The sequence below is a fragment of the Phalacrocorax aristotelis genome, chromosome 1, assembly GCF_949628215.1.
Source record: "Phalacrocorax aristotelis chromosome 1, bGulAri2.1, whole genome shotgun sequence".
In the NCBI taxonomy this organism is placed as follows: Eukaryota; Metazoa; Chordata; class Aves; order Suliformes; family Phalacrocoracidae; genus Phalacrocorax; species Phalacrocorax aristotelis.
Genome location: NC_134276.1, coordinates 158,386,225 through 158,514,577, shown reverse-complemented (window position 1 = coordinate 158,514,577; position 128,353 = coordinate 158,386,225). Strand labels below are relative to the sequence as shown.

Here is a 128,353-nt window from a genome sequence, read left to right as displayed (position 1 = left end):
GCCTGATGAATGGCTGCTACTCAGATGGGGATGTGGCAAGGCTCAATGTGAAGCCCATTGTGATGCTGTTTTGAATAAGAAAAGCTTTCCTCCAAAAAGGGGGGCCTTAGATCTACGCAATCCCAACACTTCGACTTCCCTCTTCTATTAGAGCATTAGAAACGTTTTTCTTATTTAAAGTTCCAGCGGCCTTTCCACTCCTCCCTTCCCTCCCCCAGCCCCCACCCAAGGTTCTTGGCTCATTACAGCCCGAGATCAAAATTGGCTTAGATCTTCAAACGGGCAGGAGGTTTGGGGTTGTGCTCTTTGGGGCTGCCGGGTGTGTGCGCAGCGCCTCCGAGCTCCCCTCCGCCTCCTCCTCCTCCCGGTGGGCTCTGGGTTGGGATCCTTCGCGGGCACATGGCGTTGGAAGCTGTAGAGCTTCCCCAATACCTTGTAAGCTTAGTTTATTGGGGAGAGGGGGAAAAAAAAAAAGGGCGATGTGTGTGGGTAAGGGAAGGGGGGGGGGGTGAGGGGAGAGAGGAGTTGCCAGTCCCTCGGCGAGCGGTGCTGGCGTGGCAGCTCTGCGGCAGGGACACCCGCGCCTCTCCCTCCCCGCGGCCCCGGGGGGCGAGGGCCAGGCGGGGAGGGGGCGCCCCGCCACCCGCCCGGCTGCCGGCGGGGAGCGGCCGGCCCAAAGGGCTTCCCCTGGGACCTGGGGTGGGAGGAGGCGGGGAGAGGGGGGTCGCGGTTGCCAAAAGAAGTGAAGAACCAAACGGGTGCGTTTTCAAACTCGTGTTCCCCTCCAGCTTTAGCCCGAGGTTGCGAGGATCCCTTTTCGGGTTAGCACGTTGCGGGGGGAGAGGGGGGCAGGACCGAGGCTGGAAAAAGTTGCTTATTCTGCATGCGGGTGTATGTGCTGGAAGTGGAAGTAAAAGTGCAAAGCTAGGGCTCTGATAAAAGTGGCTGGTTTAGGGAAGGAAAAGCTGTGATTAGAATATGAATAGAGCTCCAGGAGAGGAAGAGAAAGGGGGATTATAGCTGAATTACTTTGACCATGGACAGAGCCAACGTTTTCCACTCTTCTCCCCCTCTCCCCTCCCTACACCCAGACTGCCCCCCTTCCCTCTCCTCTTCGGCATAAGAAAAAAAAAAAACCCAAAACCAAAAACTACCAAAAACCACCAACTCCACACAGCAAAACAAGCGGCGAGGTTGCTAGAGAGGAAGCCCGGCGCTTGGCAGAGCCTTGGCATCCCCCGGCGGGCCGGCGGTGGGGTGGGCGCTCGCCGCCCCCCGCACCTCGGCCCCGGCGGGACGGGACGGGGCCGGGCGGGCACCCGGGGGCGGCCGCTGCAAACCAGCCCCCCCCCTCCCCGCCCCCCCCCCCCCCAAGGCCGAGTTTTGGCGCGGGGAGCCCCGTGTGCCCGAAGAGGAGGGCGGTAAACATAATAACCGGGGTGAGACAGTGCAAAAAGGGAGTCCGCGGCCGGCGGCGACCGAAAAGGACTTGAGGTGGCGGCGGGGACGCCGGCCTGTCCGCTCTGCCGCCGCTGGGACGTGCGCGGGCAGAGGCAAAAGACCACCAAAACACCACTCCGACCCACCAAAAATCAACGCAAAGCAAGGGCTGTGCATTTTCCCGCCCGCCATGGCCTTCCCACTGGGCAAGTCCCACCTCTCCCTTCCCTCCACCGCCCGTGCGTTGCCGGGCTGGCTCCGCTCCCCGCGGCCCTGGGCCGGAGTCCCGACGGGGCGGGCAGGGCCAGCTCTGTGGCCGCCGCCGCTTCGTCTCCCCTCGACGGCGCGTCCCGCGGCTCCTGCTGCCGGCAGTCCCCGCCCGAGCCCCGGCCGCCCCCTGCCACCAGCTCCGCGGCGGGAGGGCCTGCCGCCACCCCCGGGGGGCGCTGACCCCCCCGGGGCCCGCCGCCCACCCATGAGCGGGACGCGCGCGGCTGCTTTGCCGCCAAGAGGACAGCCTCTGCCCCGCGCCGAACGCCCTGGGGGCCTTGGGGTGCGGGTGTGTGGGTGTGTGAGAGGAAATTTTTGATTGCTGCCGCCAAAATGGGCTAATTCCCTCTCTTCCTAAGGGTTTGGGTTGGTTTTTTTTCCTTTCTTTCTCTGTAAGGTTTTGTCGTGGAGTGGTGGGAGCCCCGAGGGGACCCCATGGGGTGAAGGGCCCTTGGGGCCTGCCCGCCCTTTTTGGGGTACGCGCAGGCCCTGCGGAGAAGCAGAAGCCCTGTGGAAACCTGAGGGACATTTTTGGCCCTGAGCAGGACTCACCTCCGAGGGATTTTGAGATCAGAGTCAACTTTAAAAATTAGGGAATGGTGGTCACGCTGCAGGGAGCTGTCTGTAAGCAGGGAGGTCGCCTGATGCCCAAACGGCTTCCAGCTGCGGCTCTGGCCCTGCGGGCGCTTACTGCCCACAGCAGCCCCGCGGGGAGGATGAGGCACCCACCCCTGGGCAAACAAGAGACCACAGGCACTCACCAATACTCCCTTGCGAGGGGAGGTGCGCGGTCAGGCTGCACGGCTGGGGCAGGAGAGCAGTGGCAGGCAGAGGCCTGGCTTCGGCAAGCGTTGAAAACCTACGGCGGCAGCTGCCGGGTCTCCCTCGCAGGCAATCTGCGCTTGGGGAAATTCAGTCTTCACCAGTTTAAAGCTTCAGGGAGCTGCCTCCGTGTTGCTGATGTCCCAGAGATAGGCAAAATAAAAACACAGGATGTGTGAACATAGGGATATGTTCTTTCGAGGGGTGCGGAGAAGGATGGGCTTTAGCACAGCCGGGATGTCTAGAGGCTTGGGCTCTTCTTTGACATGAAGCAAAGATGTACGTTCTCTATAGGTGATGATGCATGGGCAGGATCACCAGCAGCTCTTCTGTTAGACCAGAGATACTTGCTGCAATCTGCTTACTCCCTGCCTCTTCAGATTAGTTCCTGTCCCCACATTCTTGTGGAACATGCCAATGCTGTTGTCTTACCACTCACCTAATCCCCCCTCAGTGTGCCAGGCTGCCCCCGTGTACTCCCATAGCTCAGCCACTGTTACCTGGTTGGGTTTTGCTTACCTTTTTAAAAAGCATCTTGTGCTTCTGGATATCCCACGGGACACTTACTAAAGTACTTCATTATACAAGTACTTCAAGTGTGGAGAGTCTCCTCCTGTGCCACAGGTTGGCAGTTTACAGATGGAAGCACTGCAAGTCACTAGCCTTTTTTTTTTTCCCCATGTAGCCTGCGGGATTTGATTTGATACAGAGTAAAGGGCAGGTCCCAGCATAAATGCAAAAAGTATACCATCAGGGATTTTCACTCCAGATTCTTGCCTATGTGGAATATCTACAAGCCATAAAATAACCAGTATAACCCAACACTGCATCAGATGATGTCTTTTTAGAGGAGAAGGACTCTGTTGCTATTGTGAAAGGAAAAACACCTTTACTCAAGAAAGAATGCAAACTTGTGCTGGTGCATGGAGAGAAGAGCAGCGTCATCAAGGGAATGGAAGATCCATTCCAGACTGCATCCAAGCTGCCGAACAACTGGATGTGAAGCTGTCGTATCCTTTTAAGTGACTGACTGATAATGAGCTTCATTTGATGGTTTGGCAAAGCAGAGGCAGAGGGGACACTTGACGGTTCACATCAACTTATTGCCCAGATAATTTCAGCCCTTTTAAAAGCACTGTCTTCCACTCTGCAGTCATTGTGCCAACAGGCTGTGACGACACAAACTTTTGGTACCATGAAAAACTCCTTATGCTGGTACTGGACTCTAAACCACAGTACTAGACTCTAACATAAGTATTTCAGGGGTAAACACCAAGAAAAGCTTTTTCAACAAAAGAAAGCTGTTGGCACAGGAACAAAAAAGTATAAACTGTTATCTATTAATTTAGCTAGAATACCCGAGGCGACTTTAGGCTGAAGTTCTAGAGAAGTTTTCCCACAGACTATCAGGGACAAGAACCTGCATTAGTTTTAGGAACGAGTGTGAATGGCTTGTGAAAGGAGTGAAGACGGTTGGCTGCAATACCAGGTATCTGAGTTCAGTGGCTCAGGGGATCCTTTTGGACCCGACGTATCTCTGTGCAGACCATAAGATGCCTGGCTGCAGCCAAACACACAGTGACACTTCATTATTTTAGCAGTGGCTGCAGTCTGTGAGTGATTCCATATTTTCTGTCTTGCCTGAGCCAGCAGCCTCCTCCTCTCGGAATGAACTGCCCTCCTTCCCAGCTCTTTTCCTCTGTTTCTGCTATCTTCATCTACTGGGCAAAGCCCATGGAAGAAACAGAGAAGGATCTTGTTTCTGTATTGGCTTCTTTTTCCCACTTACTCATCTTTATTATCAGAAGAGGAAATGTTAACTTTATTTTACATGTATTAACACCCCTGAGGAAGCTATATGTATAGGTCAAGGACAGGATATGGAGTAAGCTGACAGCTGACTCCTGGAATCAGCTCTGTGTATGTGCTTGGGGAGTGCGATGCTGACAGATGCAGGAACTGGAAGAACAACATCAAAAGGCTGCCTAGGTAAACACATGCACCGAGTCCTTCAAAAAGCTTTCATTGACACAAGCACCGAAAGAAAGTGGCTAGGGCAGGCACATATGCAGGTATCTGGGAGAAAACAAGCAGAAGAGCTGTGGCATGCAAACAGTGGATTGCACTTGCACCGGGCAGGGGGTACCTTCTCTATAGTTTGAAGGAAAGGTAATATGAATTGCAGCTGGCTTGCTGTGACTGTAACTTCAGACAAGTCTGAAGCCAAATTTTGTTAAAAATGAGCGTAGGTCAGTCTTAAATGATCTTCTCTTATTAATGCTTGTGAAAGAAACTTTGCTCAGCTCCAGTTCTCGGGTTTATGGAGAAGTGCAAACATTGCCAAAAGGGACCAGTGAAAACAACTTTTTCGTGCTGGTCTGCTTCAGTCTGCAGGGAGGAAGGGAATTCACTCTTCTGGGTTGTATCAGTGTCCATCAGAGTCCAGAAGAACCCCTGCCCTCAGGGCTGCTGCCCAGAACACTCACGCTGACTTGAGTACGATAAAAGGGCAAGCAGACATTGATTTCTGAGCTTACACCAGATTTAGCTGGCTTTTGTTGTGTGTGGCTGGTACTAGTTACCAGAGGATTTGTACTGTGTGTTGGAAGAAGAGCCAGCCCTAAAAGCTATTACAGACAACAGACACAGAAAAGATCCATTCCAGACTGCATCTAGGCTGCTGAAAAACTGGATGTGAAGCTGTCATATCCTTTTAGACGACCAACCGATAACGAGCTTCTTTTGATCCACCTGGAGCACAAAGAATTACCATCAGTGCCTGCCTCTGACTGGCAGGGTGAGGCCTGAATGCAGAGTTAAGTTTCCAACTCACCAGGAGTTCAAGGGAAAACCACTTCCATCATTAGAATATATTTTTAGCAAGAAATTAGAACTTTACTGCTTAGCACACTGATTTCTTTGCTTAGACTTTGATTTATTTTTCTGTTTACACTGTGTTGTTGTTCACTAAGTCTGAGTGGACAATAACTACCACGCACTGTCTGGAATGGTAAAGCATATGCAGAGGTCAAGTAGCTCCCCAAAACTCATGCTAATGAAGGACAAAGGCTCCGCTGCAGTTAGCAGCAAGGAATTGCTTTTGGTTTGGAACTAACATGCTGTCTATATACTGACTGGGAGGAGGGGACAAACACATGCACAATGAAGCTATTGGAAGAAATACGTGGTCATGGGAACCACCTCAGAGGTACCTGCCTCAGGAAATACACAAATAAAGGAGGAACAGTAATTAGGAGAAATACATAGCTGTTTTTCTTTTCCCCCAGCAGCAAGATACAAAGAGCAATGGACTGGTCACAAGCTTAGGAGGATTTTTCAGAAGATGGAACACAGGCCCAAGTCCATTCGCAAGGGAGCCAACAGCAATCTCTGCTGCTGACTTTGAGACAGGAATGAAGCCATACAAACCACTTTTTAAAAATTCTAACTGCAAAAATCTCTGTATTAGCTCTGACCCAGGTTTGGAGAGTTTAACTGAGAGTTCTGGTGTTCTGGGACGTATGTTCATACATAAGGAAGGCAGAGAGGGTGTCTTTGCCTCCTGGGTCCATACACTAAGTTCTTAAATGTTTGCCAAGAGGCAAAACTGATTCACTGGCTGATTCATGTAGCCTTTGCTACCTGGAAGAAGAGAATCTGATGGGGCCATGTACACAGGGCAGAGTAAGGTTGATGAAGTAGCCAGTTCTTACTCCTGTGCCTCTCTACACCTTCCCAAAGAATGAACTTTCCCACTGAAACTAGTGGGTTCAGGCTGAGATGGGAACATTTCATGAGAAGGATGGACTGAAGTCAACTTGGGTTCAAACGTGTTCAAGTTTCTGGCAGCATTTAGGTCTAAAACATGGATCCGTTTTCTGGGCTTCTGAGCCTTAGACACAGAAACTGGAATCCAGATCTTCCCCGTGCCTTGTGCACGTTAAGCCTCCCACCACTGGTCCAGATAATAGCAAAGAGTCACCATCTGGCTGGATTTTACGGTTTGATGAAGTGCTCAGTTTTAAGGCAAGCACGTGTCTGGCACCTGGGGACTGCGGAGTCCTGATCCCAGTTCTGGCACGGTCTTTCTGTGGCCCTGGGCAAGTCACGTCCTCTTCGGAGGCGGGAATTCATCAAGTGCCCCACGGCCCCGCTGAATCAGCAATGGGCTGTAAAACAATCCTCAGCTCCAGCCGGGGTAGAGGCCGGCCGGAGGGGCCTCTCGGCAGTGCTGATCCAGCTCCATGCCACGGCCCAGAGATGCTTGTGCTGGGACACAGCTGAGGGCTTGTGCTCCCTGCGCTCCTCCTGTGGGTCACTGTAGGAGGGCTGGGAGCCAGGCAGGTCGTTTCAGGGCTTGTGCTCCCTTGAGCTAGGGCCATCCGAGCCCTCAGGAGCCTCGAGACAGAGAAAGCAGAGACACATTCTCAGCCCCTTTAGTTTGGTTTTGCAGCTGCCTGACACCAGTTACACTTAGATCAGGCTTTACAGGTGCGTTCTGAGCAGGGCTTACAAACCTATTTTCAGATGCACAGCACTATTCATTGGTTTGCCATGCGTTATCACTAACAGATGAAATACTCTTCAGTATTTTTAGGCTGTTAATTATGATGTGCTCCCATTTTGCTATAAACCACGGATCTACTTATCATCAGAAAACCTGAGAAATGACATGCAGTCGTTTCTCATCATCATGGGTCTATGTATGTTTTTAATTGGTTTTCCTCCCTGTTTAAGCAACAAGTAGGGAGTCCAAAGAATTAAAAGCTCTCTTTGCTGCACATTGAAGGTTCTTTGTGAGCAAAACTCTTAACGAGATATGGACGTTACAAACAAACCAGGTTTTGCTTAGTGGGAGCCCTTCACTTCCTACATCTTAAAATTATTAAATCTCAGTAGGCCTATATTTCATATTATATCCTCTTTGAATGCCAGAATTGGCCAGTCTGGTTTCATTTTTCTGTGTAGTTTGGGTTTTTTTTTTTAGTTTCTATGTTTGGAAACATTTACCTTAAAAAAAAGTGGGGGGGGAAGTTGTAAGGGTTATGTAAATAACTTGAAGCAAGGCTGTTTTTCTGAATTCTAAAAAAGGGACCTACCTTGCCCACAGTTCCAGAATTGGCTAAAAGACCAGTGCTTTGCTCTGCCCCATAGCATTCTGCAGCCCATCCCTGCCTTGATTCTGTTTCTCACAACAGAACAGTAGAGGTGCACACATATGGTGTTTGAAGGGGTAGCTTTTATTTAATGTCTTTGTTTTGCTGTGAAATAATAGACTTGATTACTGAATTTTAGGTCTGTAAATACTTCTCTCTTTTAATAGCATTTAATCCTTTATCTGCAAAGGAAATGGCAGCTTAAACATACTACGTGGAGTCAGATACCTATTCCAGCAGCAGCACACATCTCAGAAAGTGCACTGCATTCTGCATTTCAGCTGGGACTAACGGTAGTGACCGTCATGCTGAATGACCTTTCTAGAAAGCCTCTCCTGGACACTAAATACAAGAGATAAAGAAGTTGCAGTGGAATGAAAATTTTATGGCAGTTTTCTAGCCACAGCTCCTTGTGCTAAAGCCTTAAGATTTTGCCAAGCGTTGTTCAGAATATTGCATCTCTTCCAGCAACCAGACAAAGAGTCATGGCAGGGCTGATTTGGGCAAGCCTAGTTACAGCAGTACAGCCCTTAGCTGACATGAGACCTCTTTGTGAAGGCATTCACGGTGTAATAAGGGGGGGAGGGGAGGTTGGCTAGGAAGATAATTCAAAGGGCCACAGAGATGAGGGTCACCAGAGGGAAGCAGTGTGACAGCTCCAGGACTCAGAGAATGTATTTTACCTCCTCAGTCTATGCGTCATAATTTTTCCTGGCTGCAGTAGGATTCCTTCCTTGAATTGCCGCTTTGACCACATGTATTCCAGGAATCCATAGCTGTTTGTTCCGTTTCTGCTGCTGGTTTTGTAACGCTTATTCTATTGCCAAGAGATTACTTATGGGTATCTATTATGATGGAACACAGGTAGCCTCTTAAATAGAGGCAAAAAGTAAAAATCAAAGTTTAAACTCAAATAAGCCTCCAGTGTATGCACAGGCTTAGGCTAGACAGCAATGACGTGTAAATGGAAGTGATGTAGGTATCACCAGAAGACTTGATAGTGGGTGACCCTCACTAGTTCCAATGTTCTACTGGATCCATCGTTGCTAAGGCAGCCCCTCTCTTTCAACTTCAGCTACCGCAGAGGATTTCCTTGACCCTCACAAAACCTTTCATCCCCATGGTTTCATCAGCTTGAGGTAAACTAGCTGCAAGGTTAACCCTCACGGTTGCACAGAGACCTGTTCTCTATATAGGGTAACTCATGAGCACACTCCTCTGCTCCTCCTCTTCATCTCTGCTGTGTGTCTGCTTAAATTTCTGCAGGGGTAAATGCATGCATTCCTTAGTCATTACTGAAGTACAGGACATCTAACCTAGGAGACCACTTAAGAGAGGGCTAGCTAGCAAAAACACCTTATCCTCAGCGTAGTTTCCTGGATCCAGGTCAAAACTTCCCCCCACCAGTAGGCTGTAGCTTTGAGGCTCACTCCCTCTGCTGGCGCACCCGAGCCTCAGTTTGGCAATCTCGGGGAGCAAATCAAAGGTTGTTAATTTGGTTGGGGCTTTTGGTTAACCTCTCCCTCCGGTTTGAAGCACTATGTCACTCTCTTGTAACTCCTTGTAACTAACCCCGACCTATTCAGGTCCCAGTAGAGGTGCTTCAAGAGCTTTTCCAATCCAAATGTGCTGTGTTGACATCTGTATTGTCAGTAGTCCAATTGCAAAAAAAAAAAAAAGTAATATCTATCCTTTAGACTTGACTTGTAAGCTCAGACACAAAACTACTAGTTTAAGCATTTTGGCGGAAGCTTAAAAAGCAAGCCTACTCAGGCTGGTACTCATCTGTGCTTCTTAAGCAGCTAAGAGAACAGCAGCAACACTGACTGCAAGAACAGTGTCAGGATCGGCATGCACAATTCAGCCATAGGAGGAGCCAAAGAGCATCTCAGGACTTCCAGATCATAGGCAGTGTTCTGTATCCTCACTGATCTAGAGTGCTGCCCTTCTCTGAAGCACCTGAACATGCACATACTTCATCTCGACTTCCGTGGGACTACTCCATTGCTTTAAAATTTCACCACGTGCTTTGCTGAGTAAGGGCTCAAGTCAGTTTAGGGTACTAAGTGACTCAAGTGACTCTTAGTTCATCGACTGCTTTAGTTCTAGGCCTTAGATATCATGAAAAAATTCAGCTGTTCCCTTTCTAAATCCTTTCAGGTCATTCAAACCTGCTTCATTATCAGTGGAGGATATGTTGTTCTTTATAGTCCTTTTTTGTTTTGTTTCGTTCTTAAAAATGTTTTAGCTATGCCCACATTTCAAAAAAGTTCTAAAGCCCCAGGACAATATGCATAAGCACCTGGTGTTTGCAGCCTACCTTTTCAGGGCTTTGGGCCAGTGCATTATTAAATCTACTATACTCAGTAGGAATTGAACGGTTGTCTGTAAGCTGTATCATGCACTTGCTGCATATGCAGTCACCTCCCTTGAACTTTATAGAAACTGCGTATGTTTAGCTGAAAGCAGACTGACTATATAATCACACCATTGCTTGCACACACAGAATCACAGGTTGGAAGGGTCCTCAGGGATCATCTAGTCCAACCTTAACACACACACACAAATGCACCTGCATATTGAAATCCCACTCAAAACGTCTGATTTCAAGTTTTCGAGAAAGTAGTTTCATTTCTCTAAGCCTGACGCTACTTAGCAAAATTTTAACGCTTTAACAAAATGCTTCAGGAATAGGAAAGTGGTTTAGACATTATAAGAAAGCTTTACTGTCCTTACACAACCATCAACACATATTCTGGCAGTATTATTTAAAACATTTATTAGTTTTCATATTCCACTGGTCTGGAAAACATTTTTACCCTCTGTGAATAAGATGTGCATTAGGCTCAGCTCAAGCCCTAGTCCGGCAAAGCACTTTTCAAAACCAAGCACAGGGTTGTTTGAAGCGATGCAAGTGCTTTGCTGGATCATGGCCTTATTCCACAATCCTGACATGTCCTGTTCACTCAGACTAACCAAGGCTTTCGGAACTGCTCCTAGTGTATTCTACTGACAGTCTCCCCTGTCAACTTAAAAACAGGTAGGATATGCGAGAAAGATTTCTTACACTGTCTTGTACCTCCCTTCTACCCACTCAGGTTGTAGAGTTATTCCTGTTCACCAAAAAAATCCTCCAGTTACATATGCCGGATTTCAATTTCCGTAAAGTACTTTTTTCCATCTTTTTCATCTTGTTCATTCATTGTACTTAGCTAGTTTTAGCCTAGGTATGATGTTCATTGACTGCAGTTCTTGGAATAAGAGTTTACAGGCATAAGGTATGCGCAGAGAAGACACGTGGCATGATGATTTGCAGTAGTGGCACCTAGGGAAACAAACAAAAAGAAAGTCAGTTGGTGCCTAAATGAAACTCTGCAGAAAAACACAGTTGCCACTATCCACTGGTTTCTTTGTCCACCTGCATTTAAACATTGGGCTCAGTCCTAGAAAGAGCCAAGTGCTTGAGATACATTTTAGCGCTTCAGTAAGTCATAACTTTAAGCCCTTATATAACCTGACTGAACTCAACAGGAGCTTAATGTTAAACCTGCCCTTTTTTTGAAGGAGGATCAAAATGCTCAGTAGCTAACAGGACTGACTTCTACTTCTTCACTACTCACGTAACTGCCAACACAAATTCAGCATTGAGTAATGAGAGAAAGGAGGTGAACAAAGCTAGGTAGTTCTGAAAGCATGGTTAATGGTCTAGTTTGTGTCTCATATATATGTCACAAAAAAGAAGCAGGGAGAAGGAAGGTTCATACTTTTTTTTTTTTTCTTATGTGCAATTTCACCCTATGTCTCAAATCAGTTCATATTCCAGAAAAGAGGCATCTCTCATCTTCCATCTCTCTGTGTGAACAGCCAAAGCTTTAGTCAAGATGGGAAACCAGTAAAACTGCTTTAACACATATTCTTTGTGCTCTTCAATCAAATAATGATCTTAAAATTCTGGGGGAAAGGGATTTTTTGTCATCTAGACCTTGACCATATAAGGAATATATAGGCTGGTCACTCAGCCAGCTTTCCAGTACCAGGACTCAAATTCAGTGGTGGTAGCAACTGTTTAAATTATTTAATTTCACACACTGTACACACAAGGAAAATAAAAATCTTTCTCATAAATATCAGTTTCCAACCTCCCTATTTCCTCATTCTCCTGTATATTCACTGACAGATCAGTGGAAGAGGCTGCCCAGGGAGGATGTGGAGTCTCCTGCCCTGGAGACATTCAAAACCCATCTGGATGCATTCCTGTGACCCCTGCCCTGGGTGTGCCTGCTCAAGCAGGGGGGTTGGACAAGATGATCTCCAGAGGTCCCTTCCAACCCCTACCATTCTGTGATTCCATCTTCTGGTTTTGGAGAGTTGAGAAAGCCAAGCCTTTGGGAATACAGAGTAACTCAGCACCTCCTATTGGTCTAACAAAGCTCTTATTTTGCTTCTGCATTTCAAATTTATATTTCTGGCATAAAGTCCTAACAGTCTGAAGATCCAGTTAAGGAAGAATTAGCAAAATTCCCACGTGCTTCTGGGTACAGAATGAGGCTGAGAGTCAACATCTACAATAAAGCCAACGCTTAGTCATTTGTTCTTGTTACCAGTGAAGTTGACCAAGTGCACGTGGAAATCAATGGGGACAGGTCCAATAAAGTTGTGTTAATAAGGTTCTTGGTTATGAGAGTTGGCATTAGTCTTCCAGTTAGTTTTTCAGACTCTACTACTTCTCTTTTACAGACATTCTTAAAGATCATGTCAAAGAGCTGGTTGTTTTCCAAGAAAACTGTGGTTGCCTTGACCTCCACATGCTCCATACTTGTTTCTTCCCCCCCCCTTTTTTTTTTTTTTGGGGGGGGGGGGGGGGGGGGGGGGCGGAGGGGGGAGAGGGAGGGTGGGTGTTCGTTTCTTTTTTTTTTTTTTTAACCAAGAAAACTTTCAACCAATGGTACAGAAGCCTTAATTATATTTCTGCAGTTCACGAGGAATGAAGCTTCACTTATTCCCAGTAATTGCTCTGGCTTTGTCTAAGTCTGACTACAGGCAGTAAGAAGGTGATAGACTGAACTAGGTGTTTCCCTAGATCAGGCTTCTCGAACAGACACTGTTACATAGGGGAAATGTTACAGCTAGCGTGCCTTTAAAACAGAACAGACCTCAATTGCAGGTTTATAACTACTCCCCTAGTTCAAATTTATAGGGATAGGTACATTTTTGTGGTGGGAGGAAGCGACCTAAACAGAAGCCATTTTCCGACAATAACATAGCAAGCAATTGCTCTCAACAGAAGCAGCCTTGCAAGCCCTGGAAGCCTGACGAGGCACAACTTTTCTGCTACGAGTAGATGTCTGGCATCTGATTACAGCTACTAGGGACTGAGGAGCAACGACTACTCACTAGACCCAGGCTCAAAGCTACACCATTCTGGGCCTGCTTTGTACTTGGATGGTGATCACCCAGAAAGGTTAAGATGCAGCAAGCACAAAGCAGAAAGCCCTGTCAAACAGAGATCACAGAAACTGAAGTACTTGAAAGACCATTTGGTATTAGAACTGATACTAAACTGGACAGGAAAAAGCAACTGTGCCAAGGCTGAATCTGGACCAGAAACAAAAAAATCCTCAGACTCTAGGGATTGGAATATTATCATAACCCCCACCCCCACCCCCAAATTCTGCTCATTGTATTCAGTGGAATCTTGCCCCTGAGCACCTGTACCACAGCAGAGTTGGAAAATTTGCATAAAATTGGTATGTCACAGTAAGTTTCTACCGTATTTTTTATGGGGACAAATTTGGTCACTGCCAAAACAGCCCCCTTCCCCTGCGAAAGTACCAGTTCAGGCCCCAACCCTGATCTGCTCTTACTGTCTTTCAGAAAAACATTCCCAGTGGCTAGTCCTTGTCTGGGAGGAAGGGCTCATCTTCCTTAAGACCAGTGCCCTTAATGCCAGCCACCAAATAATGCGCTTCTAAAAGGTTTCTTGTAGCAATGTCTTATTAATGCCAGAACCAGCCTGAAAAGGCCCATTTGGAAGTTTCTCTTAATGACCTGGTCTCTGCTGTGATGCTCATTATAGGGCCACTTGCTTCAGCTACTAGTAGACACAGTATATCATTTAGCAGAATCTACCTCTTACATTACTCTCGTACATCAGACAGCTTTTCACAGAATCAGATTGCAAGAATGTCTGGCTCTGTCTGAGAAAGCAGTTTCTTTCACAGTTATTTGAGTTACTAAACTTCGTTACAAACTTCAAAATAGCAAAAATACAACACCTTAAAAATAAAATGTAATACTATTTCTGAAGTTCAAATTCCTAATTTTCTTCAAGGCATCCTCACTTCCTGTGGTCTCTGAAAAACTTCAAGGACTGCTCTGAAAGCCAAGGTCTTATAAAAAACAAAAAAATTAAGCCACATCTACATGTGAGGTTTTTTTAAGGCAGTGCTTTACACAGTTAGTGGTTGGTTGTTTGACTTATGGCATGCCTTTCCTTTCGGACAACTTCCTTCTAATGTTATTTGCATTGCAGTAGTTTTAAGAGACTTGGATGAGAAAAAGGCCTCACTTGTTACATACACTGCACATGAACTCAAGAAAAACAGGACTCTCAAAAAATACTCACCGCACAAAAGCCAACAGGACAACGCCCAACTAAAAATGACCAACCACAACAGGATGCACACAGCAGGCCTTGTCTCTCCTCTGGATTTCACATGTCTTTACCTACCTCTGTCTGAACTTCTGCTCTCCACAAAGAGCAGAACTGCTGCTGCTGTTAGCAGACAAACGTGATGCTGAGTTTCTGGCCAGAAAACACACACTTCAGAAGAAAGGTCTGACCAACGGCAGAAACGGTAGCTGCGCTTTTACACATCTACAGAACTGAGGACCTTAATTTGCTACTTCATTATATCATAGAAAAATCACTCTTGAAGCATTGAAGTGAATAAAGTTCTTTTGAGGTATTTAGAAATGAATCTTTCTCCTCCTTCTTCTCCCAACACCCCATATTCCCCCAACATAAATATTAGAGTAACTTGTAACTTGAACTTGCACCGTTAATTTTTTTCCCTTAGTCATGGGATTCCAGGTCACCTGTTCTTACAAAGCTTGCAGGAATATTGTATCTCATCAATTCCTACTGGTCTCACAAGTCTGTTTTTCTGCCTGGCTGAAATAAAACCAAGCTAAAGCAAAACATGTCCTCACGTCTAAAGAACATTAAAAGAAGCTTCCCGATATTCTAATAATAGTGGTGTATTTCCAGCATGCTACAGGGCAACTTTAGATCTAGCATCTCAAAATCACTGTAGAGAAAAGATGGTTAGAGCAAAGCCCATAGTGTTGCACGTGGTGAGCTCCACATAGTTTTGACATCCAGTTTTATGCTTCCCCTACATGGAAAACCAGTTTGTTTGCAGGGGATAAACTCAGTACTAGTTTATGAGCCAGAGGAAGACAACAAGACCATTACTAGTCTAGAGATAAGTTTCTTAGGGACAAGGCAGTTGAGCAGAAGCCAGCCAAATTTCCAAACAGACAGCAGCTTGTCTCTCAGCAGGAGATGTTGCTTTCTTCTCACATTCTTCTGTGCCCTCTCTCTCTCTCTTCAGCCTTGTGGGGTTCAACGTGTGATTGTACCAGGAAGATCTGTGACTAGCCTAGCTAGTAATCTCGTTTCTGATGTCAGAATACTCAAGTATATTGACACAGCTATTTTCCACTTATCAAAAAAATGGATGATGTACAGGACTTTGCTAATCCCCTGCAAGGGTGGGAAGGAAGGCAGCTGACAGAGCACAGGTAACCCTTCCCACAAGCACAGCTGGCTGTGGAAGACACTGTTGTGCTCCCACAACAGGAGAGACCCTGGCCCGTTGGCTACACGCACACTTTAGTCCTAACTTCGGTCAGACCATTACAAAGAATCATCCCCTGTAACCAAATGAACGTTGACACTGGTTTTGATTAAGGTGCCTAGAACTGCAGATTGGTGTCTGTGAGCACTTTAACACTGAGCAGCACTATAACCAAGGGCAAGGTTCTGTTACATAGAGGCATGTTTACTCTGTACCACTTTGCTTTATGTACCTGAGTTCAAGAGGTTTTCTGAAAATATGAAACATGTCACATGCACAAAGTGAGGAGGGGACACCATGATTTACAAAAAGCATTACAGTTAGCAACTCACCAGCCGGAGTACCCCAGCAAGCCACACTGTCCACACACATCCACTTCAAAGGCATCACTTGAAATCATCAGTCTCTCCAATAAAAGCATGCTGGCTCCATAACCTATCAAACAATCCCGTTCCATCTCTCCAAGACGTAAACCACCATCACGGGATCGACCTTCAGTGGGTTGCCTTTGAAAGAGATGTTTGAAAAAATGTAGTAAGTATTCCAGAACATACATTCTACAGCTCTAGGAATACCTGTCTTCAAGCTGTAGGAACAGTACAGGATCAATGGACAACAGCATTCTATAAACCAGAGTTGCTGATCTCGCAAATGTGTCATTCGAGTGGAAGCAATTCATCTTTGCTCCTGCACTAGCAATATGATCTAGTTCTGTGAGTGGCAACTGAAGCACCAGGCCACATCTCTTTGTCACAGGATGCAGCTGAATAAGTGACAACAAGAAGACCCCGAACAGTATCCAGGACAATCTGAACACAGATTTGGTACTCTTTTTTGATGAGAAATTCATTATAGTTTGTAGCTAACTAAATGAAACAATATTCAGCAGCTAATGAATGAATCATCAAGCTAATGTTTCAGCTGAACTACAGCTAAGGCTAAATTCTTAAAACCATTTTCCATCTGGGAGAGAATACCAAAACAAAGCAGCAAACAAGCAGTACGCATATTACTAACTCATTATTGAAATCCTACTTTCTTTTTTTTTTAGTGACATTTATCTAGCTTATTTTTTTCATGTCTGATGGTTAAGAGACTAATTTTCATATTGTATGGGTTCCTGATTTTCTAGTTCCTCAACACAAATCAAACTCTCATTTTTTTTTGTCTGGAAAGACTCCCTGTCCTCATGGTGCTAGAGGAAATTTCTAACAAATCAATGTAAGTATATGCTAAAGATTTTGAGGTAAAAAAAGCAAGGTACAATATATTGTTTAACATCATGGCTGTTAAGCCTTTTTTTTATTGTTGGACACAGTCAAAATTTTTAACCTCTTGTTTGTCATACTGTAATTTCATACAGTATCAGTCTTACTCTCATGTACTAGCACAATGCTGTAGTACCAAGGTTGCAAATATTAGAGTGAGCTATGAAGCAAAACCAACCTTAAATTCCTGAAGCACTAATATACTTCATGCATTTTATTAAATATTTCCATCTTAGTACATTCCCTGAAATGTGACAGCAAAGAGAGGGAATTAAAAAAATGTTATTGGCAATCACAAAAGGCTTCATTAACTTGGAGTTTCACCAAGCAATGTGCTGTTTCTGACACCTGCAGGAGTGCAATCCACCTAGGATATCCAACGATAGATCTGGCCCGTAACTTCTGGAGTATATTTTGTTTTTATTATTTCAAACAACAGAATTTGTTAAGCATACTAAATATATTAAAAATAAGTTTTTGCCAACTTATTGCAACTCAGAGAAAAGGATTTATAAAAGCCTTCAAGATCTAACAATCTTTTCTAACAAGTGTAAAAACATATACCTAATTACCAGACCAAAATATCTTCTAAAGATGCAAGTTGTATTTGTTTTTAGGGGGAAGTAGTTTCCCGTACTCTGACCACACTGGAATCTTAAAACTAATCTGCTTGTAATTCAAATCATCCTTTTCAGTCATATAACCTTCTGTCCATTCTCCCAACAGTGGGAAAAATAGAAGTTGTTTACATCCTGATTAAACTCCCTAGGGCCCCCTCCCCAGATGATGGCACCATCACTGTTCAGATGCTGTTTTAAGGGACTAACCCTGTGGTGAATGCAGTTTCTCTTCTGAAGTCCCAAGAGGCAGATTTTAAAAGTAGTTGGGGCCAACAAAGATACAGGCATTTGCTGCGGTGCTAGAAGTGCCTGAGTTCCTTTTAACAACTGACTTCTGTAATATTAGTTCATGCACAGGCCTTTCAAAAGTTTCACCAGGTGCTGTTCCACAGGACAAAATGACAAAACAGCTTTATAAAGGTGAGCCCCAATAAAGTCTCGATTCAATTAAGGGAGGTTAAACCTCTCGAAAAATGATGGGGTCTCAACTCCAGCCCGCTAAGAGTTGATATGCCACAGGTCTTCCAACAGATACAGGATAAAGATTTCTAAGGCAGCTGAAATCCCATTTAAAACAAAAAACCCACAAAAAAACTCCCCAAAACAAAAAATCCCGACTTGAGTCTTAAGGTCTTAAGTGTTTCACTCCCACTGTTAAAACAACCTCATTAAATAAACAAAACAAACAAAATCCTCCCTCCCTAAAATGTAGTTTTCTGAAGTACCAAAAATTTCAGTATTGAGATCGGGCCTTTGAAGAGAGTCTATTTTATGCTTCCTAAGTCTATCAGATTCTTCTTCTGGCTCACATGAGGTTGAAAATTCCTCACACCAAAGGTTGTTTAAAATGTTAAAACAGTAGCTTCCCCTTTCCCACTATACACATGTACGCTGCAGCTGTTGCCCTGGGCAACTATTTCCATTCTTTATTCTAAATATAACTGTGAAAACAAAGCAGACTCTTGAAAATAAGATTGGGATTATCATTAAAAAGAGATTTTTCATATTTTTTAAAAAAGATGTCCTTAAGATTCTTAAATACTAAATAAAACACAGTGATACTTTAAATAAAAAAATAAAGCTAAGTTGTCTTCATAGTATTTAGCAAAAAGCATAAAACAATTAACTTAAAAACACTGAAGTACATTAAGAATTTATTAGCACTAATTCTGCATTTTCTGGAAGGACAGTGGGTTCAGCTTTACGGCCCTGTTCCTTGTTTCAATGGCCAGTGAGGGGAAATAAGTGTACCGCCATGAATAAGAGCAGGCCTTGTAGGTCTCAGCAGATCTCCCTTGTGCCTATATTGCAAAACCAGAGGCTAACTGGAAATGGAGTCGTTGGCTGAAACACTCATCTCCAAGAAGTGGAGTAATACCCAGAAGAGCACTGCCTGAAGGAGGAGGGCATACCGTGCTCCCACAGCCCCAGAGAAGAGACAGGAGCCCCGACCACTGTCACCATAATACTCCCTTGCAGTATAAGAGAAACCAGCACATCTGGTAAGTTCAGAAGCTATGCAGATGGCAACTCTGATGATGTCCAGCAAAACAACTATGCATGTAGAAAGCTTATATTGATCTCTTTTAAGGAAAACTAGAAGTAGTTTCTCTATTAAAAAGATTTAGCAGGACTGGGTATCTAGGCAACACCATATATAGAACTGTGTTTTAAATGACTTATCAACTACTCATGCCAAAATAAATTAAGTATTGCATTTCATTTAACAAATACAATTCAGAGGGCAATATCCTGACGGTTTTTGACTGTGTTGACAAAGAGTGCTGCTTTGCAATTCCACAAAGTATTGTTTTAATCAAAACAATATCTAGAATCAGTGACGTTCAAGAAAATCAAGCCTTCTACCCTATTCCATATGGAAATATAGCTTTGCTCTGTCAGTTAAGGTACATTTGGTATATAATAAAATGCATTTCAAGACACTGACAGCTGAATTCCACGTTGGAAGCTGTTACAGGATTACTTTTAAAAGCAAAAAACAGAGGCAATCTACTGTCCAGGAAGTGCAATGGATGATAAAACAATAGTGAGTATGAAAGCTGGCAAGGCAGACTCTCAGCAGAGGCGATGGCAATAACAAAAGTTTAATTAGTTGAGGAGAAAAAAAGAAAATTCCTAAAAGACTAGTCAAGAGGCAGCATAAAGTGAACATCCACTAGCTTTCCTGAAAGTCAAATAAAGAGCCCTCACTACATAGTATGATGCTACTGACTGGAACAAAGAATTCAAAGAAAGTAAGGGGTGGGGGAAATCACACCACCTTCATCTTTACATGTAAACTTTACCTTGACTTGGAATTTAGGTTTCATTTAAATTCAATGTCTCTAAACAGTTGGGGAGACAATACAAAAACAGATCAAGGGATCTGGGTAAGCTGGGAGCTCCAGTAAACCAACTGCGTGAATTGTTAGCTAAGACAGCGAGTTTTCGTTTTCACATGAAGCACCAATACCATGACTAACACACTGAAGACCAGAAAATGCGGCAGACAGCCCATTATTTGGGAATATCACTTATGTTCATATAGGCAAGCAGCTGCTGCAGGAAATAATGGTTGTGCTACACTTGCTCTTCTTAATGTGGCTGGTGGAAAAGTTCAGCTAAGAATTAGAAAGAACTTTTAATTATTTCTCTCCCAGTTCAACCACTGGTATTTACTTCCACAGAAAGTGTGAGACAACTTCAGTTTGTCCTAGAGAGAGCCTGAGGCTGGAAAGCCAAAAGACATAGGAAATACGCAATGAAAAGTAACAGAGAAAGATACTTCTGTCTCATGTACAGCAGAGACCTGCCCCTGCATTCTCTAATAGCACATCAACAGGTAGAAGCTGCACCTATTAAGAGGACAGACTTGCTAACTTGTGCAGTCAGGCAAGGCAAGAGAAGTGGATCAGCACATGATAAGAGGCATAAAAACAAATTAAGCATTAAAGAATATGAATCATGCTTGTTATAGGGAAGAGTGAGGGCAGGATAGACGTGAGTTTAAGCTTACATCTAAAAAAGTACAAAAGGGACTGGTCAAAAAGAAGACTACCACCATGCAGCAGGTGAGGTATAAATGGCATATACGATAATCCAGAAAGACTAGCAAAGGACATTTGGAATGATCTTTGCTAGAATATTCAAAACTAGCTGGCAATTAACTTTCTGGCAAGATTTAGCAAATACTCGTACTGCGATGTAGAGAGGTGAACTAAATGATCCACTAGAAGCCTCCTCAACGCAAAGTCTGTGCCACTAAACTGTTTCTTGTGAGCTGGGAATATCAGCAATTTAGACATGACTGCAAGCAGCCGTAGAGCTTGGCTTTAAGGAGAAAAGGTAAGTAATATCAGTGAAAGGAGAATGCTTCAAATTCCCCAAAGGTCCAGACAATATAAGCCCGCCTTATATTACCAAGGGCTTATATTACCTATTCCTCAGAGTACATCTGCTTGACTTCAAAATTTGACACCAGAAGACATCAACAAGGTAATCCACCTTTTTGTTGGAAAGAAAACCAAGTTCAGGCTTAGTGCTATTATCATGACTCCAAAGGAACCGAGGACATATCTTTAAATGGGCAAAGAAAAATGGAGATTTACTGTTGGCATCTCTGTAACTTTTGCAGTTTATTAGTGTGAAAGTGTTATTCTCCTGCATGGTACTGAAAGGTAACTGCGAATCAGCACATACAACTCTAAATTCAGTTTTACAGTTGAATGGAGGAGTCTGCAAGGCAAAGTGCAGTATACCAGGGATGCACATTATTCTAGTGCTTGTTTGCACTACGCTAAGGCCAACGCATTTGCTTTGCCTTGACAGGTGAAGACATGGACTGCATCAATATTAACGTTATGAATACAAAAGGATGCTGAAATATTAAAATAAATTTCTTCCTTCTACTCATACCTCATTTTGTAAAAGCACAAATGTTAAAGAAAAAACAATCCTCTTAAAATACCTATGGTATCAGCAATCTGTCAGGAAAGGGCCACAGTGTACACTGTGAATCAGCAGATGGTTTTTTTACCAACTGCTAACAGAAGTCTGAGAGGCAAACTCAGATTTGGACCACACAGAGCACACCTGGACATTCAGAACAATGTCCTGCCACAGTCTAGTGTGAGAGCTTTCAGTCTGTAACAGCGTATTAACAGGTAGTACCATTTTGTGTCAAGTATCAAAAGGTAAACAAACTTTGTTTTGTACCCGTCAGTCAGCTGGGAACACTTCTGAATGTACACAAGAATGTTGTGCTTAGCTGGTAACAATACCTGGTGAGCACTGCTCTGGGTCCTCGAGCTCTTGCATGCATTTTATCCAACACCATGTGCTTTAGTTTCTGGTAATACACGGGGCCAAAATAGATATATGCTTCCAAAGGTTCCCTGAAGTAACAAACCAAAACAAAACCAACATTCACAGTTAGCACACACTTACTTTAAGAGACACAAGAATGTTGCGTACAGGAGGAATTTGAAACAATTTGGGAATCATGAGTCCTAGAAAAACATGTTTGGGCTTTCAAGTCAATCAGTCTGAAAACCCCACAGGGAAACTTTCTGAACACAAGAGCAGTGCAATTCCAGCATCGCATACTGCTGTATCCACCCTAGCAAGGACCAAGCTCCTGAACTCTGGCCACACGCTGCGCAGACATGCTGCTATAGCCGCAGGTACCTGTTTCAGCTGTACTCTGTTAAGTCCCTCCTCTGTGCAGGAGTGTTTCAATAGTGTCATCAGTAACCCATAAAGACTGTAAATGTGTCAGACCCTGAAGAGTGACTTAAGATATTTGTATTTACATTTCTTGACTTTACATCATTCACACACAAAACAAAGATAAGCATATATGTAAACAAATACATGCAGCATAAATGCTCGAAACATCATTTTTATTGGAGCAATTTAAGGAATTTGCATTTGCAAGGATAGCTTAGCAGTGGCACACTATGAGCTTCACAGTCTTCCCATCCACTAATTCTCCCTGTGCACAGCTTTGATAGCACAACCCAAGACCCAGATGGGTGAAAGCCCTCCCTGAGTGGCTGTGCACCAGCACAGCTGCCCACGCAGCACTGCTCAGCAGCTGCATCCACAGGACAAAAACCGCTGCTCTGGCTGGCACTGGGGGCTCAGATGAGCCAGGTAAAAGGGCTCTTGAGAACCACGTTTAGGTACTTGCATCAGCTTGGGAACATCCGTAAGCAGTATGGAGGGTGTTACTCCATTCTATGAGCTGGAGTAATGGCTAAAGATTTCTGTGTTTAAAAAATCCCTGACTGTAAGAACAGCATAAGCACCTGAAGATCAGAAAGCACTCAGTTGAAAGCACTCAGTCATTTCCCAGTTACTACCTTCAGCGCTAAGAAGGATCAGATTTAATACAGACAAACAAACTTAGCACTGCCACTGATTTATTTAAAAAAAAATAAATGTATGTGTTATGTAAAAACAAGCAGGAGACAACAGCATTGCACCTCCCATTCGGTCTCATTCCTGACATGATGCAGTGTTATTCCAAAAGCTGCCTATTGAAGAAAATAATAAATCTTAACTAGACATTTGGAATTCGCAAACTTCCACATCGTTATGAAATCTGCCTTCAAATTTTGTAAGAAATAGAGTAAGCATGTGAAATTTCCTTGGAAGACCATCAGTATCCTAAAGCAAAGTCTCTAAACAGGGTACTACAAACCTGAAGTTTGGGGACGGAAGATATTTAGAGCTAGATGATTTTATTCTCCCTAAGAAACAAGATTAATCAGATTTGTAAAAAGTTACCATGATGTATCAATAGAAACTGTTTCAAACACCAGGATATTTGATACACAATTTATGGAATATGGAGTTGGTAAGGAAAACAAAATCATCTCTCTGAAACAAAAAGAGAAACAACATATGGAATAAGTTGATAGGAAAAGAAATTAAGTAGTATTAAAAAAAAGCGCCTTACAAAAGAGACCTAAACTTCATCCTTGAGAAGGAGGAGTCTGGGAGGATAATAAAAATAGCAGGAAGGTAGGATTAAGATACCTTTTGGAAGGGCAGGCATGTGAAGCCATATGGCCTTTTCCTGTTCTTAAACTATCTTGTGTTCTTTGAACTCTGTGTCTCAGAAGCCAGTCTGATCAACACAGCAGGAAGTTTGCAGATTAGAGTATTATGCCAGGCTGAATCATTGTGTAATCGAAAGGAAAAAAAAAAAGAAAAAAGAGCACATACAAAATATTCCCAAGGAACAGACACCTGCCTCCAAATCCATATTTCACCGTACTATTAAAGTCAGCATGAAAATGCTTACCTGATTCCAAGCATATATAAGATTTGCTGCTAACAGAAACTTGAAGATTCTTACAACCTCTCAGAAAGTAAACGTTGATTTTACTTTTTTTCCCATGCAGTAGAAGTTGGGAAATTTTCGTATGCACTACAAGGGCCATTCACATTACAGCCAGGCAAGTATAGTAATTCTTAAAATGTGGAACCACAAAACACTTCTAAGACAACAACAGCAAAAAAAAAAGGGCACCATTCTTCAGCCCCTTCCCTCCATCTCATAGAGCAGTTTGCAAATAACAAAAAGTTCCTGAGCTCTGAGACATGAGAAGATTTTTCAGATGTGTCTCAACAGGGTTTCCCCACTCCCCTGAAACATCTAAATCTATACAGCAGATGCTTACCCAGTGATACCAGATGTTACGTAGTCCTTCCCTAGGTAGTTATAACCATGGCGAATAAGATCTTCACACACATCCTTAACTTTACTGCCTCCAAAAGCTGTTCCATAGTGAAATCTGCCATCGAGGACACCGGCCTTTCCAGCCAGGAGTTCAATTAACTTTCCTACCTGTGCAAAGAAAAGCGGAGTTAACAGCCTGCTCACTAGTACGGGCACTTTGCTGGATTGGTCACAGCGTAAGTTAGCTAGGCAAAGTGTCTGAAGATGGCAGCCTGGGTTATTGCAAGCAATGGGAAGAGCAGAAGCAGCCCAAGATCAGGGTGTACTCCTGTGTGAAGGGGGAAAACCGCACTCATTGCAGGGTCTGGGAACACCTTTAAGGTCCAGAATCAGGCAAGCTCCATTTTTTCCAGTTGTCTGGAAAATGAGCAGGATCCAGTGTGGCCTTCTGCTCTAGGAAACAGCCTCAGAGATTGACACACTACAGTGCAGTAGGGGGAACAGAAGGGAAGAAGCTAACAAAGAAAAAAAGATCAGAGGCTGTATGAAGTAATAAGTGGAGGTCCCATATAAAGGCCAGGCTGCAAGGTATTTAGTGTGACCCTCAGCACAGATGCAAGACTTGCATCAGCTCCAGGGAGGTGCTTGTAATATAAGAAGTTATATAGGTCTAGAACTATTATTGAAACCCCTCTCCAATCTTTGCTTCATAGCCTGCCCCAGACAGCTTTGTGGGCATAGGCAACAGGGAAGGAAAAGGGAGAGCAAGAAACTTTCAAACAGAAAGGGTGCAAGTGAGGTATTCAGTTGCTTTCCTATTAGCTTGATACAGAACAACATGAGAATGATGCATGAACAGCCTGCATCCTTGCTCCTTTTACAGCAGAATGTTTCAAAACGTGCAAAACAGAGGGCTGAGTACTTATAGGAGCGTGCCATGATGACTGGAGAATGTTCTCAGTGAAACCATGTTTCAAACTTTTTTTTTGTTTCTTCCAGCTAATCTACCTCATTTTCCCTATTGGGGGACACTGCTTCTTTAATTGTAACATAACCACTAACCGTCATACGCGATGGGAAGCCATGCGGGTTCATTATGATATCTGGACAGATTCCTGTATCGCAAAATGGCATGTCTTCCTGAGGAACAATCAGTCCACACACCCCTGCAGAAGAGAAAACATTTCAATTCACAAACAGCAAACCACCAGCAGGGCTGACGCTCATCACCAGATTTTCTTTAGTGTTTTCCTCCTCCTCTCTTTCTCATGGATCCCTTTTTACCCAGATTCATTTCCATGACCAGTGCTCACGACCTGCAGGCTAGAAGAGAGCCCTTGTGACAGGACTGGCAAAATTAGCATACCCTTACATAACGCTCTCAGTGATTTGTGAGTTAGCAAATTAGGAAAGAAAGCTTTAGATAGTTTTCAGAGGCAACCAGAAACTTCTGACCAGTCAAGACTGGAACATCTCAAGGGAGGCCTGGTTTTTAAAGCTGATGCTATAATTTCCTGAAAAAAAATTTTAAGAAATCGGGCCTCTTGCAGTATCTCTTTGGACATACAAAATTATTATTGATTCAGAATTTCTTTATCACATGTATCTTTGCTAAATGATGTGAAGAAAAACAAACCAAGCTAGGACTTTTACAGGGAGTGAGAGGAGATATGTAGGGGAAAATTAAAAAAAAAAACAAACACCAACCCCAAAGATTTTTTTAGGCAGCATTTATTTGCAGAGTAAAGACTGCTTTCAATGAATTACAAAGTACAATCCACTCCCCAGACTGCTTATATTTTGTCAGTCCATGAACACAAACTGTACTTTGTAAGTTTTGGAAGCTTTTTTCACTCTCTATCAGTATTGGATGTAAACCAAACACACACCCCACCCCCCCACCCCTCCGCAACCTCTAAAACTATTTAGGAAATATTAAACAGAAACATGAAAACTAATTTAAAATAGTCTATCATGCACCCCAAAATTTTCTTTCCAGCCCATACAACTGTTTCTACAGTTAATTCTGCAGATCAACATACTGCAGCTATAAATGACCAAGAGATCTAACACTCAAATTCAGGTGTTAAAATGCAGCTGCTTACGCCCATACTCCTTTGAACCAAAGCTACTGTTTCAGTTGGACAATTTCTTCCAGAAGCTCTTAGATCTGAAAAAGTCTGCAAGCTATTTGAGATCAGCCTGCTGCAACTGCCAGAGCATGCTTTGGGAACAGCCCTGGAACGGAGGGGGCTCCTGGAAGACTGAGGGTGCTGGTTACATCCCTAAAAAGGCATCCCCCGACCAGCCAGTTCACAGGGGGATATTGGCGTCTGCTCAGGAGGGAGCTCCTCTTCCACTGTCCAAGCAAGACAGGGATAGGTATACGGGACAGTAGTTAATAGAATGAAAATGGTAAGTATGGGGGAAGGGAGCAGGAAAAAAAAAAAAAAAAAAAAAAGAAAAAAGATTGGAGCATCTGGGGCAAGGGGGTGGGTTGTTGTATTTAGTTTTTAAACCTATTGAAACTAATTTTCATTGTTCTATTATGATAAATCAATAACATCCTCCTACCGCTTCCTGCCAAGCAGCAATCATTTGGTGAAAGTGAAAAAAACCAACCCACTATTTCTTACACACCCAGCTTTTTTGTCCTAAAATTGTATACATAAATCCTTTATTATATGTATCATGATAGGTATATTTTGCCTTATTTCCATTTACTTCTAAGCAAGCATTAGGTTGCATCTGGACTTCACGGCACCTGTAAGCCAAAAATTAAATCTTAGCTAACTTAAAATTACTTTAGGCTCTGAAAACCTTTTATATGCCAAGCTGGTTCCCATAGCAGACAGCCACTGTGTTGTTTGTTTTGTGTGAAAGTGAATGATAAAAGATCCATGAAATCGACACAGAAAGGCAGAACAGCAGAAAGAACTGAGGGCTCTCCATCATAGCGGCTTCTACCCTCCGCTGACTTGTATAACAATGGGACCTACACACCCAACTGCAGATCTAACACAGCTGTGCATTTCATTAGATGAAGAGCACTAGTGACACAAGTAAATAATTAACTTATTCTGGTCCGCTGACTGTGGTTATGAGACCAGTCATAGCTGACAGATTTTAATACAAGTTAACACAAAGACAGCATAATGAGCTTAGAAGTTAAAAACAAAATATTTAGACAGAATCCAGCAATGTGAAGCTCACTAGGCCATTTATAAAGTTTCTATTTTACAGAAGAAAAAAAGAGACAGCTATAAAACCCCAATTCTAAGCTTCTGTATTTTGAGAAGTCACTGAGTTTATAACAGATTTATAGCACTCCCATGTATATTCAGAGATCAGGACAGAGAGAAGCTGCTTCCTCCCCTCTGCCTTATGGAAGTTCATTCTTTCTCATAAAAAACTGTTTCAAAAGCTGAAAGACATTTTTCCTACATATAACGCTACTTCGAAAAGCAAGTAATTGAAATTCATTTAAAAATGCAAACGATAGCATTTCGCAGTCACTTGCCTTCAGAAGCTCTTCAGAGACTAACATTTGCAGGTCTGCACTGCTGCAAGCTCCTGAATTTGCTACTCTCTTTCAGCCCCAGTCACTGAGCCGGGGTTTGCAACTGGGCAGCAAAAGGCAAGCCTAGCAGTTCTGCATTGCCGAGCAGCTGCGAAAAAGTGACCATGTGAATTAATCCACATAAGTGCACTTATCACCTGGAACTGGTTAATAAAACAGTAAAGGAGAAAAGAAGAAGCTGGATTGAAGGTGCCTCAAGTTCCAAATGTTGCCCTGTCCAAGTATAAACTGAGTTTCACAGCTGAGCTGCTCAACTACTCCCCATCCAATATTCACAAATAGGACACAATCAAACTAGTAGGTAACTTTGCTCTGTGGCTTTTACTACAGGTTTTTAAGTTTTCCTAATTGTTACTGATTTAGACATCACATCAAAATTGTTCCCACAGGACGTACAAGATAGTTTGGTTGCGTTCATTGCTCTTCCCCTCACAATTTTTATATGCTGCATCTGAAATTTAGCAATACAATTTCAGACTAAATGCTACACTGCAATGGGCCTGAATCTGCTCTCACCTATACTCATTAGGGTTCTCATCTAGGACCAGAATCAAACATTAACCACCAGAAAAGGCTGCAATTATTTTTCCAGACAAAACAAAAACCAAAATGTTTTTTTAGTGTGTGGACTAACAAGAGGGTTGGTTGGTTGAGCAAGAAAGCATCCAGCAGCTCGCTACCTCTCACTTTTCAACAGAAAATCAAATTGAATTTGAGAAAAAACACTTTGTATATCAATTTCATAACGTCAGCTTAGATGAAAAATTAGTGAAAATGCTAACAAATTCTTTTAAGATATCCCCCTCAAAAAAAAAAGTGGATTAATAAGCATGGCAGTTTACTGCAAGGATAACAGTTTAAATGAGAATAAAATTAGATCAGACATCTACATTGGTTTAACATGCAAGTATAAAAAAAGCCATAGGCAGTGTTTTTCAACGCTATTGTATGCCAGCCAATAAATGACAGCCCTCCGACTATGCATGATGGCCCCCATCCTCACATACGCTATCTGCATCAATCCCTACAGCACCTCAACACCCATGTACCTCCACCAGGCCCTGACAGAGCATAAAGATCCCCTCAACCCCATACTTTTGTCCTTTAAGAGTTTCTTTTTCTAATCAGGAGAAATTCAGGTTTCCAGAATTGGTATTTTTTATGTGGTTCCTTTTACAGTTGGCGGACAAACACGAACATACACAGACTTGTAAAACTGCAGTTCAGCAGCGAGGGGGAAGGGGGATGGCAGGGAGGGGGCAGGGACAAAACACAACGGTATGGGAAAGTTTTTCACCGGCTACGATAAGATGCCTTCTATACACACACATGCCAAATGAAAAAAAATCATCAAATAAGTCAAAACAACCTAATATAGAAAACTAATTACTACCAGCAGGAGGGACATTAGAGAGCAAAGGAGACTAAGTGAATAGAAGCAGCAGTAATACCGGTTTCTATCAGCAAGATAAAAAGAAGCGCCTTACTAAATGTGCTTGTTTACTTATTCTAATGATATGGTGGTAAAAGAGCTAAAACTAACTTGAAAGGCGGCTATTTTAGATTTACCAGATTTGCCAGAATTTGGAAGTACTCCTGAGAAATAAGACTATGTAATGTAATTAAGAGGAGCTGTAGCTGTAACACAGCGCCATATATCGTGGACAAGTGACAAAGAGATTTGCAAAAATTAGTAAGGCTAAACAAAAATGTACATCTGCTTCAAAACTCTAATTACATATCGTGTTGGCTAACTAAGCATAAAACAGGTCCAGAAGAAAAAAAGTGCTGTATCACATAAGCTTTGTTCAATCTTGAATCATTCACTGATCTATCATATCACTTGCTACATCCCATTTGACATAAGAGGTAAAGAACAGAATTAAAATTAACAGATAAATAATGCATAAGTAAACTTGATTAGTTTTCTTATTAAAAACATCACTCTAAATGAGAGGAGGTGCTAGAAGACAATACAGTTTGTACACTGCTTTCCCATGAGCTGCTGAATGGTCTGATGTGATAAATTTGCATAGTCTGAAGCACACAAAGAGCTGATTAATTGAAACCCTTACAATGCTTCTGGAAGCAGCTATTGTAAAACAATAACCATAGGAACTTTACAAAATACACATGGCTGAATGAGTCAAGAGCTTAATAAAATGTGTGTTCAGGATACACTATTTGGAAACAGAACTAGAGATTTTTATTCTGTGCCATAAAATGCTAAATCACCCTAATTTCAGAGGTTCAGTTGAGGATTTACTGAAAAGGTCAGAAGGTTACCTGTTTGCTGCTTGAGATAAAAAATGCTGTAATTTTCTTCTTAAGACAGCAAGCTAAGCAGCAGTTTTGTTAAAAATAAATAGAAAAAACAGTATGAGAAGTTTTAATGGCATTCTGACATCTCATTTTCTCATATTCAACTTCTGAAGATAAAAATAAGGTAAGAAATTCCTACTTCTACTAATAACTACTAATCATCCCGCATTCCTGCAGTCGATAACAGCAAATTATTTTTAAAACCACTTCAACCATTTAATTCCTATAAACCCACTGATGTTTTATTAGAGATAAAGTACTAAGTCTGACTTGAAACGTGGGGGAATATGACACAAGTAGCTATTTAAAACTAACATCTTTCTTTACATGTTCTGCTTATACATACTGTCCAAGTGCCCATTAAAAGGAGAAAGAAGTTGTTCTCAACTATGAAGTTAGGCAAGCAGAAGGCAGATGCTCAACCCAGTAAAAATTTTAAAAAGTAAGCAAGGTCAGACTTCGGTAGATAAGCGGTATTGTCACAAAGTTTATGCAGTTGACAATGCTGTGAATGGATTTTGTTTTGACACTAAAGAACACGGTTCATTTAGGAAAACAAAGACCATCTTTCATGAATTTAAACTCGCTTCCTTGTCTTTAGAGTTGTTTAAGTGCAGATACTTCAGAAAGGTTTAATCCTTTATCTTAGATCTTCAGCTATTAAAAAGCTTCTGTTTGCCAGTTCAAACAATCTCTTGCTTAAATACAGTTTTTCCACTCCTCAGGAATACCGTTCAGTATTGCTGCTTAGTTCTGTGATCTACAGGACCTTTGTTGGAGGTGTTAATCCTTTTTCACATGAGAGACTGAGAAATGTTCTTTCAGAGAAGTGATATATTGCTTTTTTTTCACATCAAAGGAACCCAACTTTTTCCTCATTGTGACGTATAGCAAAGCAAGAGGAAATCTGGAAATATAATAATTTAGTTTGTATGGAACTCAGATGAAGCTTCTTTAGCTTAACAATCCTTTAGCCTTCTGTGCTTGAAAAGTGACTTTGCTTGAAGAATGCAAGATTTAAAACCTAAATAATTAACCAAAAAAGTTTCTTTATCCTTCTGGAAAAAATACAATGCAATATAGTTAAAACAAAGTCATACAGCTCAAGATAAGTCCTCCCTGGTAGGTATACGGTTTTTTTGTCAGACATTAGAAGCTTAAGGGCTTATAGCCTAAAGTGACAGTCCCACTCCCAAATCTTACTGCAACTTCCAGTTTGACGATGAACGTTGAGACAGAGCAAAATATTTGCTGGTGCGTTTCCCAGCACAACGTGGCGGCCTCATTTGGGTTTTTTTTCTCCTCCTCATATGCTTCTTCATTGACAGGTCTTGAAGGAAAGGCTACTTTTTACAGGCTGGAAGAAGTGTACTTAAAACATGGACTCAAATGAAAAGAGGGTGTGGTGGACAGGCCAGAAGTGGTGACCCTCGCCAATACAGTGTTGACATATGAGAGGACACAAAGAAGGCAGCAAATACAGAGGCAGCAGCACAGATCTATATTATTGAGGCCTTCAAAATCTACCTACATATTTAACGAAAGCCTCTTCTGTAACAAAAGGCTAAAGCTGGTTTGTGACATTTAATCTGTCGTATCCCAGACACTTTCCAATTCTGTTACTCTGCTTCCTTCTGCCTCAGCAGAAGACAAAGTATAGCTTTGGAATACAAATCAATTCGGAATGCAGGAAAAAGCCCATGAAAAAAACTTGAGAAACGTGGTTTGTGCAGCCTCTTATTTTGCTCATATTTAATTATTTTAAAACTACTACTGCCATTCTGTGAAATCAGATCTTATCTTCATGCATTCCTTCTAGAAAATAAAAATACTTCACAGAAAGGACTGACAACACAAGAAGGAGAGAAACATGCTTTCTCTCCTTCTCATTGCATCAAGGTACTTGTTAGTTTAAGCTTATCATAGGTTTAAATGGCCCTATGATGGGCTTAAAGCTAACATTCACAAATTAAACTTCAAGTGGTAATTGCTTGCATTCAGACAAAGATGAGAGAACAAATTCAGGGCTAATTAAAAATTCTCTCAATGGAAAAATGTTAAACTGTTAGTACTACGATTTCTGTTTCACAGTTGTCTATATTCCTCTGTTGCAACCAATCCTTCCCCTATTTGACATCAGAGGAGGATGACACTAGCTATATTTTTAAACAGCTAGCAAAGAATATTTTCCCCTTCCATTTCATGCTTTTTCTCCAGTTCTATCATTGCCTTTAATCTAAGATTAATGTCAGTATCTTGTTCTTCACTGTATACTGAAGTTGCAAAACAGTAGACTCCATTGTTCTTGCCAGTATTTTTTTTCTTGGTATCTAATACATGTATCTTCTCCACTAAGCACACTTCTCCTTTCTCCTATTTATTGTATCATCTCTCCCCATAATATACTACAAGTCAGTGAACTGAGAGGTCTACTACCAGGAAGAATATGTATCCTAGTAGAATACGATCACTCCTCCAACCACAAGACATTACTACAGATCGATGTCCTGCTAACAAGCACATGCCTGCAAACACAGCTGTTGCAACACTCCCACTCATATCTCCAGAACCAAGCTGAAAGGGACATTGGCTATGCTGAATAATTGATGGGTTTGGGTTATTATTTTTATAGGTCCAAAGCACAGATACATGGGGGATCAGCCATTTTAGCCTGATACAATGCCAGACATAACGATGGGTGTGCTTCAAGTTCTCTACAGCATTTAGGATATTGTTTTTCATTCTCATGGGATTTCCACAGGTTATTTTACTTACGGGGAAAAAAATATTACTTTCTGTGGCTTTTGGGATATTAAAGAAAATACCACCAGATTCCAGTACAGTGCATATTAGTTGTTTCTGCATTTGACCATGAATATCAGGGTCATGAGTAGTGAAAGTACTCGTGAGATGTCTGTCCTTCAAGACCTCTAAAATGAGCTTGTTCTAGACTGTGAGATGCCTTATGTGCATTTAGTGGTATGGAAGGCTCTCCATGCCCTCAAGCCATATTGCCGCCTGCCCGACATAATTTTGTTTCCTTCTCTCACTCTTCCACCTTTTCTCCTCTGATGATTTTAGATTTGTGGAGCACCCTTTTTCTTGATTTTTTTGAGAGGTATGAAAATCAGTTTCATTTAAATCCTATTTAGCTATTTCAATAGGTGCACATCAATAGCCTGAGCTAGCAGAAAAATCTTACCTGCTTCAATTTTTCATGCAAACGTCCATAAATATTTACCAGGATTAATGGAGCAGCTTCTTTAATACCATTTGAAGGATTTTTTTTTTTTTTTCAATTCTAGTAAGAAAATTTGTTCGGCACAGTACTGATCATGTTGTTATAAAGTAAGTTGCAATTAAAATGTCACATGTCACTTATAAGGAGAAAAGACTAATTAGACAAAGCTCAAAATATATGAAGAAATGGTCTTTGATCTGAAAGCAGTCATAGGCTTAGAAGTACCACGCACCTTCATTGGGTATGAAATTGAAAAATTATTTGAAAGAGACTGTCTACAAAATCTTCCTGAAGGAGAATCTTCCTGGAGAGAAGGAAGAAATGGGGCAGTTGAACCATTCCAAGTGCTCAACTCTTTCTGTTTGCCTCTGAAGCTAATCATCTTCCCTCTCAATTACTGAAACTATCCTATATGGCTGTAGTCCACAAACTGGATTTTAAAAGGGAAGTCAAGAAGGTACTGCTGCTGCTTTACTTTTCTGAAGCCTTCAATAGGTACTGCTCTCCAAATCACTTGCGGACTCAGTGAGAATTGCTTCCTATTTTTAGTTCAAAATCCATCTTGAAAATACAATGAGGAAAGAAGTTTCAATGCTTATCAGAAAAGTTTCTATTCCTTAATGACAGCAGAAACAATGGAAGGATGTCTTTAGAATACAGAGTTTCAAGAACCAGTATTATTGGTCTATGGTAAGATACTGCGGAACTAAGCGTGATCTTGGAGAGATATAGATGTACTGAGAAAGCCTGTGTTGACCATACTCCATAGAAAACACACACAAAGAACTTGAGGCAACATCTGGCAACAGCTGACGTTATGATCAACTACTGCCTTTTGTACTCATTTCGCCTCTTTTGATTGATAGGTTTGCTCTAGGTAGATGTCCTGATCACCAAACCTGGAGACTACAGAAATGAAGATTACTGTGGCTAGCCCTGCATCTCACAACAGGGATGCAGTCTTTCACCGCAGTTACACCTGGCCACCTCATTGCCACTGATGCTTATATACTTCCATAGCCCCAGAAAGTCACAAATGACCTCAGGTTTGACTTCAGGCTACACATGTGAGTAAAGAAGTAAATAGTGGCATGAAGCATTATAAAAATTACTGCTTACTTGTGCCTGGGTTCTATCTGTAAGCAACCAATCTTCATACATCTTCCCATCACACAGGCACTGCATAAGCCTGAGACAATTCTGTTTAAGCTTCATTTAAGAGAGCTCTAGAGCTGGATACTGCCTGTGTACTGGTGACATTCATTGCAGTTTCATCTCTTTTCACTGGCTCAGATCTATATATGGATGTTGTGAAAGTACCATCTCTGTGCTGACTGACTCCAGGGCGTATTTGCGCACAGAGCTCTCTGGTTCTGCTCCAAGAATACAGGATGTGAGTCAGCACAAGGTCAAACCCAACATGATGCTGGGAGGAGAGTGGGACCATGTCACACAGTGCTGAAAGGGACACCTTCAGGGAGCTTCTCCTAACAAAAAGCGTTCTCTCTTCCATGTGTCTTCTGACAAAGAGAACGCTGCTCTTGAAGGCCAGTTTGTTTGCAAGACAACGTCCCCTAGCTAGTATCATAATTTGATGTATTACTGCAAAGTTCATTGGCTACAACTACCTTTAAGTATTAATGTTTCAAAACTAAACAGTGTCCTCAGTTATTTCCTCAGTTTCCTCCCTCTGCCCTCCATGCAGACCTAGCAGACACTTACGTTACCAGATGCAAGAGGCTGGCATGCTTTATACTCAGTGCTCTTGTTCCAGTTTCTCAGAAATCAAAGCAAGGAAGTAAGGATTTTTTTTGTTACAATAGTTACTAAGACAGTATCACATTTACCCAGTAACAGGAAAGGAGTCCAATGGAAAGGATTTGCTAATATCAACCTCTTTGTCTCCCCACCACATCTGACAAAGAGTCCGAGCAATGTTCTCAAACCAAAATAAGATCTAAAAATGTACCAAGACTACAACATTTGGGTAATAGGTTTAGCACAGCACATCCAGTAAGGCAGAAGGTCATGCTGAAAGTACTAAAAATCTAGATTTTACAACTGTACAGATAAATGAAAACATGTCAAAACTTGTCCCACATTGGGACCAATGGGATCAAAACATGCTTTTAAGTTAGTTACAGTCAGACTATTTTCAGTCACTTTCTTCTAAACACCCCTCCCACAACTCCCAGTCTTTGAGATTCAGATAGGTTGTTCTGAGTCACCTTTTTTTGCCATTAAGGTGAAAGGGAATCCACCACTTTTTTCAACAGATATGGAAACAGGCTCCTGATTTTTATCTTTCTTATAACACTAGAGAGCTACATGCCACCAAGCAGCTTCCTAGTAGATACCCAGATGATGTGCCAGGTGTACTTTTGAAAACATTTTCCCCTTCCTTCTGGTCTCTGCTAGTGCACTCCTAGTCGCATTCCTGATTTACTTCCCTTTTACACCATGGCCCTGAGCAATCTATCTGCAGTCTTGTCTTTAGAGCAATATACCTGCACAGATGACCTGCAAACATCCCATTCCACCTCTGCCTTTTCTGTCCATTCAGAATATGCCCTTTCACTCTTTCCTCCAATCTCACTCTTGATAACCCATTGACAAACCTGTCACCTAAAACCAAATTCACACTAGGGGAAAAAAAAAACCAAACCCTAACAAAACTCAAAACCCTCTTCTTGTTTAAAATGGGCAACTACTGTGTTTTCCGGATTCATAAGTCAACACAGAGTTGTATTTGCCAATTCCTCTCCTCAGTTCCAGAAACATCACTGCTAAATTAGTTGAACTTAACCAAAAAAGGAATATGGTCTTCTATTGCTGCATTCATAAAAGATCTGAACCAATCAATGGAAACATGCACAATGATATTATGTATGTGTAGGAGGCATACCAAACATGCATTTATTTTTATTAAATGTGTAGCTTACCTTTCTGCCCATGACGACTGCTAAATTTATCTCCAATTTCTGGACGTCTAGTTTGCCTCAACAACATTTTAATCAAGAAAGCATCCTCTGCATTTGATGAAATCATTACTTTTTCAATATAAGAATCAGTCGCACCTTTGTAGCTAGTACAAGAAAACAAAACATTACTTTTACACCTATGAACCTAACAAGTTACGAACAAGTATCTGTATTGGTAAGCTTCTGGCTAAACTGTAGTCTTCATGGTACTTATATATGGGAGGCCAATGGAGCAAAGATTATATATCTATAAAGTTCCAGAGTACAGTATGTTTCTGGAAAAGAAAAGGCTTAAGAGATACAATAGAAACAAAGGGAGAATTAAGCTGAACTTGTAAAGAACAAGGTATGTTTTTTTGCCACATGGGCTCTCCTTGAAGGAAGAAAGGTTCCTGGTATATTGCAATTTTCTGGATCTTCAGTTAAATAAACAAAAGCCACATAGAGAGTTATAGCTGAAGAAGAGAGTTTAAGGAATATACCACGAGACCTTAAGAAGAAAATTAAGGCATAATATCCTGAGTCAAACTATTCATCAGGTGCAGGTGTGGAAATAAAACACGGGCAGAACATAGTACGAGATACAGAAAGAGATGAACTCTAGAGTCCGAGATGCAGAGATTTTGGAGGCGTGATGGTGGGGGAAGAAAAAGAGGTAGGCATGACAGAGCAGGAAGGAAAAGAAAATTATACTGCTATCAGCTTTTTTCTAGATATTGCAGAATGAGGGTAGAACAAATTTTAATACCTTATTTAGGAGGTTATTGTGTCTCACTGTTCGGGTAGCTGAGATGGCCAAACTATGACACCTAAACTCAGATCCATGTCTTTACCTGGCAGGATTACTCCTTTTCTCTTGATAATCACACTGTTGCCCCACTACTTTATTAATATCTTGTAGGAGTAAACCTAGAGCTTTCTGTTGGTTATGAAACACACAGAAGTGCAGCAAAGCTAATTCTGCCCCTTTTGATCTGGGCACCAATTGCTTGCCCTGCTCTTTAACACTGTAACTGCTTGCTAATCTACCAAACTGTCAAGGCTATTCCTGACAAAACAGTGAAAACTCCTCATCATTTATCTATTTATTTTAACGCTTACTGCAAAATTTTCATCCCACGCCTCAGAAGCTCTCTCCTGTCCTTTAAGGACAGGATAGAAAAACTCGTAGGGACTGTCCTTTCCCATTCACTGGTGTCTTGGTAAAGAATGCCTAAATGGTGTAGCCAGATGAGCTGACTGTCAGCCTCTGAGACAATAAGGCCTCCACCTCCTGGCCTCCTGCCTGGAAAAGTGAAGGCTGAGCACCAGTCAGCACTGGCCATTTTCTGTGGGAGCCAGTATAGAGGAGATGTGCCCCTCACTAATACACGTGTTCTCTGCCTTCCCACTCATCCTGCTTTTCACCTGTTTCTCCATCACTTCATTCATGAGTGACTCCTCTCCCCTCTGTCACTGTCTTAGGTCTCTCCTTGGTTTCTCCTGAGAACCTACTGAGTAATTCCTCTCTATACATACATCTTCAGGAGGGTTCCTCCTTCTCTTTTCAACTCCAGTCTTTCAGGTGTCTGGATCTAACTTACTAGTGATTATGTGGCTAGGCACTTCTGAAAATAACCTAAGCTCTGAAAAATCCTGTGAAAAATCAAGACCTACAGAACTAGGTCTAATTTGCAGAGGGAATTTTATTCCTTTGCCTTTTCTAGAACTGAATATTTTCTCAGGTACCTTTCCTCCATGTAACCTCCCCAAGTATAAAGTTATGATGCAACATACGTTACTGGCACATCTTTGTACTGTGGCTGCTGGGGCACACTACTTCCTTCCAGAGGCGTCTGAGTCACAGTTGGCATAGATTTGTTCACAAGGACTTGCTTATTTTCTACTTTTTCACCTTCAAAGAACAAGAAAAAAAGCACCATGGAAACATATCTGGCTACTTATGTTAGAAATATTTTTTAAGCTTTAAAAAAAGGTAAGCTGGAAGACAAACTGGGAGGAAGATGTCCAGGAAGTAGGCCATGTTATTTTATTAAATATTGCATGGTAAGGGAATCATTAAACTACCTTTTTTTGGTAAACCAAAACAGAATAGCTTGCATGCTGGGTGCACTATAAGAATAGCTATTCAACATACCATGGATCTAAAGAATACACAAAAGCATCTGAAGTAATCTGCCTTAAGTAAGGTGAAAATTAACAAGCAATACCGTGACAAATTTTAGAAATTCACACTTAAATTTTGGACATCACATCATTTCCACAATGAATTGTGCAAGACTACTTTCAGCCTCTCCTTGCAATTACTTTTTTACTGTTGATTCTGGTCTCATACACCTGCTGTTTTCCCCTCCATTCCCTTATCCTGCCCTTCACATAGAAAATCAGACCCATAGCGTGCCCAATGATACTAATGCACATCAAGTACCTGCCTTCCACCTCCTCCACAAAATTACACTGAACTTCAGCCTATGTCTCTTTTCTGTCCAAATACACCGTTTCAAAGAGGTTTTTACCTACAAGCTGAGAACAGCCTCAGTCTGGAGTCCATCCCAGTCCTATCTATCCTAACACTTTAGAAGATTCTTGCCTTTTTATTAACTTTGAAAGCTCGATTGTGATGTGCTAAAGAGCAAAAGTGACCCAACTGTGTTGCTATAATGGATTTAAGTTTTGTGCCTTTTATAGCACCTTCCTTATTAGATCTCAGCAGATCTATTAAGCTGTTTCCTAACTGAAGGATGACAGTATGGAAGGAATCTTTCTCAAATTTATTTCCACTGGAAAGTTATACACCTATCCTCATAATTAAATGCAATTGTATTTGTTTTCTTATCTCTCTCCAAACATATTTCTAAAGTGTTAAACACACAAGGTTTTACTTTCTCAAACAATTGCATTAATTGACAGCATGCTAGGATGTTTTGACTTATGAAATCAAAATAATAAGGAATCTATCCTTAAAAACAACAACAGAACATATGAGAGACAAACAGTAAAAAACCTACAGTATTAAAAGTTTGCCAGTTTGAAGATGTAAGAAGAATACAAGTTCTAATGCTTCAATAGATTCACACTGTTAAAGACTCACTCTTCTACTTAAAATTAAAGCTCCCTTTTCTCATGCACAGAAAAACTCCCAATGGCTGCTACCACGCTGCTTTCAGAAACTAACGTTTTTTAATTTTCCATTAAAACCCTGTTACCTTCAAGAAAAAAATTAATTACACTAAGTATAAAACAAGGTGCACAAGAAATATTAACAGAATATTAAGTTCTACCTCAGATTATGAACACTCAGTGACTGAACATGTAGTTTGACATACCTGGAGAGCAGATACCGTCAGCATCTAAAATTTCATGGCGCCAGATTGGTTTACGGGTAGCTGCATCCAACATCGGACCCATAACTTTATCAAATGTCTGGTTTGTGTAACGTTTCAATGTACACTTGGCATTCTTATACACAAGGCACCTTCCAAAACCTAAAATGTAATGCAAACTCATCTGCCTAGGAGTTCAAAGATTCTTTATATCATGTTACCAGAATAAAACGAGAATGCTGCACCATCTACTGAGCTACAGAATATAAAATATTTTTTATTAGTTAGATTATTCATTGTCTTGAATATGCCTAACATTGTACATGGATACCTAGTAGCTCACAGTTTAAAAATCAGATCATGCACGTTACTTTTTTTAGACAATTGGACTATGGTCCAATTCTGAAGTTGTGCTAATCCCCTTCTATACCTCTGTGCACACACACACACACACGCATCACTTCTCTTACCTTTGGTGGTCCACAGGGAGACATAACATAGGAGAAGAGATGTAACAGGATGAGAAAAGCACCTCTTCCTTTCGGGAGTTCTAAGAAACCTGAACTTTTACTCATGTTTGTGGTTGACACAAGCTAGCCTACCAGGAAAGTACTGATTGAATGTTTCATATAATCACCACATTACTCACTTTTTCCCAGCTGAAAGAATTCTGAATTACATATATTGTTATAAAATAGGTTTGTTCTGGATTTTAGATGAGAAAAGTAGCATCTCTGGAATTTCTCTCCAAGTACAGCAACCAGCCACAATATCAAACACTTTCATCCCATTTAGAATTACGGACAGCCAAGAGCAAGGCTTTCTAATAATCCTACGTTATTTTGGTTCATTTGAAAGATGGTTGCGGCCACATACAGTAGCTCTATATCTTTAGATTATGTCAAGTGACTCCTGACAAGCACTACAGCTCTCCCTGTAAATGTTACCAGTCTACCAGAAAAAAAAAAACATTCAGTTTTAAATCACGCCTGTTGTTGTTTTAGAAAAGGAGGCATAAATTAAATGCAGCAGACATTAATGCCAAAGATACATGTCTAGGAATACTATTATTGCTGCCTAGCAACTAGGAGGAACGGAGTGTGTGGAGGAATAAAGTCATGGAAGAACCTGATTTTGGCCACCCGAAACTAAAACCAATTTGATCACACGCACTATGTCTTCTCTCAATGGAATTTATTTAGAAAAGACAGAGAAGAGAGACTAAGTTTTCAGGAAACTCTCCTCCAACCCCCAGCAGCATTAACATAAAGCGCTGAAGAATTGTGGAGAGCGCGACAGGCCAGACCAGCACAAACATTGATTTCACTTAGTTAACTTCTCTTTGGTGCTTATGTACTTTTACTTAAAATACACTGCATGCATAGATTTTTTTTTTTTTAAGGAAGTGGGTCATTAGTTTATCTCTGAATAAACACTAAATTATTTTGCTTTACACAATACTATTATTTTCTCTCAGAAAGTAGGCAATACTGCTATTGCTCCCTCAGAGCATCAAGTTCACAATTACACAAACTGCCACATGTTTATTCCTTTCCCAAATACTTTCAAAAGTCAAATTTAATCTATTGCTTTTGTTACTGGTGAAAATAACGAGACCCCTCTGTCAGTAATGAACAAAGGTTCATGTAACCACCTAAAAAGCAAGCCCAACAGAACAGATTATCTAATACCTTACATATTTTGTAAGCTAAGTATTTTCAAAAAGGGACCAGTTAGCCATTTTTTCTTAGAATATCCATACTCAGAAGTTTATCCACATGTTGGCAACTTCACTGCACTACTGCAAGCATGGAATTACAATCACTATTCATGCAGAAAACAAACAAAAACATTTAAAGCAGTCTTGGAATTTGATTTCTTAATCGGAGATGTACTATTTGTAACCGCAATAAGAGTTGTTACAGGATAACACCTTGAGACAATGAGTTTATTAAAACATGTATTCAGACAACACATTAGAGAAGTGGGAAAGAACTGATGGTTCTTACCTCTGTCCAAAGAGGCCTTGTTTAAGACAAGAGCATCTTCGATATCGTAACCACTGTAGCTCATCACAGCAACTGTGGCATTCTGTCCAGCAGGCAGTTTCTCAAAATCTATCAGTTCAATTGTTTTTGTTTTTACCATTGGCTTTTGTGGATAGGCTAGAAGATACATAAGAGTATCTATCCTATTTCTTTGATTGTATCCAATAGTACCTATATGTAAAAGAAAAACAAAAGTGTGTGAACATTATTAAGTGTCCTAGAAACATTTTGGCTAAAAAAATTACCAAAATGCAAATTAACTAAAACCACAAACTGAGGAATTTAATCTAATCACAGAAATTCATCAGGAAAAGAAGGGAAAAAAAATCATAAAAGAGATGGAATGAAAACAACTTTACATTATTATGTTTAAACAAAGATGTAGGTGGCTTCTTAATTTAAGCTTCCAGAAAGAATTATTTATTTCTTCTTAAACAGGGAAAAACTAAGCATCAAGATAAAAAGAACAACTACAGAAGAAATCAGTCAGGCCCTATATGACCGAATGCAAGTAAGATTTCTTTTTAATATCATGACACTGAATAAAACCGCAAGTACGAAGTTTGCTTTTATTGTTCTAATAGCCATAGACTTTTTCTGGAGAGCTGAACTTGTGCTCCATAGACCTGATGCAAAATTTCATGAGAATCAACAGAAAGACTCCCACAGAGTTCAAGAGGAACTGTGGATCAAGCTCTGCATCTTCCACATCGTATTTCCTTCCTTTTCTGGGCAATAATTAGTTCAACAGCAGCCTGTGTTAGAATGCCACAAAGCATGAACAAAGCATATAGTTAGCAGCAGCCAAGACTGATTTACTTTCTGAAATTAGAGGCGTCATTGCTAGAAAGACTACAGTAGAAGTTCACTCAATATATTTGTCTTTTTACATGAAATTAATTTTAAATTTACGGTTCAGAATTCAATCCTTTGTATAGACCTCCCAGCTTGAGACTGAAATTTTTGGCCCTGTCCCATCAGACTGCCAAAGTGTCTTCTGAAATCTGAGGAAAAAATAATTAACACCCAGCAGGGAAACATAAACCGTTGTGTAGCAGAACAAAAGTTAAGGCAATCGTATGTTATTAGAGTTTGCTGTACCAGGACTATGCTATGTCTCTAAGCAATTAAGAAATTATAGTCTGAAAAGTTAAAGGTTTAAAGTTTTAAGTGCTAAATATTCTGCAGTACTTGTGCTTAGGAGGCAAGTCTTTCAAAACCTTTCCATTTTCTCCTGCAATTTCAGAGGCTGACTGCTTTCAAGGAAAGGTCAAAGCAGCCAGTGTATAATGAAGACTTCACATAGCAGAATATAGTACAGTTGAACACAAACCTGCTCTTAGTGGAGGCCAGCTTCACGTTTTATATGCATCTACTTGCAATTTCCAAATGCCTGCATTTAAATAAAATGGCTAGAAAATCAAATATCTAAAACTAGGCAGCATCACTGGCATTTCCAAAGACCTATCCTGTCCTTGGTGCTAAGCTCTCTCTCCTAAACCACCAAAGGTCTACTCTTCCCAAGGACGAGAACGGGGAGATAACTCAACAGACACAGTCTGAAAATAAAGTGTTATAATCAGCTCTTGCACACCTGGACTTTCCTTGGTTCTAGACAGTGGATTTGAAGACGTGGGCACTGCATTTTGAAACGGCGAGGAAGATTTGGTAGAGTTGACAGGCTTTACTTGTCTCTTGCTTTTGAGCAGTTGCTTTTCTGCCTTTTTCTTGGAGAAGGAAATTAATCATCCCTGAGCAGTATTTTCTGTCTCCAGTAAGAAGCAAGCTGATAGGGCCTGGATTCATCAACACTAAAGACCTTCCCAGTCACCCCTCACAAGGCCCACCATCTAAAGGCCCTATTACTTCTGATATTCTCTTAGCCTAAGTATTAGACACATGGAAAATGTACACATACATATCAATGACTGATACCCTAGCAGGAAAGAAACTGGTTAGAGAATGATTCAACAGCACAAGTGAAATAAATTAGCCAAAAAGCATGCCGTACATCAGCAATATTTGTCCTAATTGGTATGATTTAATAGTTATACAAATAGCACCTTCTCTAGACTGGTCAAACAAACCACAGCCTTAAACCACAATCTGCTTATTTAAAATTAAGAAGCAGCTCTCTTCTGAGGACTCATGTGATGGGACGAGACCTCTGTGTGGGCGTTGAAATGAAGGAAGTCACTAGCTTTATTTCTGTTTTCTCTCTTAAAGAACAGAGCCCTTGTTTGCTTCAGCCAAACAGCCAAGCAAAAGTAAAGTATAATTAAAGTTCACCATAACAAACCCTGCTCACAATGACCCACATTTATAATTATCCCAACAGCAAGAACCATTTTTTTTTCATTGGTAATTAGCCCTGTTTAAACCAAAACACACAAGGTTGACCTGGATACAACAAAGATCATTTTCTTGCTTTTCTCAGCGCTTGGTATATTGTGAATGCACGTGTGCATTCTTTCCTTTCTTCCTTTTCCTGACAAGCTGGTTGGGTTTTTTTTGTTTTGAAGTATCCATTGATCATTCCTCAGTGTGAAGTAATCACTACAAAAATGCTATCTATTGATATTTAGCATAAATGGGATATTGTTATTCTGACACAGAAAGTTTTGAGAACTCACCAGAGCAAACAGCCAGCTAAAATAACTGTTTATCCAACTCTCTGGTGTATTACTTACAGCGACATTAAACCGTACAATCAAAATTAACAAGGATACAGAAATCAATCTTTTTAAGATATGAGCCAAATGGGCTTTTATTGCACATGCCAAGAAAAGAATTGCTGTACTTCTGTATTTCTCCTGATTTCACAATGGATTTTCTACTATTCTGTTCTTTTATATGAGCACAAACCACCGGAGAAAGGAGTAGTTTTTAACTGCTGCACTAAACCTTTTGGAGGGGGCTCCAACTCAGCTCAGAGAGATTTTCACAGTACATGTATTAAGTGATCTGGATGTTCAGTATTTGAAATATTCTTTTCACCATATAAAGAAAAAGAAGTCAGTTTTAAAAGATTATGGGTAAATTGGAAGAAGTAGTCTGGCTCATTTCTGTCTCAGCACTTCTGTGCCTGCTACCAGGGAGAGAAGAGCTGGCAAAAAGAGACCGTGTCGCAGAGCACAAACACTGCTCTTTGAAGAGCAGCAGCAGAACTGAGCCCTGGCTGCAAAGCACCCAGGTCCAGCTGCAACAACCAGCTACAGCCGTTTTTGCTTTGACGTTTGTTTTGATTCTCTCCCAATAGGCTAGCTGTACAAAATATGGGAGCACTTTAGCTCACAGCCCACCAACATGCCTTTCACAACTGTCAAAAACCAACAAGCCCCAGCACTGGGTTTCTTGAAGTGCATTTGTCTTCTCAGCTCTATTTTAACACGTACAGCTGGTTATAGCACAAGGCAAAGCAGTATATAAAGGGCTTTGCTATTTCACAGAAGCAAAGCAGAATGTACATGATACAGTAAGAAGGTTTGGGTTTTTTTTTGAATATCAAAGAAGTTGCTTCAACATAAGCCACTGCAACAAAGCTCTCACCCACCTACCACCCTCCCCTCCAATACTTTCTGCTCTTTCACCGGTTAAAGTAATAATTAACACCCAAACCCTCCTTTCCTTACTTAATACTTGCATTATGACATTTGGGTTGAAACTGCAGTGCATGGCTGGCCTGTGAGAGCATACAGCTTGCTTTGTGTACCCACACTGCTGCTTTCACAGATGCGCATGTGCATGTGCAATATGGTGGATTACTGGCAGGAAAATGTGTATGTTTTCACTTCTTACATTAGGCTTTTATACAACACTTCACAGTCACAGAGGTACAGTGTAAAACTGCCTGTCTATGTCTTAATGTATTTGAAAAGCTCCATTTAAAATTAGTTGTCTAATTGTAGGAGCCTTTGATCCCCTTAAACATTTTAGCAACACATGGAATGCAAACAGTACAGAATCTCGTATTTTAATCTTAAATAATTCTCAGATTTTAAGCCACTACTGTTAACTTTGCACTGAAATGTCGAAGTTGTATTTGCCACATAATCATAACCTGCCCTCAGCCTTACAGGTCAACTTGCAACACATGGTAAATTATCTATGCCAAAACAGAGGGATTTAATTTCAATTTCATTTCACTGAAATCCAGTTTGCTCACTAAGCACAAGCCCTCGTCCTCCAATAAGATGACTCATTCTGCCCGTGAAAGGGAGGTATTTTTCAGGACATTTAATGCTATCCTGCAGAAACATTAATATTTAAATACCTAACACTTGCCAGGGATACTGGATTACAGACCCCTTTTCGAGCTCTTATGTCCATCCTCCGTTTATTTGTGCTTTCACACCTTTCCCTAGCTTGATGCTGCTTAAAAAAAGAGCAAAGACTGTCCAAAGCCGCTGGCACAGCCCTGTGACAAGGTCAGAGGGGGTCAGTGTTGAGTAGCACAAGGCTCTCCTTTCCAAATCAGTCCCGGGGCTCCTTCCATGACCCCAGGTTTTGACAGCCAAGGGAGTGACGCAGTGGACTTGGACGTGAGACTTTCCATGTGGCAATGTTGGAAGAGGAGCTGCTCTGCAATTTTAGGATGGGGAAAAAAGGCAAGAAGGGTGATGGTTACTTAAAGGTAGGGGTTTGAAGCACTACATCACATGTCTTCACAAGTACAAACAGAAAAAAGTATGTGTAATGTTTCAGGAATATCCTCTAGGTCTCATTTGATCAATAGGTGTAGAGAAAAGTCTTTTCTGCCCCTACATATTGCCACTTGTGATGGCTTTTTTTAAGCAGTTATTACAAAAAGCTTCAGGTGTTTGCAGATACTTCAGGCAGAGCAAAATATAGCTCAGGTCATGTGCCAACTTTTTAAATGTACTTTTATCTAGCTGCTTATTCTTTGAGTCAGGTGTTTTGTCATAACAAACCGAAACAAAGGCTTTTTTTATTGCTCAAGATATTCAATGGCTTTTGTGTTCTTAGCGTCAGCAGGAACGTCAGAGGATTGTATCCAAGGAGCTAAATGTGCAAGACCTAGGGTCAAAGCAGCTGAATACACCAACCTCAGAAAACACAGACAATGAATTGCAAATGACACTCAAAACAAAACGGGGAAAAAAACCTTCACACAGAAAACTACAAAAGAACTCCACAGATACTGAATTGGCTTTCTGTACACACTGATCCTGCTTAACTGTGTGTGGTAACTAACCAAACCTTCTGAGACTAATAGTCATAAAATAGAGACTCGGGGGTGGGGGAAAGATAATGGGATGGGGGAGAACTGTAAGGCAAAAGATTGCATAGCTCCTCTTTTTTTTTTTTTTTTTTTTCTTAAATTTAAAGGGAGGACATGCATCTGTTGCATGTTTCTGCTATTTTGATGTGCTGAACATGACAGTTCAGCACAAGGCAGTTACTTTGCTATTAATTTTGCTGGAGAAGTCTCACAAAAGCTGCAGTGTTTCAGTTTCGAACACACAGCACAAAACAAATGGTTTAGTAAACCTAACAGAAGTGGTAGTTTTTTCATGGCACAGAGTTGGTTCTGCTGTAGCTCTCAACTTGTGAGCAAGCCATCAATACAAGACGTAAAACTGGCATGCACAGCTCAAGTCTCAATACAGCTGTCTGAACTGATGTACTAGTGGTTGGGTTCTTCTTGGGACTCACTCTGGTTTGATCACGGGCCGTATGACTTGGACGCTTTAATGCTAGTTTAGCTGTGTATTAAAGGAAGGATTAGAACTTACCTAATGTCAATTACCCACAACAGCAAACTTACCAAATGTTTTTTTTTTAATGACCAGCTATCACATTTGCAAAAATAATTATTAAGTGATCAGGGAATTAATTCTGTTTCAGTCGTTTTGCTGAGAAGACGTTACTTGCCCCCTTCATCCAAAACAGAAAAAGCCCAACATCTAAACTACGGCTGCAGGAAGCGTTCAAGTAACTAAGCACTCTTTCACATTTTGATTCCTCTTACTTTCTAATGTCAGTGTAACTATTTATTTATTTATTTATTTTTAGGGCACCTACTCAACTATTCAGGGAAATTCGCCTCTCTCCGTGCTCTGTCTCTCTTTGTGAGAATACTTTTAAACTCTTTTTGTCTGGAAACCCACAGCACATTGCAACATAAAGTGAAAAAACACCACTCTGCCAATCCTGCAGCTACACTGAAAAACCGAAAGTCATGGCGATTACCCAAAAAACCCAGTCAAAAAATAATGGTGCCCCAGTTCCTCCAAGTTTCATTTTAAGTGTTAAGACCTGCAGACATGGTCTCCATTAAGTAAAACAGACTGGCATTTTTTACGTTTAATTATTCCAACTCTCACAGGTAAATTCTTCCTTTCTCAAAGCTAAAGTAATGCTCTATTCATCTTCCTAGCCAAGCTTTTACATGAACTTCAAAAGAAAGAATTTCTCTGTTTCGTTACTTTTGCTACACAGCTTCAGAAACTACGTAACACTCCAGAAAGGAATAAAAAAAGTCTTACCCATTGCTTGTTTCCCCATGGCACACTGGTAAGTGTTTCTTGGGGACTGGTTGTGATGAGGATATGGAATCAGCCCAGCACAGACACCAAGAAGCGTGAAAGGCTCAATCTCCAAATGTGTTGTATCTCTTAAAAGAAAGAGTATCAGTTATAGCAGCCTTGTGAACAAACAACTTAACTAGAATTTATTGAATTTAGTAGTATATCATAATACTTCAATTCTGTTCAGGAGATCGTAAGTCAGTAGGACCTCAAAATATGGATTCACTATGGGATTTTTTTTTAAACACCTTTCTTTTGGCTTTAAGTGTTTCCACATGAAAAGAAATGAAGGAGAAATAAACGAGGGTTTATGAATTTTCATCATGGAGAAAAAGCCTCCAGGTAATGACAACCTGAGGGAGTTCAGTAAGAATCCAACATCAGTTTACACAGCAAGACCCAAAATGCCTCAGGGAATGTTTTCTCATGTAATGAGAGTCCTGTGCATCAAATTACCAATCTCAGAGATTTAGAAATCCACTGGGGAGGTGGAAGAAGGAAGAACAAGACAGATTCAGGTTCTGAAAAAAAAAAAACCCTTTAGTTTTAGTTTTCCAAGGTCAGTTATATTATATCAGTTAGAGCGAAAGCATCTGTGTCCAAACCAGATCCAGTGCCACGGGTGATATGGCATAATAAAACACTATTTGAAAAGCTCTGCAAGTGTTTTGGAAGTGATTGTTAAAAGACGGTACTGATGAGAAGTAAAAAGACAGGGACAAGGAGTAAAGATGGAGAGATAACAAAATTTGTTCTACCTGGCATGAACTTCAGAGGAGAAAGTCCATGCTCAATGAAGACAATTAAATCACTGCATGCATTGGGATGCAAGTGTAGTGACTAATAACTGAGGACAGAGTGTACAGTAAAGCTTGGCTGGAGCAGATCTGCTTTTTAAATCAAGATAAGTAACTAGGAAATGGGAAATTTTGAAATAAAGATAATTATAACTAAGCCTATCCAAAGCATCTCTTTCACAATGTTCTGGAGTTATTACACAGAGCTTGGGTTTAGGCACACATTGCTTCTCCCACACACCTAAACCCACTGCATTCTGAAAATCCCATCTTTAATGTTTGGCTTGTCTTGGAGGTCGTTTGGAAAGATATTTTTTAAGTAGTTAAACAAATTAATTCGATTACTAAACTTTAAGACCTTGCAAAGGAAAAATCTGGAAAAATCTTTATTATGGCAAAACTCAAAAGATGGCAAAGCATCACAAGCTCAAAAAGGCTGAGGAATTACCCACAAGTACATATAGACTGAAGAGAAGGACTAGCAGGAATTTACATAAACAACATATGTACTACTGGAAAAAAATTAATTCTGAAAGCTGAAAAAAACCCTTGAAACCCTGATGAGCAAGCCTAGTGAAATTATCTAGTAGTCCCAGAAATCTTTATAAATCACAAATATGCTTGAGCAACCTACAAATCACCTGCTGGCCAGAGGATAGCCACTATTTTTCTCCATTTGATAAAAAGCAGCTATGTTAATTGAAACCCATCTTAGAAAATACGAATGGTAGAATCCCAGTTGCAGTCAAGTAATTGCAACATGGTCTCAAGAGCCAGTAGTAAACCTAAAGCATAGACTGCTCCCCCATTCTGTAGAACTTCACAGAACTGCTGACAATTCTCAAAAAAAATAAACCAAAAAGCTTAAGTTAGCAAGTTTCTTCAGAAGGTACTAGTGCATAGAACTACACGCACATTTGCAGATAGGGTATTCAACACAAGTATTTTTCCATTGAGGTCAATCCTATTTCAATATATGTGGATCCTAGTATCTTATGAAATATTCCACAGTGCTAATGAGAGACCTTCAAACTTTACAGAGCAGTTCGATTTCTGCAAGTCAAAATGCTGCTGCCAGAAATGGGCCCAAGAAAGATAGGCAACCTCGTGAGTTTGAAAATCAGAGTTACAAATGGGTAAGGAAGAAATTGAACACATTAAATAGAGTCAAATCCTCCAAAGAAAAACCCCCTAATTGGATTGGAAAGGTAAAGAGAGGATACTGTAGCTAAAAGAAGCCTACATTACAAAAGCAGGAATGTTAATGGGATACTTCACAACAGTGGATTGTATCAGTTGTATTACCAGAACACGTTGTGCTAACATGGTCACACCATTTAAAATGCAAGATGATCAGCTGGGGGAAGGGGGTACACAAATCACCCATTCAGGATGTAGGGAATATCATTACTAAACACAGGGAGCAGCGCGCTCATATGGTGCAAGCTCGGATAGTTACAGCACTATTAGCTACAAACATTGAAGCTAAATTCAAAACAAGCAGAGGGACAACACAAGAATCTCCCAAACTTTTTGGCAGTTATTGTGGAGACATTTCCTCACACTAATCCATTGGAAGTTCACTGTCTCCTCCTATTGTTGACTGAACAGTGATTTCATGTGATACACTCCCATCAGTCTTCCCAGCTGAGTCAGGTGTCCTGTAACTTATATTTTTCAGCTCTGGTGCTTTGTGGAAGTTATTTAATTTTGGCCCAAATGACAGCAATTGTGTCTGCTCTTCTTTGCTCAGGTATACAGAAGCCAGCCAAGAGCATGCAAGAGTAATTTCTTAAAGTGATAAAGTCTTCAAAAGCCTGGGCAGGAGCAATACAATTTAATTAGCAGAGTTAATGCATTTCATCTGGCAAAGGTCAAAGATAACTGAAGGTCTCATCCAGCTCCACCGAAATCAATGATGTATTTCTATTGGCTTCCATGAGTACCTGACTAGGATAGAACATTTATGCAGAAAATGCAATTTCTAAACCTACTGATCGAACATTTCATGGAGATAACTTCTAACATCTCATATGCAACCTTCAGTTGACAGGATATTGTCCGAGGAACAGTAGAAAAAAGTAAAAAGACAGGAGGACTTAAAAATTTAAACGAATCTTTCTTTTAATGTGGGCTCTTTAATCACAATCTCTAGACAGAGGGAAAAAACCCAAAGCACCAGGTTCTTCATATATGTGAAAAATGCAACAAATCCGGAAATCTTTCTAAATGAAAAATCACATAACAGGAACGGGTTTAGCATATGTGATAAAGAACACACAGAATGAGCAGAAGTTTCTATCAGGGCCTATTACACACCCAAAAGTCAAAGGGAAGGTCTCATTCCAATATTTGAGACAGTGTAAGCTGGTTGTCTAGGGTACCCTCTACAGCTGTGTGAGACAGATATTTTTCCAAGTAACAATCGTGACATGCTAAGGTCCTCATTTAACATGTGGAACTGTTTGCCTTCTCGATTCCTATTGTACAAAATTACTTATGACGAGCAGCCCAACGATTAGAACAAAGAAAAGCCACATCCAGAGAAATAAAGGATATACCTTTAAGTATTTCATATTTTTGAGGGTTAGAAGCAGGAACAGATCTCCCAAAAGTTAAACCATCTTTTGTAGCTATCCCATGGATAATTTAGGATGTGTATAAACAGATTTCCTTCTTTAGCTTTCACCTGGAGTTGTTTCGGCCATTAGCAAGGGAGCAGCGTGTATGTGTGAAAACAGTAACATTATTTATACGCTTGCATTTCAGAGAACCACCCTATGGAAGTTTTTCCTGCACAGGTGTTTAGTTTGAATGCATACTTACTTATTAATTGTGTGCTCATATAGTGCAATGTTACAGTCATTTTCTTCATTCACATCCAAATATTCAACGAGGCCTTCGTGCAAGAAGTCTTCAAAATTCCTATAGTTAAATTAAAAAATTACACTAGATTTCTCTACTGTCTTTTATTGCTGCAGAAATAAAGCTACATATATTGAAGGAATGTAATGTGTAGAAGTTAAACTAGAGAAATACTTCTACATGGAAAGTTCTGTGCATTTTATGTATTTAAAGAAAACTGTATATTTTTAAATTAATCCACTTGCCCATTCATCGCTTCACACAGTCTGACTGACCAGTGTTACTTAATTGAACAAATAAATAAAATCTTCCTCTATGTACTCATCATCACTACAAATGTAGGCAAAAAGAAGGGTAATGCAGTAAGTTTCTGTGATGGCTTTGCAAAATTTAGTTAAAGCTAAATTTAAAAGCTTTTGTGGTTTTTTTTAAACACCCAAACTAAGAATTTGCAAGGAGTTTCAAAACTAATTCTGAATGCGCCTAGTTTAGGGTGGCCAAGCTGATATTTCTTTGAAGTGTTTGATTTTTCAATCAGGAGAAGGACTGTATAGGAGAGTAGACTTCTCTACATAGCTAACCCCAAGACTGTGAAATACTGACTGAAGTAGTTCCACACAGTATTTACTCAGCGAAGATTAATACAGTCTATCTGAACTGTGTACCTGTATCCCTGAGCCAGTTCTTCCATATGTTTGTTTGTAACCGCAGGTTTTTGCTTCTTGACAATTATGTAGGGTCTACGATAAAAAAAAAAAAATAAAAAAAAATGGATTATCACAGGAAATATTTAGGCAGGTGACTTAATTTATACTTACAGTAAGAACCCTGCCTATGTACAACCTATTTTATAAATCACTTTTAAAATTTATCCACCTTTAACTGATATAGCCACACAAATACAAGCAGTAACTATTCAGACCTTGGTTTGATACACAGATATCCTGAATTGACATATTGTCTATGAAGTACCCAAAAAGTATACAAGAAAAATTAAGATTTCAATTTTGAGGAGGAAGCCTTTTTCTTCCCCTCTCTAAATCTTTAAACTAATATTTTTTAAGTTTTACCTACACATTTTGTCGATGGCTTTAAGAGATTTAAGATTTGCCAATCTACAAAGCTAAGAACAGCATTAAGTTCTGTGGATGTTGCAGGGACTTCATACAACACTGAGTGAACAGTTTGTGCCCAAGTGTCCACAAGCAAGAATGCATTTTGCTGTTACCTAGATGATGTAAAGTACAGCCATTTACTATGGGTGACCTCACATGAATCCATAAATTTCAACAGCACATGTATCTCTGAAGGCTTCCTTACCGCAAGAAAACACTGACACAAAGGATGGCATGCAAGAATGAAACATCAGGGGCTGTTGCTATTTGGACAAGCTGCGTTTATAAAGACCAGCAAATAGCTACAAGATACTTGTGGAGTCCACTCTGAAGTCTAAATAACTGTTTGAAGACTGATGAGCACTTTTAAATGGTTAATAGGGGTATCTGAACAATTGCAGGGTTGGGGGGTGCCACAAAGCAAACTTGGTGAACTCCTGGAAATCCACATGATTTCACTTGTCTCTATTTAACAAATCAGAAGTTTTGCTGTATCTGCAAACCTGCAGAATAGCTCATATTAGGCTCTCACTGGAAAAGTGATTTTCTCTGCCACTGAATATGCTCCTACTCTGGATCTCTTGACCAGGTGTGATTAACCGATGGTTTGTACATGTACTATTCTGGAGCCTCTAACATGCCTCAAACTGCATTCAACAAGCTCTGAGAGTCAGTAATAAAGGTACAAAGAATGAGGTGGAACGCCAACTGTAGTTGTGACTGCTGCTACTAAAATATGCATATATTAATTAACTCACTCTGCATCTCCCAGTCTCTGCTTTGTTCATCTTTTACGCCAGGCTAATTGCTTGGGCCTGAGATGGTTTACTTGTAAATAACCTAGCCCAGTGTTGCCATAATCTGACTGGAGTCCCTAGCTTCTACTACAAATCAACCTGATTTTCTGTCTCAAAATATTGTTATGTTCCACTCTTTCTCATTTAAGCCACCCAATTCCTTTTTGCTTTCCTCTGTGACATGACTTATTCAGGCACTCTTTCTGTCTAATAAGAAGTATATGCATCTCACGGCAAACGCCATCCTTATAGGTTTATTGAATTCCCTACCTATGTATGGGTAAGCAATGAAATAAAACAAAACTGTGACACATACTTCTTGGTATTACAGCAAATGGGTATACATGCCTGAGGAAGTTTTGCACCAGAAGTAAAGGCCCTTGAAGACAGAGTAGCTTCTCGTTCTAACATGTGATATCGAACCAGGGGATATCAGGCAAGTGGCTGCTTGTTTTTCAGATCACAGGAAGTAAAAAGCCCCTCCAAGGATATTGGACATCACTAGAGTTCTCAGTCAGGTTGATTTTAATCCCCACCTCCCTTTTTCTTTGTTATTTTTACAGAAGATAGAAGAAACATTTTGTTTTGACTTTTGTTTACAGATGAAATGGATTTATTTGGGCTTTTGTTTAATTAAGTTGCTTTGCTATATGGTAGGTTTCTCAGATCTGCCTGTTTTGAATGAAAGCTATTTAAGGAGAAAAGAGATGCTCAAGTCCCACTGATTTTGTCTAAATCTGTACTCACGAAGTCTTAGCCCAGTGTATTTACAGTACCTAAAACAGCGTTTATAGTAAGTTCACTAGTGGTATAATTCAGACGAGATGTTTACCTGCACAATCTCCCTCCATCAGAGGAAATGTAGACACATCGGTCGGAAAGATTTGTAGAGATGGAAACAAATTCATTGATATAACCTGCTCGACGCATTATCCGAAATGTGTTGACTAATTTCTGATGATCACGTATGACACCAAGGATGTTACCTATTCAGAAAGAGGGTACATTCATGGTGCATTCTCTGCATATCCAAAACTCTACTTACAAGTTCTTATCATGTCTAGCATGCATAGAAGTACTTCCTACTTCTTGCAAATAATATAAGAGTTGTAACAAAATTTCCCTTTTCTGACATGAATAAGAATTGGCTCCTTTTTTCTCTCAGTAAATAAAAAAAGTGTCATGACTTCACAGGTCATCTATCTGTTTGCCTCCAAATAGCTTCAGAAACCAAATGGTGTGCTTCATCCAGCTTTCTTCAAATACATTTCTGCTCAGGTGCCCATTCACCGATTAGTGTACAAGCAAACAACACTTCTGAAGACTACAATTTCAGCTGTATCAAAATGGATCCAGGGTTTCCAAGAACAGACCAATGAACTGTCCTGCTGTCTTGTCGGAAATTTTAGCAAGACCTGACAGTTTTGATATACGTGATCACTCACACCACCACCAGAATTCTTCCTTCAGGAACTTAGCTCACCAAGCTATTGCTGTCTTAGCAGGACACTTTAGCACATACTTAAGTATTACCATGCACAATGAACAAACAAGACAGTAAAATTAATTTAAAGAGTTACCTGACCAAAGTAATTTTAATATATAAAATAAGTATGGGATCATTTTAAACAAAACTTTAAAGGAGGAGACAAAACATGATAGTTTAGGGAGTTTGTAAGACAATACAAAGGTCTTTATAGCTTGAAGGATTTGTACTTAACAGATTTTCCGCCCTTTTAGGTCACATGTTTAAATCGGAATCAAGTCAGCCATCCACAAGCCTGAAATTTTTTACAGATTAAACCCACAAACTAGTAGATCAAACAGTAAATTGTTTTGCCTCACTTAGTACTAGATCATCTAGGTCTGGGAACATAACTATCTTGTTCCATACCATAGACTGAGCTTGTGAAGGAATAGTCCAATATTTCTGCACTGCACACCCCTTTAGACCATAAAATAAGAGAAAAGAGTGCATGTGGTTTCAGTGAACCTTATCTTTAACATACTGCTACAGAAAAGCAGAGCAAAGAAATGCAGTTTGGTCAAGTGTTGCTTTTATGTTACTGGGAAAAGGCAGGATTGAAGAACAACTGCTGTTTAATTCAAAGGTAAATGGAGAACTTATTCATGGTGACAGACATTAAATACTAGTCCCTGGAAGTAGATGCTGTTGACAAAGGGCTATTTTTAAATCACAGTTGTAGTTCTTAAAATGTCAGTATTTTGAAATATGATATCACAGTTCCTGTTGATTTAGAAACACTAAAAGATCAGTTGTAAAAGGAACATAAGCATGCAGATGCAAAGTGCATAAGCCAAATCATCCCTTTAACAAAGAAAAGGGGCCTGTTTTCCCAGGTCTAATTTTTTCCACTCATTCACAAAGCAAGTTGCCCTTTAAAAGGTAGTTCTAAAGAGAATACCATTACTAAGCTTTGCAAACAAATGATGTTTCCTTTGTTTTTAAAGGCTCTTGGATCAATATAAACATACATAAATATTACAGTAAATTTAAATACTTTCTGTGAATGAAGCTATGAATTTGTAAATTTATTACAAATTTAGCAATGTTATTCTCTTTTAGAAGTATTTGATGAACGGCACCTCATTTGGTGAATGCCTGAAAAATAAACAATCGAAAGAAATCTGTAATAGAATTACATATTTTTGTACCTATTTATGCAAGTGTGCTCAAAAATAGTACTGAAATTTGAAAAAGCTTCAATTTCCCAGCTACACACATCTACAGTCAGAGTTCTGAGGACACAACTTCAGATAACTAAGTGCCATCATCTGGCTTGTCTACTCTGCCTAATCCTATCAAAATATTTACAGATTAAATTCCCTACATGTGGAAAACGGCATCTGAGGTTGACTGTGCTCCAAAAATTGTTGGAGGGTTTCCAAAGCCTAACTTTCCATCAGCAACAAACCAGACTGCTGAAAAGTTACATACCATTAAGGAAAACAAGGAACACATTTGGATATGAAAGTTCTTCACCACAAAGCAAGTTGACATCTTCAACCCCAAGATTACCGGCTAATTTAATAATCGGGCCATCTTCCATATCTGTAGTAATGTGAGTCATGAGGGCAAGGTTTTTAACCAAACCACAAGCCTAAAACAAAAAAAACCAAACCCACATATTTTATCCGTTTTATTCCAAAGTACGAATACTATACATATCTTTTTCTTCCAAAACTGAACTTACGAATGACCAAAAAAAGGTTAAAGTATAAAGTGAAAAAAATGAAACAAATAAATTACACCGAAAATTAGGAGGGAAGAAAGTAAGAATTTTCTACATCACACTGAAATGTAATGTTTCAGCATTTACAAACTAACAAAAAATATAGGCAATGAAGTTGCAGTTCTTAGATTATTCAACCATATTATAATCCCATATTTCTCTCTTCAAAGCAACAGCTACTTAGAAGCATAATGGAAATACAAAATCAGTCAATTTATCAATTTGCCAGATATCCTGTATGTTCTAACACGAAGTTTAACATTTTAAAATTAAAAATACCAAGTATCTTATACAGTGCAATTTTATTTCAGCTGCTTAATAAGACTAGCTCACATTGACCTACATATTTATGCAAGAAAGTTCAGAGTTCTCCCAGTACTTTCTATTCAGGGAACAAAAGAAAAACAACAAAAAAAAAAAAGACTGTCAGCATCAATCGTTTGGTTGAAATAGCTGGATGATGTCTTTAAAGTAAAATATACAAAGAAGTTTATCTTCCTCAAGCTAAAGGCTAAAGCTGTTTCTGTAATAATTTAAGTTTCTAGGGAAAAACTGCAGGTTGACGCTGCAACCTCAAAACAGAGCATTTATTACAGAACTAAGGAGCAAGAATTTAGGTATCTTCTCTTTCTGCTGTGATCAAAAAAGGGCAAGTAGCTCTGTGGCCAAAATGGGAGGCGTCACGTCATTCTTATACAGCCAAATGATTTCTGAACAGTTTCCAGCCAGTCCACTCAGGTAGGAGAAAAAAGGCCACATAGTAAGTAGGATCTGGATGTGAATAGATGGGATGTGAGAAGACACACAAGTTGTGTTATCCATCTGAGGATAATTTATGTCTCCAGAAACCTCCTCATCAGAATTCTCTCTCTGGTGGAGGAGTACCTTCTTCAAAATAGACAGTGTCTCCATTCCTCAGAACAATAAATACTGAAAGCAAAACAGAAGTTCCTCACCTCTCCTTCAGGAGTGTCAGATGGGCAGAGCATCCCCCACTGAGATGGCTGCAGTGACCGAGGACCACTCACTTTCCTTGTCTTTTCAAACTGAGAAGAGATTCTAGTCATCATTCCCAGAGCAGATATATAAGACAAGCGGGACAATACTTGCGTCACTCCTTGGCGGTCCATTTTGAATCTCTTCAGAGACCAATTTCCCTGTAGAATAAAATGAACATTTCAAAAAAGTTATTGTAGTTTATCCTTCCCTTGACACTACGTCTTTTTTCCGTATCTATACAGAATATCTGAGGAGCTTTGCACAGCAAATGTCACCCATTTATATAAAACAGCTTCCTAATTACCTATAAACTACTATCTATAAACTACTAGTTATAACACACTTGTACTAAGTATTAAAAAAAGTTGAAACAAAAGAACTGCTCTTTCAGATGAGAGGATACTTTTGCTATTATATATTCAATTACACAAAGATTCTCATCATCTGCCCCTCACAGGTAAATCAATACCCAAATTTAGCTAAATTAAATTATCTTCTGTCCTCCCTTTATAGATTTTTTCAAGTATTTTAAAAAAAGGTATTTTGAGTGAAATACAATTCTACAATATATTCCACAAACTTTCAGTTCTGCCTTTTTCATGATTTGTTATTTTTGTAGGAAACAGGCATTTATGCTTGAGAAGTCTGACATCAAAGCTGTTGTACTTTCTTGAAGCTTTTTGGTTTTAGAATCCAGGGGAAAAAGACTCACTTGTCTTCTCATGTGTCTTCCTATAGAAGAAGGGGCAGGCAGTTAGGTCTACCCAACTTCTCTGGTAGGATTACACCAAATACGGAATGCAAGATCCATGCTTATGTCAGAGGTTTCATGTTTCAGGACTGCCATAGGCAGTATCACTTGGGTTTTTAATTAGGAGAACAGAGGAGGTTAGAGAATGTTCTAGGACATAATTATGCTTCCATGCCAAGCAGATTTAATAATCTCTACTCTAAGATCTTGAAATTTGGTGCTGCGGTTTTTGACTTCATGACATCTACTGCATATACAGTTCCCACCACCTGAGTCAGTGGATACAGCAAGTTTCTGTCCCAATTACTACTCCTTACCACAGCCACCATGTTACTGGTCAGTCCAAAGGCAACCAAGATCTCAAAGGTAATGCCTTCCCAAGGATTGCCTTCTGCTAATTCCTGTAGCCTTTTTGATAAGCTCAGCTCACCAATGCTAACAAATAATTTGAAGCTCACTTGCTGTACTACACTGAAATCCTTTTAGAGGGTGATTTGCTTCGCTTCTTTATTTATGCATTAACAGCACAATCCCATTTTGTGATGAACAGCAAGAAACCACCACCCATCCAAACGATTTTGCTATTTGCTTCCACTGGAGAGACTATCAAATAGTCTGCAGAACTTCCCTTTTTTCCATGTTACAGAAAGTGGGAAGACATAATGCCCAACGTTAAGTCAGTCAGAAGAAACCTGTCCACTTGCTCAGCCTTCTTGGGAAGGCTTCACTCACTGACCATTTCATTCTTTGAGGACTGGGAGTTATCAGAATATAAGTGGAAGAATACAGTAAATGAGTAGTTTTTCCTCACACCAGAAATTATTACATCTGTAGTCTAAACCAGCATGTGGCTTCTTCTTCACTGCCCAGAAGACCGTGGAATCTCAAAGACTGGAGAAAAGGGGAGGTAAACACACTGCCTGAAGAAATAATATGAAAAGCTCTTTGTGCTTTGGAAGTGTCAGACTGACTCCTTAAAAAATTGTCCAAAATAACCTGAAATGGGGCCAGGACTGTTGTGAGACCATTCCCAGTGAAGAACTTGCCAGTGAAAACTCTTATGAACTGAAAGTTGCTCCATCAGTGGCATCAGATGATTCTGCAGATGCTGAAATGTCTATTAGGCCTGTGGCATTACTGCCTGACCCACCCTCTCTTCTAGTATTTTCCAGGGTAAGACGACAACCTATAGCAAGTATCACTGAAGACCACCGTCCAGTTGATGCAGTAGTGCTACGAATTCTTTTGCATGCTACTGGTGTAATTATGAATCCGCTGAGTTATTTCATGCTCTTTGAGACTATCATTGAAGCATTCTGGTGAGATTGGAGATTGCCATTTCCAAGAATGATTTTTATGGTATTTGCTTAATCTCTTGAATAGTATGCACTGGGCATTGTTCCTGAGAAATTATTTTCAATGCTTAAGAGCAGATGGTGTTTAACTGCTTATGTGACAGTAAAAAAAAGTCCAAAGATAGTGGAAGAAGGAAGACTTTACAATATGTACTGAATAGTTTGCAGATTTATCTCTGTCAGCCCAAATGGAAAAACTGGCACCGGCTGGAAGAAAGCACTAGCATTTAGAGAAACAAATCTGTCAATTGTTTTGGTTACGTGCACTGTAGAGATTTAACTACATTTGGGGCACTCATAAAATTAAATAGTGATAAGCTTTAACACTGGGATTTGTAAGTAACAGACTGTTGGTGGTTTTGGATGCAATTTGTGGAGTTAATTTTGTTTACAAGAACTGAAGAAAAACCTCAGTTTCATGCTAGGCAGAAAAGCCCTCTCAAGAGTTCCAAAGATTCAAAATTAAGTTGCACAATTTTTACCAGCTACTAAAATACTTAGACTAATCTAATTTCTTAAAAAATCACAGATTTCAAAAGTAATTTACAAGCTAGTAGCTAGATTTCAGGAGCCATCTCACAAATTGCTCTTGCAGATGTGCGAGGTAAGAGACAAAGTTAGTAGTTGAATTTTGTTCTTGTCCACTGGCATGAATGAAAATACCCATTCCAGTAGAAGGCAGACACAGGCTAAAATCTAACCAAGACAAATATTAAAAAACTTCATTATGGGCTTTTTTTTTTTTTTTGCAATAATACAGCATGTAGCAGTTTTCCTTGTTAAAGAGTTCAGTATCGTTAGCAGACAAGTACTAATTTCTATGCTGCAATTTTGCTCATACTAGCAACTAAAAAGACACTGCCCTTAAAGAGCTCAAAATTCAGCTTTTTTTTTTGCCTACCCCTCCCAGATCATAAAAAATACCATGAACCACAGAGTCAAGTAGAACCTAGAAGACAGCAAGTTGTTTAATCACAAACATGACTGCTATTTTAAATTTTCTTGTTTCTACCGTTCCTTCTGAAACACTAAAACATCACTTTGAAATAAATGGTGAAATAAAAAGCGATCTGATGATTAATGATTCTTCAGTGAATTCTGAAAGCCCTGCCCACAACAGAGTTTTCCAATTTCAATCTATAAAGAATGTTAAATAGACTTGCTTTTATGATCAAAGATCATCAGAAGAAAACATACACATTTCCATCATTCACTATGGTGGAAAAACTTTATGTAATAGAAAGAAAGCAAAAACACTTACTGTGGAGATGGCATTGACCATGCCATTGGTGATTTGGTCTTGACGCATATGCTTCACTACATCAAACTGAGCTGCACGTTGCTTGGGGATTACCTGGTCAGCAATCTTTTTCAGTTCAGAGTTAAATTTTTTGAACAAATCTTCAAATAGAAGAGAAAGAAGCTGGAAATACAAAACAACTGGATTAAGGGAAAAGTTATACTTCTCCAGGTCTGGGAAATGGGGGGGTGGGAACACGTTTAATATTTCTACCTTTTTACTTCTTGTCAGTTACAAAATATACTGTTTCTCAAACAATATTTTTCTCACTAATTTAAGAAGACAAAAAAAACTTAAGTGCAATATTAGATAAATTATCTCATAAAACAAAGCAAATTAAGTAGAAGAATGGTCTAAGCCTATGCATTTATGTCTTTTTGGTTTGCTATAATCCTTCCTTTACAGTATCTCAGCATACCCATCCATCTCTACACTATCCTTTTGCTAACTGTTTTCCCTAATCTGCTACATTATAATCCAGTCCATCTACTTCTTCCTTCCTAAAGTCACAAACTTTTAAAGATTTAATACCCTAAACGTACAACCCTGAATTACACAAAAGATTTGGAGGCAAGAACTGCTTCTAATACTGGATGGAATAACTGCAGTAAAGCAATAAGTGAAGAGTCACTTTGAGATATTCTTTTATGAAAAGTGAAAAAGGCTGTTTAAAGTGCCCCTTCCCAGGAGCTACTTAAAATGGACGAGACAGACATGCAAGTGACTGTAAGGGGCCCTCAGGGGAAGCAACTCGGCAGTGCAGAGTTTGGAAGAAGTGCGGTTTGCAAGACCAGACTGAAGCTCAAAAGGTACACAGTTACCATTGCTTCTGGACAAGCAGAACTAAGAGAGGCTTTTTTCAGGACCCAGAAGCAACCTCCGCTCTTGACAGCTGCAAGATGTATCTCAGGTTATGTAGGCCGCTTCCTCACTCAGATACACTTTTATCCTTCTACTTTCTGACAACCACAGTCTATGGAAAACCAACTACACCCACAGAGAGTCCACCTGGTTCAACACCTGCCATCCTTTTCTAGAAGTGCTACTATCTGGAAAGCGCAATGCTCTTCCACATCTCTCTCTTAAAAAAAAAAGAAAAAAGTTTACAGTTTAAGCAAAGAAGCTACGTAACACAGCTGAATTGAAAAAAAAACAACCAACAAACCCAGCAATATAAGCCTTCAGAAGTGCTGCAATTTAAGCCATTTTTCCCTGTATATGTATATCAATTACTTCCAATTCTTAAAATAGCCATAAAAGGAAAAAGCTACCAAAGTCAGTGATCTTTTTTTTCTCTCTGATCTGCTTTGCTTCTGCAGTTTGCTCAACCCCTCCTTGCAGACACCAATAGCTTCGCAAAACACTTAAATCTGAATTGCATGACACATTTTAAGTGTTCACAATGATTAGCTTTGCAAGCAAGCAGTGTAAATTCTAAAGCCTGGCAGTCCTGTCCTGGGACTCTATTTTACAGCAGCTCCAAGTGTCAGAAGAACTAAAAATGCAGCAGCTACCAATGCCAGAAATGGTAGTTCCCAGTGTACAAAGCATTGTAGGGCTGAACAAGCTAGGTATTCAGCCACCACAAGCTAAGACATTCTGGAGTCAGTTGTACAATTTTATTTCTGTATGTGCAGAGTTAAACTGAATTTTAACTGTCTCCATCTGACATAGTCCCAACTTTTGTTCTGGAAACAAGAAAGCAAACTGCTCACGCCTCTATCACTGGGATGGGCCACTAGCTTTCCTTTGTTTTCTGCTACCTACCTGCCCCAGCTGGGCTGACCAAAGCATTTGGCAAATGACACTGTAAAGCATCTAACTAAATTATAAGCTCTGCATTTCATTGGCATCACAAATCTGTTTAAGAATTTAAAAAAACAACAAATAACACCTGGAAACTCAAGACAGACATCTGATTTGCAATAAAACACTCCCACTGGCCCTCATAGAGAACCAGAATGGATTATTTGATAGTCTACTCTACAAGACATTAGGGAAACTTAGTGTTCGGTCACTAAATTGTAAAACCAGTGATAACACACACTGTATGCTAGCCCTTGACAAAAATGGAATCCTATTTCCACTCTGGACTGAGAGTTTTTGCTGAAAACTGGTTAAGTAGGTTTTTTTTTAGACCTGGCCTTGGCACGAGAGGTGTTGTAGACCCTCTTTCCCTTCCTGATGCATGTAGTGCCATTAACACTTACAAGGTGATACCCTCTCACTACTGTCAAAAGAAATCCAGTCACCTGCAACTCACCTGCAATGTCACAGCTCATTTAAATCACATTTCCATCAGAAATAAAAGCATTTTTTATGAAGCATGGTATTAGGAAGGAGAATGCACTGGAGTCTCCAAAACCTAGACTATAAGGGAAGTATTTCAGAAGTAGGGAAAAAGTAAAAGAAAGGAATGTGCACAGTTTTAGGATGTCTCATAGTCTTGTCAAGTAAGAACAAGACTCTTTTGAAATCAATCATGGTATACATTTGATCTCAACAGGTTTGAGCAGGACTTAAACATTTAACAAAACATTTAACAGAACATCTAAAAAAATTCACTCAGAAAATGTTTCATATTTGATTTTTTGATCATAAAATTGCAAAAATCTGCTAATTCCACATGCCATAGGAATTATAAATATAAAGCCACGCCATCCTTCCTCTTCTCTGAACTAATAAAGTAAACTATACTCCAAGTACACCAGCTTGCTACTATTTGCCAGTCTGAAAAGTGTTGTACTTTGCTAATTTTACTCACAGACTCTCGGTCAGTAAGAGCTCTGACTATCTGGCAAAGCAGAATCTTGCAATAACCACATTATTTAGGTCAAGAGCAAGAGATTAAAGAAAAAGGATGGAATGCCAGTGATAATATTCAATGGATTTCATAGTTAGTCCAGGGCCTTTCAGCCCGCTTCAGACAGGAGCACTAAAGAGCAAATCATATTTAAGAAAAAAAAATACTGACAGCTCATCAATTGATTTTCATTGAAAATCCTAAGAAAAATTAATAAAGAAGTTAAGCTGCTGAAATACAGTTTCACCAATTAGCTTAATGTCAGAGAATTCTAATTAGGTGCCTTGAGATTGCTATTTAGCGTTTAAGCCTTTAGAGTGCCAAATTCTCCCTTTCACACAAACTGGTTGCAAAATTAAAGACATTAGGCAGCCTTAATTATATTATCAGAACAGCTGGGATTAGGCAATCTCTGAAGTCAAGGCGGTATTCTTTTGTCACAGGGTAGAAATCCCTTGCCTTCCAGGGTGCCGGATTTTGGTGCTGTTCCATATCTCACCCATACAAAGCAAGCTGCATTAGAAACAAAAAAAAAATGAGGACAAAGAACAGAGTAATGCTTAGCAAATAATGAACACATTAAGGAAAGAGAAAAGGTAGGTGAAAAGATTAAGCCTGAAATCGGTAGGTTTTGCTAACACCTCAGCTGGCACCTGGCCTACCGAGCCTCTAGTGGCAGAAAGACTAAGAGAAAGCTCTGTAAACCAGCTTGGCTAGTGGATACAACTCTGTTATCTAAAGCTAAAGCACATTTCGTACTCTCTTGTCCCATGGGGTGTGAAATTAGCAGCTATTGTTTTCACACATTTTTATAAACACAATGCCTTTTATGTCTTTACATTGTTTAGACTGCTATGTTTTTCTCCTCACATGGGAATCCTTTCTTTTTTTTTCTTTATGCAAATTTTAAATCAACAGGATTTTTATTCCAGGAACACGCTAGCATTAAAAAAAAAAAAAACCAACAACCATTTTATCCATGCAAACTTTAGCTAAACACAAACATTCAGAAACTGGCAAAAAATCTCTACGCTTTTTAGTCTGTAAGTCAAACCAATTTATATTACACTGATAAAGTGCAGAGAAGAATTCAAATGTTCAGTTTGAAACAGCTTTTAAGATATAACAAGGGAGCCAGAACTACTCTTAATCAAGTGTTACAACCACCCCTGCATAGTTCTCCTTGATGTAGAAAAAATACGTATTGGCTTTGTTATGATGATCCTCTACATTTAAAACCTCTTCCCAGTTAATTTAAAATTACTTTGGCTGTTAACACCTGTGTGAGCAGAGGCCTTTTTCTTAGGGCTTGTAGAAAACTTTTTACCTGCTCTTCTTTCTGTGTCTAAAAACATTAGGAAAAAAACAAACTACTCCTTCAATCCAGTTAAATAAGAACAATATGATGACGAAGCAACAACTAATCTTACCGATTACTGAACTACAGCAACAACATTACAGCAGAAACCAAATAAATCCATTACAGCTTAAAATATTTGCCCCATTAGAATATTGCACTAATGTCCTCTTACTACTCCTTACACTTTAGAAACATTTCCTGCTTTACCACACTTGAACAACAGTTGAAAGAAAAGAAAAACAACAATTTGTAAGAGTTTGATGAACAGTCAACATATTAATTTGAAGAAAGGATTTTTTTCTAACAGATTAAGAGGATTTTTTTCCTTGTATTTGTGCTTAGACTGTGTTCAAGAGTGTCATCTTAGTTTCTTCAGAAAACTAGAAAGCAAAGCACATGTTTTTACTCTGAAATGATTGTACGCTCTGTGTGTCTGTTCACATGTGTGCATGGAGGAAAGGGCAGGGTGGGAAGCAGAATAGGAATGAGACAATACGCAACCACACATCTTAAAGTTCAATAAGATGAGAAGTCCCACTCGATATGAACAAAAAGAAATGGATATTGTTACTTGCGCTGCAACAGAAATCTCAGTACAAATGATGTGGGGAGCAGAGATGCACAGTTTCTCCAACCTGGTGCATTATGTATACTTGTCTGAATTTCTGATGCATGATCAATAACCAGAGGTGATACTGACTGCCAAAATTCCAACTTCAGTTAATACAGAGCACACCAAAAGTCCAATCCTGATCTATATTGATGAATCAAATAACCACATATGCCAAGGAAAAATCCATGCCATAGTAACTAAGCAATTACTTCACATGATAAGCAAATTCCCACTACATTATGAGAACATAGTTTGGCCAATAGCTGTGAACTGCAAAAGAACAGTGCCAGTCAGACACCTCAAACCGTTCCCTCTTTCACAGCCCTTTGTCACTGCTTCTACCTCCAGTGCCAAAACCCTGCAAGCAGAGAAGTCCATGCAATCCACTTTCATGTGTTGCTCAAGTTAACTTTATACCACTGACTTTGTTAATTCACACTACTCTAGAGGCTAGGAAAGGCAGTTGACAGCAAATAAACAATCTTATGGACTTCTCCAAATTACAGGAGGCTTGAGTGGCTGTTCTGTCAGCTGCTACACAAGCTGGGTTCTCCATAGTGGGACAGCCTGGACCTGACACGCAGGCACCCACTTGGTCCCAGTTTATTCCCTTACCCAGTTGCTTAGAGGGGAACAATGGAAGATGGATCTTACTGCTGCCTTGCTCCTTGTTGGCATTAACAGTCTTATAATGGAACTAGAACTGATGCCATATTTACACCACTCTGTCCTTTTATCTGCTATAAAGAGGCAATACAGAAGTGAGGATATAATTTATTAGTCTCAATCAGGGAAGCATATCTGTAAGTCAATACAGAAAAGAGGAGAAAAAAAAAAGAGGAAAACCACGTCAATCAGGAAGACAGGGATACTCCTTGTAATGTATCTTTTAAAAGCAGATAGCAACAAAACCCCAAAAGAGCACCTCACTCTGAAGTAAACACACACCTGCCCTGCCAACTCCAAACGTTTATTTCCATAGTAGTCTCTGTCATCTACTTTATTTTCTCCTTGGGCCAAAATTACTCTGCGCACCATCACTGCTGTGTATATGCACTTGGCACGAAAATTGAATTCCTTCACCTGCAAATGAAAACAAAAACAACAAAAACAAAAAAACATACTGATGTTTCAGGGTCAGTTCCTTAGTCCTCATTCAGACAAACACATCCATTTAAATCCATGAGTAATCTGGGCTGACTAAGGAGTTCCAAAAGGGATTTGTGCACTTTACCTTCTTAAAAACCACTAAAAGTAACATACATTAGTGAGACTGAAACAGATAGTAAATGAAAACAAATCAGAATAAAGGTATAGGACATGAGAATATCAACTAAGATCTGATACTGCACGGCTATGCAGAAAAAATGTGTATCATGATAATAGTTCAATGGTACAGCATTTCATAAAGACTACTTTTGACTCAATTCAGATCTTCCCCTTTATTTTGAGGACGATTTACTTTACCTCAGCTACAAAGCAATCAGACATTTTTCCCTTCCAACAAAGCTCACACAAGAATTACCACACAAATTTACTCCAGTTAAAAAAAACAAACGTTACGTACAAGAACGTGGGTCAGAATAGTTGATGCTAGGAGCTCTCGTGCTTCTTCCATCTTTGTTTTCTTTGGGCCTCCCCACATCCTTTGCCTTCGTACTTTATTTCCAATGTACTTCAATGCCTGTCAAGGGGGAAATTAACTTGAGTTAGTATCAGAATTGTAACCTACACAAATATACACACAGAGAGAAATCTGTATGTATTCCTTAGTGCAATCCCACTTGCCACAGATGATGCAAACTCCAGGCAAAGTGCAAAATACCTAACACGATGCTAATTAAAAATCAATCTTGAAAATTTACATGATTATGATTAAATATACATCATGTTTATCATATGTGGATAACATTTGGAATGGGAAGTGGTGAAAGAACATGATTACTACAATATTAAAAGAAAGGGGAATGCAGATACATAGGAAAAAGGATTATATAAATTCCAAAGATACCTAGTTTATTTAATTTGACTTTTCACCTCCAGATCTTTTGTGTATTTGCTAAGTTTCATTCAGATATTAAACTGTGAGGTGGCACTCACTGTTTAATAGGCACAAAAGCTACTGTGTAGTGTCTACATCTGTCTCCAAGAGTACTTTGCAATGATTAATGGATTCTTAGTCTCTTACCCGTTGTCCAAGAAATGGAATCAATCTGCAGAATTCAGTGTCAGATGAGTCAAAGAAACTATACAGGTCCACACAGGAAGTTGCTGCCTGGAAATGAAGCCATGTCCCCTATGCCAAAGAACTACCCTCTCCAGTAAATGGCAGACTATCCTTTCCATCTGTTACCTTCTTCCCCAAATAGCTAACTTTATTTCTATTTCATTTGACATTTCTTGCACAGAGTAACTTCTGTATTTCTGTTTTTCTCTTTTCCTGGATGCTTCAGATTTCATTATGTTCCTCAGCATCACCATTTTACTCTTCTGACACTGAATTAGAAAGACTTTCATGTTACCTCTAACCCTGAGAAGCCCCAAAAGATGCAAACTAGAAAGATGTTCACTTTACAACACTTAACATCACACATGGAAAGATTCAATAAAGTTTACAATGAAATAGATGAAATAAGACTAAACTTCAAAAGCTTCTTCTAGCAGATCACTATGTACTTGATGGCAATGCTGCCAGCAAAATGGCCTGTGTTTTGGCTAATTAAAAAAGCTGAAGAGAATTCTGGCAAGTCTTTAGCAGGACGGAGTGTGGCTATTACTGTGGGCTTTATACAAGAGATTAGAATTGGAGGAGAACATCTACTCATGATGAAAGGGTCGTGTCCACACCAAGGGGGCTTCTGTGAAGTGGGGCATGCAATTACTTTTTAAAAAAATGGGAATCGTCCTCAGCAAAACCCCCTAACCTTATGGACATCACTATTTGTCACATACATTTAAACACAACCCTGGGCTTCTGAAAACAAAGCATTTCTTGACTTCGGTGTTTTTTTCAGTTAGGCAATGAGAGCAAAGGCTCACTTTTGGGAAGTCCTTCCCCCTTGAAAACCCTCAGCTTAAAATAACCCCCAAAAAACAAACCTCAAAACACAAACTGTGTGTCAATTGCTGACACAGCAAAGTGGTCAATGCCCACGGTCTCTACAATTTTATGGCCTCTGGCCATGTGAAGAGACACACCTGCATCTGTGTAAAAATCTGAGCTTTTTGGCATTCTTCCAGACTAGGAGCAAATGCAGCCATCACATGTTCCTCTGTGCCAATCATTTGTACAATCTCTTGGTCACTCTCAACACCCATGGCCTAGGAAGAGAAGAAAAGACAGACATAGCACAGGCTTTATGTTAACTCACTGACATTTGCTTATGCTAATTTGGTATTGTTTGTCTGTGTTACTACTAAGCAAGACCTAGTTCTTCTCTAAGAAACTGTGCCATCTGGCACTGGCAGCACATATTCTAGCTATGGAAGAACGTTAAATGGAAATCTTGATAAGCAGCAGGAACACACACGCACTTTTTGGAGAGCCTTTTTTTCTTCACTGACAGGAGTTAAGTTCTATGTTTTTGCTTAAGAAAAAAATACCAAGTAATAACAACCCTACGTGTATAACAATGAAAACCAAGTCAGAATCTACAATAAATAAAGGAAGGTGAAATCTCTTAAAAGATTACACATGGTCTCTTACCACAAGCAATGTCACAAACTCACTTGACTGTGATGCAGCACGTCCTAGTTGAGAAACATTTACAGTTTACCTCCTTTGCAGCTCTCTGTATTTGACAGATGACTTCACCACACAATTCCACTTGAAAGCCATTCTATTATTTCCCTGATTCTTGGACACCTTGTTAGACTTTATGCTGCAGAAAAAGCTTAATAAACTAAGAAAGCGCTTAACAGGTTTAGAAAAACCTCTCTATCGATAAGTGTTTCAAGGTGGCAGCCAGCAGTGAAGGCCTTTGTGGATTCCAGATGGTGCTAAAGCTCCCCCCTTCACACATTTGCCTGGAGCTCTGCCATATCAAGAGATGGAATAATCTCACTAAACCTCTTCTGGCTGAGTTACATTTCTCAGAAGTTTTTGAGGAAGTTAGGTTTGCATTCATATTATTCTTCAAACTGCCTGCCACAAAGACCACTGTAAATAATGGCCTGTGTAGACCCTAGTATTCTGGTTCTCATTAAAAACTGGCAGTCATACTTTCCTCAAAAATGCACAGATACCTTCCCTTCTTATTGCCTTCCTTAGGTGTCACGTTGCTTAACACCTAACTAACGCTATCCCCTTGCAAAACTGTCGCTCTAATTGTGAAGTATCCAGCGCTTTTTTTTCTTTTTTCCTTCATTTCTTCTTTCTTTTTTAACAAAAGTGGTTGGTTGAAGTTCCTTTAACTTAAAACACTGTCTCTTCACCTTGTGGTTTATTAAAAATTAAAAGCAGTGCAAAAGTAGCACACACCCGTAACAGTGTGAGAACGTTCCTGTTTTAGTGCAAAGCACAGATCACAATTCCACCATCTCGAACAGACTGGAGTGCCGTATCAAAACACAGTTACTTCACCAGATAAGCATGTTTCATCATAGTTTGTTCCCACTAAGTAGTCACCGCTCTGATCTCAAGGCTCTTTTCAGAACCAAAATTCGCCCATGTGATATTACTGTAGTTCAGATTTCTGTTTTTCAAATATTATCATGCTTCCTCATCCTTTTAAATAAGGTCACACAGTAGTTAAACCTCAGCAGAGAAGTTATAATCCCTCATGACCTGAGAGCCAGACTCATAAAGTCAACAAAAGCATGAAAGCTTCACAATGGTAATTTTCCATGTGTCTAGGACTTAATAGCTGACCAGCAAATCAGTTTGGGAAACACAACTGGATTCATATAATTATTGCACTTAGCCTACAGAAGAACAAAATTTTATTATGGGAATCCTTGTGCCATTATAGGCACGTATACCAGGAATACAATTATCTAAAGCACATCAGATGCAAGCTGAATTGATACCACCCTGTTTCTGTCCAGCAGGTTAATTTTAGGTTGGCAACCACATCATAAGAGCCATGTAAAAAGTGAACAAAACTAGCGGGGGGAAAAAGTCTACTTGTAGTTTTACTGTGCTATTCCACCCATTAAAAACCAAAAAAACACAGAAAATTAAAGAGGGTTGATGATTTCTTCTAACTTGATAAGTTCTCTGATCAAAAGTTTGGCAACAACAAGATGAGAATTGGACCCATCGTTATGCCCACATAGATTTTCTAGTTGAAGTCTGTAGCAACAAACTCACTTGAGAATTCTGAATTTGCGTGTGGGAAAGGCTAGGATCTGCCTCCAAACAATATATGTTGTACTGTTAGATAAGTGCAAATTGGGGGAAATTGATTTATGAGTCATGACTAAAAACTTATGCAAACAATTGAAAAAGATGTGTTGATAAAATAGCCTAAAAGTAAACCCATTTATTCTCCTCTGTACTGTCAACAATCATGGGCAGAGCTGCGTACATAAATCCACGTATGTGCAGCTCTAACAGAGCAAGCAGTAGGCCCATGCTGGTATCACATAGATTTGTAATCTTAACACACTTTCATTTTTAGCAAATTTGGCCCTGATGTTGCACTTCTACAACACAACACACACACACCCCAAAAGAAACCCAAACCAAAACAAACAACAAAAAAGTACTCCAGAATTAGCCTGTAACATCACTAGGATAGTAACAAAATATTCCAGGGTTGTTGCTTGTGTTACAGAAACACTGAGGACACTTAAAGCATAGGACCCATTCCTACTTTGTATGTTCCTAGGACAAAGCTGAGGGAAAGGGAATTAACATAAAAGCAAAGCAGGAGACAGAATGTCTTGTTTATTTTTGATTGGAAGGCAATATCACAAAGAGATAATTTTATGCAGGGAGAGGGGGTGGAGGGGAAAGAGACATTGCAGAGGGGTAACTTAACAGTAGCAGTGAAAGGATGGGGAAGGAGACGGTAGGAGGCTGTTGAAGAGCATGGTTGGAAGGCTAGTAGTCAATGGACATAAAACAAAGTCAAAGCAAACATTCAGAATCTTCAGATCATCCTGAGTTCAAGGGGGAGAAAGTGGTCCAGCTGGGGTCAACTGCTCCCTAGGACTGGGGAGGTGCCTGCTGCCCAAAATGTGTGTGTGCATGGGCATGTGTGCACACACATGTATATATAAGAGAGTGTGGACAAGAGAGTGTGAGCCCAGCAGTTCCTCCTCCCCCAGCTTGTGTCTTAATGATGATGTCTAGGCGTTTCCATGGCACTTCCCTAGAATGTAGTTCTGCAGTCCATCAGGCTAAATTACAGAATGGAGACAGGCAGATGACTGGATTAAAAAGATGTCAGGGAAGTTCAAGGTTGACATCACAGACAGAATTGGACTGGAGCTTTTCATAATTCAAGAGATACGAGCTATGAAACTGCAGCCATGGGAACCTGTAATTCTGCAGATCCAGTAAGACCACCGTTCAGCTGTTCCTCTAGAGTTGCATCTTACCGGCTCCAACACCAACACAGGTTTGTAAAAATGAAACCCAACTTGCTGTTCAGATCTTTTGCCGCAGGTCCTAGAGCAGCTCCTTATAACTCCCACATAAACTAAAGATACTTCACCTAGCAATTCAGGTCGTAAAATTCAACTTAAGTCCCCCTAGGTTACTTAAAATTCTTTTCCTTCTCCAACCAGTTTTGGTGCAGCATGCAACCTTCATTTACTTCAGCTCCGAGGACCCTCTCAAGTCTACTGAATCAAGGTCACAAACCCAAAAGAAAATCAGCCCTTACCTTAAAACAGCTCTAACTCCTGGCAATGTAGGGAGCTCCCTGCAAAAGCAGCAGTACCACCACACCTGTAACCCTGACGTTTTTCAGGACAGAAACACCCTTAGGTACTACACAAATATTCCGCACCTCTTCTAACACTCATTGCTACCTAAAACTGTCTGAGCCTTCCAGGTAAAGTGTGTGTAGCTCACAGTCCAACATATTCAAAAAACCCACTATGCACAATTCGCACAGCCCTATGGCCTGTGCATAACAGACACACAGCTAAAACAGAGGTCTCTTGGGGTTGCAGGTCAACTCAGGACATCCTAAATACTATTCTGGTTACATGTGGATATAAACTAATGAAGCAGTGTTACATAGTAAGCAGGAAGCGAATTAGTTGTGTCTGTTTCCCATTACAAGGCAGTTAACAGCCCTTTGAAAACCTCAACAAATACATACTTTGGGGGCAAAATCATCCAATTTATATAGCTACTTCAAACCAAAAACTGCGTTTACATATATAGGGGCTGCACAGATGCTTCTGTCACTTTCAAGAAGAAGGGGTAAGGGAAAAGCGTTTAAGCTAGCACAGCAACAAAGCACTCGCTTCCCCACATCTGAAGAGCACACACTTCAAGTCTGTCCTAGAACAGTGCCAGGACCACACTGTTTGTAGCCTTTCAAATTTCAGTGAGCTGTGGTCAATGTGGTAAACTTCACAAAACCACAACTTACAGGTGTTCAGCACAACTAGCTGTTAAATCTCTGAATATGCCTATCACAAAGATCCTTACAGGTCTGGGTGGCAGAAAAGCAAGCAGAACAAAGTCTGCAGTTTAGAAGAGACTACGGATAAGGATGAACGGCAAGGCAGATGCCCCCTTTAGGGTGTCCCTACACAGTCCAGTCCCCCCAGCTATCCAGACCAAGGGGCCTTTAGATCTATGCTATTTCCACCCCTCCCCACAGCTCATGCGCCTGGGTTTCCTTCCTCACCAAGAAAGGAAAGAAAGGATGGGGAACAGTGTATGTTCAGGTCCTGCCCTAGCATGCAGCTAAGATGTGACTATGACTCATGCCTGAAGCACGAAAGTGCTCTTAGATTCTAGTTAAAGGCAGCTCTTTGTGAATTTTAGGCCTCAGCTCTGTCAGTGGGTGGTATCTGCAATGCTCTCTACTTCACAGCCCTTGCTTTTGACAAAGATGTCAAAGGGATGTTAGTACACCCGTGCTTTACAGTTGCAGTAGTTTTAAATCCACATTAGATCATAGATGTCCAATACTTGCTTTCTTTCCTATAAAGTGACAATGATTTTCTGTACCTGACCTGTATCTTAAGTCATTTGCAGGAACACTAGGCCATTTAAAGCTATTGGGATGAGAAAGACAATCCAAAATTGCCCAACCTTCTCCCACCGACTCTCAGATAGTCCCTGACAAAACTGTCCCCTCTAGCTGGCCCATACACTGGGTAGAAGCCCTCTATCAATTACTAGTCATTTTCTTACTCAAAACACAGGCGTCTGTGGAAATTGGTTGCAGTCTGGATGCTGGTCTGGGAGGAAATGCAGAGCAATAGATTTTTGTCATTGCTTTTTCAGTTTATTTTTTAACTGGAAATTATACAAGCAGTTGCTACAGTAAAAGTTAAGGATGCAAAGGCAACCAAAACTTCAGACCTTAGACTGTCTGCACAGCTTAATTTTGCCCCTTGCAGATGTGTATCTCCATATTACAAGAAGCAGAATGCTTACTTGTAACAAGGAAGACCCAGCCCCAAGGCTTAGGTCTCAGCAGAAAGGAATTATTCTCTTTGCTTTTCCAACAAAACTCCTGCGTATAATACTGCCATGTGAGAGAGCTGGGGCTACACAGAGATCCCTAAGTTATGGATTTTCCAGTTTCAGGGCTATAGCGTTTGTAACCTTGCTTCTAGTAGTTAAATACAACAAAGCAATACCACATTACAGCAATGCCCAAGAAAGATCAGAGCCTGGTGCCTGCCTAAGAATCCATTCAAAAGACTATCTGGGATTTTTAGTTTCCAGCTGGAGACTCATCAAAAGTGGACAGAAGATCCCTAAAATTCACATGTCATTAAAGAAAAGGTAAGGAAAATGACCACTCATGAGTACAGTTAAGCACCAGTCAAGAATGGAACATTCAGAATAGTTAAAGTGGGTGCAGCTAATTTGCTACTGGATTAAATAAATATAAATCTTTGAAAAGCACTACAGCCAAGAGCTTCTAACAACTGTAACCTCTTACTGAATAAATAAATGAAAAATTACATAACCTTATCTAGAATATAAAAAATACATATAGGCAGTGGGATAATTTTAGCAAGTATTGTCAGAAGGTGATCAAACAGTCAGTACAGTGCTGCTTAAACGCCCCCTCCCCAACAACCACCTCCTCAGACTTAATAACCCACAGCAGTTACTCTTCTGTGAGCAGGTATTTATCTATACCAGCAGGGGGTGACAAAATGTAATAAAAGTCTGTAAGTGAAGGTGGAATCCAGCTGTTTGGTACTTAAGCAAATGGATTAAGAGCCACATTAACACTTTCGTGCAACAGAAAAGTTGTGAACTTAATCCTGACACTTTTATGTGGATTTCTGTCCACAAATAATTTCTCAACCTCCTTTAACAGTGGTCACTAAAGCCAGATCTCCTCCAACCTAGTGAAAGATATTAGCTTAATCAAAGATAACAGACATTTGTTTCTCAAGTCTAAATCCAATTATTCAACTATTTTCTAGTACCAAACCCAAAGCACCTCCTACAAGAAAACCGATTCTTACAGCTCTCAATCAGCCAAAGAGCTGTGGTAACAGAAAAGTCTACAGTTGCCAACACATCAGCACTGCTGGTAGAAAACAGTTTGGATGCCGTGAGCAAGTGCTGCCCTCTCCTGGCCATTTACTTCCCCGAGCAATTATCACCTCTCCAAACTTTCTCTATGCTGTAAACGCCTATGGTGAAGATGAAAGCGGAGCTATAGGATTTACTTCTATCACTTGCTAGATCCATTCAGAGGCATTTTTGTGCCCTAAGCCACCTTCCCTGTGAACAGCACCTCCACGACTGCTACCCAGTTTCCTTCAGCACATGCACTGCACCAGGCTGCAAATCCACAGGCAGCAGCAAAGCCTGAAGGACAGGAAGGAGCTACCACCTATTGGGAGGACAGGCCCTAGCCATGCCCTGCTGTCTTCTCCAGTAGCTGGACAGTGCATGACCACCCATCACCTTTACTGGCTTAGCCCATGCATTTGATACCACAGAGAGATGGGCTACCAGCCTGCTTCCAGTCCTGTTGGGCAGCTAGGGAGTCGTCATTGTCATGCCTTCAGTCATGTGCACCCTTGAGTGAATTAAAATGAAAGAGGGAAGCAGAGGGTGAAAGAAAGCAGTTCTGGCAGTTTCACAGGCAATGACGGCCAAGGCATGACACTGTCACTAGCTCAGCTGGCAGGGCAAATACTTCCCAATTCCTGCCCAGAATCAGGCGTGGACGCCTCTCACAGCCCTTTACCAGTTCCACCAGAGATCGCCTCAAAGATACGATACCTGTCTGTGCATTCACTGCACCGAAGATACTGGTGAGTGTTCCTCAATCAGGCAGGGATTCTGAAGTATTCTGACTGAGGCAAAGCTCATTCACACGGGAAGGAAGTAAACTGCCAAGAAATGCAAGCTACTCTAGTAATCTTAAAGGATTTAGGAATAGGTCTAAGAATTGCAAGACTTCCCCACGGGCTATCAGTTTTGTTTATGCTTATGACTGGAAGTCATGTATAATGAGATCATGGCTATGTCATGACCCTGGATCTGAAACAAAGGGTGCTCAATTACTCAGCAGTCCACAGGTTGGAGGTGGGGGCAAGGGGGATCAAAACCAGAAACACAGACCCTCAACACAAATTTGCAACATAGCTTACAACAAAAGAAACCAAAACCCTTCTGACTTTCTGTAGCAACAGGAGCACAGGCAGCAGTGCAGAGGGACCTTACAAAGCAGTAAGAGAGTAGGAGGCATTTGTCTTGGCACAGCAATGCTCCCCTTGCAGAAAAACGCAGCGCTTTTTCTCCTTTTTGCTGTACAATACGGGTGACTTCCCAAGGGAAAAAAAGCTTGCAGTCTCTAAGCCCTGCCAAGTCATTTTGGACGTATTAACTTTAAGAGCTGCTGCCAATCTTCATTCTTGAGCTACAGCACAGATTTTTTTTTTTCTTTTTCCTTTTTTTCCAAACCAACAGTTGTATTACCTTAAATATAATAGCAATGGGAATATCCTCCGAAAGGGTGTTGTGCCTCAGGTAAAACCTTCCTTGCTTCACAACCATATTTGTCCTGCTCTTCTTCTCATGAGTGGAACTGAAGTTAAAAAAAATTATGTCATGTTTGAAAGTTTGCACTGACACTCCTACAATCCTCTGTATAAAACTTATCAAGCTTGAGCAATCTTTCAGCTGAATTAATCCTACTTTCTCTGCTCCTAAAAATTACATTAAAACAGCCAGACACCACTCCAATACTCCAAAGTAATGGGGTATTATCACCTGTCATGGGGAAGGTCAATATCTGATGTAAGCAAGTAGAAGCCTATACTTTTCAAAATCAACATTACATGCTTTTATCATGGACAGGGATGTAACCAAGCTGTGTACAGTACTGTGGCAACAGCAGTAATGAGATAACAGTACTTTGTTTTGTACTTTTAAGCTCATCTAGGCTTACTGTGGAACAGTAAAGGAGCTAGGAGAGATGCAAGAGGCCTCTGAAGAAGAAAAAAACAGCCCTCACACTGAACAGTGACAAGCACCATATTATACCAGCGAGTAGCTTGCAAACAAAATATAAATAAAACTCCGTTGAGGATTAAAGGCCAAATTTATATTACCGTGCCATTTTCAATAATTTGTGTAGTACAAAAACATTTTATTTTTGTTTCCTTCTCAATTGCCTTTAAAAGCTTTTACACCAACTTGATTCAGAGAGTCAGACAAAAGGTTACATACAATTTCCACTGCAGTAACTTCATGTTACTTGCTGCAAAATGAGACCAAACACTGTTAATTAGGGAGTGCACTTTGTTAGGTTAAAAGTAAGAACTTGCTTCTCCTAGTCTGGGATGAATCCTGAAGCATATGAGCAACTCCCAGTGGTTTTTGCAGGGATACGCTACTAACTTACTGATGTTTTAGCGTACAAAATGACAGCAGCAACAGAGGGGCACTGAATATCCACAGCTTTTTCCTGTTAAACTATACTAGGAAGAAAACTACACAGCTACTTAACTACAACAATGAACTTTTACAGCTTTGGTTTTACCTCCTTTATGTAACTGCAGGCATTTACCATACCTGGTAACAGATGCGCCAACTGTGCCTTTTCTATCAGCTTCCACAATGATTCTGTTTTTGGATAACTGCTCTTGAATAAGAATTACTTTCTCTACACCTTTAACAATGAAATAGCCACCTATTCAATAGAAAAGAAAGATTTTGCATGTCAGTACCCTTGCACTTTACTCCCTCCTTCAATATGCCTTCAAATATAAATTATTAGAAAGTAAACAGTAAGTACACAAAGGACAAAACAGGAGAGTAAATTCTCCTTTAAAAGAGTAAAGAACAAACTCTGTGTGGAATCTATGACAACTACAGAAAATGTTCCAGTAGACTAAATAGAACTTTTACTAAGGCTCACACATAATATTTGGAATCTAAGACTTCATTTGGGAAGTACTCAAACACCAAGGACTCACAGGCAGACCGGAAACTGCAACGCTGTAAAAAAACTCCAAACCTGTCAGGCAACCATTCTTACTGAAAGTTGTTATAGAACTGTTAGTTCTACAAATTCGGTAAAAATATTGCCTGTCAGAAGAGTATATCATAAGGACATCAAAAAAAGAACTGGCCATTTCAGATGCTTGGTATCAAAGAGAATAAATCTTCTGTAATTACCGACTTGCTCTCTCCAGCACTCCAGGGAGAAATTTCTTTTCTATTACTTTTAAAAACTTATGTTAATGCCCTTGTTGTATCTAAGACAATATAAGGAATCTGCATGTGAGCAATGTTAGATTCCTCCCTTAAATTGTAGCTATCTGTTAATGCTCCTCCAGCACAGCATGTTGTGTCACTGTATCTTGCCATTACAAGCAAGCACAGCACACGTCCAGCGCACACTTCAAAAGCAGCAGATAAAACCCACAGAAGTTGCCTGCTATAACCCTCCACCTCCTCTCTACATTTCAAATATTGTCATGTAACACTTTACTCTTGCTTTACAAAAGGCAGCAAGTGAGAGTTCCTGCTCTGGAGGACATCATTATACTCCACTCTCCATTGATCCCCTTCATTTTCATAAACTAATTCCATCTCTGTTCCCATACAACACATCATTGTACAATACTACATACCTTTCTCAACTTTTTCAAAATTTTGGCGTATTGTTTTTGTGGTTGAAAACTCTGTCTGCAAATACAAACACTCCATGCTGTCAACCACTTCTTATTATTTGCAAAAGCCTGCCAATTTCTTTTAGTTACAAGCATACTAAGAAATTGAGATACTGCGAAGCTGAGAAGTTCTCACGACTTCACAGTGGCAGGAAACATAGCAATGGGGTTTTTTCTTTGCTGAAAAAGATTTAAAACTAAAAGCACAGATGGGAAAAAAGAATATGAGAGCACGTGTACCTGGATCTAAAGGACATTCATTAAGTTTGGCAAATTCTGCCGGAGTTTTCCCAGTAAGAACACAATTGGAGCTACGCAGCATTATAGGCATTCTGCAAGAAAAGCAGTTACACTTTTACTTTAGATTCAGATAGAAAAATAAATAGTCAAATTCAGAACGAAACCCATGCTGAACAAACTGGAAAAAACACAGTTAAGGTAATTAGAACACAGGCAAGCTATGAACAACAGGTTTTTACTTTAATCCCACCATATTTCATTGAACATGTAGTATGAAAAGAGTGACCTGAAATTGGACATCTATTGGCAGAAACTGTAGACTTCTATTTAATATTTATGCAGCTGCTGCAGGCATCCATGACAAGCACAGTCACCAAGGCCAATGATTACTAGTGCAAAGACTCCTGGTCCCCAAAACCAGTACTGACTGCAGTGAAGAACACACCACTGCAGATCCACCGTTACCAGTTTTAACTCGAAAAAGCTAGTTTGGATCCGATTTCCCGCACAGCAGTCACACCATATGGCTGCAGACGGATAGTGCCTGTAATACATAACTTAGGCATGGAGTTTTCCCAGTAGTAGCTCTGATTTCTCTGGTTGCTTAGCACAGAAGCCTGCAGCAATCATTTTATGAAGCAACATGAAGTGGTGGAAAAATATTCCAAGAAATTAAAAACAAATTCTATGCTTAGGATGAAAATAAAAGAGAAACCAAAGATGCACAGACTGGATATAAGGCAAAACTTCTTCACCATAAGGACAGTCAAGCAGTGGAACAAGCTGCACGGAGAAGCTTGGCAGTCTCCACCCACGGAGGTCTTAAAGACCTGACGAGATAAAGCACTGAGCAACCCAGTCTAATCACAGAGCTCACGCCATTTTCAGCAGGAGGTGATATTAGAGACCTCCTGAGGTCTCTTGCAACTGGAATTAATCTATCACCCTGTAATGAAGTCAGGGAATGTTTACTTTTATTTGGTTTGGTGTGTTCACACTGCAGTCTTACTAGGAATTTGTCTTATTCATCAACTAACCAGCAATGATTTTGCAGTTATGATTAAAAAGAGTACTTTTATAGTCAGCTTCATAACGTACCTTTCCACTCTCAGGTTTTTCATTAAAACTTTTGAAAGACAGCATATTTTACTTCCAAAGAAAAAGCTGCATTTTGCACAAGGTACATAGAGATTATCACTACCTTTACCAAAAGACCTCCACGCCCTTTAGTCTCTTCTACAAAAAAGGGGACTTTCAATCCAGTTTACAGAATTTCATTCCTTGGTGGACAGCCTTTGTAAGACCTATGTTCCAGGTGTTTGCTAAGACATATTTTGACAAAATTTATCCATGAGTTCTACTATGCAACTATTTGCAACCTCAGAGATATTTCATTCAAAATTACTCCAACAAAAAATAAGATTAGGCAGCTTTTGCTAATAAAGTTATATTTCTTTTATTAAAACCTTAGAAATTATTTTAATTTTGTGGCCATTTTCATATTCGTATATCTTAAACTAATGAACTCAAAATTCTAAATTTTTTAAGGGGACAAAAAGCTGTCTTGTCACTACAGCACTCTATACAGATAACCTGCTTGCTTCAGTTATTTCACTGAGAAAGTGCTTCCTAGAAATAAGAATCTTCATATGACAATCATAAACTTGTACAACACACATGATAAGCCAAATGCATTGGCTATTTGTTTCGGAAACAGTAACCAGCTGGCACAAGGAAACTCAAAATGGAGTACATAAATGCCACTGCTGAAAACTCCAGTGAAACAGATGTCACTAAGAATTTTTTATTTCACTTGCAAAAAATAAAATATCTTGCGGCTAACATAAGACACGATAGTAAGTCATTCTCCTTTTGAGGACAGAACCTAATTTTTTAAATATCTAAGGTTATCAGGAAGAACAGTAAGAAAATTAAAAAAAAAAAGAGAAAATAAAGTTATTTAATTTCTGTGCATAAAGACACAGAAAATGGGTGCTAATTTGGAATGCTATTAAGCACTCAAAAGAAGTTTTGCTTTTTAAAGACACAAGAATATTGCCATGGGGTTGGTTTTTTTGTTGTTGTTTCTAACACACATAGGTTATTAGTGACTCTGCCAAAAAAACAGAAATCAGAAAGGAAAGAACATACAGCCTTCCCGTCCCAGTCTGAACTGCATGTCAAACAAAAGCATTGTGTATACTCACCTGGCAAAAGGAAACCAGCATAATATGAAGGATAGATGAGGAAAGTTATTTTCCAGGGAAATAACAACTGGATATTAATGGGTTTTTAACAGCAAAAAGACTTTTTGCATGTATGCCCTTAAAACCAGTCAGATGACATAACTTTAGTTTTTAATGGAGAGTGTTTACTTTTTTTGCCATGACCTCACTTCATAGGAGAAAGAAGAATTTACAGGAACAGGCTGTAATGTAAGATGCAACATACTAGTGCTGTGCAATAATTTAGTCTTTTCCAGTATATTATGGATGCTTTACAAGTCTTCTTCACCCTTTTCTTTTTTAAAGAGAGATGTAGACAAATGCCTATTTTTTGTTGTGCTTCTTTTAGCTATAACTTATCCTTTAAAGTACTATCTTTTGTACACAAATTAATAACATATATTGGTGAAAATGCACATTTACTTGAATTTTTTTCTTTGCCTGTAGCACACACCATGAAATAATTCAAAGGACTCAAATTTAGATGGCCTTTTAAAAACTTTTCTTAAGAAATTACTTAGAAAAATAAACCGTTACTACAGCTACAGAAGCTTGGTTTTCTAAATGCGTTCCTGTGTATCATGTTCTATTGACAGAGTTAAAGTGTATTTTTTTTACATGAAGGCTTCAAATTTCACTACAAGAAGTGTAGCTACTTAAGTATCTATCTTCTCTTTCCTGCTACTATTCCACCTTTGGTAAGACACCTTTTGTAAGACGCACAGTCACATAGTGAACAATCTCTGTAAGACGCTGATCTTTAGAGCCAGTAGGGTTGGTCGTTGAGAAACCTTGTCTACAAAAGACAGACATCTTTATTGCCTTTAAAATGGAGTTTTGCTTTCAATAATTGTAGAACTGCCAGGTGTTTTGCTTTTTTGGTATGGTTAAGAACTTGTTTTTCTCCCTAAAGCACTTTATTTCTTCTTTAAGAAATTAGATGTCCTTCACAATCCTAATAACCTCAAGTCATTTGACAGTCTTTAGAAAAACAAAACCAGTAAAAAAAAATCCTCAATATTTATCCACAAAGCTCAGCCTTGGCTCTAAACTTAACCAATTTTAAAGGAGAGCTTAACCTCATACAGAAGAACTAATGCTTGCTTTCCTGGTTTTACTATCCACCTTCCACAGACTTATCTCTGCATATTATGTACGAAAGACTGAGTAATTTTGCTACAAAGCAAACATGTTTATAATGTGACTTGCAGCTCCAGTATTCTTTCATATATTTCTCTCTTTGGTTTTATATCAGCACAAACATAGACAACATCCATCCTTGTATCCATCCTTCTTTGGATCCTTCCAGAGGCTTTTGTAAAACAAAATCATATAACAGAACCTAACAATCACATCCCATACAGCTGTTCATCAGGATTTGCGTGCTCGTTGTTTCTTTTAACAAGGAAGCAAGGCTAGACTACATTTATTTTGCAGCGAAAACTCTTCCCAACAAAGCAGCAAATGAAAACTAATACCAGAAAGCTCGACATAGGCTAACTTACCTGCCAATGGGCAATGCATTGCGTATGATCCTCTGGCTACCTCGTGTATATTCAATGTCCACTGTAATCGGGGCAGAATAAGTCATGTCTCTCAGGCGGCACTAAAAGGAGAACACTCGTGTGGTTAGATGCTGGCTTACAAGCTGAAGAGTCTTTCTTAATACATCCCATGTTTGCCCTGTCTCCCGTAAGTCCTCACAAAGAAATCAAGAAAAGCGAAGCCTGACCAAGCTCTTCATGGTACCTGGACTACATTTGACAGCATCTCCTCTTTAAAACAAAAGAAAAGACCCAAATACACTTACTATCATGTTTCAAAAGCAGCCAGTGGATCTGTGTCTTCAGAGGACAGCACTGCAGAGCATAGCTTCTAAATTAATTAAACAAACAGGCCTAATCAGCAGAGCTGACACAAAGACCATACTATGCCACAGGCTCTGAGCGCAGTGCTCAGCTCAGGGACTCTTCCATATGAAGACTCTTAACAGCTTCAGAGCTGTGCTGTCATATGAAGTTTGACAGAAGGAAAATACACAAGAATAAGAGAGACGCTGTGCTACCTTATTAATAGAATGAGCAAATCTCACTGTATGGTACCGTTTCTAAAGATGACATACAGAAGGCTCACAACAGTACCACTTCCTGTAAAGATTCCCATAATTTGTTTGCAAATTCCTCAGATAGCAAGAGAAGCAGGATATACATATCTAGGACGTTATATAGCTCAAGGCTCAATCATTTCTAATCTGATCTTTCTGGTCTGCTTTTTACAACTTCACTCTATGACTGCTGCTAGCCCTTAAGGTATTTTGTATCTTCATGCAAGACAAGGTTTATTGCATTCGCTGAATACAACAGAGCAACTCACAGCAGGTCATTCGTGACCTCACTGAGCACTCTAAACCTCTGATCTCCAGGATTATAGGTTTACCCATATTCAGACTGGTACATTTATGGTTCTATAGTCTTTCAGCATATTGATTATGCATTAATAAAAAGGCAGTTATGATTGTGCTGTGCATTGCAGATGCAACTGTATGGCAAAATATGCCTCAAGAATAATTGCAAACTGGATGTTCCTTCTCTTCACATTAAAAAGTAAACCACTTCTCTAGTAATGAAATAGTGATGTGCACCAGCAGTTTTCAAGCTGTGACTTGTAGGAAACCAGGTCCCATTGTGCTCCCAGCAACTTAATCGAACTTAAAAGTAACTGAGAATATTTCCATTTTCTACTTATTTTACATTCATTTGTATGAATAGTTTGTGAAACTCCTATAAGAACTGTGTGAGCAGGAGAGTTGGACAGCTTCATTAGTATTACTTGGGGAAAAAGGCTTTGGGATTCTTTGCGTGTGCTTTGTCCACGTAAGACACAGATATCAAAATAAGAATTACACAGTGTAATATTCCAGCACTTTTATCTTTGTATCACCTTCCTTGAGTTAACTTCTTACATTAGACACTCAGAGGTAAAAGACAGGCATGACTTGATCTTCAAGGAAACCAAGGACATAAAACCTCCCAAATTTGATTGATAATAGGAAAAATACTCAGACCCTTATGAAAATCTGATCATTTTAGGTGTCTGTGGGAAGGAATTTTATAAGCCTCTAACAAAGAAATGTAATGAAATACTCATAAGTATTCAATCTTTTTGGTTTTAGTTTGTTTTTTTTTTTAAATTGCACCCTGGTTTGACCTGATCAGCATCCTATTTAAGAAATGAACCACCTTCACATGTGTAAAACACAGTGAAGAAAAAGATAAATGATGCACTAGCATTAAGCATCAAGGAGGATCTCTCTGAGGTGCAAGAGTAGGCTATTCTAAATTTCAAGGCCAACATGCTCTATGAAGCATTTATTTTGCCCTCTTCTGCACATACAGTCACGTTAGTTATAAAGTAAGCAAGCATTTTAATGCCTGGATTCTTGCATATGAGTTGCTGGCTACAAACAATTTTTTGCACGCAATTCCATTCATATATAAAAACATTTTTCTCGCTGCATTCTGTGCATGTCCATATCTACTGATTTAATGTTAGCTACACATTTATGAGACGCATGAGCTGTCCTGTATTACATCTAATTGCACTGTTGATGGCTGAGTTATTGGCCTTACTTAAAATCTTTCCATCTAAATGAGATTTCAGTCAGGTCACTGGAGACAGAAACGTGGCTTTGCGCAAGAGGCAGCCACTAGATGGCTTTTTTTTTTTTTTAAACAGAATTCCTCCAAAGCACGAAACGTATTTCATGATAGACTCTAAGTGTGCCACATACACTACATGAAAAAGACCCAATCCATCTACTTCCAGTATCAAGTGTACATGGCAAGGAAAAAAGCACCTGATATGTGAACTGATTTATTATGTTGACAACAGGCTGTATGTAGGTAAATAAGTGCAAGTTCCACGCTCAGTTCCCTTTCTGAGGCCAAAAAGAGGTTGTCAGCACCTCTACTGCAGTGGTATAAATCTCAAAGCACAGCAGCAGGAAAGGAATACGTTCCTGAGCAATCTCTGAAGGGATCTGAATAGCTTTAGATACCTGGAAGCAATCCTAAAAGGTCCAAACCTTATCTTAGTTTACGGCTTTCTCATAAGCACAGAAGCTACCTCATATCCTGCCAAAAGCAACAGACTCTGATTTCAGTCACAGCAGCATTTGTTCTCCAACGTGCATCTTTATTCCAGAAGTACACAATCCATTTGTTAACCTACATGCTAACAGCAGTGCAAAGAAGTTAAAGGGTAATGTTATTCTGCAGTTTCGTAAAATTTTATCAACTTCCATCTGTTTCTGCTCAAAGTTCCCATGTTTGCTGTCTCACTCAGACTCAAAAACTACGAGCAATAGATCAGAGATACGTTCCCAAAAGAGTCTGGGAGGGAAAGGGAGACTCAAATGACCTATGGTGCAGTCAGTAGTAAGGCTAATGTTAAAAAGAAGTTAAAAAAAAAAAAAAAAAATATCAAAGAACACTACATTGTAGTGTGAGGACTTCAGCTCTGTTATAAGGAGAGTCACAGGATTAAGCAGAAGTACTTTTCGCTACTTTCATGGAAAGCCACTCAAATACAGCTACCGTGAAACACTGAATACAGCTATTTGCATGCCAGAAAAAAACAATTTAAAAATAGTATTAAAAAAATTAATTACACAACGTTTGAATCTCTGAGGCTTCTTTCCGTAGCAATGGTGGCATGCATTGTATCACATTATGGAGCACACACGTACTCAAAATAAAATTATATGCAGCTACTATCCAAGACATTCCCAAGATCAAAGAAACAAGACAGATGCAAACATTAATACCTCATGAGGTGATACAGGTCGTGTCACATTGAAGCTTTCTTCCACATCTGGAGTACCTACATAGATATTGAGGTACCTGTAATACAAACAGTTCCAAAATGAGCAATGAGCCAAATATTTCTCAGGCAGCCTGAAGGGAGCAGAATTCTACATATACTGAAAGATGAAGTTACTTTGATAAACATAGGTTAATTAATAATAAGCAATGATTCTTCCCGAAGTAACTCACTGTATTCGAGCTGTGTTCTAGTTAGTTAAACTTGAAGCTGCACATGCAATAAACACCAAGTTACCTTTGCAAACAGACAAAAAGAAATTCCCATTGTCATCCGAGATTACTAAATTACAGAAAAACGGTGACATAAGGTATTGTTAACAGCTGGCTATTAAGTCTGCTTCACATGATTATTCTTTAGATCTTACCATCTTTCAATGCTCCAAATAAGAGGTAAGTCATGGAAAATACTCTCTTGATTTATACCTAAGAGGAGCCCATAAACATTTCATAGCCAATAACCAACACAGGATATAGTACGCGAGCTACTACTGATATAGAAATCATTTCATACTTACTTCAAGTACCACATTGGGTCAGCATCACTTGTAACTTTTTCATTGGCCTTCATGATTTTCTTTATCTGGAGGGGGGAAAAAAAAAAAAAATAGAATCACGTGCCTTTTCTGAGTACTACAAGCCACTGTCTTCCCACCAAGAAAGCATACCTCTACGTTGATAAAGTAGTTGAATGAGTCTATGTGCTGCTTCACAAGTCCTTTCACCTGGAAAATACATGCACGCAGCAGATAAAATTAGCTTCAATAACATTAATCATACAAGGCAGAAATTAAGATAAAGGCATTTATGAGTGCTTTTGGATGTGTGCTAAGTTCTTTCAGTTGACAAACTTCTGCGAAGTGCCTGAACAATTGGTCTGGTTCTACACTGTACATTTCCAGGTTTATACCAGAGCTGTTATTGTTCTTTGAGCGAGAAAAGTAATTCGGTAACTGTACAAAGTAAATACCCAATAGACTTTGAAATTCATATAAACAAACAAAAGCCACTGCAACACAAAATATTTTATCAGTTTGCCATTACTTTGAAATAATTTTAATAATTTATAGCATAATTAACCATGTGTGCTACTGGAGAAATAAGTTGTCTGCTCCCTAACAAGAGCAGCTGGCATAAAGAAGAATGAGAAGGAGGGCCAGTGAGACGGGGAGACAGAAGTGGGGTCTGAAAGACAGAAGTCTGTAAGCAAGGAAAGAGTCACAAAAGGGCAGGATGCTCATAAGAAATCAGAGTTTGATCTGTAGCAAGGAAGAGACAGAACACGCCCAGGAGTAATATCACACAGAATACAGAGTACCCCATTCTCCCTGGTAATGAGCTGATACAATACATTTCAAGAATTTAAGGCATTTAGAGCAATCAAAAGAGGGATTATACTTAGTAAAATTATCTGGGATTAAAGAAAAAAGGAAAGATTTTGGCTTGAAAGAATACTAAGAGAAGCATTCATTTTGTTAACAGTGACATTTGCAGAAATAAAAGGTGTAGCTCTCCTAACTGCAGTCCAAAATCCAACCTTGAAAAGGGTGCTAGCTGATATAGAGACACATGCTTACACGCTCACAGGGCTTTAAGCTTTGAAACATCCCATGACAACTAACACATTACAAGACTTAAAACTTCATACAGAATACAGATGCATTTACATAGTCTGTGTGATAGGCAACAGTTCATTCTGAAATTATTAGAGTGAAACTGGAAACTTAGAATGACACATCTAGCGGCTCAGTGAAGCCTCCATGGGTTAAGACAAAGGAGGAGTGACTCCGGGGCAAAATTCTTTGGAGAAGAGTTTCCCTAATTTACAAAAACATTGTGTATCATATGATATAGGCAAGAAAATATTATGCATTTATTAGTGTCTAGAAATCAGGCTGTTAGCGCTTTCCATTTTTTAATGAGGTGATATCGATGGCTTTATTGAAAGAAAACTCCAGTATAAAAACTGTAATGCAAAACATCAGCCTTATATAACTGTATCACTGCTGGCATAAATAAACCAACGTGCAACAGAAAGGCCAGACCACCATCAGCAGCCCTAGAGTAAAGGGCTCGCTGGCTGGAAATAATGTGGGATGGATACACTTGGCATAAAGGACGCAGTAAATTGCACCTCACTATCAGCAGCCCTCCCTTTTTCACAGTCCCAAGAGTTCAGACAATATCACTAGCTCAAGCTCGTGATGGAAGTTCATGCGGTTGCTAGGAGAGACACAGAAACAGGATTCGTTAGGGCCCTGAAGCATCCTCACAGCCCTCAACCAAAGTGAAAACATACACAATCAGTAACTGACTTTCAAACTTTGTTTTCCTGCCAGGATCAAACACTCAAGGGTGCAACAAAAAGAGAAGTGCAGGTATTGAAACTGGGAAGGAAAGGAATTAACAAAGTGAGGCTGAAAAGAACCCTGCTGAAGTGGGCAACGTTTCCGAAGACTGATGATGGGTGCAGAGATGGCTGCAATTCCCTAAAGGTACCTATGTACATCATCAACTTTACCTGCCATCTTTATGATACAATTTTCATTACTGCCTTTCCCCTTCCTCACTTCCAACTGTTTGATAGTCTTCTTATTACATCCAGTGGCATTTTATATAGAACTGTGCCTTCAACTAATACCAGATTATATGAGTAGCACTGAAATTAAGACACTAGTAATCTTTGAGTTCAGTCAAGCTCCGACCTCATGAGGGAAGACAGACATATATACAAGCCCTTGCAGAATCTGGATCTGTGGTTATGTGCTTCCTGTGACAAACACAACTACAAACGTTAACACCACAGTCTTACATAAAGACCATGAATAGGGTCTCTGAATGCCAGTAAAACAGTAAAATGATCTGCAATCATTGCACATATGCATCGCTCATTGAGAACAGACATACAAAAATGCAACCCCCTAAAAGGATGCCTCCACAAATTCATCTGTATATCAATCAAGAAGCCAATCCATGCAACAAGCTTATCTATAATTGCATGGAACTAAAAGAAAAAATATATAAAAATTGTAAAATCCACACAGAAAGTGAGGACGGGTATTCTGGGAAACAGCAAAAGCTAGAAGACGGGAATGTAAAGTTAAAAAGGAGACAAAGTATTCATGCCATGAAATGAGTGCGTAACACTAACCTTTAGAAATGCTGGAAGAAGCCTCCATTTTTCCTGAAAACAAAAACCAGTTTGAAATATCTTTCCAAAGAGTGACCAAACATCTAAGATGCTTGAGCTTTTTTGTCTGTTTTTTAATATTATTATTATTTTTTTTTAAACAGTAACATTATTTAAAATCAGATCGACTTAGAAAAGAAACTGTCCAAAACCAACCTAGATGAGTAAAAACAAAACAGGGAGATGACTTGGATCATCTTAGTAAGCCACATGTACTAAGCAATACTTACTCAGGACACAATGGGATGCTGCCCTTTCTAAAAGCAACTCATGTGTGAACACATATTTCTTTGAAATATATATATATATATTTCTTACTCCCATGTCCCCATTTAAAAACAACTACTTTTTTTTTTTTTTTGTCTTGTTGACACTGTAAATTATATTCCTAGCAGGGCAAGACTTGCTACAACTTCTACTTTACAAAATACATGAGAATCTGTCCTGGGAGCCGCACTTGCAGCCATGAGTCTCTATAAAACCTACCAGCACCCTAACTCCTACAAAGGCTTAGCAAAACTATCTAAAAGTACCGACAAGGGTAAGCATATCAAGGTTCCTACAAGCTTTTCCCCATTCCTGTTCTTCAGTGACCATCGGGAACTTCACCTTACATCACGCCCCCCCCCATGGCATAGGGAGCGCACCCCAGATTTGGGATGAGAGACGTAGGTGGAAGACAAAGGCGAGGGGGACCAGACAGCGCAGAACGCGGCTGCACCACATCGCCCCAGAAGAGAGCACACTCTAATATTCACAGAGCACCCGCATTTGACATTCCGCATTTAGAAGCGCGTGGTGACGCTGTAGTTGTGGTGCAACGTCATCCCTCACGGTGCAGGAGCACGCAGAGGAACTCATGGCGAAACACAGCGCGAGGCTCTTGGGCTCCATTTCTGACGCGCTCTTTCTACGCAAAAAGCCCAGTCCGGCCAGAGAGACCCGAAACGCGGCCTTCGCCTCCTCCCCCTCCCCGCGCCGGGCCATTAGCGGACTTTGAAGGGCGGCAGGATCCTCCTGGCCGGCGCCTGCAGCCGGCCGAGCCCGGGCGGGTGGGGAGCGGGGCAAGGACTCCCCTTCGCCCACCGCCGCCGCGCGCCCCCACAGAGCCCACCTGCGCGGGCAGGTGTGGGGCCCTGCGCATGCGCGCAGAGAGATGGTCGCCTTCCCTCACCTCAGCCCAGCCCAGCCCAGTTCAGCCCCCCCCTCCGGGAGGGCCGGACGCCTGTCGCCCCTTCCCCAGCGGCCGGTCGCCGCTGCCGCCCGCCCCAGGCCGCCGCTAACCTCCACTGTATTCACAGGAGCCGCCGCTTGCTCCGGCGTCAGGGCCCCCAGCTCCGTGGCCAGCGCCTCCATCACCACCTCGGCAAAGAAGCCACAGCGGAGGCTGACAGCGAGGCACCCGCGGTGTAGCGGCCAAACACGTCCTCCCGCCGCACCGGCGCAGCGCCCGAAGGTTCCAGCCCCACGGAGCCCTGGCGGGGGTGAGTGCAGGCGCACCCACACTCCTACACCGCACCCACCCCCACGGCGAAGGGGCTGGGCGCTTTGTAAAGGCCAGTCAGGCCTCTCCCTTCCCGGCAGGGCTCTCCAGATTCCCGCCCCCAGTGCCCTGACTCCCCATAGGACAGCTTAACACCCTTCAGCCTTTGGGAGATCCCTCTCAGAGTCCTTGGGCTGGTAACCAGCCCTGCTGCAATAACCTGGCCCTGCCGGCCTCCTTACCAGCCCTCCAACGCCGGCAGCCGAGGGCCCGGGAGCAGGCAGGCAGAGGAGAGTGAGGAGGGCACACAGCAATTTGGCTACAAACTCGATTTTTTACAACTTTTAGCATGTAAAAGGTGGTGCATACACTTTTAGTATTATTGTCTTTTTCCAGAATGCTGTTTAATGCTGTAGCTGGATCACCTACAAACTGGTTTTTTTGTGTTGGTGATATAGAGACACCAAAGTCCCAGTCAAATCTTCAGTCATCTTCCCCAATTTTAAGATTAAACAAGAAACATTAGAGATCTTTGCAAATTTCTGTGGCAGTAAGCTTTTGCCAGTTCACATACAATAATTACTAAGTATGTTTAAAAGCAGAATGTGAAGACAATACTTAACACACACGGCTGCTCTGGCTAAGATTCTGCAAGAATGAACCTGGTTTGGTCTGGGCTCCACCCACCCTGGACATGCAGGCCCAGGTTAAACATGAGAGTAGCAACATTTCAGACTACTTCCATTCAGTTTCCTGCCTGAAGCAGTCAGCCTGGAGAGTTCGTATAATACATGGCAGTCCTACATCATCCTGCATGGCCTTCCATCTATCGCCATGCTCACCAAGCACCCTGCAACCTGGTCTGGTAGCTGTAGTTAGGATGTCATCAGAAATCATGATTACTTATAGGAAACTATAATAAATTAAAAGTGGGAGTTAAGGGATTAAGTTCCTTCTTGCCTTCCTAAACCAAACACCTATTAGAGTTGGTTCCTTGCCCCTCCCTTTTTTTTGTTTTTATTATTATTTACAGGAAACCTAAGCTCTGTCAGACAGCACAAGCTTTCAGCTGCAGGTTTACTCCAAAACGTGTTTCTACTACATAACTAACAAAAAAAAAAGTTTATTAGGAGCAGTTTTTTTCTGATTTTACAGATTGGAAAATTCAGCACTGTGTGGTTTCAGGTATTCTTTAGTATAACTTTGCCTTGGGGCTACTGTAAATTATTCAGAGGGGTTTAAAAAAAAATGAGGGATTAGAAAAGATCAAAATCCAGCCACGAATGAGCAGCAATCATTTTAGAAATACTAGAACTTCAAGAAACATGATGTTTTCAGCATATTCTCAGCACATGAAGGGGGACAGCCTGCCTCACCACTGTCTTCACGGTAGACAAGAAGTGGTTGGATGGATTCCACAGTGGCACAGAATCTCTGCTCTGGTGCCTGGAACACATCCTCCCCCTCCTCCTTCACTGACTATGGTGTCTGCAGCGCTGTTCCTCTCTTGCATTCTCACTCCTCTCTTCTGACTGCTGTTACACGGCAAATTTTTTCCCCCTTCCTGAATATGTTATCCCAGAGGTCTGATGGGCTTGGCCTTGGCCAGCAGTCGCTCCATCTGGCTCTGTCAGACATGGGGAAAAGCTTCTAGCAGCTTCTCACAGAAGCTGGAGCCCCACCATTACCAAAACCTTGCCACACAAACCCAATGCCACCTTCTTCCAAGAAGTCAGATTTAAGCAAGTGGCTGTTCTGAATGTTACTTGTGCAGCTAGATTAAAATCACTACTCTACACTCCAGCTGCAACTGAGAAGTTGCAGAAAAAGAAGGAAGTCACAACGTGTTATTAGCGCAGTCATTTATCTTCGGCATTTAACAATCCATTACATTTAAGAGAGTTTGCATAAATGACTTTTCACCACCAGTGGTATCACAAACAATTTAATACATACAAAACCTCAAATAGTTGTATTTTGACAAAGCAAGCTGCTACAGAATAGCATCTTCTTTCACAAGGACAACTTCAGAGTAGAGGCAAGTGCGTTTCAGCCATGGTAGCATAAACAGCATGCACACATGACATTAAACAGATGCAATGTCCATGTTTGAAACATTAAGTAAAAATTATCATACATTAAACGATCACTTGAAACAGAGGTCATGCTATAAAATGCCCTTTGCAAGTCACCTTAATCACCAAAAAACCCCAATGAATGCTCATTTTTTGAGTATTTACAGGTGAAAACTAGTATGACAGTTTTCCCAGTACATTAAAGATCTATAGTTTGATATTTTTTACAATAGAATGCATATAAAGTATTATGATAAAAAGTTCATAATCATGTTATAAATCATCTTCAAATGTTCATAAAATCCTCTTTTGGCTGAAACTCAAAATAGTTTAGGTATTTCTAAAGTTAAACTAACTCCCCATAATTACTTTTGAAATGCATGCTCTTGATGATTTTGACTTGCATATCAAAATTTCATATTCATCTGAGAAAGACTGTTTTACCTAGTGGCACAATTACTATATTTCAAGAGTTCCTTTCTTTCAGGTTTTTCAGGCTTCAGAAAATAGTTCCCTTTACAAATATGCATTCATCTTTATTTTGTGCAATGTTGTTAGTACACTTCTGCTCTATCCCTTGTAGAAGAATTTATTTTCCAAAAAGGCATCCTGAAGAAAGTTTTTCTTACCATGTACATGTGGCCAAAGTCCTTGGACACTGAGGAACGACTGACTGAAAGTCATTTCCCTTACTAAAAAGGGTACACAATTCTGTAAAAATGGACTACAAAACCACAGTGCTAATAATGCCCAGTTTTTTTAGACCTTTATGGTAGACATAGTAATGTACGTACACAATTTGTGTGACACTAAGCTTTTACGGGCAATTTTTTGTCTCTTCATAAAAATAGACTGCAATATAAAATATTAAAAACAAGCTATATAATATGTACCACATGAAGTTTTTATATATGTCATTTTAAAAGGACTATTATATGGTAATATATTAAAAGAACATTTTCAAGTAAATTATGATTCAATTTCATAGACAAGAACATGTTTATATTACATATTCCAGCAGTATCTATTCCCAGTAATCTGAAATATTCAAAATAAAAGCCTGTATAAACCTACAAAAGTTTCCTTCCACACTTCTCAGTTTCAGGCCTCTTCATTTTCTGTATGCAAGATTCCTGATGCCTTAAATGGGAACTAAGTATTGGGGTCTATTCCAAAGGAATTTGACGAAAACAGCAACATTTCTCACAGACTCAATGAAAGTGAATCTAATCACATTTTCGAGAATGACTCATCATTTGGGTTCTTGTTTATGGACCGAAAAATATGTTTTGAAAAGCTTATGCCCTCATCCAACAGCATACAGAAGGGAAAGTTGCTCTGTGGTACTCTGTAAGGTCACTCTCAAGTGCTTTTGGGAATAAAGGTCAGAAAGACCTCACTTAAAAGTACTTAATACCCATTAAGATCAAAGATCAGTACATACACGTATTAGAGATTAGATTTAATATCTGTATGACCTCCACTGGATAAACAAAATGCTTATAAACATTATATACACAAATTTACTCCAACCCCCCCTCCCCCCCCCCCCCAAAAAAAATCATGTTTCTTAGGTGTTTATCATTCATCTCAGTTGCAGTTGAGAAGTTCTGAATGATTCTTACTTTAGGTGGTGAACACTCCTTCCATAACTGCTATACTCCAAACAGCTTATAATACTGGCATTCCTTAATGTAACAGAAGCCAAGTTCTGGTTCCAGTACTTGCAGGAGTACCAGAATTTGGCCTAGTATGAACCTGGTTTTGGTTACAAAGCAGTTATGCTATACTTTTTTTGCTTCAAAGTCTTCAGAAACATAATTGTTTTATTGGATGTTGCTCTACAAAAATACAATGTAAGCGGAGTACATTTTATCTAAAATTGTTTTGTCATTTCATAATTGCATTGCTATATGTAAATACATTTAAGTTGAAAATAACATTTTTTAATAGTGGCAAAACAGTAAGTACTCTTTCCCACTGCAAATCAAAATAAATGCTTGCCTTGAAAACTAATGATTCACTAGCTATTACAAGTGACACAATCCATTAAACAAGATTAGTCTATTAAAATATACGTCCTTGAAATTAATTTCTTCCCAGTGAATTTCAGAAACTCTCTGCATACATTTTACAAGATCTCCCTTATTAATAGTCACTGGAGTGGGCTCTTCGAAGTGGGGAAGTCAGATCACTGTCTTGGAAGGTAAAAAAGGGGGTACAGAAATAGGTAGTATTTTTTAATTGGTAGGTGTTTCTGTTTCTGCTTTCCCCACTGGTGTCTCGGGAAAAAGCAGTTTTCTAAGTATGTTTGCATAGAATGGTCCATACACTTGCTTATTAAAGTTTACAATGCTCGCATACTGAGATCCAATAAACTCCATCTCTGTCTGAATCACAGAAAGGCCTCCTGGCATAGTAGGCATGCACTTCTGAAAACCCGGAAGAGCAAGCAAGCTTCTCATGAAGAACTGGATTCGTTTGTCTGAAATAGGATATAAAGCATGCTCAGAACAAGTGTAAATCCAAGATGAAGCCATACTCGCTTTGTAAGCACCCTGCACATCAGCACCGCAAAAAATCCAACAGTATAGGTAACAACTCTTTCCCAAGCCCGTGCTGCAGTGGGTAACAATACCGAAAGCTTTTTAAAGATGGCTCCTGCAAGGTGGACACAGCACAAACCTGCTGCACCAAGTTACATTACCTAATATGAAGTAGACTGAAAGTAAAAACCCAGTAAATTTAAACCCACAACTGCCAGAAGGGAGACTGAATAGCACTCATTTTTCTAAATTTTTTCTCCAAAATACTAGCATAGCACCTCTAGGCTTGTCTGTACAGGCTTTTAAAATTACTTCTAGCTGCAACTAACCATGCTCTGCAGCATACCAAGAACACCACCTATAGGTAAACATTTCCTTACTCTTAGTTGACCCACTATTTTATTGCAGTAAGAGAGTGCTTTGAAAAAATGAGACAGATGATTAAGCTTGCTGGAAGTAAGCTTATAAAGAGACACATGCAATAAGACAGTTACGTATTATCTTACTAACCAATCAAGGAACTGACGGGATTATTCTCTTCAACAATGTGAGCAACTTGACCCATTAAATTACTCTGCATTTCTTCATTAAGAGCGGGAAGACCTCTTTCAGTTAGAGACCTGTTCACTTTGCTGCAAATCTGGACACCAATAGCATTCAGAGCTTCCTTCAAATCAAAAGTTCTGGAAGAAAGAAATGGAAAAGCATTAACTTTTGCAGTTTCTGCAGCATAGATTGTAAGGTGACCTCACTTGTCTCCGTTCCCTTTTATTTTCAACCTGCTCTCTGCAATGAGAGAACTTAGAAAAGTTATCTTTTGCTTTTGCAATCTATGTACATCTACAGATACAGGACAAATCTCCACGTGGAAAATAAAATAAGGACCAAATTGTGATTCAAACAGGAAAAATAATTCCAAGTGTGCAGCAGTAACACCAGTTCATTTGCCCTTACACTTCGGTGTTCTCCTGGGCCATATGCAGAGCATTTAATGAGAAAAAAGCAGAGTGAAAAACTATAAGACACTCTTTCAGATCACATTGGACTTGCTCGTAGTGCCAGTGGCAGCAGAAATAGGCAAATAGCTTAAACTACCTACAAGAAGTCTGAAGCAACTGGCAAGACAATTTAGTGAACATAATACCAGTCTCCCAAGTATTAGGAGTGTATGAATAAACTTTAGTACCAGGCTCCAAATTCTGCAGACAAACATCAAGATTAAGATTTCATAAAAATATAACTTTGAAAACGCGTGCCTAACATACAGTGGACTTATACTGTAAAGGGGGACTGTAGATATAGATCATTAAAATTTTATCTCTTCCTATTATTAACAAGCACTGGCTATGACATTTTAATTGTTTCCAAGGGTTTTCAGATCCACCTGGTATTTCCTGTTTAAAAAACCCAAACAAAACCAAAAAACAGAAGAGTGATAAAAACAAGGCCTTACTTCTTGTTCATGCCTTCAAGAAGAGGAACAGAGATCCTTTTCAGTTGGTCAGCAAAATCAGGCACATCTACAATTGCTGCACCCACCGTATTGTTTGTTATGAGACAAACACAAGCTATGATTTTTAATTGATTGAGCTTTTCTCTCAACTCCTGAAGACGAGCTTCATCTGTTATTAGAGTCTAGAATCAAAACAATAATACTAATTTAGGAATACAGAGGAGGAGAGGCAGGAAAAAGGACAGATACAGGATGTAGTCACAAAGCATTGATATTTTTAATCACAAATATGCAAAGCCAGAAGAGACAGCAGCTGAAATACCCTGAATATGTAGTATTGCACAGTGGCATTATATACAAGTACCAGAAGTAAGCCTGTGGTGGGAAGAAAGGTAATGCCTCCAGTACAGAGGAAGCTGAGGACACTGCATCTTATTCCTCGTCACTGCTGACAGCAAACTGTGACCCACAATTCAGCCCATGATGTAGAATGCTCAAGGGATCCAGAGCACATTGTAGTGATCAAGATTACAGACAGAATAGTCCTCTGGATTCAGCTGTCCTTTTAAAAAGGCCACAATCTGTAACTGGTGGACAGTGATGAACAACTATGCATGACAACCACCAGTTCAACCACCAGAGCACGTTCTGCAAGTGCATCACCTGCTACAGGCAAAAAGCCAGTTGAACATACCAAGAATGTGATTCCCAAACAAGATGTAGCTAGAGTGACTTGTTTTAGGTTAGAAAGAGTTCATCCTAACCAAATCCCTCCACTGAGCAGCACAGGAGCATTAATATCCAATTGTTCGGAAGTAATTTCATAGTCTGACAAACTAGATCCACCAGAAGATACTTGTGTGTAGCTCTTATTCAAAACCATTCAAAGGAAGGTAAGGATAAGGTGGTTTCCCTTCCGTCCACTGACCAAGAACACTAAGAGCATCCCCATGTATTTAGCACATTCTCTGCCAGGCTACCCTAAGCATAGCTAAGGCATTCACTGCAGATGCTGATTTCAGCCCTGACTGATGGCCAGTTTCAAACTGGCTTTACGGAAAGCTGCAGAGGTCAGTAATCAGGAGCTGGAAGGAAAAACTAAACACTGATTCCTGAAGCAATAATTTATATGCACTGAGAAAGGGCAAATATCTACTTTAGAGGGCTTCAGGTTTTTACCAATTCTATTCTAAAGCAAGAGTGAATCCACCAATTCCTGCTGCTGTTAGGAAAACAGGGTGCTATAGTTGGTTCTCTCAAAGATACAGAAAGCCAAGGAGTGTCAGTACAAGGCCCAGCCTTTGACTATGGCCAGGACTGCTCTTAGGGTGGAGCTGGTGAGCTATGATTCGAGAGAGGGAAAACCTTTACATTGTTCTTTTCTACTTGTTGAATTGCCCATCTTGTATTTCAGAAACTAGACTAACATACACTCTCCAAATTCCAAATCTACTCTGCACAAATTTAAGAGGTGCAAGAGAATGTTTCACCTATCGTCACCAAGAGCGGGATTATTGTACTACACCGATGTTGTCATACAGCTAGAAATCTGAAGACATTGAAACACACTTCTTACCTCTGGAATTGTTTTGCAATAATCCCATTGTAAGAGTTTCAAGTAGCCGTTGTTTAGCACCAGTGTAGGACTAATAATTGGTTTAGAACTACTATCAGCACCAGGGGATGATAAAGATTCATCAGAAATAGACGACAATTCATCTTCTATTGATTCCTTTATCCATTCTGTTGTGAGGTCCAGGGCACCTAAGCATCGCAAGTCAGCACAGATTTACTATATGCTTTCATCAAAATAAGCACTAGCTTGAGAAAAAGAGTTGTACACATTAAGAAGAGTATTGAACTTCTGACAACTAAATGAACAGTGGACAGCTGAGTCTTTACACACACAAATTCTCCCTCACTTTTTCCACTGATCACTGTTCACCTTAATATTCTAGCTAGCTTGTACAAACCCAACAAAAGTGGTTAGACTTCAGCCAAAATTTCTGGGTTAAAAAAAAGCATCCGAGTTCTCAAAGCATTTCTTATTTCTTCCCCCTTTCAGGAAGTTCACTTAATAGCTGGGGCACAGGACTGGAAAGTAGAGATGAAGGGAGATAAACTGTATTAACAGCAAATGAAATGCTTTTAAAGAGTTCTTTCACAGGCTGCATATATAAACATAGCGGGCCATATCAGTGGCTCAAGGTTCCCATTTCAGAAGCCCCCACTCCAGATGTTAAGTTTACTTTTTCTTCTTGGAAATATGTTTTCCTGAAGACTGTTTAGACACATTACACAAAACCTGTAATAGTGGATCAAGTTCACTTTGTATCACCTACAAAGTCTTCCTCAGAGCCTGCCTTTTGTTGATTTAAAAAAAAAAAATTTATCCTGTCCCTTCCAACTTTCAGGCACACTAACTGGCACTAACTGGTTTTACATGTTTACTTCAGACTTATTGCATGCAAAAGAGATGAAATGTCATCTTTCAGTATGTAGGGCTTCTGCCTCCACACAGTAAGAGCCATCGTTTGTTTGTTTTTCAGATACCAACCAATTTAGCAAATAAAAGTTTGCCTGAAAGCACCCCAGATTACAGATAAACATACTTTATAGCAAGTTAAGCAATTGCCACTTGGTAGCTTGCTTGTCAAAGAATTTTTGCATTAGGTAGATTCAGGCAAGTAACAGAAGTTTTCCTCCAAATTAACTGCAATTGGTAGGTTTTATAGCATGTCTTTAAAGAGTCTGCTTTTTAAAGAAAGGTTTAAATTAAACATAGCATGATACCTACTTGGTGTTTCTTCAAGAATTTCCTGGAATTTTGTTCTTTCATAGTCCACCAAGTGACGCTGAAGGTATGGCCTGAGGTTTTGAATTGTGTAATTAGCCATATCCATTTTCATCAGGTCCAAAACACGGAATATTTGTCTGAAAGGAGGAGTTTAAAATTTGACAGTTGCAATAGTCTATTGATTTTAACCACCACGTGTGAAGTACACCTACATTAGTACTTTAATTTCAATTTGGGAGAAGTAAACTCCTTCATTGTTATTTCACTGTAACAGACGCTACCTATCTTCCAGGAGACTTGAAGGAGTATTGTATATACGGCTTGGCATAAATTACAGAGAACAGGGCAAACATCACTAAGTGCTACAACCTTGTAACAGGAAGAGAAGGGTTTTCAATAGCTATGTTGATTGGTACATTTCAGCCTAAATAAGCAGATTTTAACTTTGTAGTCACTCTAATTGCACCAAGAGAAACAATCCTTCTGTCCCAGTTGCTTTGGTCCCTGTGTATGATCCAAGTTGCAATAAAACAGTAGAACAACTACCATTTACTCTTCATATTTCAGTGCACCTAAGGAGCAGTAAACTGGTTGCTGCACTTCTATGCAAGTGTTTTACTCAAGTAAGATGATCTTTACTAAAGAAATTTTAAATCCAAAGTTTGGCCTCCTAGAGGAAGCATGCAATAAACAGTTCAAGAAGGAACAGTACAAATATGCTGCTTAAATTTTGTAAGGATTAACAAGATTGAAAAATCAGTCTCCAAAACACAGATTATTGCAAGACTGTTTTTTTGTTGTTCAGTGGCTTAGATATTCAGAGCTGTTAGCATTTGATCTAGGCATTCTACCCATAGCATTCTGGTTACAGTGTATCATAGCTCCTCCCCTTTAATGCTTCTGTATAAAAATAATTTTCTATGATTTGAACACAGGTGTTACACAAACTGACACAATTTAAGACTTCTTTTTAAAGACTTTACCCCACTCTCCCACTGCCCAGTACTCTTTCAGAGACAAGGTTTTTCCTAAACAAACAAACAAAAACAAACAAAAAAACCTCAACCCACCACAAATACCAACCTCAGTAATTCTACAATGTTGTCAGTTGCTTTTAACTGTTTTATATCGTTATCTCTTATTGGAGCACATAACTTTCCCATAGTGTTGATGATATAGTTAGCTAGCCCATGAATATCAACAGCGTTATGTTCTGCCTGCTGTCGTATAAGATCTGTATCTAGAACTTCACAGATTTGATTCTGAATCCTGTTTGCTCCAGGAGTCAGGAAGGAAAGAAGAATCTAAAGTAGGGGGGGGGAAAAAAAAGGAAAGGCTTATCAATAGAAACTATTCACCTAGTAAACACAAAGTAAAATCTTAATATTAACGTGTCAAGTGTATTTAGCTGACCCACTATAATAAGACACAGTAAGACTGAACATTATCTAAGGTAGCAGGAAAAAAGGACTGTTAAAAGAATCACAGTACAGTTCTTCAAAAATGCTCAAAGCCAGTAAACCAGAAAGCACATCAACAATAAGACTCTCTCAAAAACGGGGAGGCTGCCCTGCAAAACAAACATTTACTAACTCACAATTTTGAAAAACTTAATATTGTGCCAGGATTGAAGGTTTGTATGCTCCCATAAAGTCTATTTGGGCAGGTGCAGTCATGTTTATACTCCTAAGCTCATGGTATGTTGCTGTAAAGACACTAGTAGAGGTGTGGAGCTCTGAGAAAAGAACTGACTTGCAACTAACCATCATGCAATGAAAGCCAGGTGGACATGCCACTGGGCATGTGTGGCCATATTTGTGGTTAATGTAAGCATACTATAAATAGATGCCTATTGCAGTTCTGAATAATCATGGTTTAATCTTAATAGAAAGAACCTGAAGCTGTTGGCTTGACTGAGTTAGCAGACCCTTCAGTGAAGTTAGAGGGTCTCAGACCTAAGCTGACAAAACAATACTGGGGCAGAGGAACGTTACCTCCTTTATTTCCTCAAACAGCTTGATAGCATGTTCATATTCCGGAGGATCTTCGTTCAGTTCCGATTCCAAATGATCCCAAAACGCCTTGTGTACAATTTGTTTCACTGTGCCTGCAAAGCTGTGGAATAAGTCAATTAGATACACAAAAGATTCCCAGCTAGCTTTCATCCTTGGTGTAAGTGTTGTAGATTAGCCTAATCACTTGTTGGGAAACATACAACACCTCACCAGCTACTGTGCCCTGCAACCACATCTTTCTTGGGCTGTGGGTCATCAGCTCCCAAAACACAGTCGAGACTGACAAGTCTTTCCCAAAACACCTAGTGGTGCTGGCAATTCAGATGTAGGTAGAGAGATATTACCTTTTTTTTTCCCCCCCTTATCAAATTTGTATTTATTGTCCTACCCCAGTATGTTACATATTAAGCTTTCTCAAAAACTATTCTCCGTCACATAACCAATTGTCAGTTCAGGGACTTGCACAATTAAAAACCCGTGTTTTTTACATAAGTTTACTCAAAGTAAAGACCAGGGTCATTTTTAGATTAGGCATGTCTGTAAGCAAGAATATTTTTAGCTACCCACATTAGGGAAGTTACTTCTCACTTCCTCTGGATCTCCAGGTATTTCTGCATCTCTTCTGCAGTTAATATTAAAACTATGTTCACCATGGGCATTCATATGGCATTAGCCTTTTATCTTCCACAAGACATTTAAGAAAGAACAATATGCTCCAAGACAGCATATCAGCTCAGCTGGACTGCAACACTTGTTTGAAGCACAAAAGCTTTGACAGTGACTCCTGGAGGTGCAGGATAAAAGTCTGTAGCATTCCAAGATGCTTTGGTTTGGGGGGTTTTGCTTCTTTTTTTCTGGGGGTGGGGGGTAGGATGGGGGGGATGGGTGTTGGGGTTTTTTGTTTGTTTGGGTTTTTTAATTTGCTGCTCCATTCATTTCTCCTCTCTTCCTAACTCCAGTGCTACTTTTTGTAAAATTCAGGCTCTTACCTATTCCGTGGGAAGTCTTCATCTTTTATGCAAAAATTTGCATTTACAGCAATTTCATGAGCTAGAGTCAAGTCTGTCAGATTTCTTGCAGCTGCCATCAGTTCATCAAATGTAATAATCTTGGGAGGGCTTGCTGCTGGAACAAACAAGACCAATTCAAGCCAAATGTCTATAGCTGATGAGTGCAATTGGGAATATTAAAATTTAGAAATTCTACTGCTTGCTAGTTTGACTCTAGTACTCTAGAAGAATCAACCTAGGATAACCAGATCTTAATATCTTCTTAAAACACTAACTCAGGAAACTCCCAGCTTATCAGGGGTGTGCATGTGGGTAATACCACACAAGCCTCATAATATTTTGAAGGGCAATTTCATACTTCTGCATCTTAACCATGGTTGGGTTTTTTCCCCCTTTAAAATAGGATCTTCCATTCCACAGATTTCCTATTGACTGTTCTGTAAAATCTACCCAACCAAAAGCATGGGCAATAACAGATACCAGACATCCATTACAATTCTGAGCACATAATGGCTATATTGTGGTTTTAATGCCTGTACAGAAGCTTCTCAAGTTACTGACTTGCGAACCTCCCACTTACGTTCCATAGCAGATGCATCATAAGTTACACTCCCTTTTTTACAAATAAGAATTAACAACCTAATAGAAACTCTACATTCAAAAGCAAGGGTAAATTCCCAAAATTTCTAAAACCCCAAATTCTGTGATTTAATGTAGTATTTATTTGGAATTAAGCCTTAAGACTGGTAACAAAGACAGACAAAGAGCCAGCTGCAACTGCAGCCCCACTAACAAATTTGTTTTAATGCAAGACTTCACTTACATAGATGCTAAAAAGTATGCATTGCTGTAGAATGCTTACAGACACAAACATGAAGCACATCTTAATGAAGGCTTTATTTATCATTACTCAAAATACATTCCTCATGCAAGTGTGTGTTTTCTGTTTGATCCTAACATCTACAAAATAACAAATGTGAATTTGAGGTTAATTTCATGTAACTTGATGTAATATTATAAATAAATCTGTAGGTTACAGATTTAATTTTTAAGTGTACGGAGCAAACGGAAGAAACCCACCCTTTGCACAAAGCCACATCTGGTCAAATGGGAGACTGCTACCGACATCAAGATTAGCTCAAGATTAAGATGTCCATGGTGACACACTTTTCTTACACTTTCTGAAGGGAAGGAGTGCACAGGCAGACCCCCAGGGATACAGCTGCTGGTGGTGTTCCACACACAAGAAGATTCACTGCTTCACAGCAGAGAGAAAGCCATGCCTTTCTCTTAATACTCTTAAACAGAGATTCAGAATCCCAGGTTCTACCCATGACAGCAAAGAGAAATGAGATAAGTTAGCCTTATCTGTCTATGCACAATGCAGGTAAGGTTGAAATAGGCTTACACGCTGGGGAACTGGGTTTGCTTGAAGAATCACTGTTAAAGCTCTGTCTTGAATATTCAGTGTCACTAGAAGAAGCTGTGCTTTCAGAGAGGCGTGAAGAATCTGAATCACTGTTCTGGTCCTCACTGAGAGGCATTCTGATTCACTTTAGCTACTACAGTAAACAAGACCTGGAAAGACAAATACACTTCCCATAAAAACAGCACTTATTTACTTTGTTTCTCAAGAGTCAGATACTGATCATTATATTATATTGTGAATGAAGAACAAGTCGTTGCCTTTTTTAAAAGGGTGTTAAGAAAGCATCTGGCTGGACATGCAAAATCATATACTCGTTAACAAACTACACCTGCTCTACAAGAAAGTTTTGTACCTTTGCCTGTTTCATACCTTAATGGTTATATTAGAAACAGTCTGTAAATTGGTTATATTTAAAAACTAAAAAGCTACCCGCAGTAACCCCTGAAGTTGCTTGTTATCAGAATTTTGGAAGTTTAACACCCCTAAAGGCATCTCATGATGTTACCATCCCCCACCTGACTTCACCAACAAGTGCTGTTTAGCAATTAGCTTCCTTCCACAAACGGACTACACCAAGTTAACAACTCTGATGCAAACACAGAAGTTGCTGGGGGAGAACAGGCAAATAATTCAGAATACTACATCTCTGACAGGGCGTAGCTAGAAGTCTGGCTTGCTGCTTTAGGTGGGTCTTTGCTCAAAGTCAGATCAACAATGGCATAGACCCAAAAAATACTCCTCCTAGGAGTGACGGTGGATGGGTTTTCTGTTTTAAGCCAAATGGTAACTCTGAGCCTCTAACATTACATTCAGCACACATGACAAGCAACACTGAGAAGTGTCATGCTTCATAGTGCTTCTGTCTACATAAAGAAACTGCCTCCCAGGCAGATAATCTGCAACTGCAGAGAATTTGGACAGCTGCATAGTGAGATAGAGATGATTAACAGCTGTATGACAGGAAGTAAAAAATATGTTCATAATCATATTAAAATGAGAAACTGGAAGTCAGCCATAAATACTACCAAAGGAATTTGGCCCAGATACCAAAACTAGCTGTCCAATTTTGGTTATGGCCGTGAAGCATTCTGTAGCAAGCTTTATGAACAGACATAGCTTTCCATCAGCAAATTTAAGTAGCATGACTTCATTTGTTATTAAATTGCATCAACTTCAGCAGGCAAGGAATACCACACTTTGCAACTCTTGAACTTGGAAAAAGCCACTTTTGGCAGCAAAAGGATGATCTTTGTGTGTACTTATGTGAATCCACTTATTGTTATGTCAAGAGATAGACAAAAGGGAGTATGAATGAAGATTTCTTTACGCTGGCACCTAGTTACAGCTTAGAGCATTTTATGTTTTTGGATACCAGCTCATCCTGAATAGCCCTTTACAACTTCATGAGGTATTAACTGATGAGTACTTCCCTGTTAATTGAGATGATTAACATTTGTTAAGTGTATGTTTACTACTCCTCCTCTTCCAAGAGGAAAGAGGATGCATTTGAGTGCCTTATGTAATGTTTTATGCTGGTTTTTGCGAAAACAATTATTCACATCAGCAAGAACACAGCTGACAGTTTATTACCTTACTGGAGAAGCCAGTAAAAAAAAAACCTTTGCTCAAGATATAGAGGTCGTGGGTTAAAAACTTACAGCATTATTTCTGATCCTTAACATCATAACATTTATTAGAGCAACAACTCTATTACTTCTAGAAAGCAACTGAAAACAAGTAGATATTTAAAATGGTATTGACTAAACAAGAGTGACAGTTGCAAGAATACCTAGAAAACCAAAAGGCTGAGATATTTTTTACTTGGAAATTGCATTTGCCTAAGTTACAACTAGAAATGAATCACCAATTAATGTTACACAAGAGACTAAAACTATTTCTTCGATTAAGATCCATGTTACAGATCTCAAAGCTATCACTAGCTCTAAGCTAGTTGTGACAGGTAACCTACCTACCTGTAGAACACACTCCCGGTTCTTGATGTGGAACCGCTCACTTAAATATAGTAACCCTACAGGGCCCGCAAAGCTTATATTACTCTGCTACTGCCATTTCTGGATCAGCATCAGAACACTGTTTCCAGGCTTTAATCATGTATAAAACACCTTTATTTATATAAAAATAACTAACCTTCAAAAGGTTAATGTTGCATGTGGTCCATCGGAAGAATTGACTGATGTTGTTGGCAGTGTACTGGCCCAAAAGGTCTCGTAAATCACTCGCCTAATATAAGCACTTCTACTGCTTCAGTCTAGGTGTTAAACATGGGGAAGAAATTAAGTGACCATTAAAGAACACAGAATTCTCACACAATTTATAAATCATCATTTCAAGAACTTCCTCTTAACTGTCAGTTATCATAATTCTAGTAAATATTCAAATTTGTGAATATTTGAATATTCAAATTTGCAAGGTGGCCCTGGCAGCATGTACTAAACCAGCCATGGAGGCAAGTCAGCATTGCCATTTTCTACCCCAGTCTTGATTCCCAAGAAGACCAAATCCTTAAGGCAGAAATTAAAATTCTATATACATTAAGTCTTTACATATAAAGGATCTTTTGGCAACAAATACTTGCATTTCAGAGACCCATGACATATTTTGATATACTGAGACCATACCTGTTCCTACAATACATACACACATACAGATAGCAGAGCTGCCAGTGGAGTGCTTCAGAAGACTTAATAAGTGTCAACAACACAACAGGAGATGACACACTGAAAGAACACTGCAGTTTTTGCCACAGTAAATAGATTTCCTAGTAAGACGCCTAGTAAGATATTTCCTAGTAGGATGCCTCCATTGGAATGGTAAGGAAGAACAGCTGTATTCAGTAATTCAGAACATTATTGCTGAATTCAAAGATTAAAAGATAAACAATGCAGCAAGCACATCAAAGTAAATATACATGAATACACAAGCAGAATCTGGATGTGCCATCTACAGTTTTTAAATATGCTGCCCAACAGCTAAAAAGCTTAGAGAAAAGTACATTCATTGAGCATATCAAAGGGAAGTACAAACCAAAAAAGGGTTTTCTAATTAGTTATGACAATAGAGAACTGAGTTACTTAGTCCTTTCTTTATAGGATACACTAGAAGAGCTGCTTTTCCTTATGCATTTGTAGACAGCATAGAGCTTCTCATAAATTACTAAGGGCCAAGTTCACATGTAACTTTAAATTTAGATTAATATAATTCCCAAGCAAAAATATTTCAGGAAACCCTTTAGCCTTCCAAGGTCTCTTTGTAGCTCACCATCTTCAATAGACAAATTTTTTTTTTTTTTTGAGTTGTTCATTAGGTATTACATATTAGGCTGTTGTTTTAATACACAGCTTAATATCCTACCTATTCTTTTAAAGGGTCAGCCTGTGGTTACAACCTGCTTTACTCTTCCTGCATTAAAAACAACTGATGTTTCCTTCTATATTAGGTTGGATACCCTCACAGTGGGCTTCATTACACAGTTTGCTTTCTTTCTATCAGTGCCATTTTACATTTTTTTAAAGGATAAACTGTGAAAGGGAGACCAAGCTAAAGATATCTTTAGATGTACAAAACCCAGGAGTCCAGTTAATTTAACAAGGAAGAACTAAGTTTTCATTATTTTTCCTGCTATTTAGACAGTTTGGGATTATTGTTTTTAGTAAAGATGCAATGAATACAACACTGTAGAACCATAAAGGCATCTTGCTCTTATACAGTCACCACATCACCCAACCCAGTCATTCACTTAGAACTGATCAAGATTACAGGATCAGATTAGTTTCAGTGAACACAAGCACGCTTTTTATTCCTGAAGGCTTCCTTTAGAAGTTATTTTCTAAAGCACCTGGGGAAAAAAAAAGACAGTTTGGAAAGTCTGGTTGGTGTTTTTTTGTCCTTCAGATACTATCTTCAAGAAAAGTTTTTCTGCAGCCCTACTTTGTTCAAGGAAGTCCCTCCATCCATGCACACTTTTTAAGAGCTCTGTCATGTTTTCCACTATAACTGTCTTAACTCGGTTTATTCTACCAGACTTAGCATCCTTACTATCTTCAAGCTGGCACCGACTGAATATCATTTGGGCTCGAGTTTCCCTTCCACCGACTCCACCTTTGCCAGCACACTCATGGCACAGGAGCAGAAAAGAGCCTTTGTTAAAGAGTTACGGAATCTCCTCATGCCTCGGTTTTGACAGCTTACAGCCGTCATTTCTCCCTTTTAGCTTTCTAGTTCCGCAGCTCTTCCCTTTCTACCTAGGTTTCTCTTGCTGAAGGCTTAAAAATACGTAAGAGCAAGGCGAGAACGCGGCCCCAGACCTGTGCGCGGGAGAGCCACGGGAGCCGCCCTCACCCCACGAGTGGGCCCGGCGCCCTGGGAGGGGGGCCGCGACCGCCCTGCCCGCCCCCGCCGGTCTCCTCAGCCGGCCGCGGGGGGAGCGCCGCGGCCGCCGGCTCCTCCTCCTCTTCCTCCTCCATCTGTTTCGCCGCCCGTCTCCTCCCCCGGCCCCATGTTTGTAACAGTTACCAGAGGCAGGAGTTTGGCACTCGCCGACCAAAACAAACAGCGTTTCCAAGGACGGGCCCAGGGGGAGGGAAAAGGAGAAACGAAGGGGAAAGCGTCTCCCTGCCAGCCCCAGGGAAGGCGACCCCGCTGCCCGCCTCCAAGCTTCCCAGCCTCACCGGCCCCGGGGAGGGAGCCGGGGTGCCCTTGCTCTGCCGGAGCGGGGCTGCAGGGGGGACCCCCCGCGGTTGCGCCCATCGGGACGGATCGACCCGGCGGGCACTGACGGACGGCGACAGCCCAGGAAACCCGGGGCAAGGGGTGCGCTGCAGACCCGGAGCGGGGGCTGCGAAACCCCCCCGCTGCAGCGGGAGTCCCACCTCCCGGCCACCCCACGGGAGGGCAGCAGCCCCCGGGCCGGCTCTGACCCGGACTCACCCCGCGGCTCATCGCCCCGACGTGCCCGGACACCCAGGCGTGTGCCATGCAGTACCGCCGTCAGGCGACGCGGCTCGCCCCGGTCACTCACCGCAGCCCAGCGGCGGCAGCAGCTCGCCCTCCTGCGCGGCGCTGGCCGGGGCTTTAAACAACCCCCCCGGATTTATGCACCCAGCCTGGACTATTAGCGTCTTCCTTGGGCGCGTCCATCTCTGCCGGTGGCGGGGGGGAGCGTCACCTTTTCCTGCCTGCCAACGGCGTGTTAACCCGGCGGACTTGGGTCAACCTGCGCCTATCCCCGTAGAAGCAGTCCATGTCGCCTCATCCCGCCCGGCCCCGAGCACTAAGCGGAGAGAAATATGAGCAGACAAGAGAAGACGCTTCGGCGGACTCCCCCGCGCTGAATGGGCCCTGCCGGGGAAGAAGGGCGGGGGAAGGGCCGGCTGGTGTTTACGGAAGAGCCGCGTCGATCTAGGCTGAGCCCTCCCCTTTCCCGAGCGCTTAGCCCCGCCCCGGAGCCGCCTGAGGGGACGGGGCGGCACGCCGGTCCCACGGGGGCGGGGAGGGGGCGAAGCGCTACATCTCGGCAGGGGAGGAGGCAGAGCTTCAAGGCGCAGTTGCCTGTTTCTGTTCGCTTGCGCTGCCAAGGAAGCTTTAAATACGCCCCCACAAGCTTTCCTGCCCTGCTTTCCTTAGTCTCTGGAAGAGGGGGGAGGGTGAGGCGCCCCTTCACACCCGCCATCTTGACCCCCCACTTCTACCCCCCCCCGCCATCTTAGCCTCAGGAGAGCCACTCAGGACTGTGCCGAGTTTAGTCACCCGCCTTGCTCATGCCTGTGGCGTTAGAAGGCCTGCTGAGCGCCCACAGAAGAACACAGCATGAAGCAGTAGAGCACTGTTATTATAAATGCTTTGCTTATTGCTCTATTGACTTCATATACTGGGCAGCTTCACGCACTCGCTGGGCCAGCAGTACCTGTGAGAGTCATCATGTCTTCCTGTCACAGGAGCTACATGCCATCATTGCCTCACCTACCAGGAAGCATGGAGGGCAGACCACTGGCAGTCAGCTCTGAGGTAGAAGCTAACTAAATCAAGGCTTGCTCGTCATAAGACACAGAACTCCCCTTCTTGCAAATAATCTTAAGCATGCATTATGAACTACATGGGATAGATGTTGTATTTGCATGGACCATAGCCTACTGCAGGTCCTTTTAACCTCTGCTATAAAACCAAGGGCTTGAAGCAGGGAATGGAGTTTGGCTGCTGTTGTGGTTTAACCCACCAGGCAGCTACACACCGCACAGCCCTTTGCTCACTCTCCCCAGTGGCATGGGGGAGAGAATCAGAAAAAAAAATCCCAAATGTAAAACTTGTGGGTTGAGATAAAGATGGTTTAACAGGACAGAAAAGGAAGGGAAAATAGTAATAATCGTAAAAGAATATACAAAATAAGTGATGCACAATGCGATTGCTCATCACCTGTTGATTGATGCCCAGCCAATTCCTGAGCAGTGGACCCCCAGCCAGCTTTTCCCCCAGTTTTATATGCTGAGCATGACATCATATGTGTGGAATATCCCTTGGGTCAGTTGGGGTCAGTTGTGTCCCCTCCCAACTTCTTGTGCACCCCCAGCCTACTCACTGGTGGGGTGGGGTGAGCGGCAGAAAAGGCCTTGACCCTGTGTAAGCCCTGCTCAGTAATAAATAAAACATGTTTGTCATCAACATCATTCTTATCCTAAATCCCAAACACAGCACTATACCAGCTACTAGAAAGGAAACTAACTCTATCCCAGCCAAAGCCAGGACAGCTACGCAAGCGCCAAGTGCCCATCTCGAGTAAGAGCACTTGCTGCCAGCGATGCAGAGCACGTGTCAGCCCTGGCCCTCTGATCCCAGCCTTCAGAGATATTAAATGGGATTAAGTCCAAAAGCCTAATCCAATAGCTTCCATAAAGAAGACGATGTTTTAAGTAACTGTGTTTGCACTACTTTGCCCCAGTTTGTGCATGTCACATGGCAATGACAGTCTGAGGGAAGCTCAAAAGAGCTTTGGAGAAGACTGTCTGTGATGGCATACAGCTGCACTGCCTTGTACAGGACTGTTTTCACTTCCAAGGACATTATTTATTATTATTTTTTACATCCATTTTGGCTTAAACGCCACCTGAAAGATGGGGGAAACCTGAGTTCTGGTCTTTGCTGTGATGGCTGCTGACACCTTTTATTAATTAACCAGCTATATCATCTAAAACTGCACCACAAGTACTTGCAGCAAACACCAGGCCAGTGATTCAGGGTCCATTTTGTGTGCTGTCTAGGTGGACTGCCAATTGTGGAAACCTGTGGTGCTCAGTGGCATAGCTTGCATAGGGAAGGAAAGGAATGTCTCACCATGTAAACTAGCTTCTAAATATTTCTATGAAAGATCAACTTTAAGGAAAAAATATCTCAGGGTTATCACCCTACATGACAGAGTAAGAGACAGAATTCCAGAAAGGGATGGCTTTAAAACAACATTTTTTTCAGCTGCAGCAGTGCCCTCCTCCCACAGCACACCAGTTGTTTTGGAGCCCATTCCTAAGTAGCTGGCTTGCTCTGTGTGTCCGTCCATCTATCTATCTGTCTGAGATGTGTATCTGTATATATAGCTGAGACACCAAAGACATGCTTCAAGATTCCAGTCCAAAGGCCAAGGATAAATTAGACACTGTAGTCCTCAGCACTTAACCTCCTTTTTGGTTTCAATTCCTCCCTGATCCAGAGGCACTGAAGCTATAGGCCATTATATGGATCTTTAAGTGGATTACCTACTGCAGAGATTTTCTCCACAGAGAAACATCACTCATTTCTTCTTGTCTGTGTCTTCCACAGTGTCAGCCAGGAAAATAATTGTACAGCCTTTAAATTTGTTTTGCTCAGTTCATAGAATCATTAAGGTTGGCAAATACCTCTAGGATCATCAAGTCCCACCGTCAACCCAACACCACCATGCCTCCTAAACCATGTCCCAGAGTGCCACGTCTACACATTTTTTTAACACCTCCAGGGATGGTGACTCCACCACCTCTCTGGGCAGCCTGTTCCAACACCTGACCACTCTTTCAGTAAAGAAACTTTCCTAATACCCAATCTAAACCTCCCCTGATGCAGCTTGAGGCCATTTCCTCTTGTCTTATCACAAGTTACTTGGGAGAAGAGTCCAACCCCCACCTCACTACAGCCTCCTTTCAGGTAGTTGTAGAGAGCGATAAGGTCTCCCCTCAGTCTCCTCTTCTCCGCACGAAACAACCCCAGTTCCCTCAGCCGCTCCTCATAAGACTTGTGCTCCAGACCCTTCATCAGCCTTGTTGCCCTTCTCTGGACACGCTCCAGCACCTCAATGTCCTTCTTGTACTGAGGGGCCCAAAACTGAACAGATGATGATCACTGTCCTTGTGTCTTATATAGGACATGCAGGTATGTGCTGGTTTTGGCTGGGATAGAGTTGATTTTCTTCATAGTAGCTAGTATGGGGCTATACTTTGGATTTGTGCTGGAAACAGTGTTGATGATAATACAGGGATGCTTTAGTTACTGCTGCGCAGAGCCTACACAGGGTCAAGGCCTTTTCTGCCTCTCACACTGCCCCACCAGTGAGTGGGCTGGGGGTGCACAAGAAGTTGGGAGGGGACACAGCTGGGACAGCTGACCCCAACTGACCAAAGGGATATTCCATATGATGTCATGCTCAGCAATAAAACTACAGGGGAGGTTGAACGGGGAGTGCTGATCAGGGACTGGCTGGGCCTCAGTTCGTTGGTAGTGAGCAATTGTTTTAATTTGAATCACTGTCTTTCTTGGGTTTTATTTCTCTCTCTTTGGTATTTTCATTACAATTTAGTATTATTTTATTGTATTTAAATTATTAAACTGTTTTTATCTCAACCCACCAGTTCTCTCACTTTTACCCTTCCAATTCTGTCCCCCCATCCCACTGGGAGGAAGTGAGTGAGCAGCTGTATGGTGCTTAGTTGTCCCCGGGGCTTAAACCTCGACAAGGTGCAAATTTGGAATTTTGACTAGTGTCTCAGGTTGGCCTTAATTCTTGGCCTTTCACTACAGAAGCACTGTTAATTGAAATGAAGGACTAGTTTGTGCTCAGCCTTTGCAGCAAGTTAGTTGATAACCTTTCCTTACTGTTATCAGTAAAACTGGCAAAGACAATAAAGCCTACAATTAATGCACTGCTTTATCCAGCAAACAGCAACACAGCTACTGAGTGGGTAAGACATGCAGCTACGTTTGGCTCCGTGGGTCAGAAGTGTCCCAGAATGTGGCTAACTGATGGGTAGAGTGGGAGGAAAGGGAAAGGGCAAGGCACATTATTGTTTACACCAGGGCCCATGACAACTAAGTTGAGAAGTCACAAGATCTTTTGCCCTAATCCTAATAATTGAGCCAGGCAGAATGGCTTTAGTGCTAACAGATGGATGTTAAGACTCTGGGTTGACTGAGACCATCAGGCCCTGATTTGATAACAGGCTCAAGGGTAAGACAAAACGTCTACAAAATGGGTGTAAGGATGCTTTCTCAGCTTGCTTTTTGGTGGAGTTTCCTGTATGCCAAGGAGAAATAAGTCTTGTGAGAGGCAAACAGGGGTGCTACTTCGCCCCACCATAGTATTCAGCTTCAAAATCAGACAGAGGCAAAACAGAATACTGAAACTTCTGAGAGAAAAAGGTACATCAGTAAGCTCCCCAACCACACCACTCTGCCGTGTCTAGCTACTTTACCACCTCAGCAAATTCCTAATGCACACTCCCCTCAGCACTAGTGGTCTATCTTCCTGTACATAGGAAATAAACAGATTGACCCACTGTGTCAAATACAATGAGAAGCTGTTTGTAGAGTGCTACTCTTGGTCAGAAACAGTTTGTATTGGTTCCTTGGTGAGAAAAAGCCTTAGCTAGTACATCACTAACATTTTTCTGGTCACTGCCAAACTGGACAAGGAGAAATGGTGTGACAGTTACCTACGCTGCCTTGCTACCTGAAACAGATTTACATCCCTTGTTGCTTAATAGTGATGATCCTCTTGATTATTGTATTTGGTAACGTCCACGTTGCTCAGTTCTTATGGTAAACTCTCTGAAATAAATTACTTCAGAGCTAAAACACTGGGTCTTAGGATACTGCTACAAACACTGTCCTTTCTAGGCCCTTCTTAAATAGAAATCTGAGATCCTCCTTATCATAAAGCGTGAGACAGCTGAGGCTGTGGCTAGGTGTTTGCTGTAGAAACTCTGCTATTCTAGCCTTCCCGGGGTGCTTTGTTTGCTGCTGAAGATTTCTACTCTCACAGTATTGAGGAGGACAGAGTATTCTGAGGGCCCCTCAGCTGTTTCAGTGCAAGCCCCACTCTGTATCAGCTCCAGCCACCTCTGGGATGTATTTAGGACAACCTCCTGACCCTGTGCAAGCTCTCCGCTAGTTGCTAGGGGCAGAGCAATCAGCTAACCAAGTTCTGTTGGGCTGTCCATAACGTGCAGTCACTCCAGCATCCTCTCCAGCCTCAGACTTTTGGCCTCAGGTCTGTGCATCTGACACAATTGTGCTGACCAAACGCCTGAGACAATCAACGATAAATTCTCCTTCTGTCACCCATGCTAGTAGTTACTGAGTGGAACACCACGTACAGACCAAACAGTTCAGTTCCTCCTAAACCTTGGCAGAAGTATTGAATAGAACTGGATTTGCCAGGCTGACATCAGGGGCTGTGATCCTGCATAGGTTTAAGAGTCACTGTCTCTGAAGAATACCCAACCTAAAATTTATTAAAAAAAAAAAAATAGTACTGGGAATCAAAGGAAAGTCCAAGAAAAGAAAATGTCTTCCAAGACAAAACTTGATTGGATTTCTTGCTGTCATCAAATAGGGAAACAGATATATTAGCACCTCAGGCTTTTATCTTGCAAGGAGTTAAGGCTTGCACATGAATAAAATGAACTTCCACTCATGCAATGACTCTTGGCAGGGAATACATTTCAGTGTAACATAAAAGTACAAGAAAGTAATAAATCAAATTTGCACTAGCAGTTCAGCAGCCCAGGCATAGAACTGGAAAGAGCTTATTGCTACTAACATTTTTTTATATCTTAGAGACACTGAGGCTACATGTGTAAGATCTTTGCCCAGAAGCCTCCATAGAGCTTTAAAGCACTGTTGTCATTCACTGACTCTGTGTCTTGAACAGAATTTTCTTTCATCCCACACAGATCTTTAATATGAGCAAATATTAACAGCTATGAACATGAAGACAGACTTTTTTTAAAGTTAGCTTTAGGTAGAAAGATATACAGAGGAAGAGTAACATGTCTGACGGAGAAAACAACTGCCAAGAACTTTTCATTGCACTGTCCTTAAAAAAACCCAACTCCTTTTGAAACTGCCGCCATTACTACTGGCTGTCTAGCAGTTGTTTGCTTTTAACCCAGGTCTAAATCCATTATTGCTTTGCATGATCCCAGTGATGAACCCCCTGAGAGAACGTGAGACAGAGGCAGTACCAGAACGCTACTACTTGAGCCTTGCTGGCCTTAATAATTGTGAAAGAAAGGGGCAAAACGGCATCAGCTTACTTTGTTGTTCATGAATCGTCTTGTAATGAAATGAAAGGCAGTTTTCAAAAATACCTGAGAGTCCATCCTGATACCCTGCTACGCAGCATGTCTATCAGATAGAAGGAAGGAGGTGTTAGAAACTGAGTGGCCTCATTGGTCAGGCAGCTGGACTAGATGATCGTTGTAGGCTCCTTCCAACTGGAACTATTCTATTCCATTCCATTCCATTCCTGTCTGAAACATGGGTAAGCGTGGGTACAAAACTGTGGAGAAGATTTTTTCGGATGTTTTTATTTTTAGGGTTCTCCAGTACAAACTCTGCCACACTGGACACTTTGTTACAGCACTGTCCTAGGTCCAGAATCCTGTGTCCATGTGCCTCATGGAAGCTGCCAGCAACATGCAGACTCTGTCTGATGGCAAGCACTCTTCTACTAACCCTGAAACAGCAACTTCCAAGATGCATCTTGCTTTGAAACTGCAGGCAACTCATGAAACAGAGTTTCTGGACAGGAGAATAAGTCTTGCTTCCAATTTCAAAGGGAGCAGTGAACAGGACATCAGTACAGGGTGCTCAAGAACTGAAGAAGGCCAAGCAAATACAAGGGCAACGTACGCCATCAGCTAGTATATGAAAAAGTCTGTATTGCTGTTGCCTGCAATGTACCTGTTGAGGTTAAAAGAAAATGTGCCCCGATCCTTTCTTGTGAAAATTAGGACTCAATTCCAGAACTGTCACCCGTAGTTACAAAAATCAGATGCAGTGACACACCTCGGCCTTGCACGGTCCATGTGTGGACAACTTTACATAAAAGGGTACAAAAAAATCCTCCCGTGTAAGCCATCAGTGATTAACAGTCTGGACCCAAAATATCATAAAATTCTTTAGTGACCAGGCAGAGCAGTTAGATGTCTATCACACAATAGTCACTACGTTAACCTGTTCAGTTAGGGCTAAAGGATGTAAAAAGAGGTACAATACTGATGAATTCAAGGTGTATTTTTAAAACAGTTACATTTTTCTGCACTATCACCTGTCCTGTAGTCTGGCCCAAAGCAGCAGGCAGAGAGCAGAAGGGGACTTATGTTGTATTTTTTCACATTTCCACAATCAAGCAAGTATATGATAACATCTTAACATACAACTACTCGGTTTCTGAAAAGGCTTTAAGCAGCTCTTTGTGATACTGGAAAATTTGAGGCATTTTCAAAAGAAGTTTTAAAGTTATTCTCATATGATATCTCCCTTCCACCCAAACACAGGTGTAGAGCACGTTCTCCCTTTTCTACCATGTAGAAGAGTACTCAACCCCCAGCCTTTTATTACCAGTGCCCTGAAATCACACCGTCAAGCCCACCCAGACCCCTTGCATAAGGTACTCGATTACACGATCAGATGCAGTTTTTTCCCCCAACTATGACCACTCATTAATTCAATGCACAGCAGACTCTTTCCTCCACCAATGCCTTACCCCTTTGCTCTACCTCGCTCTCTCCTTCCCCACTCGCCTTTTCTTGCCAGCATACCCAAATCGGTCAGTTCCCACCTCCCTCTAATCTGCCTCCTTACTAGCAGGAGGAGAACCAGGAGAACGAAGACGACCAAACGGCGGCCTGTGCTCCGCACCAGGGCAGGCCCAGGCTGGGGCCTGCGGTGCAGGGGAGGCCTGCTCAGCCTTTCCTGCCCAGTGCTGGGACGTGCTTAGTTGGGAGGATGAACTACGTGGTGAGGCGAAGGAGCATGCTCGGAGCGCAAAGGCTCCGCCGGGAATTTCGGTACTGAGCTCCTACCCTCTACCGAGTGCGCTCAGACAATGCAGTCCGTGAAACCGATGGGAGTTGGTGCCAGGCCAGAAGCCCTCCGGCCAGTCAAGGCAGCTGTTGGGTGCCCGAGGGACCAGCCTGATGCCAAGTCTCTGCTCTGGACACACTAGAAACTGGGGGGTGGGTTGAATATGGAGAAACCAACTTTTTCTCCACGCCTTGCTCTCGGAGCTTGCTGCAATCTTATCAGCTGAAATCACACTCAAGGAAAACAGAAGTTGCGTGAGGCGGGAGCCTGCTGTGCTGCACCACCAAATCTACACTCGAGACTAAAAACCGGCAGCAGGACGGAGCGGGGCTTGGGGACACCTGGGGGCCGGGGTCTGCGAGGAGGGGAGGCCCGGCGTACCGCGCTCTGACCCACCGGGCCGGTGCCGCGGGCAGGCCCGGCCGAGGCGGCCCGCGGGGGGTCGGGTCCGTCACCCCGCGGCTGGCCGGGGGCTGCCCCTGCGCCCTGCCCGCCGCTGCCCCGGCCCGCTGTCTCCCTCGGGACAGGGCCGTCGCCGTGTGTGCGTGGCGGCTTCCCGCGGGAGGGAGCGGGGCCGTCCCCGTGTGCGTGGCGGTTCCTCCCGGGAGGGAGCGGGGCCGTCCCCGTGTGCGTGGCGGCTCCCCGGGGCGGGGGCCGGGGCGGGGCGGGGAGCGCGGCGCTGCCCGGGCCGGCGCCCCCGCCTTCCCTCCCTCCATCCCTCCTTCCTTTCCTCGCTCGCTGCCGCTGCTCCCGCTCCGCGGACCACGGCGGCGGCGTCCCGCCATGTCGGCCGCCAAGCACCGGGGCCCTAAGTGGGGCAGCCCGCCCGCCGCCGCCGCCAACGAGCGGGGCGCGCAGCCCGGCGGCACCGAGGAGGCGGCGGCGAAGAAGCCGCCGTCGGCGGCGGCGGCGCACGGACGGGGCGGCAGGGCCGCCGGCGGGGGCCGCTCCGGCGCTGGCCCCCGGCGGGGCTGGGCGTTGCTGCTGGGGGCCGCGGTGGTGCTGGGCGCCGCGCTGCCCGCCGGCTGGTACGTGCGGCAGCTGCGGGAGGAGGTCGGGCGGAGCGCCCGGGAGAGGGAGGCCTCCGGCCGGCAGCGGCAGGAGCTGGCCGCCACCCTGGACGCCGTCGTGCAGAAGGTAGCGCGGCGCCGGGCACCGGCGGGGGGCGGCCTGGGTGACCCGCGGGGCCCCTCCGGGGTGGCGACAGCGGTCCGGGGCGGGGGGACCGCACCCCTTCAGTAAGCATCCGCGCAGCGCTCGGGTAGCCCGGCTTAGCGGGAAAGCAAACGTGTCCTATTCCCCCCCCGCCTTGCTCCCTCCGTAAAGATGCTTTCATGGCATTAGAGGGACAAACCGAGTCTGGGCCGCGGTGTTCCCAGCGCCTGCAAACGTGGCCTCAGGAAAGCGAGAAATCCTTGGCAGGCGGCGCAAAGCTGGGCCGGGCCGGGCCGGGCCGGGGCGGGACCCGGGACCCCGCCGCGGAGGGGAGGGTGGCTCCCGGGGCAGCCCGGAGCGGCGACCGCCCCCGGGTCTTACGCCCAACTTGCTCTTCCAGGGTTTGGGCGTGAAGCCATTTTCTGTAATGCAGTCAGCACGCTTACGCGTTGGCAGGAGTGCAGACCTGCAGTTTCGAGAGCCTGCTGGCGGTAATTTTATATCCTTCGACTCACGCGAATCATTTAAAACCGAGTGTGGTGGATGGGCAGATGTGCGGCAGGGTGGTTGGACGTGGCGGGATCCTGCCTTGACGTCTCTGCGCCAGCTTCACCCAACAGCGGAGGCTGTGCCAGAAATGCCGCTCCTGCCATACCCTGCCTTCCACGTTTCTGCTGCTGCCTCCGGCCAAGGGAGCAAGATGCGTCGTGTCCGTGGCAGTCCAGGACCGTGGAAGAACTGTGAAGTTGTTGGCAAAGGGCGTGGCTCAAAGTGAAAGAAATGCTTGTTTCTCTCCTAATTTTTTTAATTCAGGCCTTATTAGCCCCCAAGCTAGAGTTTTGCAAATGGCACCGTCCATCTGGATGTGTCTTAGGGTGTCTAAAACCTTTAAAAAATGGAGTATGTGAAGGCATATCATCAACATACAGTCAGGCTTCTGTCTAGGGAGTAGGTAAATTGATTGGAAAGCAGTATGTAAAGTTATGACTGAGTCAGATCAAAGAAGAGGAAATTCTTGTCTCGGCTTGCCTGCTTTCTGCACAGTGAGCTGTGCGGATTCCCCATGTTCCCTGCGAGCCTGGGCCCTGGCCGGTGGCGGGGGGACAGGGCGGTGGGACGGGCACCAGCTGAAATCCTCCGGCCGTTCTGTCGTGCTCGTGGGAGCGTGGTGGCCTGCACACGTGGAGTTTGTAGTGTCAGTCTTGGTGTTTCCTCTTCCTTGCAAGAAGGAGGAAAAGCAAAACTAGTATGGCGGGGGGAGGGAAAGGATTGTAAAATGCAGAACTGCAGTGTTGTTTCTGAAGGTAATTTTAAATCCTGGGTTTTTTACTCACTGATGACCGGGCTGGGATTTGAACTAGCAAAGGTGGTTGTTTTTTTCTAGTTTGTAAGGCATTTTTGCAGGATCTTTGTATGAAGGAAGACATTGCAATGGCAGGACATGCAGGACGTATGATCACAATACATGAGCATAGAACCTAGATGTACGTGCAATATATAAACCCTTCCAAGCATAGGAATGGGTACAATTTGCTGCCTCCATCTCTGTGTTGTTGCAGAAAATCCTAGATATGTCTTACATGTTCTAGGAGAGGGGTATATACCAGAAGTTTATAAATAGTTTGTTTCAAAGACAACTGGAACTATTTGCCTGTATGTAACAGATGGCCTATGTTAGAAATATGTACAGTAGGGCAAGAATGAAAGTTGGGGGAAGAGATCACGCAGAGCTTCGATGTAAGCCTTGAAAGCTTTGCTTGCTGTGGTTTGGTGTTGCCTTTACAGAAGAATGTACTTGAGGGAGAGGAGACCAGGCTGCATTTCATTGCTTTACAGAAGTGTAGGGTCCTACGTTGCACTTTTGGAGTGCCGTCAGCACAGGCTGCTGTGTGGAACTGGCTTTCCCCTTCAGTCTTTTACTGCAGAGAGCTCCTGTCAGGAGTAAGCGTTATATAAACTCATCTGCTTTACACATCAGCAGTAGGAGGAGAAAGGAAATGATGTGGAAGTTCAGTCTTTAATGTAGCACAGTTCTCAGAGAGGCCAAGGTCGTTTGGTGTTTGAACACAAGATAGTACGACTGGTTAGAGAAGACTTAGTCGTTATCTATAGACATATTTTTATGTACTATTTATGATGTTAAACCTTTCAAGGTCTTTGGTTTCAAACCTTACCACCCATGAACACCAAACCGGGAAACTCACATGTAGGTGCACCCACAAACCAGCTGTGTCAGGAATGTGAACTATTACTTTGAAGTTGTGAGTTTTACCCCTCTTGTGCAAGGGGTTTGATTTGGGCCCTGGTGGCTCTTGGTTAGGATAGATCAGATTAGAAGCTGGTCTAATCTGATGACCTCAGTCCATTTTATTATATCAGAGCTCTCTGATCTTCAGGTGGCTGGCTCAGCTGGAAGTAGAGGTGAACAGCTTCGAGTTACACCACAAGCATTGCCCAAATGCAGTGGAGGAGGAGGTATAGTGTACTTACGCTGCAGGGGGGTGGCATTGCTCCTCATCAGACCTACAGCAGTGGAGACCTCCTAGCCCTTTGGAGAGTTCTCCTGGGCATTTCTGATGCCTTTTCTTAGACTAACATTTGAAGATGGTTAATTGCAAATATGAATTTAGTGATTTGGTTGAAATGTGTCAAAGAAATAAATTCTGTTATAAAAGTGGGAGGAGAACTTCTAGATTTCTGAAGTCCATTTATAGTGATACAGAAAAAGCTCTCTATGTGGAAAAAATCAGAATGCATGACAGCTAACATGTAATGAAAATGAGGTTGGTAAGTCAGTGTAATGGCTCTTGTCCTGCCGCAACACATACGGTAGTACTACCTGCTCTCACCCACCCCAGCTCATTTCCAGTTTCACACGTGAGTGCTAGAGAATACAAGTATAGGGAATGGAAAGTCATTACAAACCTTTTTACGTAAGAGGGAGGAAAAGGAAGTCATCTATCTGGGTATTCTTTGAACTGTGGGGACCTATCGGAGCAAGGGCAAGTCTTATGGCCAGACTATATAATCCTTCCACAGTGTAGACTTTCTTGAAAACCAAGGAGGATTTGACCTGGGATTTAGTCTTGCAAAAATACATGTGAATAACTTAATTTCTAATTAGTAAGTCTTTTAGGTCTTTTGAGATTAATTTCTAGGTTCAGAGGCTGACTGGGAACTGCAGGAGCCTCTTTCAATGAAAAAGAAAAAAAAAAAAGGAAGCTCTGTATATTTCTTTCTAAGAACGTATAAAATATACTTCCTTCTATTTATAATATAAAACCACCCCTCCAGCTGTGTATCTAATCAGTAAACATGGCAGCCCATGTGGCGTGACTGATTAATATACCCCTCAGACACAGGGAGTAGCATGAGGCAAGGCAACATGCATTACTCAGCACTTGCTGTCTTGCCAAAGCCTTGAGGTATTTTCTACGTGATGGATTCCTGTTGCAGCCAGTAGGATTTCTTGCATTGCTTTACAAAGTTAAAAAAAATACAACCCACACATGCACAAAAAGATTTCTCCACAGTCTTGAGGCTGATATTCTGTTTGGCCTCAAAATTAAGTAACATGTGCTTCCTGTTGGTGTGCCAGGATCTTACCTTTAAACGTGAGAGTAAATGAATGTGGTGGTCACTCACCCTTTGACCTTTTCCCTCTTGCTGCTACTGAAATCAGCTGTAGTTTTTGTAATTGGCAAGCTTAATAGCATGGTAACAACTTTCTGTGTTGACCCGAGAGAGATGCAAATCGGTCCGCTTGGCAGCTGCTATGGCTTTGTTCTCTGCCTGTGCCCGTACATGTACCCCTGTTCACTAAGAGTGTGTGGGTGTATGCATGTGTGTGAGTAATGAGGAACTAAGTATTTAGAACATTAAAGCCTTTCTATGTTTTTTTTTTTAATCTTAAAAAATAGTTAACAAGAAAAAGCTGTGTCTCCATTGGTGTCTAGGAGCAGCAAAATGTCATGATTACTACTCCTGTTCCCCAGCCATTCCCAGCTCCCCTTTCCCTCTAATTGTTCCTGTTATTCTTTCTTGTGTGCTTTGAAACTTCTTTCATGATCAGAAATTGGCCTTGGGTCTGATTGCCTGCTAAAGTCTAATCCCAGTTTTTCAGAAGCTGATGCTTCAGAAGCTGACGCAACATGTTTTTTAGGGCTTTTTTTCCCCCTTCCCTTTCTTCCCTTATGGATTTGTGGCCTGTAGAACCAGGAATCATATAGGGGAGGATGGCTGAGGGGCCCAGACGCAAACCCTAGAGCCTTGAGTTTGATTTTCACTGCCACGGATTTCCTGGATCATCTGTGGCACATCAGTGAGGCCAAGGATCCTCAGCAGAAGATGTGTGTATCTATAGAGCTGTAAGGCTCTAGATGCTGGGCTTTTTGTGCTTCCTGTATCTGTATGGCATAGGGTCACCTCCGGTAGAGAGCATGAAGGATTGCAAGGTGATAATTTCATATGGTAACAAGGACCGTAAGGATGTAGGTAAGGATGAAATTGTAAGTATTAACCATGTGGATTTCTGTTTTAGGTGCGTTCCCTTCAAGCCACATTTGGAGAATTTGAATCCATGATGAAAATTGCTCAGCAGAAGCAGGAGGTTACTGAGAAGGCTGTTAAACAAGGGGAGAGTGAAATAAACCGGATCAGTGAAGTGCTCCAGAAGCTGCAAAATGAAATTTTGAAAGACTTGTCTGATGGCATCCACATGGTGAAGGATGCAAGGGAACGAGACTTCACATCTCTGGAAAACACAGTGGAAGAGAGACTAACAGAGCTAACCAAGTCTATAAACGATAACATTGCAGTATTCACTGAAGTCCAGCAAAGGAGCCAAGATGAAATCAACAATATGAAAGCAAAGATTGATTCACTAGAAGAGGCAGATGTGTATAAACATGAAATTAAGGTGCTAAAAGATGCTTTTAATGAGATGCAAGCATCCATGAAAACCAAGGAAAAGGACATAGAGACCTTGAAGAGTACAATAGACTCCATGGAGTCTGATGTGTATACCGAAGTGAAAGAACTAGTCAACCTCAAACAAGAACATGAGAAATTCAAAGAGGCTGCGGACACTGAACACCTTTCATTAAAAGCTTTACAAGAGAAAGTTCTGAGAGCTGAGTATTCTATTATGCAGCTCCCTGGTGACATTAAAAGACTCGATGAAGATTTACTGCAAGTTAAAGCCAACCTCAACAAATGGGAAGAAAATGAACTCTTCAGAAAAGCATTAGAAACTTTTGGGAAGAGCGGTGAAGGGCTGGAGTCTCGATTGACACGCATAGAAGACAGCCTGGAGTCTCTAACTTCTGTTGCTGCTCAAAACAGTGAAAAGTTGCAGTCCTTCCTTTCTAAGGAGGCAGAATTTGCAAATAAGCTCAGTAGCCTAGAAGAAAGCATTACTGCTCTTCAGGGAATCTCAGATATGGATGGAACTTCAGTCACAGACGTTCTGAAAAACCTTGGTGAATCACAGACCTCGCTGCACAATGATGTGGAAGACTTGAGGAGAAGCATCAGTGACCTGCCATCCTCCGGTGCTCTTCAGGATGTCCAGAAGCAAATTAGTACTTTGTTGGATCAAGGAAATCTTCAGACAGCTCAAGCACATTCTGAAGGCTATCTTGAAAAATTTTCTTCTGTGGAAGGCTCTGTAGATGAGCTGAGATCTTCTGTCAGCCAGGTTGATTCCGATTTGAAAATGATAAGAACCGCGGTGGATAGTTTAGTCTCCTACTCAGTCAAAATTGAAAATAACGAGAACAACCTGGAGTCTGTGAAGAGCTCAATAGATGACCTGAGGAGTGATCTGGAAAGGCTGTTTGTGAAAGTAGAAAAAATACATGAAAAAGTTTAGGCAGCAATGCTCCTTGTGCAAATAATGGATTAAGGAGAATAGCTTTTGTATGCCCAGTTTTTTACTCTTTTTAAAAGCAATTTGATACCTCCAAACAGAATAAGAATACTTCAATAATAGAGACAGTTCTGCTTATTTCCTTTATTTCTCTTTTGTGTAGTGTTTTTCTTGGTTTTGGTGTTTTTTTTAATTTTGTTTAAAGAAAACATGAGTTTAGTTGGGGGTTGAGTTTCTAAGGGCTCATCTTCTCTACAAAGTTGTACCACTGTAACTGTAGTGGTATAACTAAGGCACTACAGCCTCCTTAGCATGGGCACATATTTAATGGCATGAAGGTGTTTCACACTATGACACTAGATATCTCACACAGAGGGGCTACACCTGTTCTGGTACAAAAAGCATACTGCTGCACACACAGAATTTTACTGGTATGTTTTTGTTTAAGGAGCAAATGAACAAAACTACACCCTTACCTTAAACTGTTTAGACTGGTGAACTTATGTGTGGATCAGGTTTGAAGCAACTCATCCGTTCCTGCGATTTGGGACTCAGCCATGTGGTCTGTTTACCAGGTGTTGGTTGAGCTGTAGTATATTTCTGTGAGTCCTTAATCTGTCCCAAGGAGCTAACAAGGGGTTGGCTGAACCCCCCTGAAGGGAAGGTTTGAGGTAAGTGGCATTGCTTGGGGCTAAGACCTAGGAGAGGTGTTCCACTGCGTGGCTGGAAAGATTCATTCTTTGTGATCACAGTCGTCTTTGCCAGTATCTTCAGCTGCTGGTGTAAAAGACCAGTGCTTAGAAGGGACATCTGAATGATGGGATTAGTTTCCAGAGGGTACAGTATTATTTTTGTCCTATTTTTGGGCTGTTTACATGAGGAGGCTATAGACATAGCCTCCTGGAAAGGCCTAATTAGTCTGTGATACAGGATTTTCTGTAAAAATTATCACGAATTTCAACGAGGAAAGAGAATGACTGAGATTGCACCGCACCTCTCGTGTTCCATGTGTAGCAAGCATGCTAACGATAATAGTACACTCCAAAACACACAAGGGGGAAAATCACCATGAAATCAGCAGAATTGCTTCTAAGGTATATACATTTCCAAGTTTTCACACAACTGACAGTGACCTGAACTGTTGTTACATGTTCAGGACTTGGTGCCTGATTCTTATTCTTGTCACCATTGTTGTCCCTGGGTGCCTGCCTGGGGTGCTGGTAGCAAAGGATCCTTCTAGGAACTGGCTGAGAGTGAGGAAAAAGTGTCATAAATATCCAGATGTTCATTTTAAAACTACTTTCTCATGGAGCTTTCTTGGTTTTCTGTCTTTTTGAAAAGTATTTCTAATATCCTTCCTTTTCAAGTTTACTGTTGAACTTTATCCAAAGATTTGGTAAAGGTGTCTTCACACGGATACCTTGGAAACAGGTTGTGCACGTCATGCCCACCTCAGCCTGCACTAGCCAGGTCTCTGGCTGTGTTAGAAGAAGGAATTCCTAGAAACAGCAAATCCCAGAAGTGGCGTGCTTGTGGGAACAGCACCAGTGAAAAGGAGTTCTCCATAAATAAGATGCTGAACCATATCTAGTGTTGTTCCCATTGTAAACAGGAAAGAATGGCTGGCAAAGAAAGGGGCCCACAGCAATAAGGTAACTCTTGTCACTGTTGGAACTGCACTGTTCTTTGTTGACTTCTGGAGTTCTTGAACGATGTTTAGGTTACTGTGAAATGAACTGTATGGCTTATTTGCAGTATTTTTAATACATAATAAACATTGGGAATATTCTTTGCACCTTTTTTTGATTGCTGCTTACTTAATGTTGTGTTTCCCAGGATGCTTCCAGTGGGGTATAGGAAAGAGCTTGGGGGAAGAACCAGCCCTATACTCGTTCTTAGCTTTCATAGGGGAATGTGGAGGCATGTTACCTGTTGTGGTTACAGAGGAACTCTTGAAAATGGGATTTGAGTCAGATCAATGCTGTGGTGTTGACCACTGGGTTCAGAAGCCAAAGATGATAATTGTGAGGTGTGAAATACCCAGTTTATGCATTGAAAGTCAGATGCCGCCAGCGATGCCTTGGTAAGACTTTCACAATGTCCGAAGCATGTAGAACAAAAATAATGTATAGAAAGGATCTGAATGATCTTTCCAAAGTGGCTGCTCGTTTTGCACAGCTTTGAATGCTGGACTGCAAGGCCCATAAACTGATACCATCTTCATGATGGATGCCTGGCTTCCAGGAGTTTGGAGAAGGGTGATTTCAGGAGTATGGGCATCGTGATGTCCTGACAATTCCTGAGGCCAAATTCCTAGAGGTAGGTAACCCCTGTAATTAGACTACCTATATGTCAAACAAAGGAGGTGAGCACACAAGGCCTTACATCTTAAAGTTGACTGGAAGCTGGCCATGAGCACAGAGTGGCTTTAAAGGGTAGTAGCCACATGATGAAGGAACTTGAAGAGGCTGTAAAGCCAGCAGTGCAGCTGGGCCAAACTGGGTCTCAAAGGTTAAATGAAAAATTTCTAGTTATGCCTCCAGTAGCATAAATTCTCTGTCAAGCTACTGAAATTACTTATTTCACTACCTAAGAATAACAGTTGTCCGTAAATAATAATGTGGCTGGAGGCAGGCACAGCAGCAAGGATCCCTTGGTGGCCTGGATGTTCAGCTTTTCTATGTGGCTTGACAGCCTCATCAAACACCAAAGCTTCCTAACTCCCTCATAAATGCTCATAGAGCACATCCAGTCCCTGTGCTGCACCCGACCGTGGTTTTTATGCTTCCCAATAAAAGCAGCGGAGAAGGTCTCAAGCAAGACATAGTCTATGTTGCCAGTGTTCTTTTACATTAGTAATAGTTCATCAATAACGTGCTGCTACAGTAACAAATTTCAACAGAGACTGTCCACCTGATTGATGAGGTATTGATCGAGCCAGTTCATTAACATTTGTCTTCATTTTCAGCTCTCGCCTTACAAATGGAGAAGCGATTATGCCGAGGCACTGTGGACTTGATCTCACTTGAAAGGGCTTGCCCAAATATCTACACTGGTGAATGTGATGGAGATAAATCTTGTGTTGCTGCAGGAACGTCTCCCAGTAGGGCTTTGACTACTGCCTCAAGTGAAATAACCTACAACAGCAAGCGGAGTTTCTGGGGGCCT

The 128,353-nt window shown here is 41.2% G+C and overlaps 3 protein-coding genes across 10 annotated transcripts; 1 reads left to right on the top strand and 2 right to left on the bottom strand.

The window, feature by feature from the left end:
* Window positions 1-10,450: 10,450 nt before the first annotated feature.
* POLR3B (RNA polymerase III subunit B) lies at window positions 10,451-91,530 on the bottom strand. Its single transcript, XM_075075487.1, has 28 exons — window positions 91,294-91,530; window positions 89,971-90,003; window positions 87,488-87,544; window positions 87,338-87,402; window positions 86,765-86,840; window positions 83,445-83,545; window positions 79,715-79,806; window positions 78,372-78,489; window positions 77,274-77,382; window positions 69,380-69,502; window positions 67,749-67,865; window positions 67,130-67,264; window positions 61,367-61,528; window positions 57,957-58,157; window positions 56,706-56,868; window positions 54,579-54,732; window positions 52,500-52,574; window positions 51,796-51,894; window positions 48,131-48,258; window positions 41,583-41,792; window positions 39,577-39,735; window positions 38,027-38,144; window positions 36,212-36,354; window positions 25,189-25,292; window positions 24,128-24,294; window positions 21,719-21,832; window positions 15,883-16,056; window positions 10,451-11,013 (listed from the first exon to the last, which is right to left on the bottom strand). The coding sequence occupies exons 1-28, from the start codon at window positions 91,363-91,365 to the stop codon at window positions 10,884-10,886; spliced, it is 3,399 nt and encodes a 1,132-aa protein (XP_074931588.1). The 5' UTR covers window positions 91,366-91,530; the 3' UTR covers window positions 10,451-10,883.
* A 1,891-nt stretch (window positions 91,531-93,421) lies between these two features.
* TCP11L2 (t-complex 11 like 2) lies at window positions 93,422-110,108 on the bottom strand. Of its 8 annotated transcripts, XM_075075548.1 has the most exons (12): window positions 109,856-109,924; window positions 106,966-107,086; window positions 104,797-104,966; window positions 104,469-104,714; window positions 103,368-103,500; window positions 102,358-102,478; window positions 101,447-101,667; window positions 100,364-100,500; window positions 99,143-99,330; window positions 97,567-97,748; window positions 96,624-96,796; window positions 93,422-96,052 (listed from the first exon to the last, which is right to left on the bottom strand). In XM_075075548.1, the coding sequence occupies exons 4-12, from the start codon at window positions 104,485-104,487 to the stop codon at window positions 95,808-95,810; spliced, it is 1,419 nt and encodes a 472-aa protein (XP_074931649.1). In that variant the 5' UTR covers window positions 104,488-104,714; window positions 104,797-104,966; window positions 106,966-107,086; window positions 109,856-109,924; the 3' UTR covers window positions 93,422-95,807. The 8 variants fall into 8 exon arrangements, with proteins under 8 accessions (XP_074931649.1, XP_074931606.1, XP_074931621.1 ...); XM_075075505.1 differs by lacking the exon at window positions 104,469-104,714 and having other exon boundaries at window positions 103,368-103,503; window positions 109,856-110,108; XM_075075520.1 differs by lacking the exon at window positions 104,469-104,714 and having other exon boundaries at window positions 109,856-109,972.
* Window positions 110,109-118,878: 8,770 nt separating this feature from the next.
* Window positions 118,879-126,980, top strand: CKAP4 (cytoskeleton associated protein 4). Its single transcript, XM_075075474.1, has 2 exons — window positions 118,879-119,298; window positions 123,857-126,980. The coding sequence occupies exons 1-2, from the start codon at window positions 118,945-118,947 to the stop codon at window positions 125,186-125,188; spliced, it is 1,686 nt and encodes a 561-aa protein (XP_074931575.1). The 5' UTR covers window positions 118,879-118,944; the 3' UTR covers window positions 125,189-126,980.
* The last annotated feature ends 1,373 nt before the right edge of the window (window positions 126,981-128,353 follow it).

Bases quoted from the DNA above. Each gene is read 5' to 3' on its own strand.
- TCP11L2 (XM_075075505.1), bottom strand. From the start codon at position 104,932: ATGCCTCTCAGTGAGGACCAGAACAGTGATTCAGATTCTTCACGCCTC. The intron at 102,479-103,367 runs GTAAGAGCCTGA...CTTATTCCACAG, and splicing joins GAAGACTTCCCACGGAATAG to CTTTGCAGGCACAGTGAAAC. The intron at 100,501-101,446 runs GTTGGTATTTGT...TCCTCCTTTCAG, and splicing joins AACATTGTAGAATTACTGAG to ACAAATATTCCGTGTTTTGG.
- CKAP4 (XM_075075474.1), top strand. From the start codon at position 118,945: ATGTCGGCCGCCAAGCACCGGGGCCCTAAGTGGGGCAGCCCGCCCGCC. The intron at 119,299-123,856 runs GTAGCGCGGCGC...TTTCTGTTTTAG, and splicing joins TGGACGCCGTCGTGCAGAAG to GTGCGTTCCCTTCAAGCCAC.
- POLR3B (XM_075075487.1), bottom strand. From the start codon at position 91,365: ATGGAGGCGCTGGCCACGGAGCTGGGGGCCCTGACGCCGGAGCAAGCG. The intron at 38,145-39,576 runs GTATGTCAAACT...TGTTCTTTGAAG, and splicing joins TGACGGTATCTGCTCTCCAG to GTGAAAAAGTAGAAAATAAG. The intron at 24,295-25,188 runs GTTAGTGGTTAT...TTCTTTGCACAG, and splicing joins GCTTCCCATCGCGTATGACG to GTAGGAAAGTTAATTGAACT.